Below are 144,179 nucleotides of genomic sequence, written 5' to 3' on the forward strand. Positions count from 1 at the left end.
ATATATCTTCCTGATCATATTCAGTAAATACACCTACACACTTGGCTAGATGACTAGAAACCCAAGAATCAAGATAAAACAAAATCTCATGAGAATACCAGAGATTTGGTAAGATATGGACCCAACAACTAATTCTGATATTACAAGTTGAAATTATTATACCAAGAAGGAGGGACACTTTCTCATAACAAAGTAGGTACAAGAGACATGCCAAGAATTTATCCTCATGGCAACTACCACAGAGAAATTCAAAGAAGAAGAAGTAGATAGGAGGAGAAGGGTTTATATAAAATGCCAAACAAAGCATTGTTGGATGCCGAACGGTCTGGGAAGAAGGGAAATGGAGGACAAGTGGCGTTCAATTTGACAAAATTTTCATATAATCCAATCCAACTAGGGCATAACACCGTTTTATGAATATCCAACAGGAGCTTTATAAGGCACTTAGTTGTAGGAAAGGCCTTCAATATTTGAGCTATTCAGCAACAGTCATTGATATCTATCTTCTTCAATCCATAAAATTAAGTTGAATGCTATACAATATGAGAAATTATAAATCCACATACTGGATGTCATTTTGTTCACATCTTCAATGATTTCAGCAATATATTTACAGGGGCAAAGCAACTAGTTAACAAGATTGCCATAAATTTTCTTTTTTGTCTATGATATGTAAGATTAATACTCACAAAAATTGAACCTATCACTCATGTTCGAGAGGACTTGAGAAAAATGATTGAACAGAGTTAAAGGCAAAGAGAAATCTTTAGCCATCTTGGGCACTGAGTGAAAGTCCTGCTACTTATACAAGGATAAGGATGAGATATACGAAGAATAGGAGCATAATTCCTAAGGATATGCCTGCCTTTGTTGCTTTGCCTCCCTCAATAAATGAGAAGAGGAAGAATTACAGTTAGGTCCATAGTGGAAGATACAACTAGTTTCACCTGAGTTGAGTAAGCTTGATCTAGCACAGACTTTTAAAGAAAAAAAGTTGGACTAGGGTGACCTTTAGAAAAACTAGACCAAGTTATGGTTGATCTACCTAGCATCTCTGAACACTGAGAAATTTGACTCCCTTTCACTACACTACTTTACTTTCATTTGGGTAGAGTAAATAAAATTATGCTCTGAACCAATTTATAACCTGAGCAGTTTGTTAACGTTCACTCAAACCCCTCTCAAACACCCCCAATATTCTATTCCAAACGCAAATGACCACAGGACATCATATTTTTCTCATTTTTTCACTTCTTTTTTTTGCAGGTGTAAGAAGCAAGATGTAATTTCCAAGTAAAACAACCAAAGCTGAGTATTGTGCCTTGTCTTTTGCCTTTGACAGATTCTCTGGATTCACTTGCTTGTCTCTGATTTAGGTTTCTCTCCATCACCACATATGTCTATCCATGAGGATAATAGCAATGAGATCAGGATTGCCACCAATCCTGTAGTTCATGAATAGACAAGCATATTGAAGCTGATTTTCCTGGAGAAATCTGCTCATGGCCTTCTGAGTCTCCCTTATATTTCTTCTGAAGATCAATTCTATTCTTTTAAAGATCAACTTGCTGAGTTATTTACCAAAGCTCTAACTAACTGGTGACATGATTATCTTGTGAGCAAGCTCTCGCTCATTCTACTGATGCACCAATCTCATGGAGGGTGTTTGAGATGTATATTAGTCTGTAATTTGTTGATTAGTTTGAGGCCAGTTTTGTCATATTATAGTACAGTTTTATTGATGTACCTTGTACAACCAAGCCATCTGTATGTATGAAATTAATTTTTAATTCTAATCAATGAGAATTTGTTCAAGTTTTTTTGTTTCTAACAATAATATCAATTTTTCTCAAAGGAATATATGATTGAATGTCAGCAGATAATAACACTGTGGAGAGGTCTACTTTGGAAGTTCTTAATGGATAAATGACTTTTAGAGTGTCAAGAATCTAAAATCTTCCAACGAGTTTATCTGGTGCTTAGGGATGTGAAGAGAGTTGGTTTTCTTGGCCCACAGTAGTAGAATTGGAGAGATGCAGGATAAAATAAAGGTAAGAATGAGAATTCCATGAAGTGTAGCGCAAGTTGGAGAAGTCAATCGAGATAACTCCATAATACAAAATGCAGCCAGTATATCACATTTACGAGAAAGAACCTCTATTTTCTGGTGAATTGGTACAAAATTAGGAGCACGGACCAGGAAGATCCAAGACAGATATAGCAACAACCTGTCGATCTCATTGGTCAATTGAACAAGGCGAAATCTTTCTTGATCACTATCAAGAAGGGAAAGGAACAAGAATATTTTCGGTCCTAAGCACATCACTATACCAAATATGGCTCCACTATGACACCAAGTAGATGTCTTCCAACCGACACCTTAAGCAAATCTCAACTACACTAAGCAGAAGAACATAATTTCATTTTGTTAATCATCCAACCAACTTTCATGTATAGAGGAAAACAACTATTTATAGAACACGCCATGCACAACCCTAATTTAAACAATGCATAGAAATTCCAAAATTGCCCTAGCTCTCTAAGACTCATGCATTAAAGTTATCGTGCAAGTCCCCACGCATCCAAGTCCTTATGCAGTCGTACTCACCAAACTTGACCTGAAGACCCACAAAATGTTGATTATTTGGCCACCTTGGAACTCTAACTTTGAAACCATGAAATTGACTCATTGACCAATGATTACATGGGAACCTTAACTACATAGGCTACATGAGAAACATGGGTTATACTTACTACATGGACTCCATGTACACTCTTCCACCCTCAACATTATGTTACAACCCAATTTAACCCCCACAACAACAAATCTTAAAAACAACATTCAATAAACAATGTAATTCCAAACAAGTCCTAATCGTGTCTATATAAAGTAAAATTTGGTTCAGCCAGCTTTTGGATGTGATTTGCATTATAAATTAAATATGAGAAGGGATGAATACCGCTAGCTCTTAGATGGAAGTCATAAAGCACATCCTTATATATCTTAAGGGTACCATAATAACCAGCTTATCCCACCCAACCTTGGATTTTAATTGAATATTATCACCATGTAAATGACATTCCACATCTAGTCTTTCATGTTTATGGGTAGTAACCCTATACCTTTTTTTCTGGATAAACCATATTTGGCTTTTCCACAAGATCTAGCAAATTTTCCTTTTTTCCCCCCTCTAAATTACCACTCGACGTAATAAAAAAAAGTTACATAAAAATAATTGCTAGATCTGGTGCAAAGCCAAATATGACTCCCTGGCCAAGAACACCAAAAGGATATTATGGCTTAGCATCTTATGCCATAAGTTAGGTTCTCAATAGAAGCAATCATTTTATCCATGCAATAATCAGATTGCCATAAAGAACATCAATTATCCAGTCTTTCATACACACATAAATTGTATCAAATACTTTTTGTCATATCAACAGGAAAAATGTCAAGGCTGAAGAAATTTAACATGAGGATTTATACTCCTCCAATCAACTTACTGACACTCCAAGGACCAACATCTTTAAATTTTATCAAGGCTTGCATTTATCAGCACCAAGCCATAGCTTGCAGGAAACTACTGACAAGTCAACTTAGAGATTCATTACCTATATTCCGCTCTTATGATTCGTTTAGGTCGTAGTGCAGATACCAACCTTTATTTATCTATTCATGAAAATTGAAGCAGTATACCTATAAAGCAAGAATGGTCCCTAAAGTAGAAAAGCGTTGTTGCTAACCACATGGGAAATCGAACCTTGGTTAACCATGGTGAATCTCCACAAGCTGAATTATTACAAAAGGAGGCAGGCATGAATTGGAATTTCAGTAACCCAAGGATGTAACCTTGGATTTCTCAGAGAATTGATCGTGAGGCCTACAGAAAATACAGGTGCAAAACTAGATCCATCAATACCAAGCAGCCCACTTTAGCTATAGCATCAGTGAACCCCAATCCCTCTACAAAAGATGTGTTGAAGAACCGATTTTACCAATATACGAACATGTGTCTTGTAGTCAGATATTGATACGAGAGTTAGAAATGCCAACCTCACAATTGAATTTTTAGATATGACACATCTGCACATTGTTTAAAGTTGTTGTTCAGTGAATGTGTTTGGAGCATAGTTACCGAGGTCTTCTAAGGAGAGCGTCGCTCCCGCTCAGTAAGCTCAATCCTGCGCTCCGAGATACGGGATCTTGATTCTTGGCAATTCCTTGATATTTGGGATCTTGATCCGGGAAATTGGGGAATTAGATCCCAATTAATGGAATCCAAATCCCTATGCCAAAAATCATTGTTCCATAAGTAAGCGGAACCGTGATTCTACGAAATTGGAATCATGTATACTCCACTTTGGGAGTAAGTTTTGCCAACATATTATTTGGTTCATATACAATAAAGTATAGATCTCTGGTTTTTTGACTTACGAACTTTTTGAATGCCATGATTTCCTACATATTTTACAGCTCAGAATTTTACACACCTTGTGAATCGTGACTTATATCTAGTTTCAAAGAAAGGAAACAAGAGAGAGCCACGAGAGAGAAAGAAGAAGATGAAAGGAGATACAAAAGTTAGTCATATTGTGGTTCTGTTAATAATTTCAATATGCTTAACTTCCTTGGGGTTATTTCATGGGGTCCTGTCCACCTCCCAAAGGACTTCTATCAGTTGAGTGTTGGTCAACTAAATCGAGCCACTCACGTGGTTTCCTTATGGGTGATGGAATAATATGTATGCTTGGAAATATGAGGTCTCTCTCGTGTATATGTCTTTAAGTCCCTAGTAGTCTTTGCAAAGGATATGTTAGCTTCACGGAATTTCTTTTTTAAAGACAATCTATCGCAGCATTCTTATACGTAATCATCAATAGGAGTTCAAGTAGGAGTCGTCCAATCCAATCAATTGGTGCCAAAAAAGAGGTCATGTGCATATGTAGGCAAACCAATATAGGTAGGTGAGCAATTTTCGTAATGGACCCACATGAGTAATTGTTTATAGAGATTCTTGCTTTAAGTAATTATTTTAAATTATTACCCTCCATTCCCACCGTTAACATGGGATTGAGTACTCGGGTATTACATTAGCATATTGGATTTTTAGTATCACTACTCGTGTGAAATCATGCTCCAATGACAAGAAAATGTCAAAGAGAATTTCAACGACACGATTCTTTTTTTAAATTGATACTTGGGTTTGTGGATTTGGAAATGTTAAACATATTGTTCAATGGAATTCGCTCCCAAATAACAATACAATGGATAAGTGAACTTCAGGAACCCTGATTCTAATCACAGCGAAACGCGATCCTATTCAGTAACGAAATCACTCTTGTATAGTTATGGACCATGTATGGACCGTGTTCCCCCCATCACGGATCTTCAAGCCTACCTTGCTCTGCGCTTCAACTCTCGATCCCAGAGCTCTTGTCGCTCCCATTCCCAGTAACTATGGTTTGTAGGGGAGGGGTGGGGATATTGAGTGACATTAAGGGCTTCCAAAGTAAAATTTCAATAAGAAAAGTTAAATAGAATTGATTGCGTTTATAAGGCGTGAGACATGGGTGTGAACTCCTTACGTAGATATATTCCTAGAAATGTGGACATGCATGTCCAATTTACATAGTTCAACACTAATGTTATTTAGGACCAGACCAGACCAGATCAGCCAGTCCAACCGGTGAGACTGCTAACTAGATTGGTCCCTGCACTCTCATGACTAATCAGTAGATTGGTAAAAGTGGTCTAAACCAGCCTGTTCAATGGTTGAATGGTTGACACAGCCGATTCAAGCTGGTCCCATTGAGTCTGAATATTGAACTCGCAGATTGAGCAAAACCAGTCTGAACCAGCAAATGGAACAGTTGGCCAGGTTGGGCATATTTTGAGTTGGCCAGTTCAAACCAGTTTTAGACCAGTTTTAAGAAGACCGGTTTGATCATTTGAACCAAGCCAATTTGAGCAGTTTGGACTGGAGTGGTGCTCACTAGTTCTGTGACCACTCTGGTCTTGATAATATCGCTCAACACATATAGAAGCATATACAATTGTGTAAACTAGGCTGATTCCAAATGATCTTCACAAAAGTGACACGACGTAATAGGTACCTTAGATTTTCTTTTAGCAGTTATGATGACATATAAGGCAATCGAGGCCCCCCTTCTTCAGACATGCTTGTCCTTGCCCAAACATAAAGTCCAACTAGGAGATCCACATCTAATAGAGTTTTCGGATGTAGTATTAAGCCATCCATTTCATTATCTCCTACTCCTGTCCAAGCTATTCCTTATCCCCAAATGGTAAGCCAGTTTATGCAACACTCTGTTACTGGAGCCATCAATATGTTTTAGGATAGTCAGACTGCCATTGTGTCTGCTATCAATAAGCCTTTATCCACAGAAGCAAGAGAATTTAGTCAGTAATATTGCCGATAATTTGGTGTAAAGACACCATTTATATATGTCAACTTTATAAATGAATGCCGGTAGCCAGAGTTAGATGAGGGCTAGGGACCAGAGATTGGTTTACCCTTCTTAGAGCTATTACTATGGGGATTCCCATTTCCAGGCTACCTGGTGGTAGGATTTGAGCTTAGGATGTAATGTTGAAGTTGTCAATGCATTACCATCAAGCCAAATCCCCAATTCCCAAAAGGAGAATTCTTTACTCTATATTTGGGAGTTGCCTCCTCTGACGTGCATAGCCTAAGTTATATTCTTGGAGTTTGAAATGCATACATACGCCTTTTAGCAGTGTTTAAAAACATGAACTAAGTCCCTACTCAGTAACAGCCAAACCTGAGCAAACTCGGCCGTGTAGATATGTATTTTCCATTGGCAGTGTCTAGAATGAGCAGTTTTTAGAATGAGCAAACTAGGCCATGTTCTTCAATCTTTAAATTTGTTTTTTTTTTTTGGGAAATGCCTCTTAGATGGGGGTTTAAGTTGTGGGAATGATAAGCAGATTATGATATAATGAAGAAAATAAGCTCTGAATTAGCTTTAAGCTAGAATACACTATTAAGAGGCTGAAGTAGTAACCTAACCGGCACTTTGAAATGGCTCGAAAGAAAGAGGGTGTTTTGGTAGGATTGCTAGATACAATTACCCGAGGAACTTGTAATACGTGAATGACGGGTACAATGAATGCTAAATATGCTACTAACTTGATGTAATCGAAGTTGAAATTAAAATAGTATTAGGTAAAAAAGTGCAACAATTTCTGTAAATGAGCTTGCTGAAAATTTGTTAATTGCTCTACTTGCAATGTATCAGTTAAAAACCCAGACAAGGATATAACTGACCAATCAACTAACTCCCTTTAAAGCTAGCTGACAACAGGAATGTTTAAGAGGCAGGTACCTCGCAATAGTGAGTTAAGGTACATGTTTTGAGGGGTTTGTCCACAATTATTATTGGTTTGTTGTACATCTTTCAAACTGATATAAGGGGCGAGTATCTATTAAAAACCGATGAAGCACAAACACAAATTCACAGGGGCAACTGAATGCTGGCCCTCCTGCACAATTGAATAGAACCTAGTTGTTTCAAATTTCAGTGTGAACCAAACCTTAATCATTACATATTCAATGCAAAATATCAAGAACTCCCCATTATATTTAGATGGTCATAGTATTCCAAATGAACTCCTCATATCCCTAAAACTAGGAAGTAAAAAAGAAAAGAAAAAACTAAGAAAACCATAATACCATGCTCCACAGCGGTAACACATCAATCTCTTCATAAGTTATACCAATCCATCAAAATAGGCCAAAAGGGACATGTATACAAAAAGAAGTAACTATACAAGGATGTCATTCCTCACCCAACCAAATACATAAAGGATTTACATACCCAAGAAAGCAATTACATCATTCATGCATCCATAGGGCAAATAGTAGAAACAAACTTCAAACTATCAGAATCTGCATCTTGTTTGAGAAAGCAATCCCAATCCAATCAGGCTGGAGTGAAGACCACTGTAACTGGTTAATCTCTGAGTCCGCCATATATGAAAGTATTGGATCGATAGCATTTGTATCAGGCACTGCAGGCCCCACTGCTGGAAGCTCCCAAATAAGAGCTTGAGAATCATCACCGGCTGAACAAATATGGTTCAAACTATTAGGAGACCAAGCTATCGCATTCACGCTTGCTTGATGCCTATGCAGCTCTGCAACAGGCAACGTTGGGTACCTCATATCCAAAATAACAACTTTACCACTGTCCATCATAATTGTGGCCAAATACGTTGGGTCCCTCTTGTTCCAAGCCAATCGAAGCAATGGAATATCAGGTTGGGGGCTCTCATATATGATTGTAGAGTGCTCCTTATCCTTCAAATCGAAAATTCGGACTGACCCATCGGCAGAAACAGATGCAAATACCCCAACACCACCCCACGCAATATCGTAGACCTCTTTATCATGGGCAATCAATTGGGTCTCGATCGTTTCCTTCTCTATATCCCAAATTGTGCACGTTGTGTCAATACTCGATGTTCCTATCCTCTTTGGGTCGGCTTCGTTCCAATCAAAAGACGTTAACGGTGCGCAAAATTCACTGCTTTTTGTGTTATTAAACTGCGATTTCAGTTGGAATTTATCCTCTCTGATTTCCCATAGTCGAAGGAAGTCACAGGAGGTGGCAAAAAGGTCTGGTTTTTGTGGGTCTTTATCAGGGAGAAACATAAGTTTCGTTGGGGGATATGGGTGGTCCATAACCAGATTAGGAAGTTTTCGAATCTCTTGATGTTCTTCATCAAGTTGAACTATTTCTACTCTGTTACTATATTCCTCCATGAAACTACCAATTCCTAGACGAAATGGCTTATCAGATCTAGAAGACCACGCCAGGCCATAGATTGGCCATGGCGCCTCGTATGTGAAGATATGTGGCTCGCTCTGTGACTCTTGGGTGTAGCTTCCCATCTCTCTCAATCCAAACAAAAACCTAGGGAGAAGTAAAGACTGTAATGGCTAATTATAGGCCAGAAATGCTAATCAGGTATTGACGGGCGTGAATTTGTAGTGAACACAAGACCTCGTGGAAGCTGCTAACGATTTGCGCAGAAGCTTCTCTTTTATCCATCATCTCCCTCCTGGAACTTTACATTTTCATTCAAATTTTTTTAGAATATACAAAGAGCATTTACTTTCTTAACGCAATTCACAATCAGTCCTATCTACCGTTCGATCGGGTGGTTACAAGTGTGTCATTAATTAAACACAAAACCTAGCGAATTTTTTTCTAACCTTAAGACATTACCCCGATCCATCCAAATTTGACGCATTTGGCGAAGGAATAATTGTAACAGGGGTGTGGTTTCCATAAGTGGCGCATCTCTGAATTTTGTCATAAATGTAATTTTATTATAAAAAATTCTTATTCATTTCAAATTGTAAATTTCTTATTCTTATTCTCCTACTATATAAATTACTTTCTTTGTTAAATTTATACTAATATATCTCAAAATTAAAAATATATATATCTCCAATATTTTATATTTGGATTATGTTAGGGTGCTCACACTATAGAGCACTTTATAATGGTAAAAGTTTATATAAAGTTGCAACCTTAAAATGTAGAATCACAAATGCACCTCAAAAATCTATCGGAAATGTTGTTTTAATTTTGAAAACCCTCTAATTGATCATCTCGACATCGAGATGTATGAATATAAAAAAGAAAGACTTTTTGAATCCCAAAAATAATGAATCTTGCAACACATTATCTAGACCGTCCATTTTCAAAATTTTCATATATTTATAAATCTACTTGATTTTAACCGTTTTTAGAATTTTAAATTTTCTCAATCATAAAATGTTTAACATGACACTTTATATTTTAGACTTACAATTTTTTTTTTTTAATTTTAAAAGTACCCTCAATTGGTAACGAGGTCTGATAGCTTTGTTTGGAACTCACAAATCCAACAAACCAAGGTTTTCGTAGGGCAGTCAGGAACAAGCCAAGCCTATTGGTTTTCTCTTATTTATTTATTTATTTATTTTATTTATTTAATTAATGAAGGATCAGTTATGCCAAAGTTGTGTTCTTTTAACAAAAAAAAATAAAAGATTAAAGCTTGTATTTTTAAAAAAGATTAAAACTTATATTTTTCATGCAGGCTGGACCGCATTTCTACATATATGATCTAGAAAATATAAAGCATCTATTATAAAGATGGGTGTAAGGAGGGAAATGGGTTTGAGTTGTGCTGGTAGCACCTCATACTCTAGTTACCACGTTGTGGTTTCCATTTCCAACACTAATATGGCCCCACTAATACCTTTAAAAAGCCAACTCTTATTTCTAGTTTTTAAATTTTTTTACTATAATTATTATTTTTAGTTTTTTTTTTATATATATATATTCATGGTCTCCATGTTAGAGATTACATATCCTTAAAAATTAATTCTTATAATCCATCTCAAAAATATATTTATAAAAGACTCGCATTTCTACACATGCAGGCTTTGCCGCATAGAAACGGGTCCTTTTGAAAAGGGTGCAGTTTGTATAAAGTCGAGTATCTAAACAATCAAATTCGAGCTCACCTTCAAATAGTATCGAAACATATGGTTCCAATATTGGAAATCTTTGTAGTAGTGTAAATCGAACGGATCTATGAACACGTGAAAATCTTAAAATTTGATGGTCTAAAAATGCGTTACAAGATACACTATTTCCAAAACTCGAAATCCATTTTTTTTCTCATGTCCATGCATCTTGATGACGAGATGATCAATTTGAGGATATTTAGGCATCAAAACCACCTCTGCTAGTAACATTTTTGAGAGGGGCTCCAATTTGATGGTTTAGAGCCTCGGTTCTATACAAACTTTTCCCTTTTGAAATGATCGATTCTAAAGTGGATCTTAAATATAAAAATATATTTTTCTCATAGGGAGTATGTGTACAATGTGCACATGCACAAGCGGCATGTTTAAAAAAAAAAAAATTAAAACATAATAACGGGTCAAAAGTGGACATGTGCTTATTTTAAAGGGCTATGAGTTCATCGTCAAAAGTAAACACACACACCACTTTTGTATGGGCTAATTTATTGCTGCATGGTGCATACCACGTTCCCTCAAGTAAAATATATTTTTTATCTAAGATTTTTGGATCTACTATAGAATCATCAGATGATTGTTTTACAAAAACTTCAGATTTTTTATTTAAAATTAATATTTTATTTGATAGACTACATTTACAACATGGTCCCACAAGAGAACACCAGTGCTAGGTACTTTCGGGTTAAAAATTCAGAAAGTGTGGAAGTTGCAAACCGGCCCATCACTTCTAAAGCAAGTGACCCAGTTCAAAACTACACGGTCTGAACTACCCTAGTTACAAAAAAAAATATGGCTTGAAGGTGTAGGAAAAATCAAACTGAAATGGTTAACTGTACATAAGGTTGGAAGCCCGGGCTATAACATGGAGGTTAACCGGGCCGGTTTGGTCCAGTAAAATATTTTTTAAAATGGGTCAAAAACCCAAAAAATAAAAAATAATAGAAAATATAAATTAAGTGTATATTATTTTATTATATACATTTATGTTAAAAAAAATAATAATACTTAAACAACTTTTTATATAAATTAATATATGAATACTAGAGAGATATGCAAGACAATTTAGAATTTGAAATTAATTTGATTGAGGGAGTTACAAATTTTAACTAATAATGACCAAAGTCTCCTAGACTCGTCCAGCCTTTGTGGTCTCTCCCACATTATTCTGTGTTACGGCCCTCAGCAGTTTCGACATTGTCACCATCAGAAACAAACTGGTTACAATGCTGACTACGACTTCGTCCCTCCCATACCGAGTAGTTGTTATGCCCCGTGCCTAGACTTCCTCTCGAACCAATCTCAGTGGATCATCTTCATGTACATCGAGCACTGTATAATGTTGTGCCCCTTCACATTCCTCCATGATTGGACCTTGCAAATTGTTTTCCATTGCTCCATCTGTTGACTTGTCATCTTGCTCCTCATCTTCGTCCTCCGTGTACTTGTTATAATCGGTGTCTATGTCATATGCCATGTCTCCTTCATTGGGTGTTGTAACTCTGCATTATCATCCATATCGACAACAACTCCCTTAAAGAAGTATGGTTCCAGTAGTGGGCATTTGCAATACCTACTCATCGGTGAGTTCCTTCTGGAAGATGTAATCAAGGTTGATCGACATGTAGTATGTGGGGTCTTCCTTATTTGTCTCTATCAATTTCAAGTTGTAGTGAATGTACATCAGGTTGTATAGCGTATGAGTCTTTAACCTATTCTACTTAGGGGCATGTATCTACTGGAATGTACTCCAGTTTCTCTCACACCTTTAGGAAGTATATGTTTGACTCAGTACTTTGACTGCAATATTTTATAATTGCTTTGTTCGAATTCTATGAATCATCCATCATTGTACTGACATAGACAAACATAGAAATACATAACAATAGAAAATAATTCATTTAAAAAAACCGACAAATATCTACATAATCTAATGTGACATTGGAGTACAAGTTTTGTAGGTTAAAAAAGAACCCCGCACATAGTTTCTTATATTATTAGTTACGGCAAATTTACTCAAAGTTGAGATGGAAACATGAATTATGACGATGAATCATAAATTACTTGCTGCATGGATATTATGATGTATTGGTGTCTCCACCTATGATCGATGAACGCCAATATCTCATCAATCCATATGTTTTTTTGAACTATAGCTTCCCTTGTGTGTCTCATTGCACCAAACAAAAAAACCATTGTTGGTGTATTATTGGAGTTAACTAACCTCAACACTTGTACTACATATTCAGCTATAGAAACAACATGGTTGCATCAAGCCCACAATTTCCAGTAGATAATGATGCTTTCAATCTCCCTTTCATGTTGACTCATTACTTCCCTATCAGTCTGCTACTCATTAGAGTGTATCATTGATCTCAATTTTGGTTTGTTGCCCAACATTGATTGTATAGTAAGGAATACTGTGGTAAACCTAGAACTAGACTTCTTGACAATCTCTCGCAGGCAATATTCTCTCATCAAAGCATAGAATTACATGTGATTGTATATGAATTTTGCAATCAACTTGCACTTCAAAATACCATTTTTAACCCTCTTTAGTTTCTCTATGTCTTTAAGCATCAAATTAATACAGTGGGTAACACAGGAAGTCCAATAAAGATGGCGTCTTCTCTCCATTAGCAACAACCATGCTTTTCTATAATTTGCAGCATTGTCAGTCTCTACTTGTACTACATTTTCAACCCCAACCTCATCTACAATCGTTTCCATGTGGGTCTATGATAGTTTTGCAGTCTGTTTTTTATTTGATAAGTCAATGATAGAGTGATAAATAATGCTCTTAGGGGAACTTATTAAAAATTAACGAGATGTATGTGGGCCTTGTCCTTTCAACCGTTTGTTATGATGGTCACTCTAGTGCATGTCTAGTAGACTATAAACAACGCAATATGCTTATCAACATCATGGAGAACATCTTCCTTGGAGCTCTGAAACCGACCGTGCAGCAGTTATAACAGATACCATCTAAGGTTAGTAGTTTGAGTTCGCAGAATTAAATGGCAGTGTATTAGTATACCAAAACATGTTAATCATGTTTTTCGCATTTTTTAAGAATTTCCCTACTGATGAAAAATTTATTTTTTTCTGATGGTATTGTGGCATGTGGGGGTCAAATCCAACGGGTTCGTGCGTCACTGGTGGCACGTCTATGAGTTCAGGTCAGTGAAATAGTAGATGACCGTTTATAAGATGATAACGACTAAATAAACTACGCCTCTATTTATTAGATGTAGACCTAAGTAGTGAAGGCCCGCATCTTCTCATACTCGATACTACCGAGTTATTGAGGCTGACGGCAAGAGGATGCACCAATCTTTTTACCATACATCTCTTGAATTTTCATTTCTCTATAATTTAACTTTTGGAGGTTGGCAATCCTAGCCCATTCCATTTGCGCCTAGAACTCTGTTTCTTGGTCATCAACCTCATCTAAGGGACTTTCATACCCCTCCCTAGCTCCGCTGCATCCCTTTATCTTTGCACCTTCTTTTTTTTTATCCGTAAGTAATTTTAACATTTGTTCTGTTACTACCGCTATCACATCTTACAACATGTGACATTGCATTGTACCCTAACAAGGTGGTTTTTTAGGAAAAAAATATTGCCACCCATATCTTACAACATGTGACATTGCATTGTACCCTAACAAGGTGGTTTTTTAGGAAAAAAATATTGCCACCCATTTCTCTGTTATAAAAATTACATCCAACTTTTCTCTTGTCATTCACTTTTATGCCATATTGTCATGCCACATCTCCCCTCCTCATCTTTTAGTTTTCTTGTAAATTTTCCTCAACATAAAAATTCATTAAAACTTATTGAAAAATTGAATATTTCGAAAAGATTTCAATTTTTTACCATGATAAAATTATTACCGTTACATAAAAATATTTTCATGAATTAATATTTTAACCTTGATAAATGTCTTATAAATTTCGAAGCTCATGGAGTGTTTCAAAAAATAATAAAATTTAAAACATTAATAAATTTTTAAAAATAAGAAATTTATTTGGGATATGTTTTGTAATTTGGGATATTTCTTTTTTAAAACTTTTCTATGATTTTTGGCAATTATTGGAATGTAATTTGGCTATAAATATTGTGTCTCAAAAATTTTTGGAATCTGGATTTTTTCGAAAACGTCCCAATCACAATTAGATTTTTCCAAAGGTAGACTTTTTTTTTACTATTTTTTAACTTTTTTATCATTTTTTGGTAAATACTACTGTTTTAACATTTTCAAAAAATATCTTTGTTTGTACTTCTAAATCATTTTGGACAAATATATGTTGAATTCCACAATGTTGCTTTTAAAGCCTAAAGACTTCCCTCGGATCAATTGAAGCACCCAATGGCTTCACTATCCAACCAAACTGAATTGGTCTTGCAACCAAATTCGAATTTTCTTGCAACTAAATTGGACTTGTAAATTAAATTTTCTTTGAATTTCGATCAACTATTTCACCCATGTCAGTACAGTTATTCAGTGGAATTGCATTACTTGCTCTAAGTCATAAAATATAATCTAAAGTCTATGTATATTAATCATGAGCCTCATGTAAAAAAGTGATAGAGATTGATTATTCTGCAGCAAACAAGAGCAAAAAGTTCCATTCAAAATTTCAAATAAGGGAGGGATATATACAAAGACCAGCCCCACAAATTCTTCCTCCGCTTATGTAACAGTACACGATCCTTACTTCATAGGTATCTACTTTTGACAGAGACGTGCAAAAAAACACTAATAAAGCAAATATATTCAAATCATCTCTCTACCAAATTGTTGGCATTTTCAACCAATTCAAAATTGGTTGAAAATTGGCAACTGGGTTTTGTTTTGACCAAGTGATAATGGCTTTTCAATGGTGGGAAAGCCCGAAAGTGGACTTAAATATATGATTTGGGTTTGAATTTTGGCCTGGTTTTGGCTATGGGGGAGGTCCATGCTTCGAATCCAGAGGTGGGTTTCGAGGGGCCATGTGTGGGGTTGAAGAATTTGGGGCATAAGAGCCTTGGTATATTGCAGGCCTGGCAATTTTAGCAACAGTTCTTCAGTTCTCGGTCAGCTTTGTAATAGTGGTATTTGTGGGGAGATTGGGGAGCACAGAACTGGCTGCTGTTTCAATTGTTCAGAATGTGATTGAAGGTTTTGCATTTGGGAACATGGTAAATCTTGAAAACTTCCAGATTTTCATGTTCTTTTGACGAGTTCTTATGTGTTGACACCACAGTGTAGAAAAAAAGTGGCTAAATCAAGAAGAAAGAACGAAATGGAAAACATGTTCATTGCTGCAAACAACACCAAATCATCATAAAGAACATAAACAAAAACACATAGAAAATATATATGCATAATCTATTAGTGATTCAGTATTTATTTATGTTTATTTTTTTTAAGTAATTTTAAGAAACCCTAGTTTGTCTAAATAACTTGCCTCGGCAGGGTGTCAAAGCACAGGTATTCAGCCGAGCTCGAGTCAACATGGCTGAGTTTTGAAATCGCTACTGCATACCTAGAACTTGAAGGATAAAAAGCAACCACTTATGTTCTTTACCCACTTTTAGAATTTCAATTCTTGCTTACCACTTATATTCCCACATTTGCTTCACTTCAGCCTCAAACCTTCAATTATATAGTGCTTTCCTGCATGAAAGTAGCACAATCAGCCATCGGAGCATCTCACAATGAGCTTAGTTTCTCTTTTTCTTTTCTTTTTGTCAGATTTGAAAATTAATTATAAGGATCATAGATATCTCCAACATAAAAATGCCGGGGGATCATGAATAACATTATGGCATGCACCAGCATTCTTGTTCTTCTTTGAAAAGTAGACTTCGTTGAATTACTAGAGAACTTTGTGGGAATTGTGCGTGCATGCTACCATAAGACCAAAAGGCATGAAAGTGTTTCCAAACCAGTCTCAGGCTTACAACTTCACAAACTTACACATGACAGAGCTAAGAATAACTGATATTTGTAACCTTGCAAATAAATGCACTATAATACCATCCTTTGGTACATCTGATGTCGAATTTTTTTTCTTTAATTTTGTGTTGGACTTTAAGTTTTTCATACTTTCATTTTGTGTTGGGCTGCCATTTGATTTCTATCTGACATTTGATTTCTATCAATAGCTATAGGCAAAGATCACAAGCTGATTAACAATAATCTGCAATCCAAATTCATAATGATTCACCAGTATGAATGCAATCTAGATGAAGTAGCAATAATTATCATATTTGAATTTTTAACAACACAAGTTCTTCAAAGATGTCATTCATCCTATCACTAAAAAAGTTAAAATGGAGAATTTCACAGAAATTGGTATAATTTGAATCTGAATCTATCAATTTAAACATTAGATCACTGCAAATTGTCCATAATTCAATCTTTCTATAAAAATGAGATAAAAAAAAACAGCTATATTTATGCATCAGCTTATGAACAGTAAGAAGAAAACTGCGATTTATCGCTAAAGATAAACCAGAATTTTCACTTTGACCTCATGGTCTCATATCTAAATCACCAAAATCAGAAAAAAAATAACAGAAAAAAATAGATTTTTCCATAAATAAGACCGAGTAATTCTTACCTCAAATGTTTTCCTTAACGGCCCATCCTTTGAAGTAGCTTGAAGCCTTGAACCCACAAAAACCCAAATATCAATTTCCCACTAAAAAAAAATAAAATTGTTTCATAACACTGAAATACCAAAACCCAATGCTCCAAAAATTCCAAAAAAAAAAAAAAAAAAAAAAACAAATAATTCGGGCTGGAGCTTACCCGGATTTTTTTCAGCACAGTACAGAAAAATTGAGACGATGCCCTAATTTGTAAAAATCGAGCGCCAAATCTCGAATTTTCGTTGAAATTTGGACTACAATCGTCTAACTAACTATGTGATCTATAAAAGGCCCAGGTTTTGATTGAGAAAAAACAAAAAACGAGGCCACAATCTGTACTTTTGCCAATTTTTTCGAAACTGTGAAGAACACAAAAAAAAATGATTTCACTGTGTTTCTGTTTGAAAATAGATTATTTTATAGCAGATAATCAATTATTTTCAGTCAATAATTGACTTAAAAAGTAGGAAAAATCCAATCAAACAAAAAATCATATGGGTGTTGCAGCAAATAATGGCCACTGTTGCCAATAACGGGTATATAACGTCCGTTATTTACGTTATTACAGCGTTTGCTAAATAACCGGTATGGCTAGCAGAAAACCGGCTGGTTCGTGTAGTTTCCAATTGGTTTTGGTCCATTAGTTTTTTGGTGGTGTATTCCCTACTAGTACCTCAAAGTTGGGGCTAACTGAAACCAGGAGGTTCCGGTTTTGGTTGGAACCGACTGTTGTTTCCTACACTTGGAAGGTGGCTTGGAAGACATTTCGGGCATCAAATTTATGGGAAATTTGGTTTGAGAGGAATAAGAGAACATATGAAGGAGTTGTGTTGGATCTGGAATAAATTAAAAATAAAGTGTTACAATCTATTTGAAATGGGTTTTTAGTTACTAAGGAAGGGGTAGGGATTTCTAAGATGGATCATCACCACCATCAATGTTTTTTTTCGATTATTTGAGGTTGGTTACACGAATCTTGGTGTGTCATTCTGCTTTATTAAATGCATTATCCTCAGTGAGGCCTTAAGTCTGCATATTTTTTCCCTCACCGGTCTTATCCCTTGCTCTTTTTGAGCTTTCCACTTAAACTCATATCTCCTAACAAGTGTGGTACTGGATTGGTGTTGCACATGACCAACCCACATAAGGCTATTTATTCTCATCTTGTCTTGTCACTTATCCATTTCAACATCATCATTTCAGCTATACTCATCCTATATCTTGATTGTCTATCATTTTTCCCTATAAAGCAAACCTCGTGTCACAACTGTCCTATAAAACTTCTCCTTAAGCTTTGTTGGTTTGTGATGATCATATAAAACTTCGGCTGCACATCTTCTCTTCGCCCACTCAGCTCTAATTTTAAAGGGGTTTTTAAGGTGGATGTAGCTCTAAATTTGGTTAATTTGATCATCCAGAGTTTATGTTAAGGTGAGACTGTAAGGAAGGTGGGATCCCCCAATATTATGAGGTGTAACTTTAAATTTTGATGGGAGTTCCTTTTGGTACCCAAGGCCAGTAGGTATTAGTGGATTTTGAAGGTGTTGTGGTCTTTTGTTTTGTTGGACCGTGTGGTTGCACTATTGCAAATAATGCAGAGCTTATTGCTCTTCTACAAGGACTTAAGCTTGTACTGAAGACGCACGAAGGTGGATTTTTCTTAGTTGAAAGGGATCCTCTTAATGTGATTAATTGGTGTAATAAGGAGTTCAGACGACCTTGGTGGCTAAGAGCCATTTGGATGTAAATTATGGATCTATGCCGTAGTATGGTGGTTCTTTGAAACTTTTACGAAGAGGCTAATGAAGTAGTAGATGGTCTAGCCAAGAGAGCTATTGCGTCGCAGAATATTGTAGTTTATGAAACTCCGTTGTGTTGATGCAATTGTGATCATCCTTTAGTTCAATAAAATTAAGTGAAATTGTCAAAAAAAAAAAAAGAAAAAAAAAAAAGAAAAGAAAAAAGAACCTCATTATAAGGATGCATTTAACAAAAATGGATTGTATATAGTGAGCCCGCTGGCGTGTTCATTTCCTAAAGCTCAGAATTACAAGCTCAATATTGGTGGGGCTTCCTTACAAAATCCTAGATTAGCATGCGGTAGTAGGGTCATCATGCGGTAGTAGGGTCATCATAGCGGTTTTTGTTGCTGCATTTGTTAAGTACTTTGGCATTGCCTCTAACAATTATGTAGAGGTTTCGGCTTTTGAAAAGGGTATTTTCTTAGCTCTTACGAGGGGATGTTTTCCACTTGAGATAGAAACTGATTCCACTTTGCTGGTGAATGTTGTTCAGAATCGAAGTCATATACTCTATGGTGGTTACAGACAATTGTAGAGAATTGTAGGAGCATACTCTACTCATAGTTGGTCTATTGCCCACGCCTTTTATGAGGTTAATATGGTAGCTGATGTCGTCGCTAAGGGAGCAATTGCTACTTCTGGTGCCACTATCTAGCGCTGTCGTCCATCTGATTTTTTTTACTCTCTTTTACTATATGGCTTAGTGCAACTGCCCTTCTATAGGGTTGTAAAATGATGTATTATTTTAGTCTTTATTAATGAATGGGTAGGGGCCTTCTGCCCACTAACTTACCTAAAAAAAAAAAAAGATTGTATAATGTGAGCCCAAAATTCTTTCTAACATGGAGGTCACAATTACTCCTAGTCATTGAATATCAAATTGAATGACTTGGAGTGTATCACGAAGTTCGAGATAGTTCTTTTGAACTAGAATCTAGTTAATGACATCTTTACAACCACACGATTTGAAATCTAAAGGTTGTGATCTCCTTGAGCTTAAATTAAGTTTTATCTTTGTATTATTTTCCTAAAAAAGTCAAAAATCCAAAAACATAAAACAATTGTCCAATTCAAATTGATAAGTTTTGCACACCAATGAAGTAATAGAAAGCCCAAAAAATTGATATCATTCAAACTCATGCACCGAGAGAGAACTAACACAAGGCTTCCTTATACTAAGCAATGTATCGACAAACTCAAATAATCAAACCGCGCTTTGAATTCTACTGCTGAATATTTAGTTGTAACATAATCGCTAGCTTTTCCTTTTTGCAGTGAGGCAATTGGTTCACAAAAAAAGGCAGATTTTTAACTAGGTTACTCTTCCTCTGACTCTAAAATTCTTTTTATTGGGAAATACAATGTTACGGAGTGTTTTTTTCCTGGAATATGTTGATTTTTTTTTTTTTAATACATTGTGAAATTTTATGAAATTTTTTGTTGAATCAAGATTCATAATTTAATTCTCCTTTTAATAAGCTTATCTCAAAACTAAAAGTTAAAAATCTCAAATCAACAAAGGGAAGAAAAGTTTCCAGAACCTTTAAAAAGATGTGCACATTAAAACATGGAAGAAACTTTTTAAAAGATATTTTGAAAAGAATGAGATGTGCATTTATATGTTTTTGGAAGCCTCTGGGAAACTTGAAATTTCATCTGATTTTAAAAGACACATTCAGTAATTGTAAAATGAGCGGACAACGAATCGGACAAAAAGAAAGGCTAATAATTGCATTCAATAAGTCGTAACCATTGATTGCAACATTTTGAAAGAAGTGGAAAAGCAATTTAAGAAAGGGGACCTGAGGCTCCAAGCAATCAAAGTAGAGCCCACTTTTAAATAATATCGAAAATTTCAATACTAGAAATCTAAGTGATAGCCTTAAAATATATCTTTATCTTTAATTATAAAATTTAAAGCTTCAAAAATAGTGTAGATCGAATAAATCTATAAAAACTTGAAAATCTTGAAAATTGACTGTCCAAAAAATGTATTACAAGATGCACAATTTCCAAAACTCGAAATCCACTTTTTTCTCATGTCCATGCATCTTGATGTCATCAATTTGAAGATATTTGGACATCAAAACAACCACTTCTAGTAAAACTTTTGAGGTGGGCTCTAATTTGAATGTTTAATGCCTCTGCTTTATATAAAATTTTGAGAAAAATTACGTATATATTCATTATAGTTTTCGTTATTTACTAAAATACCGAATAATGTCCTTTATTATAGGAATGTCCGTTTTTTTTACTTCATAACGAAAAATTTTAAAACGATTTTTTTACCCTTTTTCGGTTTTTGAACAACCGAAAATAGGTAGAAGAAGCTTGGAATTTGCATTCTTAGTTTCGGTTGTTGAACAACCGAAATGTCTTGTTTTCGATTGTTGAACAACCGAAAATAGGACTGCATATTCCATAAGCTTGTTGGAATATGCAGTCTTATTTTCGGTTGTTTAGCATCAGAAAATGTTCTATTTTTTATCGTTGAACAACCGAAAATATGACAGAAGCCATTCTTATTTTCGGTTGTTGATCAACCGAAAATAAGACTGCGTATTCTAGAAGTTTAAACCAGCCCCACTATTTTCGGTTGTTTAAGAACCAAAATTGGCTTATTTTCGGTTTTTTAACAACCGAAAATCCAGCCATGTCGGTTGTTCAAAAACCAAAAAAAGGTAAAAAGTCTTTTTTAAAAATTTTTGTTATGACGTGAAAAAACGGACATTCCAGTAATAATGGAAACTATATAGTATTTTGATAATAATAGATACTGTAACATATATATACATAATTTTTCCTAAAATTTTTTTTAAAAAAGAACAAAATTGATGCCGTGCATGCCGAAAACCGTGGGCGGTATTTTGATAATAATAAAAACTATAACGTGTATATATATATATATATAGTTTTCTCTAAAGTTTTTCCAAAAAAAGAACAAAATTGATGCCGTGCATGCAGAAACTGTGGGCAACAAAAATATTGGAGACGCGGGGAATCGAACCCCGTACCTCTCGCATCCGAAGCGCGCTCAACCATATGAGCTACGTCCCCAACATTTAAATATTAATTTAATTACATTACTTATCATAGATATTTACTCTAAAAGAAACCATCAGTGTTTTATTTAAAAAAGTGGGGTTTCTAAACAACCAAAGTGGGCGCATCTTCAAATAGTATCGAGAAATGTAGTTTCAAAACTGGAAATCTTTGTGATAGTTTTAAATATATTTTTATTTTTAATTATAAAAATTTAAAGCTTCAAAAATAGTATAGATGGAGTAGATCTATGGAAACTTGAAAATTGACAATGAGAAATGTGTTACAAGATACACTATTTCAAGTATTTGAAATCAATTTTTTTTCTCATGTCCATGTATCTTGATGTTAAGATGATCAATTTGAGGATATTTGGGCATCGAAATAACCTCTTCTAGTGAAAATGTTTAGGTAAGCTAATTTCATTGTTTAGAGCATCGGCTCTATATAAACTTTATCTTTAAAAAATAGATGGGGTTTTTATGAGTGGCATGCCCACTAATTCTAACTTAGGCTGGATTTGGGTCAATTTTTAGAGATCCATGTTCTAGGCTATCATGATTTTAAATAAAAAATATATAAAATTCTAATGTTCAATATTATTATTATTATTATTATGGACAAATATAGAATGAGACTATTTACTTTTGGTACAAAGTGGTCACATTAATCTTGATCAATGGATATGAAATTGGGTGGCTGTGATTATTTCATTGACCAAGCTCAAACTTCAAAAGAAAATTTATCATACTTTGTGATATATCTAAGCTATCAAATTTCACATCGGATGGTTGTAAGCAATTTATTATTTGGGTGCCCTTTTCATAATGTCCATTTTAATTATGGACTTTTGGTCGTCATGGGACTTATAGAAAAACTTTTCCTCTACACATTGGTAAGTCAAATCATAATTGCATGCCCAAAGTCAATAGCGGCAATCCAAACCAAAGAATTGTCAAGTTCCCTTGGTTTTGATCTTTCCATTTTTATTTTCCCAACGAGTTTGTGCACTGATTCAAATCACGAGTTGGCAATCCGGATCAAGTGAATTGAGAATCGCTCGTTAGGCCCAAAAAATTCATGGGAATAAGCCTTCCTTGTTGATAGGCCTATGGATATTTTCTGTTTTGTTTTTCCATTTGAATTAGTCCAGGTTGTTATGAGTTAAGTTTGAATTAGTTAGAATTGTTAGCGGTCTGCCTATTTTGTTGCAGGCTTCGTGGGAGTCTACCTATCTTCTTGGGATGCAACTGATGTATTATCAGTCTATTTGAGACTCATGAGAATAATAAGAAAGACATGCAAATTTTCACATTTACACTTTTGTGTAACATTGGAGGCTCTGGTTCTCTCGAAGTAACCTACTATATTTCCTCTACCTCTTGATCACCACCTAAACTCAAGATAGGGAAAAAAAAGCAAACTGAATATAGCTTGAAGTAACCTATTATATTTCCTCTACTTGATCACCACCTAAACTCAAGATAGGAAGAGGAAAAGCAAACTGAATATAGCTTGACTGTACCACGCTCCCTAGCGGTTCATGTTATGATTTTGATTTTAAAAAACTTAGAATTAAGTTCAATGGGAGACGGACACCCATCTCTATTCAAAGTAGGGCTTTTAAGTTCATGTTATGATTTTGATTTTAAAAAACTTAGAATTAAGTTCAATGGGAGACAGGCACCCATCTCTATTCAAAGTAGGGCTTTTAAGTTCAATTGGAAATCTTGGTGTTTGTTGCCATTGAAGGTGTAAAAACCTAAGAAACATGGACAGCATGTCGAACACGGACATACACGTACACACACACACCCCCCCCCCTATTAAGTGTATACTAGTGTTTTTGAACATCTTATGCGGAGTTTTCTCTAGAGCTCCATTGATGGTAATCGTACATATCACTTGATTGGACAGTATAAGATTTGTGCACCTCAATCGGAGGGTGGGTTGGGCATCAATAAGATTAAGTTAGTTAATCAAGCGCTACTAGCTAATGGTGGTGAAGGTCGGTGGTGGGGGAGAATCACTTATAGAAAGAAGTGTTGGCTAAATATGGGGTGGATCACTCAAGTTTTATTGGGAGAGGAAGAGGTAATGTGAGTCAATCAATCTCAACTCTGAAAAGGTATTATGGTGATTAGAAATTTGAGATGGAAGATTGGTAGGGGGTCTTCAATTGACTTCTAGAACCACAAGCGGTTGGAGTCCAATATCCTTAAGGTTCAATACTGTGAACTCTATGATAAAGCTGTCAATCAATCGATGAAGGTGGAGGATGCCTATGCTGTCTGTTCAGGGATCACCAATTGGGATATTTTGTATAATTTATTATAGGGTGCCTGATAGTGTTATCTCTCAGTATTGTGATCTCTTGAGAGATTTCGCTTCGGTTTATATCTGTCCGGATCATAATGAAGAGGTAGTCTGGGAGCTGACGAATGATGGAGATTTCTCGATGAGATCAGCTTATCTCTTGCTGTATCGTGATAGAGTCAGATGGGAGCAACATAACCTTAAGATCATTTGGAAATGGCGTATTCCTCACAAGATCCAATTTTTCTTGTGGACATTAACCCAAAATAAAGTGTTAACTGTGGATAATTTCAGGAAGATGGGTAAGATTATAGTTAATTGCTGCATTCTTTGTAAAGAAGACGAAGAATTTGGAGATCATCTTTTCCTTCACAGTATCTTTACATGGTCTATTTGGGTGTGGGTGCTCGAGCTGATTGGTTTTCGATTGCCCCTTCTTAGAGATCACATTCGAATCATAGACCAATTGGCTATTATTTTTTCACCAAAGCTAGAAGTATTGATTTGGCAGTTGCTTAGAGCCTCGGAGGATTGGTTGGAGAGGAATCGAAGGATTTTCTATAGTAAATGCTTGGAGGTTACTTGTATTAAGTAGAGAATCATGCATAATGTTTGGCTGTAGCAATCAATTACCAAAGAAGGTTTGGGTATTGCTTGGAATGACATATTTCGGAATCTCAGTGTGGTGATGTTGCTTAAGGATCGCAGACTTGTTGTACGCAAAACTTGGCTACCTCCTTGTAGTGGATGTATTAAGTTAAATTTGATGGTAGTTTACTTGGAAACCCATAAATTAGATGGTAGTTTACTTGGGAACCCTGGGCTAGCAGGATGGTGGGATGTTCTTTCAAATTCTAATGGTATGGAGATGTGGAGTGCAGACAGCCAATACTATTGAATTTTTAGCGGTTCTATAGGGAATTAAAATATTGACAGAGCGATATTCGAATATGGGATGGGTGGTGGAAGGGGATTCATTGAATGTTAATTGGTGTTAGGGGAACGGTAAGCCTCCATGAAATTTGAAGAAGTCTTGGCGGTAGGTCATGGATTGTTGTAAATCTCAACTGTTTGATTTCATCCATGTTTATAGGGAGGCTAATGGGAGAGCTGATTCTCTAGCTAAAGAAAGGGTGAACGCTAGCTATTTGGTCGCTTCACGCTTATCTTTGTAACTGAATTGATCTTGTTTGAATAAAAAGTTATGTACTCGTCAAAAAGAAAAAAAAAAGTGTCAATTGGTGTTTATGTTTATGTTTATGTTTATGTTTATATATATATATATATATATATATATATATATATATATATATATATATATGTTTTATTTTTGGAATTTCTTTGTTTACAAACGTCATTCTTCACATAAAATATTTTATTTTAAAATAAAAATATTTTATAATAAAACAAGTAGTTTAGAATAAAAAATAAAAATATTATTATTTTCTTACTTAGGGTTTGAGTCACTATCCCTTTAAATAAAAATATGACCTTATTTCAATTACTATTTCTATATATTTTAGAGTAAAACTAGTAGTTTAGAATAAAAAATAAAAATATTTTTATTTCTTACTTAGGGTTTAAGTCACTATCCCTATAAATAAAAATTTTGATTTTATTTCAAGTACCATTTCTAGGGTTTCTCCCTCCTGAGCTAGCTTCCCCCTCATCTAGTGGTGGACAGCAGACCTTCATCTCATCCCTTCTCCAACTCTTCCCTCTTTTTTTTTTTTTTTTTTTGTTGTGGCTTAATAAAAATTAGCTAATAGGTTCCCGCTTTGTTCAATATTATTATGATGCAATTTTGGATTGGACTATAACAAATTTTAAGGAATAAAATTCAAATTCATAAAAAAACATTTTTGTCCTAGATATACCGACCATCAAATGAGGCAGAGGCCATCGAAACAACCTTCTTCTCCATAGTAAGGGAAAGCATAGACTGTCCTCGGTTGAGAGAAATTCAAGGCACGGCACTAAAAGGTTAGATTCTGATTTATGATGGGAGGTTGATCGGCAGTAGCGCAGGAAGAAAGAACAGTGAGAATGGGTTGATGTATGCATTTGTGCTTAAAGGCAGTGTGGGTACCTACTGAAACAGGGGCTGCGTGGGTGCCCTGTGAGACAAGGGCACTGTGGGTGCCCAATCAACAGTGAGACAGGGGCAGCCCAGTGAAATAGGGGCAGTAGGGGTGCTCCCAGGAGTTTTCGAGCCTCAGTTGTTAGTATTTTTTTGGATTTGAAAAATACCTACTTTATTTCAATATGAGTAATGATCTTATGAGATACTCCCACATCTATGAGTGTAAGACCCCAAATGATCAACATTAAATTTGGCACAGATCTCTAGAAGTGTGGAACTTGAGTTTTTTAAATATCCATGCCAAATTTAATGGTGATCATTTAGAGTCTTACACACATGGGTATGAGAGGGTCTTACAAAGTCATTTTCCATTTCAAAATAATGCAAGTTTTTAATGTGATATTTTTAAGTTCTTATTTTTATGTGAGTGAAAGTAGTGGGTTTTAGTTATACATTGAAGATTTGAGTGGAGATAGAGTGGTATTTATATAGGAGTAGTGTTTTGAAACACGACTTGGCCAGAGTACTCGGACTTTGGTCGAGGCGAGTTTTTTGGTTGAGTCCGAATAATTCGCCCGAATTGTATCACTTAAATAAAAAAAAAACAAAAAACAAATATAATGATAAACAAAACAACCTGACTCAATTTAGCACAAGACTCAAAACGGTGTATTAGTTGTCTCGTTATGTACTTTGATCTTAAAGAGCTCATGATTCAATTCCCACGAGCAGCGGTGATACTCATTTTGTTTAGATAAAAGTCCAAGATTTTTAACCATTGTAGTTTTAACCGCAGATGTAAGATATTATTTTCGTTGGGTTGCCTTTGTACGTTTAAGGTATCATGGGTTCGATTCTCATGAGCACCTTTTAAAAAGAAAGTACCTTTTAATATATATCTACGTCTAAAATTTGGTATAACTTACTCCGAAAAAACTCGTCTTGTCCTTAAAGTGAGGCCGAGAAACTCGGCCGAGTCTCGAAATGCTGTATGGGGGAACTCTCGTGCCTGGCCTTTATAGAGCAAAAGCAAGAGTTGTGCGAAACACGAAAAGCATACAACAGGTGGGTAAAGATGCAAGGTGGTACACTTACGCTTGCAATGGCGCAAAAGAATCTTCCGTCCATGCAAGATGAGGGTAGGGTTTGCAGCTCACCCCATTTTTACGAGATGTGGCTCGGACTCGCACTTGTAGATGTGTGGGCGCGCTCATTTGTGATCCGATAGCTATGATGCTAGCTGTTGTGATCAAATGACTGTTGACCAATGATTGTAATAGTTCCAATATTGATGAGGTTAATCGAGCCGTTGGATAGTGGATGGTGACTGCTGCGTTTCCAACACTCACATGCTACAGTGAACAATCACTGTGGTTCAAGTGAAAAATCACTACCAAAAGCCACTATATACTTACTCTATAAGATGTCTTTCCCATTTTTAACACTCTCTTTCACTCTCGCATACTCTCTCTCTACCCGATTTTCTTTTTTCTCTCTCTCTAACTCGAACTTACTGTCTCTCTCCACTAGTACAATACTCTGGTGCACAGATCAGGCTTTTAGTTCATGTGTATAGAGCTTAGAAGCAAGTTTGAAACCTTCTGTTTTCCTGTATCGCAAAGACAACTTTGCCCATTTTGTGCACATTGATTACATTATAGAAAGGGGCCTACCACTGTCTTGAGAAAGTTTTACTGCGAGCCCAAAAATATGAAGGGTTTTGATTACTTTTCTACCCCTATTTAACCCTTCTTCTAATAGTCAATGCAATATTATGAGTGAAATCAAACAAATTGCTATAACTTCTTTGAAAGTCATGAATCATGATTTTAAAATATTGGAGTGATATAATGGTATGAATTTTAGGATATTGCAACAAAAGGTGCTGTTTTTATTGACTACCCACAACTTTGCCTATTTTGTGCTCATTGATTACAGTGTAGAAGGGGGCAAAAAATAGGAAGGATTTTGTTTACTTTTCTACCCCTATTTCACTCTCTTCTTGTAGCGGTCAATAGGGTGAAATCAAGAAAACTGCTATAACTTATTTGGAAGTCATGAATCATGATTTTATAATATTGGAATGATATAATGGGGCGGATTCTATACATGATATGTATGCATCAATGGTGATAGTAAGAGAACTTTAGAATCTTCTTGAAATAAAATATCTCACTGAGGTATCCGTTAACAAGTGGTACCTTATTTTAATTTATTTGAACTTTAAAATTCACTGAAAACAAGCAAATTCTTGCTCAAATATGTGAATTGCAACTTGTAGTTAATGAACTTAAAGATTGTAGAATTCAATTAAATAATTCTTTTCAAGTAGTATTATAGTTCACAAGTTACTCTCAACTTGGAAAGAATATCTTAAAAAAATGAAGCACAAGAAGTTGATGATTTACTTGAATAGATGATTCTTTTCAAGTAAGTACTAGTTCACAAGTTACCTCGACTTGGAAAGAGTATCCAACGAAAATGAAGCACAAGAAATTTGATCTTGATATAGTTCAACTTCAGAGGTCTTTTCAAATTGAAGAAGAGAACAAGCTTTGGGGAAAAAATCATAAGAATATGGAAATATCAAACCAAAGAAAATCTTGTTGAGCAAAATTCAAATAATATGCAAAAAGCAATAAGAAGCCTTTCTTTCATATGGTCCAAAAGAATACTTTTAAGGACCAAAAATCTAAGGACAACAAATCTAAAAGGAAAGGTTCCTATTTTGTTTGTATAGGGATATTACATAAGATAAGGGAATTTATAAAAATATATACCTTAATTTTTTAAAAATCCTATTTTGTTGGGGCTACGTGTGTAGAAACGAAAAAGCAATCCACGAAAACAAGAAAGAAGAAATAAACACAAAAGAAAGAAACAACCAACCACAACGTAAAGATATACGTGGTTCGAAAACGTGCCTACGTCCACAGGAAATGATAGCTTCTTTGTTGGCAATGGAGAATAGGGTTACAATAGCTCTCTTCCTCACGCCTCTCTGTTCTCTCTGATTACAAAGAGATCTACGTTTTTCCCTTCACCTTAAAAAAAATCTCATCGCAACAATTTATATCGAGTCTTAGATAGATGGTACAAATAACTGAAATACCCCATGTACAGATATTTATCGAATCCCATGTACGGATATCCGAAATTTTTCTCGGGGCTGCCGCCCTCAAACCCCCGTAAGGGTTGAGTCAACCGAATCTGCTTGGCTGGACACTCCTCCGGGCCTCAAGCCCTTCGGGCCTTCGGCCCTCCAGAGTCATCCTTTTGACTCTACCTTAGCAGATCTATTTCCTCAGAATGCAAGACATCAATCCTCAACAATCTCCATCTTGGCTTGAATTCTGTCGAGCCACTCTGAAAATAACATGAAGATGTCTTCATCCCCGTACCTTCATAAAGGTACGTGACTACACCCCCACCTACCATGGGGTGCTTCCCTCACTCTACAATGAGTGACATTAAGCAAATCCAAATAAAGTTTGAACTTCTCCATAGTGATCGGCTTTATAAGTATATCTACAGGATTGTCATTCGTATGAATTTTCTTCAAGTAAATGATTCCTTCTGACACAAGCTCTTTGATCTTGTGATATCTCACATCAATGTATTTTGTCTTTGTATGAAACACTTGATTCTTTGCAAGATTTATAGTACTCTGACTATCACAATGCAACACAATACCTTCTTGCTCCACCCTCAACTCACGAGCCAAACCAGTTGACCAGATCGCCTCCTTTGCAGCCTAAACTGATGCCATGTACTCTGCCTCTATCGTAGACAAGGCATTGTGTGTTGGAGCATTGTCTTCCAAGAAATAGGTCCACCTGCTAGTGTGAAGACATACCCTGTAGTAGATCTCCGCTTGTCTAAATCATTAACATAGTCGAAATCGACATATCCTTCTAGTTCTATAGAGCTTCTCTTCCTGCTAAACATAATTCTGAGATTTGACGTCCCTCTCAAATATATGAAATCCACTTGATTGCATTTCGATGCGCCCTGCCAGGATTACTCATGTATCGACTAACAATACTGACAACATGAGATAAATCCGGTCTGCTACAAACCATAACATATATGAGGCTTCCGACTGCGCTAGCATAGGGCATCAGAGACATCTGCTCTATCTCCTCATCCATAGTGGGGCACTGTCATTCAGATAACTTGAAATGACTTGCCAATGGAGTGCTAACTGACTTGGCATTTTCCATATTGAAACGCTCCAACACTCTTTCAACATACCTTTTCTGAGTTGCCCAGAATTTATTGCACTTCTATCTCTATGAATCTCCATACTAATGATCATATTAGCAGCCTCTAGATCCTTCATATCAATATAGAGTCAGATGCATTCTTGACAACGATGATCATGTCATCAACATAAAGCATCAAGAGAATAAGGGAATTATCATTAAGAACTTTAAAATAAACACAATAATTATAATCACTTCTTGAATAACCAATCCGTACTATGAAAGAGTCGAAGCGCTTGTACCACTTCTTAAGAGATTGCTTATGACTATAAAGCAATATCTTGAGCAAGCAAACTTGATCTTCCTTTCTATGCACATTGAGGCCTTCAGGTTGCTCTATAAAGATTTGTTCCTTCAGATCACCCTTAAGAAACATTGTCTTCACATCAAGCTGTTCTAGCTCCAAATCAAACATGGCTACTAAAGCAAGTAATAACCTTATTGAAGTATGCTTGACAACCGGAGAGAATATTTCATTGTAGTCCACTCTCTCATTCTAAGCGTAACCCTTTGTTACGAGCCTAGCCTTGAATATTTCACATTCTTTTTCTGTTGCTGCCTCTTTCTTTCGAAAGATCCGCTTGCACCCAATCATTTTCCTTCCCTTGAGCCTCTTGACAAGTTCCCAAGTCTTGTTCTTTTTCAGGGACTTCATCTCCTCCAGTATGGTTGTCATCCATTTATCATTCTGTGCATCACTTAGAGCATCTTCGAAAGAGTCGATTTTCTCAATACCAACTGTTAGAGCAAAAGCTACCATGTCCTCAAAGTCGTATCTCACAGAGGCTTTGTGAACACACGTTTTCCTGCCTTTTGCCAGATTATAGGGTTTACCATGTGGTTGTCACTGTTTTGGTATGCAGCCAGATGATTATTCATTTTCTGGTATTTCAGACGCTTCTAGCGCCACCTGGATTGTTGATCTTTCTCCATCACTTTCATCTACATGCACTCTGTCATCTTGCATGTTGATTGACTTCACCATGTGAGATTCATCAAACACAACATCCCTGCTAAGCACAACCTTATGTGAAGTAGGATCTCAAAGCTTGAATCCCTTTACTTCCTTCTCAAAATCGAGAAAGATGTATTGCTTAGACTTATAGTCTAATTTGGAACGTTGTCCACTCTGCACATGGACATAATCTATCGGCTTTCTTGTCCACATCGCCTCTGGAATTTCACAATCAATCGCTGTAGATGGTGACCTGTTAACGATGAAACAGGTCATATTAATTGCTTCTGCCCATAAACTTTTCTTCAAATCTGCATTCAATCTCATACTGCGAGCCCTTTCTAGAAGAGTCATGTTCATCCTCTCAGCCACACCATTTTGTTGAGGAGTTTCGGGTGTGGTAAAGTGACATACAATCCCCTATTCCTTACAAAATTCTTGAAATTCTCTATACTGGTAGTCCTCTCCATTATCTGATCTCAAGCATTTCAGTTTCTTTCATGTCTTCCTTTCTACCTCTACTTTCCATTGTTTGAACTTCGTGAATGCTTCACTTTTGTGTTTCATGAAGTAGACCCAGACATTTCTTGAGTAATCGTCAATGAAGATAATGAAGTATTCTGCCCTACCCTTGGATTTGATTTGTGAAGGCCCCCGTACATCAGTATGCACATAGTCTAGTATATCCTTGCTCGTATGAACTGCATTTCTGAATCTAATCTTGCATTGTTTACTGAAAACACAATACTTACAGAAATCCAATTTACAAGCTCTAACACCCTTCAACAATTTCCCTTTATGAAGTTCCATCATACCTGGTTCTCATATGCCCTAAATGCATATGCCACAATTTTGTGTCATATGTGGTGGACTCTACATCTGTGGTTACAAAAGCTCCACCTGTAACTGTAGTCCCTATCAACCTGTATAGATTGCTAGCCATCTGACCTTTCATGAGAACCATAGATCCCTTACTAATCTTGAAGACTCCACCTGTTGTTGTATACTTGTAACCATTCGAGTCAAGGGCCCTTAAAGATATTAAGTTTTTCTTTAATTGTGGGACATGTCTCATATTTGATAAAATGCATACTATCCCATCAAACATTTTGATTTTGATAGTTCATATTTCAATAGTTTTGCATACTGCATCATTCCTCATTAGAAGAGACCCACTATTATATGATTTGTAAGTTTCGAACCAATTTCTATTTGGACACATATGAAAAGAACATCTAGAATTTAAAATCCAAGAATCAGTAAATTAATTCTTACCTAAAGATATAGAGAGAAGATCATCATCATCTCTGTCAGAGCTATCAGCCACGCTAGCTCCATCAGATGCTTTTCTTGTTTCTATCTTAGTTATATCCTCCTTTCTGTTCGTACAATCTCCTTTCATATGACCTTTTTTGCAATAATAGCAAATAAACTTGCCTTTCCCTTCGATTTTGACCGACTTCTGCTTCCAGACCTCCTTTGATTTGATCTATCCCTTTCATGACTCTCTTTGTATTTTCCAAAGAAACATTATCCTTAAGATTTACTACTGCTAGTCTTCTTCTTTGTCTCGTTTAACATAAGAGTAGCAGTGACTACGTTTGTCTTAAGAGTCTCTTTCCCGTACAGTGGAGTCGTAACCAGGTGATCGTATGATCGTAGAAGCGAAACCAACAGAAGTAGGGCCTTGTCTTCATCCTTGATTTGATCTCAAGGCTTACTAACTAGCTTATGATCTAGTTGAACTCGTTGAGATGTTCAAGCAGATCCATACCTTCTTCCATCTGAAGAGAATACAACTTCTTCTTCAAGAGCAACTTGTTCGTTAGAGATTTTATCATTTAGATACTCTCGAGTTTTGTCCAAACCTCCGGAGCAGTTTCGAGGTCCACCTCATAACGCAATGCATCATCTAATAGATTCAGACGAATCACGCTTACCACTTTTTCCTCCACCTCTTGCCACTCTTCATCGTCTATCTTTGCTGGTTTCTTCGATTTCTTTAACAAAGCCTTTGCCAGACCTTGCGTATCACAAGATCCTTCATCATTCGTCGCCAAAGAGTGAAGTTGTTATTTTCATTGAACCTCTCAACGTCATACTTGACGCTTGAGCCCTTTCCTGTCATCGTGGTAGCAAACCTCAGAACTCGGAGAAAGAAACAACCAACCACAACACAAAGATATACATGGTTCGGCAACGTGCTTACATCCACAGTAGATGAGAGCTTATTTACTAGCAATGGAGAATAGGGTTACAATAGCTCTCTTCCTCATGCCTCTTTATTTACTCTGATTATAAAGAGATTTGTGTTTTTCTCTTGACCCTAAAAAAAAATTTTCTCGAGGGTTGCCATGTACGGATATCCGAAAAAAATATTATCGAATCTCATGTATGGATATCCAAAATTTTTCTCGGAGGATGCCGCCCTCGAACCCCCACAAGGGCCAAGTCAATCGAGCCTACCTGATCGGACACTCTTCTGGGCCTCAAGCCCTCCGGAGTCGTCCTATTGACTTCACCTTGGCAGATCTATTTCCCCATAATACAAGACATTTCCTCAACAACGTGGCCATTTAAAGGCTTTATGAGAGCATGTAAATTTTTTTTTGATATAGTGATTTAATAAACTTCAATAAGAATATGGTCTGGTGGAACCAAATAAGGCATTTTGATGCCGTGACACCTAGGTTTTGATAAGCTAGGCATAGGTTGATGTCTAAAACCCTTTGCATCAAGCATATGACACAGCTAAAGAGGGTTTGTAGGGTCATTCCTTGATTAATATCATATAGATGCCTATGATGGGTGACTAGAGGATTGTAAGACCTATGTGTGTGGTTGGTTGGCCTAACAGAAAAGATTAAAAGCATCATGATTTCAATCGCACAACATGTACACTAGATAACCATCCTGAGAAACAACTTGTTGAGGTATTTCGTGTACATTTGCTGAAGAGATTCGTGCACTATTGCAACAATGTGTGAAGGTCTATGAGATCTAGGCTACCTGTAATCCATGACTAGAAACATGTTCTCTTCATTTATTGGCTAACTTTGATAGATCGATTATAAACATTTGTGATGGGTTGTGGGTCATGGGTTCCATTAGGTTTAGTTTGACAAGATGATTGTGGTTCATGGTTGCTAATATAGATGGAGTGCCTAAGTGAGTTTGCATGATCTTTGACCCGATGTTTCCAATTCCCATTAATTATATTTAAATATGTTGTATTTCAATTATGGAACATTAAAAAAAATTTTAAAATGCATAGTGATTTCATTCCAAAATTTTTTTAGATAGTTGAAAATTAATTTTTCAGGATTTTATAAATATAGAGCTATTTTAGAAAGTGGGGGCCGTTTGGAATAGGACCACAACATGGAGGCCCACTTTAGTGTGGCATGGAGGTCATGTGGGCCCATATGGGACCCACATGACCTCCATGCTCTACCTCTTTTATTCTATCTCCCTCTCTCTCTAACTTGGGGCTTAAGGATTCAACAAGGAAGCCCGAGATTTGGGAAATATTTAGAAAATATCTGATTGAGAGAGAAATGATTGATTGAACAAAATTTCAATAAGTTGTTCCATAACTTGAAGTTTTTGAAAGCTATATTATATTTTCTTAAAATCTAATATTTTATAGGAACGTCCTAAGGAAACTGAAAAATAAGGATTCCAAAACCTTCTCTTTAATCATGACATCGAATGTAGAAAATGGGTGGCTGATATCTCTTCACACCATAGGTTTCTATAGATCGATGATCTAAACTAAGTCTGATGACAAATCCTAGACCCCATATATCCTCGTTTGTAATTATAAAAAACTCGACGTCTATACATACTATTCTCTACACCTCTCTCTCTCTCTCCTCCCCTATGGGTTGCCCCCCCTCTCTCTCTCTCTTTGCATCTTCTCTCTACTAGGGTTTAATGGAGTGTCACGCCACAAGTACATAATAAAGGGGTGGCACCCCCAAAGTTGTATAACCTAGGAGAGAATGGGCTTACCCCATATATTAGATTAGGATTTGCCTAACCTTCCAATTGTTTGAGACAAAGTTACAAGACCTCAATCCTGTTCCATCAATGTCGGAGATCCAAGTGGGGCTTAATAAGTACTTAGGTGGTAATCCGTGGCATGGTAATCATGTATTTTATAGTTCCAAGATTCTTGATTCATTCTTGTGAATTGTATCTTGATTTTTGTTGAATAAAAGAAGTTCTTGCCATAAAAGTGAGGATCTAGATTTCATCGAGGCTTTATTTTATGAATTGAAGTTGTATTTTTTAACACGTTCAAGTTTTCTCGCGGTTCGAATGAAAGAAATTAAAAAATAATAATAATTGTATGTACTTGGCTAGATCACATTGTCCATGAAGCTGTCTTTGAGGAGAGTTAAAAAAGAAATTTGGGCTACGTGTACCCACTCTGGCCATGAAGCTATCTTTGAGGAGAGTGAAGGCTCACTATCACATCCATTATTGGATGGTTGATGGACAACCACCCATGACCCACGACGCGCCCAGCCACTTTATTGGTTCGTTGATCAACCTTCTAGCTCCTATACTTTTGCAAACATGATAAACTTTCATCAGTTGAAATGCTCTATAAATAGCAAACAAACAGATATGATAATCTCGTCCTCTTGAGGACATGTCGTGTTATTAAAAAAATAGATATGATCATCAGTAGATTATAATCACAGAAAAGAGAGACAAAATAGATATAATCATCAGTAGATTATAATCACAAAAAAGAGAGTTACAATGCCAAAATGAGTTTTGTCGCATATCGATACTTTGCAAGAAAGAATTACTTCTACTAAAGAGGGATCCATAAATTCCATTCAAGCAGTTTATGTACCTGCAGATGATTTGACCTACCCTGCTCCTACCACGACATTTGCATATTTAGATGCTATTACTGTACCATCAAGAAGATTAGCTGCCCAAGGCATCTATCCAGCAGTATATCCTCTAGATTCAATGTCAACTATGCTCCAATCTCGGATCGTTGGTGAGGAACATTACGAAACTTTGTCGCATACTAGTTAGAGTGCTAGCAGCTTTACAGCATATCCTGGATGGTGATCACAGGCCTAAGACTCCAGAGAAGTTCTCATGGACCTTAGTCCTTTCGAAGAACAGTCAGGTCCTCTCTATATCAAGCACAGATTACTACTCTTCTTGCAAATAACTATCATTACTCTACTGCTGTAACTCATTAAATAGAGGTATTTCACTCTCATTTGTAACGAGAGCAGATGTAATTAACATGGAATGTTCGGATCCCCTAAAATTTGTATTACCTCGGTGTGTGTGTGATAAATGTGTGTATATATATTACCTCTATAAGAACACTTCTTTAAGGTATTGCTTGAATTTGTTCGATAGATTATAATGTTAACTTATTTATGCGTTTGCCTTATCTATTGAGTTGCATCATATCAGCTAGGAAGTTTTGAATAGGGCCAAACTATGCCATGGCAGACTCACAACAACCCCAATAAGGAGGATATTGGGACCTAGGCATTTTAAATATGCCACCATTGAAAATCCAATTCCAATTTCATCTCTCATGATTATTTTCTTGGCATATGAAAGCATGAGACAAGGAATCTCCCACATCTCATCTCATACAGCATAACATGTCTTCGTCTGAACTTTAGTACCAAGTATAGAAACCTCATATTTGAGCTCTACGTCGCCCATGCTATATGCTTGAATGAACTACACCAATTTTTTGGCATTCTAATCATAGGTCATAGACTTTGAAATGAAACACCAATACTTATCACTTATGTCCACGACATTGCACATTCTATACAACAAGACTTATGCATTAGCTCCTTCAAGCCCAGACCACATTTGATTAGGTCCGAGCTTTCCATAGTAACAACCTCACATTTCAAGCCAAAAAATTCCTCTACATACTAGAGAAGTAGAGGATGTGAAGTCAAGTTTGTTTCACTTTCCTTTTGGGTTCCTTTTAGGTTAATTATATGGTTATTTAATGCTCTTTCCTTACTTTGATCTAGAACCATGCATAGGGGTTAAACATTATACCTCTTGGTGTAGTCTTGCCTGATCCAAGCCTACAAAGGAGATTCATCCTTGTTCCTTTCCTTTTATCATGCTGATGAACCTAACCTTTCTATGAGATCCTGTAGTGTGTGGAGAAGTTCATCAAATACACATTTTTTGCATGTAGGCCCCTTTTCTGGCTAGTGATAGATGGACCTAAGCCACATCCTGATCCCCTCTTAGGAGCCATGCTCTTCCTGATCCCCTCTTAGGAGCCATGCTCTTGCTAGACCCATATAATCCTCTGTAAATGATTTCATTATAATGGTGTCAAGTGAAGGCCTTGAAAGGCCTCGTGAATCCAACAACCTTGTCATGGAAGTTAAGCAAGAGGCCCACATCCCTATGAACACCTATACTTGATCCAGAATTGGACACACAATGTGTGACTATTGTCATTCTAAAGGTGAGGGATTGCAAGTTGAAGAGGTTATATAACAACACTTTGACTCAGCATGAACTGCTCCCACTGTGATCAATCGTATGCTTCTAAATAGATCTTATTATGTGCCTGTGTAAGAGATGATGAAGAATGGCAGCATGAACTGCTCCGACTGTAATCAATCGTCTCCTTCTATAGACATCTTACTATGTGTCTATGTAAGAGATGATGAAGACAAGCTTCAAACATACACACACAAGTAAGGCAGACACAAAGAGGTACATAGACATATAGAGTAGTAGAGATATACAAAGAGAATAATTACTAGACATTGTTCCCTATTTTGCGAGAACAATCAACAGCTTTGAGAAGATGCATAATAGTATCCCACAAGTTAGAAGATTTCTTATGGAGACTAAAATACTGCGAAACCAACTACTGTAGTTAAAAATCAAAAGTGACAACTAACATATCCACAAGAAGTCAGAGAAATGGGGTACCAGGGTAAAGCGCCCAAGGAAAATATGTCATTCATCCCACATGGTAATTCTTCTCTATAAGTTGTATTCTTCACTTTGTACATGTAATCAATTAACTAGAGGTATTACGTTGTTATTTCTTTCCTTTGGTAGTAAAATAATAAAGGCCTTTATGGTTGCTTTAGTACAGTAACTCAAAATTTGAAATAAACATTCCTTTATAGGAACAAAGGTTTGGCTGTTCAGTATGTGCATATTTGACATACCCACCTCTCCCATTGGACTAAATTTGAGCGAACAAGGTCTAGACATCCAACACGAGTCTCAGGCTAGTTCAATGTTACAGACTATATCTACCCCAAATTTGAGGAGATTTAAAGTGAGGAACTTTGCAAGACAACCGCTCTAATGAGACAGAATCAAGATTCCTCGGTATTTTCATTGATAGATCATTGTAAAAAGCCAAGATCTTGAAACAATAATTTTTTTGGGTTACCTAGAGCCTCATATGGTAATTAAAATATAATAATAATAAAGAGAAAATCAATACTAGTATTCAGCAAGGATCCAAGAGAGTTTGAACACTTTGGTTCATCACACTCTTCCATTGGTAATTGTGAGTTGGATTCATTATAGAGTGCATCTAGGCACTAGACCTTCCACCCCATATCGTCCCCTAGACTGTCTTTTTTATGTAAATTATAGATTTCCAGCTTATGTAGAAGGAAGTGTTTGAAATGATCACTTTGCATAAGGAAATTTGTTATCTTCGATAGACACCTTCTCCCTGTAGAGGGCTGAGGTACCATTAGTTATGGAAGAAGAACAAGAAGGGAAATTGCAAGCAGAAGGACTCTCAGCATGGGTAGGTAGTTAAGAATACTCCCCTTCAGTGGTCTATGAGAATTATACATGCTTGCACCACTGCTACCGCAACCACATTACTGGGAACAAGCTATAACTTCAACTTGATGATGCTTGAAAAGGGTACTGAGAAGGTCTATTTATAGCCAAAGACGTTGCATTAGGAAGTGTTCGATTCGACCACTTTGCTTTAGAAATTTGTATCTTCAGTAGACACCTTGTCCCTGTAGAGGGCCAAGGGACCATTAGTCATGTCTTCTATGTGTAAGGAAGAAGGAGAAGATGGGAATTTGCAAGAAGGACACTCAGCAAGGGTAGGTGGTTGAGAAGACTCCAATGGTTCATTACAATTATACACACTTGCACCTCTGCGACCACAACCACATTTCTGGCAACTAGCCAAAACTTCAACTTGTGATGCCTAGAAGACATTGGTCTCTGAAGAATTAGTATTTTCATCACAAGATGAAAACTCATACCATCATTGTCACATCTTATGAATTGTATGTCACAATATGTGAAGCTTACCACACATGTTGAGCCATGAACGTCACAAGTTCTGGAATCAATGGCACATTATGTGTTGTCAACATCACAATGTGTGATGTGAACAAGAAATTGTGCCGTCATAAGGTTCTGCAGTAGGAGATGTTTTATGAAATAAAGCCTTTTTAAAAAATAACAAAGGTGGGAACATCATGATCACTCGTTAACAGAAATACACTATAAAGATTGTAATTGTCTAGCCCCATCAAAACTCAATAGCTGGAAGAAACAAGTTCAATAATCCATAAGGATTATGGTCTACAATGAAGAAAAATGATGCACGTTTAATTATGTCTCCTCCTTTTAGATTTTCAATAACCTCTAATCAGTATCTTAAAAACTGTCGTATCATTGTCTACTTTGAGAGAACATTTTCTTTTCCATTTTTCCAACAAACTTCGCAAACCTTTTCAAAATAATGGAGTATTCGATTTGAAGGTGATGATAGTCACTTTCATTTTCATAAAAAATAGGCCTACCCAAGCCTCCACATAGGTGAACCTCCTGAGACAACCTACCTAGGAGAACATCTCTCCATTCCTTAAGAGGACTTCTTTGATTCAATCTTGACTTTGGCAATATCACTCTACAACTTGTTTACACTATCTAGATCCCCAGCCAAGGACGAGCATGGCATTTTTCCCTCCACAAGCATCCATTTCAGTTCTAGTTAGTAATGTAATATTTTCCCCTACCATGAAGATTCTGTTCTTTGCCTATCAACCAACTCAGAAAATGAAGTAACACCTAGCCCTTCACATATCACCACTGGACTGCATTGATTAGGTAAGACAATTGTAAATTCATTCAGTCCTCCATCGCAGTTTATATTTACCTACATATTTGTATTCCATTGACATTTATCAAGGTTGATGGGCTGAATGAATATAAAAATTGGCAACTGTAGAAACTTAAGAATTGGCTGGAATTTTTAACTGATTCTTGACTGAATCATGGGATTCTCACCATAAACCTCATGTAGACTTTCTCTGGGAGTGTATAAAAACCAAATTGCATAGACTTGCACTTAAACTATGTCAAAAATACAAGACAATAGAACTCAAATCTTATACAATACACCACAAATTGAGCTTACAACTTCAAATTACAATGACATGACTGTGATTACAGTTAGCAGAACTCTTCTGATACACTTAAAAATAAGAGGACAGAACTCTATCCATCAACAAACCAAACTACATATGGAGAGATCATCAACTAGACAAGAATGATGTGCTTTTAAAAATTCTGCACTATTCAAATTTACAATGCAAAATTATACATCGAATGTCATTACAAAAATAAAAAGGAATGATCTCGAACATAAGAACGCACATATACTCGAGGGAATAATATAACATGTCCATGAGAAGCCAATTAAAGCTCTTGGGTGCCCGGTTATGATATTGGGTCTTAGTTATGTGCCATAGGGTAACATGCAATGGCATTACTCAAAATTCAACCAAATTCATCATATCAAAAATAAAAAGCCAAGCATCTACTGATGCACACTTGAAACATGGAAAATTTGCCAGAGATCAAATGAGCAAAAACCAAGTGGAACTCCTGGGAGAAAAGGTGGCACACAAATCACTAAACGGGTTCAATGAGTTCACAAACAGTGCCACACAAATTCAACATAATCTCCTCTTATGAAAACAACAATTTCATCTATCAAAAACAAGATTTAATTGATTGATTTTGGAGTAAGAAAAACTCAGAGAAATATCAGTCAATAATTCTAAAAAATTCTCATGGAAAAGGTCATAGAAATTAGATCAATTTGTGCATAGATAATGCCGTCAACTACATGGATCAAAGTAGATCAAGGAATTTAATGATCAAGAATCACTATGAAGGAACCTTGCTGTAACTAAGAATTTACAGCAATAAGAAATAACTAAAACCAAAAGGAAATGATAAGATCTTACTCAAATGATGAAGGTCTTGAAAGCTGGATCATCCACGGCACTGGTTGAGCTTGAGATCATCATCAATAGATCCTTTAATGGAGCTTTCTTTCACATCAATTCAACACTCACTTTGGAAGAGAGAGAAAGGAAGAGGACAAAGCCTAGGCATGCCACTCGAGAGGCTAGAGAGAGAGCAAGTGGTGTTCCACTTAGTAAGAGAGAGAGAGAGAACTCAAGAGTGAGGCAATAAATGCTTAAAGGGATATTTATAGGCTTCTAGCCACCAAGTATATAGATATTTCTAGATAGATGATTCTAGGCCCTCCATGTCATCATCTTATAACTACAAAGAGATGTTTGATCCTAGTCCACCATCCACCACATATCATTAAGATGTGTTATATATATTTAAAGAGTAATGACACTATGAGACCCCACACCCATGTGAATAGGACCCCAAAGGATCACCATTAAATTTTGACACAGATCTCTAGAAAGTTATTACATGGGTGTGAGACTTGGGTGAATGGGTTTATTGATAACTTTTCTAGAGATCTGTACCAAAGTTAATGGTGATCATTTGGGGTCCTACTCACATAGGTGTGGGAGGGTCTCATAGTATCATTACTCATATTTAAATACCATTATCCTCCTTTTTTAATAACTATAATTCACTCCAATTTACCTTGTATCAAAATACCTATACTCTTTTCATTTAATCGAACTTAAAACCAAGTTGGAGGGTATTATTTTTTAGGTAATTTGTCAAAAATTTTAGAAAAAATCAATTTTAAAACTTCCCTCCATTTTACAAGAGCATGTGGGGCTAGTCAAATCATACCACATATGCTAATTAGTCAAGTGCACAATTAGATATTCAAACCCTATCCCCCTTCTAAAAGGCTCACACATATGTACAAATCACTTGCTTTTCATATTTAACATGTGCCCAAATTTATTTTCCATTTTCATAAAATATCACAAAATGCCATAATTAAATGTCTTTTACTTAAATAAACAAACCACAAAAGGATAAGAAGGTCCTATAGGGGTTGATGCCACCCCCACATCACCCTCCACATGGGGCTGATGTGGGACCCTCTAGGACTCCACGTGGATTCCTATTGGCCATTTGGGTATCCCATGTGGGTCCTGGAGGACTGTCCTTATTTGTCATTTTATCAAAATATTTATAAAAAACTCATTTTATTGCTCAGAAAATTTTGAATTTTTTTCCAAAATCCACAAAAAATATTTTAATCATTTTTCATTAAAATAAATCCTTTTAACATTGTTTAAAAACATTTACAAGGATCATATGAAGTTGAATTAGGAATCAAAGCATTCCACTCGGCTAGACCTGAAATTCAAAGCCACCTTCTTGGTATGACCCAACAAACTCATGACTGAAACTATACAATTAGGGGCTCATGATAGAGCTAATCAATTAGTGGTCCTAAATCTCCAATTACTAGAGCATTTTAAGTTCACATTCTAGAGGACATGCACACACTTGGTACAGGGGTTCCTCTCTTAGCATATGTGCACACCTCTTACTTGTGGATCCCTAGAAGAACGACTTCCCATGCCTTGCAACTTCCCATGCCTTGCGACTATTTATGCACATGCTACGAGAAGGTTATAAAAGTTAAGGATATAGGCCAATGCCCTTTGTTGGCCCTGACCTTCGCTTATAGAGCTATCTTATCATCAAGTTCATATCACGTAATCAAATAAATCACATCACCATGGCCCATCACACAATCATGAAGCTCAAATATAGCAACCGATACTGAATATGCTGTAAACTTCAACCTTGTCGGTACCTTCAATGTATACAAATCCTCATCATGACTTACTCCATGGCTCATGGTCTTAGTGTGTCATGAGAATTGTGTGGTCTCCTGCGTACAGTTGTAGGCAGAGCAAGGGCCAGCATAAGAAAACTTTTGTACTACATGTACATATAATAACTATATTACTGGGAAGCAACCCTATAGATGGACATGTATACATGTGCGTAGAGAGAGCCCTTTGAATTGTAGTGACAAGTGCTAGACTTGCTTTTACGGGAGGGGGCGAGCTGAAATCCATATTTTAAGATCATAATACCACTGCTTATTAACCAGCTTTGACAATCCAATCATGAGCCCCTGCATTGCCTAATTTAATAAACTAAAAACAAGGTTTTAAGAAAACTCAATACTCCAAGTGAACAACCAGATGACAACACATTTGGGGCCAAATTCGCTTATGAATTCCATGTCATAGAAACACAGGTCTTTATATCATATATTGGGAATGGACAAGTTCCAGAGGTTTAATCCTCTATTATAATTTACATCAGCCTGACTTAAGCCGAATACCCTTGATTCGGGCCTTGAAAACCTATACATTTGATTCTATGAAAGAAAATATGCAGCCATACATAAATAGAAATAATACTATGGGTATATGAGCTCATATACCTGAGCTTACATGTAGGGGTACTGTGGTGTGACCTGTTCTTCTTCGAGATCAGACTTCAAGTGGACTTAGAAAACTATAATATTTCTCTCAATATCAGATATGGCTCAGGAAACAATCATTGAAGGGATTGGTTCTAGCGATACAATCACTCTCTCTCTCTCTCTGCACTATCATGTTGATCTAATCCTTTCAATCCAAAGGAATTGAACCCCCTCTTCATCAAGGAAGGAGGTTTATATAGATTGGTGAACTCTTAACCATGAAATATTCAGTCCTCATCCATCTATTGGTCTTCATCCTAAAAATCACGAAGTGATAAGCACAAAAAGTGTGATCCTTGCATATCTTTTGATCATACGTCTTCATCTTCTTATTCCAATCTTCAATGTGATAACTATGTATTTCAAATGCTCATACAGGTGTTTGCTAATGATAATCACACATCTCATTCAATTCTCATCCTCAATTTGAATTCACAGATCCCTGATCCAGCAAGGACACCACGTGAGAAAAATCAAGGATTCTGCTATCCTTTATTGAGCGTAAGTTAAGCTTTTGCAGCTCAGTCTCGACATGTCTTCATATTTATTCAACTGCTTTCATATGGTAGATCCATTGATCATGAAATTTGGAGGGACAAAAGAGGACTCAAATACAGGCACAACGATCCAAGTTTCATCACGGTTTAAAGAGATATCGTCCGTCAAAGTTAACCTATTTATGTTAGAAATTACGTCAGCAGAACCAATATAATACCAGTAGATTGTGAAGGTAACTGCTTCTTAATGAAAAATCCTTTTGAATGTAAAATTTGGTGAGCTGAAAGATGACTCATATACGAATACAATGGTTCAAATCTCACCTTAAATAGATCACGAATGAGAGAGATCTCGACCGTCAAAATTAACATATTTTTCTGAAAATTACATCAGCAATACAGTAAGTAGATTGAGGGTACAACCGCTTTCAGATGACAAATCCTTTGAGTATGAAATTTGGAGAGGTGAGAGGACTCATATACGAACACAATGGTCCAAGTCTCATCTCAAATGGATCTAATATGCGAGAGATATGATCCGTCTAAGTTACTATGTTTCTGCTAGAAACTAAGTCAACATAACCAGTTGATTGTGGACGCAATCGCTTTCATTGTACAAGTCAATCAATGTTGTACCTTTTCAGGGTGATACGACATTGAGTTGTGCATCCAATGGTCCTGATCCCATGATAAAATTCCTCATATTGAGAGAGAAATATCAATTTTGGTGATCAGGTATCATCCTGGCTATAACGCATGGGGATAGAACTTTTAAGGCTTCAACTGCCCGGACATGCGGATGATCAGTTAAACCACCTCCGATTGATATGAAACTTTAGGAAGAAGGTTATAATGCCTCAAACATGAGTCCCTGAGAGTCTCAGCTTAATCCCGAAAACATCAAGTTTCAGGGTATTAGTTAAGGCATATCTTAACTGTCGATGGATATGGACATAGGTTAAGCCAAGTCCAAATATTGCTCAAGTTATATCGCTCCTAGACTTTACCTCAATATATTAACATATGGCGAGGTTTTTTTTGTGATCCGTCTATTAAAATACCATATTCTAAATTGACAGGTTAACAGAGCCATATCACATCTCACCCAAAACTCCTCCTATATCCAGTGGAGAGGCATACATGTGTCATGAGAGCATATGTATCCTAGAGTTTTGTCTTAAATTGAAACGTCTCCATGATCTCTTGTCATAGACAGTAAGTTACGATGCACATGCATAACTAACAAAGGATTAAAAAAAATATGTATACCAAACCGCATCAAGTTCCTCCACATATCACATGGATAGGCATATCGAGCCTTAAGAGTATATGTATCATAGAACTTGTCTCACAATGAGATGACTTTCATATTTTCTATCATCGACCGTAAGTTAAACTTGAACATGCTTAACTAACGAGATATCATATCTGTTATCGGTCATGAGTCAAAACAACCTTGACTAATGAGTCAAGGTTCCGAAGGCATATTGGGGCCTTCATATCAAGAATCTTGAGCATATCACATCTTCATGGGTATATCTAAGCAGGTTTTATCAAAAACCATGCTTGTATCTTATCGATTGTCTAATAAGACAGTTATCCAGCTTAGGTTATCGACTTCGCTATTTATTTGACATCTTCAATCTATCAAACGTTTGTTAGAAGGCACTTAGTCTTATATGAGGACTAATAAACATACTTATCATCCAAGATATATCTTCAAAGGCTAAGTGTGTCGTACTCATAAATCTTCTATCTAGCGTTTGTTAACACAGTTTATCCAGCGTTCATTATAAAAGTCACGCTTTTATTAATACTTCCATCAAGCGTTGGTTAGAATAGACTTGGCCTCATATGTGACTTAAAACATACCTAACAATGGGTCATGGGTCTTTATTGAGTTGAATAAGAAAACAATAGTGGATCTTAGTTCTTAAGTCAAGTAGAGTACTTTTATTGTCGTTAATTTTGACACATGGGTACCAAATGTTTTATTTTTTAGTATTATAAATATTTATGTGATCTTTACAATTTTTTTAGAATTTTAAAAATTTATTTTTGATATAACTTAATTAAAAAGAGTATTTTCAAAATTTTCAAAACAAAGAAGGACCTGTGTGGGGACTAAGGATTCAGCCCGTACATGTGTTTGCTACCCATGAATGGAACGTGTGGCCTTGTGGGGGCCAACATAATGTCCATGGGTGGCACACCCCACATGTTTATTTTGTACACCACTTTTAGTTAAAAGTCTAGTTAGCTAGGGAATCTTTTAAATTCCAATAGATTTGTTCCTTATTCAAGTGGGAATTTTATTTTGAATGAAATAAAAGATCGTCTTTGACTTCCTATAGATTTTGAAAGATCTTGATAATACTAAAAGTCCTTATAATTCAAATTTAAATAGAAGTTGGACTTGCATCAAATTATAAACAAATGTGGTTCCTAGTTTCCACCTAAATCATGATGGTTGATTTGTGGGATGGATGGCTCATATTTAATCTTTCTCACCTCACAGATTTCCCAATATCATAATGGCCCAACTGGGTAAATTAAACAAGGCATACTTGGAAGAAATCTTATTCCAATTGGGAGAAATATTTCTTTCTATTGAAACCCTATTTCAACCCTCTCTCAAATTATGACATACCACTCTCTCTCATGCTAAGGAAAATCTCTCTCTCTTTCCTCCACGCCCCAATATTTCTCTCTCTCTCTCAAATTTTAAATCACACCTCTCCCTTTTACTCCATAAGGTCATGCCACCCAAAAGAAAGACAACATGGTGGCACTTCTTAAAACCCTAGGTTAGAACTTTATTGTTTAGACAACATGGTGGCACTTCTTAAAACCCTAGGTTAGAACTTTATTGTTTTGAAGAAAATAAGAGTCACAACCAGCTAAGAGAGAAATAAATCACTAAGCCTAGCCTTAATTGTATCTTAAAGAGTTAATACACACCCTCAATATATTTCTATGCTCTCTAAAGTGTTAGATTGAAAGGAATTGCTTAAAAAACTTCTCTATCTAAGAAATTCCAGCAAGGTTAATGATCAAAAGTATGCCATCGATCAGGGAATCAGATATGGGGAATATCAACCCCTGTGGGAGTAACTCTAGGCTTCATCTAGTAAGTCTTCCCAGTTGATTTAGTTTTTTTTCAGTAATATTTATATTTTCTATTGAATTTCTAGGAATATATTTTGTACTCAACTATAGTGGAAGATGGGTTATTGCTTCTGAATTGTGTTTCATTTGCTTTAGCAGTAAAAATAAAGTATCCTAGGTTGTATTTAGGGTTTAAATATGGGATTGTCTACAAAGAGACCATTTATCTTTTATAAAAGTGTGAATAGACAAAGCTCCAAAAGAAAAATTCTTGGAGTTCGTGACTCACCCCAAGCCATCCGATTTGACATCTAATGAGTGAAAATGATTGTGACCTCTATGTACAAAAGATAAATGGCCTCTTTGTAGACAATCCCTTTAAGAGGCCATTCCTCTATTAAACTCACACTATCGAAAATTATATATAAAAAAAATATTTTCAATAAAATAAAATAACCAAAATACCCCTGACAGTTTCAAGGGATATTTTGGGCCTTATATTTTATAGAAAAATTATTTGTAATATTTTTTATTGGTGCGCCCTAATGAGAAGATGGCACGTGCCAAATTTCATATTCAGAAAATTTGTATTAAAAAAACTAAAAATAAAATACTTTGAGACGTTGGATCTAAGATCAAACGGTGTGTGGCTCTCTTGATAAAAAATGGACAGCTGGATGATAGGGGTAGGATATAAGTTCTATGTTGTAGGGAGAAGATAGAAAGTTTTCCCTAATTATTTATAGCAATGTATAGTGGCCTATGTATGTGGCATTTACGTGTATTAATTTTTTTTTCTTTTCTACATTTATTATCATGAGCTCCACATAGTCACTCATTTTATTAGTATTAGAGCCCCATATTTTACTACCATAGTCTAGGTGTTTTTATTTTCTTTGTCTATAAATATCACGTCAGAGTTCATTGGCCTAATTTATTAAGTCTAAAAGATTGGATGGGAAAAACTGGGAAAAACTATGCTAGTTGAAAGAGAAAGATAGGCTAGGTCAAACAACATAGCCATATGCTTATTGATGATCCCCCCTGCCGTCAAGAGGTCATCTTTATGAAAGGCAGTCCTTAAAGGATGCAGAAGCGCAAAAACACCCTAGCAGTATATGTTCTACTTAATTTGGAAGGCCCTAAGGCAGCGCCTGACAGCAATCCTTGGGTACCATACCGCTTAGAGGGTCATCTCGGAAGACGAACTGAGTGAATGTTGGGGGTGGCTACGTTGGCACTGTTACTGCCCATGCTGAATTGAAAAGCTCGATGCGTTTACATTCTATTTACTTTTACTTGGGCGTTGGGACTACTGCCATTCACACTACTACTGGCAATTGTTGTATCAGTTTCAAAACTAGAAAATGGGCGTTCACGTTTTCCCGGCAGCTATTTTTCCTTTTAACCCCATTTCCTTTTTCTTTTCTAACCTCTCTTTCTCTTCATTTGCTCTTTCAAAAGCCTCAAAGAAATCCATATAATAATTTTTTATCCTTTCCTTCTCTTCTTTACTTCCCCCTCGCAAGAAAAAGGGGGAGTCTAAAAGATTCGGGTTCCGGAGTTCAGTAGCCTTTTAGAGATGGAAAAATGGATGGGAGTTTGAGAGCCGACAGATTGGCCATAAACTCCGAGAAAAAAGGTAAGCGGAAAACCCACTCATCACTGGAAAAAAATTTCCAAAACCCCTATTTTTTGCATTGATTTTTCATTTTTTTCGTCGGATGTAGAGTTTTTCGGCTCGTCGCACCATTTTTGGGCAAAAGCCCCGATTTTCCAGTAACGTTTGGGCCCATTTTGAGCCTCTGTCTTTGCCGATCGATGTTTTTCCATTGAGCATGCATTTGGGCGTGGTGACATCCGCATTAAGACCCCCAACACCAGTTTATTCTTGCTCTCCTCCCTCCTCCTTTTTGGCATGAATATGGCCTTGGTTTCAGTGAGGCATGCCGAGGAGTTGGGTCATATGTTCTGCTTGGCGACCCACATTTTGTTCAAAAACCCCCATTTTGGGGCATTTTCTTTTAGCAAAATTTTATTTCCTCTTTTTTCTTTTTTCTTTATTATAGAGAAGACACTCGGAGTACAAATTGTAAAGGAATTTTGAATTACCAAACTTTGGAAAACCAAACTCAATATTGAATTCTCCTTTGATCTCAAAGTATTGTATTTTACGTAGTGCAACTAGTGAATTTTCTTTTTCATAATTTTTAACGTCTTTAACACTAAGAGTTACCTCTTCACGTTCTTCTTCCTCTTTCTCCGATTGCAATCTATGAAATAAGTGTCGTAGACCTTGTTCTCTTATTTTGCTAACACGCTCTACTAGATCTTTTTTGAGTTTTTCAAATATTTGATCTAAAAACTTTTTTACTTAATCACCAATTCTCTTCTACATCTTTAAGCCTGTAATGAGGTGGGCCCCTTTCAAGCTCTTTTCCTCCTCGTCTAGAAACCTCCTCAAGGCTCAGACTTCTTCTTATCCCTTTGAACCCTTGCCCTTAGGCCTGTCCTAGGAGATAGGGACTGCACCTGGGCCGGTTGAAACTGGCCTGGTGTAGCCAAGAGTTCTCGTGTGGGAGTGGTCATGCTAGCGTGCCTAGCCTTAGTGGCTGAAGTCATTCTCCTTTTGCATGTACTTTTTGTTATTGGCATAGACCTGGTACCTGTTCCAAGCCATAGTTTATGCTTACATTGCTTAGTTCTGTGCATTTATTGAAATACTAATCGGCTTGCACTAGGTTCTTCCTAGGGCAAACTTATAATGAGGTGGGACCCTTGTAGGTCCTTGCCTCGCCGTTCTAAAGTCTTTTTGGGACTCACCCCTATATCTTAGGGCTTTTGGGTTGAGGCACATACCGTTTTCAGGTTCTAAAGTCTTTTTGGGACTCACCCCTATATCTTCGGACTTTTGGGTTGAGGCACAACAGAGTGGGATCGTTTTCAGGTCGTACTCTGCTATCCTGAATTCTCTTTGGGATGGAAACATGTGATAAGAGAGTTTCAAACTTTGGTTCGAGTTTCCCTTGCCCCTAGGCTTTACTTGGGGCAAGGTTGATTAGAATGAGGGGATTTCTTAGGATGTCTTTGCTTGTGCGTATTTTTGAGACACCTACTCCCTGGGCGAATAAAAGAGGAGGCGGTTGCAGCTATGGCCTTTAGGCGTCAGATATGCCTTAAGCACTATGGAAGCACCTGCGGAATATTCCCAAATTTTCGAAGAGCCCCCATAAGGCATCACCTCAGCCCCAAAAGACACAAGAGTAGCCATTGATACACTAGATACATTCCTCAAGTTTTGTCCCAAACAGGCAAAGCTACCAAGAGATAGGAGGAAAGTAAGATCAGGGAGTACTGTGCTATGTGTACAGTGTACACCATGATAAAACTCCATGGAGCTGATCTCAAGTGGCCTCCAGACCACCACAGACAGCTTTAGAAGTTCGAAAAACCTCTAACCCCCAAGTGTCACTCCTAGGTCATATTTTTTAAAAATGTGTAGGTTATTTACTATTCAAGAGGCAGCCTTTGAACCGGCTACCAGAAATAGTAAAAACTTGCTACCTTCCTCCAAACACAGGGCAAACTTGTTGCGCTTGTATCTCGGGATCCGTAAGTCGAATCGAGCTCAAATTTGGGTATGTCGTGCTCCTTGAAATGATTGTGTTTTGATCGTGATTCAACAACCTCAGATTCGAGGTAAGAAACATCACGATTGGGATCCGAAAAAAGGTTTGTTGCTGATAAAAAGAATGCAATAAACTCGCTATTTTTTACAATATCGTGCGGATAATAAAAATCAAGTTTACACGAACTGGAAAAGCCAAAAACATCGAGAACATCGCTAAGTCTTCGCAGTTTGATGCAAATGTTATATCAAAATGATCGCCTCAGCAAGATCTATATTTTCAAATTGTTAGATCATCCAAAATGGTGCCGTAAGAGCCAAAACAAGCTCCCAAGCCATGTGTATGGGAAGATGCCCCTTTTTGGTGATCTATTTGTCATTTTCTTGATTTGTTGGTGTCTGTTTTTTGTTATTTTTATTTTATTCCAACTTTTTATCATAATTTTTACTTTTCCACAATCCACGACTAAGTTGGTGTCCAAACCTCTTCAACCACTGTCGACGAATTCCGCTCGGACCCCTATATCAGCCCACTCGGGCCACGAGATCTCTAGACTCAGACTCACTCTTGGTTTCTTGGTATTTATCCCTTGATCCCATCAGTTAGGCTCATTAAGTTCTCCTTTAATGTATTGTTATATTTTGTCATTTCCCCCAGATATGCTTAATTTTATTGGCTTTTAACAAAATGATCAAAACTACTCTTGTTTGAGACGCGTCAAAAGGAGGGGGATTGGGTGTACGAGGATCCTCACGCGCCCAATTCACGGCTTCACAACTCCATGATGCATGTTGATTGTTTGAACCAATGAGACAAATATATAGGATCAATAGATGGGCCTTCGTATTCGAGCGGTAAGTTCGAAATTAGGCACTTTTCCTGAAAATATGTTTGATTATGAGGATGGAATGTACTCTCCTAAAATGCATGTGGATGGCTCATAAGGAGTTGGACACAAGATTTAAACCTTTCAGCTCAAGGTGGCATGGGGCTTTGAATGTCCCAAAGTGTTGAGCCTAAGCGAGCATGAATGCGCCGCTTGGCTCGAGAGTGGGTAAGTGATCATCCAACTCGTTTACGGGAGTCTTTCTCTATTAGGACCTCCGGGGGTAACGATGGGACTGGGCTGCCCCTCGAATCTTGAGTCCTAGTTGAGGAGGTCAGCTGGGTTAGTAGCACCTAAATGCGAGTCAGTGGATTGGTTCATGAGATGAGACCTCTGTCCCTATTCATGAGGGGCAAGAGGTCAACCTCCTAAAACCAATCCAGTCGGCCATCCATGTCTGCATGAGTATAAAAATGAGTGAACCCGGCCAATAGCGATAATAATTAGCACGGGAGCATTCTCTCTCTCACCTCGATTCCTAAGGCAAATAGGGGTGATCTCATTTCTACGTGCCTTACTCTGATGGTCTAATGTGAAGGGACTCGATCAAACTCCTGTTTAAATAAGTAAAATACATGATTTCGTTATGGGAAAAGTTTATATAAGACTGTAACCTTAAAATGTAGAATCACATATGCACCTCAAACATTTATTGGAAATGTTGGTTTAAAGTTGAAAAAACCCTCTAATCGATCATCTCGACATCGGGATGTATGAATATGAAAAAAAATGTTTTTGAGTCTCGGAAATAGTGCATCTTGCAACACATTATCTAGACCGTCCATTTTCAAGATTTTCATATATTTATAGATCTACTTGATTTTAACCATTTTTGGATTCTAAAATTTTCTAATTAGTTATGAAAATAGATTTTAAGATAATGCTAAGAATTTTTTACAACAAAATTACATATCATGATAAAATTTTAAGGTGCGCCTTAATTGGATTGTTTAAGGTTGCAACCATATAGAAATCGCACCCTTTGGTTATTAATGTATAATCATAACACAATGTTATAATATTGCATCAAGCATCATTAAAAAAAATAGTAAAAAACTCTTCCAAATTATAAATTTTAAAAATAAAATGGCTCATAAATTTTGATGCTATTATTAAAAAAATTTATTCGAAAAACATTTTTCCCAAAAAGAATCTAAAATAATAACATAAATTTGATTAAAAATAAAAAAAAAGGAATCACACACCTATGCATAAACAACCTAATGAATCAAATCCCTGATTTTTATTGAAAAAAATGTTAATTTTTTAAAACAATTTCTCAAAATCCCAAAAACTGGTCCGCGTTGTGGCCCAAAATCCAAGCTTTGTTGGATTTCTATACATTGTATTGGATCTATGATATGAAAGACAGTTTCACCACGATCATTTTGAATCAAATTTCAACAAATTTGATTGAAATTTAAGGGCGAACAAATGGACATGGCGGAACCCTAATTGTGGTACATTCATGTGAAAAAAAATTTAGAAAAAAAATTCGACATGAAAATTGAATTTATCTTATTTATATGAGAGTTAAGGCTCTGAAGATCACAAACCCCACTAACATTTAATGAAAATCAAGCCAATTTCGCCCCATTTTCTTCGATTTTTATTGACTGCATAAATTTTAGGAACTATTTGATTTCTTGGCCTTGGAGGAAAATTTGATGGGGATATCATAAAATATTAAGAAAAAAAAAAAACATAGTTTGAAAATGATTGAGAGAGAAAGATAAAAATGGGAAAAAAAAGGAATTTTGTTGTTAAGCTTATGGATAGCTAGAGAGATGGGCAATTGCTCTGAGATTTTTATCTGTGTACTATAATAGATGAGTGAGCCCCTTTTATAAGCATTAAAGCTTATCCCCTTGCCACATATGATAGGTTTTTCATCCAATGGTTCAAATTTCTCTCTGTCCATATCAATAGCTAAGACTTACTTCTTTTTTTTTATCATTCTCTCTCTCTTACCCCAAAGAAAAATGTTTGGTTTAATGTGACAGTTTAGAATATCATTGATGGGTAGTTAAAAAAAAACAAAAGAGAATGAAATTTACCATAAAAGATAGCCAAATGATTTGAATGCAATGAGATCATTATAGCAAGTATATAATATAATTAAGTTGAATTAAATGTATTTCAAAATAGAAGGTAAGAGGGGGACCATGAACACTATGGTGGTCATGAGGCCATAGTGGCCATACTCCAACACTCCCCCTTGGCGAAAAAGACAAATACACCGTATACCACAAGGTTTTGCCTATTTAAAGTTTTACCCAATGTGACATACTTCGTTTCAAGGTTTTGTCCACCTACAAGATTTAATCATTTGTAGCATTCAAAAGCTACTTCTTGGGGAGAAAACTATATTTCTTTAAGTCCCATCATGGTCATATGCTTGGAGAGCATTTCAACATCAATCTCTTTGTTAAAGGGTCTACTATCACATCATTGAAAGACAAATAACTTACTGCAATTTCTTTATTTGCCGCTTTGTCTAGGACATAGTGATAATCAACCTCAATATGTCTGCCCTAGAGTTCATTACTCCATTTTTAATAACGAAATTGCAGCATGGTTATCACAAAATATCTAAACTAACTCGTCCGTTATTTTAAGCTTCAAATCCCTAATGAAGCGGCTTATGTAGATGGCAAAAGTATAATCTATACTATAACAGATGTATTCCGCTTCCATTGTGCACCGGACAGCACATTCATGTTTCTTACTAAACCAAGAAACATAACCTTCTCCAAAGAGGAAAAGATTTCCAAAAGTGGATTTTCTATCATCAAGATCTCCTGCGAAGTTTCCATAAATGTATCTGAGTATCCTTTATAATATATAATGCTTGGTTTTTTTATAATTTAATTGCTTGCCAATGAGTCATACTTGGGTTACTTTGAAATCTACTAACATATCCTATTGTAAAACTAAGATCAGGTCTTGTACAAAGCATAACAAGTATAATAGACCCAATGGCTTTGGAATACGTTCTATATCAACCTTATCAACATCATTAATTCGACATTCTTTCTTGGATAGCTTCATGCGTTTGCGAATACGAATTTTCATTGGTTTGCAATTTTCTATCTTAAATCTCTTAAGGACATTCTATAGATATTTTGCTTGAGATAAGTAGATAAGCCTAGAATTTATATCCCTTATAATTTTTATTCTCAAAACATGTGACGCTTCTCTCATATCATTCATTTCAAAATGTAAATTAAGCCAAGATTTAGTTTTTATTTATTATTTCCAAATCATTTCCAGCTAATAGAATATCATCCACATATAGAGATAAATCACAAATTTACTCCCACTGTTCCAAACATATACACAATGATCCAAACTATTAGTTATATAGCTAATTTGGGTAATTGTCTTGTGAAATGTTATTACCTAGATGATTGTTTTAAACCATATAATGATTTCTTCAATTTATATACTTTTTCTTCTTGACCTGTAACTATATACCCCTCTGGCTTATTCATATAAATATATTCTTTTAATTCTCCAATTAAGAATATTATTTTAACTTCTAATTGAAATAATTACAAGTCATAATATGCTACTAATGCTAATATTATTCTTATAGATGCAAATTATGTTATTGGAGTATGTCTCCACATGATATGTTCCTCCTTTTTGACTAAATCTTTTGGCTATTAATCTAGTCTTATATTTATTAATGGTTCCATTAGCTTTAAACTTCTTCTTATGAATGTATTTACATCCTACAACCTTCCTATCTTCAGGAAGGTCTACAAGTTCCCATACTTGATTTCTTTCAATAGAGTTAATTTCATCATCCATAGCATTGACCCATTCAGATGATTACGGTGAATTGATGGTTTCACTATAAGTACGTAGTTCATCTATCTCATCCTCATTTAAGAATGCATAATATTCATCTAAATGGAAAGGAGGAGATCTAAACTTTCAATTTCTATCTAGATTAGGGGACTCAATGAGGTCAAAATCACTAGTTGTTGGTATAAAATCCATGTGATTGACTTGATCTTTATTATGCTCTTCTTCAAAAAAGTCAATTTTTTTATTTTTATTTTTTTCGTTATATAAATTTTTAGAAAATGGGCATCCCTACTCTCAGTTAAGTTTCTATTGCCATGATTATAGAACTTGTATCCCTTAGAATTATCACAATATGCTATAAATGAACATTTAATTGTTCTACTATGGAGTTCGTCTCTTTGATGATGTCGGATGCGCACATGTGCAAATGATCCCCATATTTTTAATATACTTAGGTCTGGTTTTCTTCCTGTTCTAAATTCATCAGGGGTCAGTTTTATAAACTTGGTTGGCACTCTATTTAAAATGAACATAATTGTATTAATGGCTTCTCCCCAAAAAATTAGCTAGGTTGGCATGAGCCATTATAGATCTAACCATTTCCATTAAAGTCCTATTGCGACTTTCTGCTATTCCATTTTGTTGTGCGATGTATGTTGAGGTCGTTTGATGTATTATGCCATGATCTTTACAAAATTGGTTAAATAATCCTGAGGTGCATTCTTCCCCTCTATCGGTCCTTAGAATTTTTATGTCTTCATAATTGATTTTCCATTTATGTCTTATATTCTTTAAATGTTTCTAAAGCATCAGATGTTTTACTAATTAGGTATACATATCCATACCTAGAGTAATCATTTATGAAGGTTATAAAATACTTTATACCTTTATGTGTCTTAACATTCATTGATCCACATATATCCGAGTGGATGATGTTAAGCAATTCTTGTGATTTTTGTCCTTTTAGGAATGACTTCCTAGACAATTTTCCTGATAGGCATGGTTCACAAGTTTGGAACTCAATTTCATTGAGATATGGTATTAATTCTCTTTTTACTAATTTTTGCATTGTATTTTTATTAATGTATCCTAATCTCAAGTGCCATATATATATGTATCATTTTCAACCACAGTCATTGCCACATTGATATAAGAAGAAGTAACATCATTCATTCCATTAATAACATTTAGATGATACAAATTCTCAATTATCTCCCCCAAATATAAACTCGACCATGTTTCTCAATAGGCACCTTCCCAGACCTAAAAAAGACCTCATAGCCCTTTTCATATAACCTAATGACTTAAATAAGGTTGTGCCTCATATTAGGCGCGTACATTCCCAGACAACTCCAGCATGTATGTGCCAACAAAACCTAGCACATCACAGAAGGTGTCATTTTCCATGTATATCCATTGGTCATCGGTTTTGACTTCCTTCAAATCAACAAAACCACTTTTAGTTTTTGAAACATGTCTGGTCGATGCAGAGTCTACCACCATCCTCTTATATCATGATCAGCCGCCATAGAATCAGAGACCACACAAACTAACTCGAATTTCTTGTTATTCTTGTTGTTGCTCCTTTGTCCATTGTTCCTACGGTAGCCATTATTGAAAATATTTTTATTTGGACATTTATGTTTAACATGCTCTATCTCTCAGCAGTTGTAACATTTTGGTGGGTTGTTGTAAGCCTTTCTGCTTTGTGGTTTGAAAACCTTACCCGTGCATTTAAATCGATTGTTATCATTTCGATTTTTGTAGAGTCTAATGTTTGAAATATGGCCTATCAAGGTCTAAATTCTAGTAGTCTCTCATTCAGTGGAGAGATTGAGAGATTGAAATTTTGACGTCATGCGAAATGGAGTACAGATTCTTTTACCCCGAGTACGCATGAAGCATCGAGAGTTCACGTATTGATAAAGAAATTTCTCAAGGAGGGTGAGGGTCACCTCCTAGTCAGGATTTATAGGTTAGCCTCATGTTTAGCTACAATCGGCTAGGGCTTGAAGAATCCAAACGAGAAAACTAGAACCCGAGTACTTATTGAGTATTCGTCCTATATAGAATAGTTAATACTTATGGGACATAAGTCCATATCCTGACACGAGACCATTACATGGCATGTGCATTTTCATTTCATACAGGAAGCCACTCTTCCAAATATATTATCCGAGTTTGGATGAGCCAGTGCACGTGTGTTTTGAGAGGACCCTTGTAATTGTGTTAGATCATGTCCTACAGGGGTACACTTATAATCCATTGAGAGTCGGATGATTGGAAGTTCTGGCTTAGCGGCTTTAATATAGTCAATTATGTGCCTCTGCTTTAGACTATAGAACATAGGTCTATTGGGTCGATCTGAGACTCGACAGAACATCATTTGGGACTAACCAATGGAGTACTCTGGTACTTATAGTTATTAGCCTGAGATCTCACTATACCTTTTGTCCGATTTTATAATGATGAGAAAAACCTAATAATTGCTCAAAAATACTTTCGATATTCGTTGTGAATTTTAGAGAATTTTTCAGAATTTTATTTGCTAAAAAAATGAAGTTTTTCAAATTGATTGACTCAAATTCCACTTTAGTCCTGATCTGGTAGTGTCATGTGGCATCCGAGTGGCCATAACGTTGCCATGCGGCACCCCACGCCTCACTCTAGGATCACCACCCAGCTGGGCACTGATCCCTAGGCGGGGGACCAATTGGCAATTGGTTGCTTGTTTTATAAGGGGTTGTGTTATGGTGTCTTATTATATATTATTATATTTTATTATGTAATGTTATAACTTAAGGCCCCATTTTTATTACGTCTTAATTAACTTACACATCGGTCATGCATGACATGTGTGAAGTTTAATTAATTTTTTTATTTGATATTAAAGAGAAAATGCATTTTCAAATTTGAGTTGAAAAATATCTTTACACACATGTGTGAAGGGGATATTATCTTTATATTGATTGGCTTGAAATTTTAGATCTACAAAGTGATTGGCTTTGATAAAGTAGAATATCTCCACATGTGTAAGCTTTGCCAATTACTTCTTTGCCCTTTAGCCTTTGTGGTTATCTGCTCTAATACATCATTAAAAAAAACTAAAAGTATTTTTATAAGGTCATATTAGATACAATTGGAACAAAAGCATAAGCCAATGACAAAATGGTAGAGTGGCATAACTTGGGGGTAGGGTAAGTGATAATGGTGCGAAATCCCATCCCTTCATCCTAGTAGTTGGATGGGGATGGGTGGTTAGGTACATTAGCCTCTCATGTACCTTTGGATTAGTGCGTCAAGGGTGTTGATTGAGTCCAATGTTACACCCATGTTATAAAAGCACGTCATGAGATCTCAAACCCTAACTATCTCAACTCTTGAATCATTTTGAAAAATTGTTGCCTCCTTCCCTTCTTCTAAGGCTTTGTGAGAGAAAATTAAAGAGAGGGAGCTTTTAGAGTTCCATTAATGGTGATCGTGATGATGGTCCTCATTTCTTATGCTTAAGTCAATAGTGTGCATTTATCAAGGTAAACTCCATTGAATTTCTTTTTCTCATAAGATAATATTCTTGACATCTATAGTTGTTGGAGTCCTAAATTTATAAAAGTTTCGTTGATCTTAGAATCCCCATTTGATCATCTTTTTCATCATGCTTATTCATAATGTGGTCTTTCATGAGTTATAACCTATATACATGAGAATCCATGATCATGCATAATAACCATTGATTACTTTGCTTCAAATCCATCAAATAATTTAGTCTCAAATTATTTAGCCATATTTCATACCCCTTTTGAGTTATTTACAATGGTTTTACAATGCTAGAAATTGTTGTAATTGTTATTTAAAGGATTGTAACTTATTCATTTAGCTTGGTTTTTAGCAAGTGGATTGTTGAAGTTGTCCATTTTGCCTTGTTTTTCGGCTTGAAAATTTGCTCCAGTCTTTGTATCCACTATCATCTAAGGTGGTTACTTTTAGAGGAATTTTGAACAAAGTGCAATTATGTCTTTCTCTTTTTATTTCTTATTTATTCCTCTATACTCAGGTGCATGGGTAAGTTCAACATGGTAATTCTTTGGGATGAGTGATTAAAAGCAATGACTACATGCTCCCATAACTGTGGGAGACTATTCAATACAGTTGACACTAGCATACCATCGAAAATGAGGTTTCCTGTCGCAGCAAGGTATTTAGTAAGAACAAGCATTTTGTTAACATTCTCTACCATAGACTAATTTTCCTTCAACCTACATGAATTGTATTTCTCCAACAAAAGTTGAATATGGGTTTCAGATGTAGATCCATATTTGCAATCAAAGCTTCCATCAATTTGGATGTTTCATAATTTTTAAAAACTCGTATCAAATCATCCTCCACAAAGTAAACAATGTAATTTTTGCTAATTTGCCATCCCCCTCCCATTTAGCACGTACTTTTCTACTATAAGCAAAGGGGTTTATACCCAATTCAAGTTTAGTTCAAGTCAAAATATAGTCAATCTTGTCCTAAAACAATATTTAATTCATTTTTCTTTTCCATATATTGAAGTTTGACCCATTAAGTTTTGCAATTTTAGATAGTTCACTCATCACCAATCTAGCGGCCGTGCTATCAAAGAAATATAAGTATATCAACAAATTCAAGGTTTAGATCAACTGACTACTTTCTAGATGAATGATTTTATCAATTTCTTGGATGATGATGGCGGTACCCTGTGGTAAATGCTGAGTCACAAACCTCCTCGAGTGGAGCAGCAAATAATGACCTTCAAAGAAGCGCCAATGATGGGGCTAATTGCGCTTTTAGGTGGCCCTGGTCTTTTGTCAAACAGTTCGTATGGCACTGGTCCACAAAGGAAAAAAAAAAAGTGCAGGAATCGGTGGAAAGTTGTGTGAACTGCGTACAAAACAGTTGGATTTGAAGAGAACAAAACGTGACTCCAGTGGAAAAGGCATCAAAGTAAATTCCTATGTGGACAAAATTACAGCAAAAAGACAAACACAGTAAAAAAATGACACCTACCTGGAACTGTAGCGTTACTGCGATGGAGAGAAAATAATGGCGAGGCCGTAAAAGAAAATCTTGATAGAAAAGATGGAAATGGTTGAGTTGGGAGAGATGGCAGCAGAAAAAAACAGAATGACGTCCAAAACTGGTGGAGCTCAGATGCTACAATGTCGTCGCCCCCAGGGGCGCACGAACCCTTTGCTCACAAATGAGTTGGGAGAGAGGGCAACATAAAAAAGAATGACGTGCTGCTTTATAGTGCTAAAAATAAGGGAAAAAGTTTATACAGAGCCGAGGCTCTATACAATCAAACTAGAACCGACCTAAAAAATTTCACTAAAAGAGGTTGGTTTGATGCCCAAATATTCTCAAACTGATCATCTTGACATCAAGGTGCATGAACATGAGAAAAAAAATGTATTTCAAGTTCTGGAAATAGTGTATATTGTAATCCATTTTTTGACCGTCAATTTTCAAATTTTTCAAGATTTTATAGATCGGTCGATTTATATTATTTTTTAAGCTTTAATCTTTATAAATAAAAATAAAAATATATTAAGGCTATCACAAATATTTCTAATATTGAATCCATATTTCTCAATACTATTTTAAAGTACGTTCTAATTTGACTGTTTAGAGCCTAGGCTCTATACAAACCACAACCCTTAAAGAGAGAAAGAGGGGTAGGAGACATAAGTAAACAAAAGGACGTAAAGAATGGAGTAAAAACGGGGCTCCATAGAATTGAAGCAAAATGACAAACAACGAAAAGTTCAGAAAGGATAAAAGTAACAAATCCAACAAAAATGTGTCTTGCGTTCGTACACTTGCAGGTGGCAATAGTGTGCCCCTGTGAACTTAAGGCGGAGAGAGAAACAATGGAGCTCCAAAGATTGATAGCACCCAGCAGAGAAAAAAACACGCTCTTATACCAATGTCGTAAAATATTAAAACAAAAACAATTCATTTGCAAATGATAGACAGAAATATGGTTGGGTAAAAAAAAAAACAAAAAAAAATATTTGATGTTAAGCTTATGGATAGCTAGAGAGATGGACAATATCTTTGATAATTTTCTGTATGTATTGTAATGGGTGAGTGAGCCCCTTACAATAGCTAAACCTTGTCATATATGACAGGTTTTTCATCTAATGGTCCACATTTCTTTATGCCCATATCAGTAGCTTAGTTTTTTTTTTTTTTTTTACCATTCTCTCTCTCTCTCTTACCCTAAAGAAAAATGTTTTGTTTAATGTGACCGTTAGAATATCATTGATAGGTAGTAAAGAAAAAAAAAAAAAGATAATGAAATTTACCATAAAAGATAGTCAAATGATTTGAATGCAATGAGATAATTATAGCAAGTATATAATATAATTAAATGGAATTAAATACATTTAAAATAGAAAGAAAGAGAGGGACCATGAACACTATGGTGGTCATGAAGCCTTAATGGCCATACTCTAACGGGGGAATCCCAACTCAATTGAACAAAAGCGCACTTGAATAGTGTGTAGAATTCATTTCTCTTCAAATACAAACAAATTTCAAGAAATTGGGTCATAAATTGAGGCTGAAATCGATTGTAAGGAAGATTTTGACAAAATCTTTGGAAAAAAAAAAAACCCCTTGTTTTGATCTCCAAATAGCTAATTATTTCTTAAAATCGATAGCATATTGGATTTATAAGCAATTTTCACTCATTTTAGAGCAACAATTATCTGAAAATGGCAGTAAAATTGGATTGGAAAGCTTGAAACCCATTCACAATGTATTCACTGTGCAAAATCGATGACCTTGGGATTGAGATAGCTGGATGGCCGTCAATAATTACTTGCTGAATTGAATAATTTGGGTGTGGATCAACTACTTTAAAAGCCTTTTACAACTTTATATAAACGTAGATAGTACAAAAGTTATCCTTTCAAATTTAAAAGCGAAGTAGGGCAGTGTGATAGTGGACGGAGTGGGGCAGTGTGAAGCGCAATAAAGGACGGCAGCAGGCACCGTTCATTTCTGAAAAGATTCTTCACGTTCACATTGATGGAATCTTTGAAATAAGAAGTACAAAAGTGTTGAAATGCAAAAGGAGCCTTTCCTTTTCATGTGATTGGCTGGCTTCTAATGCCGACGCGCTATAATTATGGCTTGAAACGACGGGTAAAAAAAAATGCAAAAACATTTTAAATGATTTGGACGGAAAGCCCCGACACTAAAATCAAACCACTTCATTTCTAAAAGATCTCCGTATGTTGATAAGCAACATCATTTAAATCGTGCGGCTAAAAGGGGACCTTGTCGTTACTAATCTTAACGTTACTACCACTTTGTAAAATTATCTATTATTTTATGTTAAAAGATATTTATTTTAAAAAAAGCTGCTTTAGTTCGTTTTCATTTTCACGGAAATTACTTCGTTTATCATTTCAAAAAAGTTGGCTCTTAATTTTTTTTTCATTAACTCCTAAACTATTTAGAAATATGGCTTCCCCACTGAATTTATCCAACAAAAAGAGAAAAAGAAGGTTACACTAATCTCTACCGTCTATTTTATTTGGACGGTATACATTGGACACTATCTTAAAAGACATGCGATGTATTGACACTGTCTGTATCAAATCTATACCGTCCAAGTAAAATGAATAGTATAGAGTATTGCATCTTTATTTCTACAAATAAGTTTGTAACCTTATGCAAACCTCGCCTTTTTATTTTGGGGTGAGTTTTATATAAAGTGCCCACTTTATACTTGTTTACATTCGGATTTGCATAGATCTCTGAGCTAGATCAACTCCAATCTAATTTAGAACGAGTTAATTTTAAAGATCAATAGAGGTAGTGGGGTCGCTCAAATTATGGACTTATAAACATTACAGATCCAACCCTTTATGAGTCCATTGGCAACGCCAGCTTCAAATCCATATATTATACCTTAAAAGCTTCCTAAAATTCAACTAAACTAATAATAAAGAAATATCAAGAAAAATAAAATAAAACAGAAAATTAAAGGAAAAAATAAAATAAATAAAAAATAAAAGAGACAAAAAGAACACATACTTGAGAAACCCAAAGTTGGGCCCCATATCTGACCCACATGTTGAATTACAAATTTGGGGACTTCTCTTTACTTCTTGAAGTATGACTCTAATGTTTTGATTTGGACCTAGAAGAACTTGTTGCAAGGATGAGTAATTTTGAAAAAATTGAACTTGGGGGATTTTAATTCTAGGGGTTTTCTTACTTTTCTAAGGATTTTTCCTATACTCCTAGATTATTGGATGAATTCCCTAGTTTTCTAATTTTTCTAGATGGTCTACCTATTTATCTGGAATTATTTGTGAATTTTTTAATTATCTGTGAATTTTCGTTATGGTTTTTCTAAGGATATTTGGTCTATATTTCCAGTGTTTTTTGGAACTTTTGAAGGGGTATTTATAGGTTTAAACTAGGGATAGATTTGAAATAATTAATCTTATATCCTAGTTCAAGTATGACCAGGTTTTACGCATTTTCTAGATTTTCCCCATTTTTTGGAATTTTCGAGAATTTAAAACCTCCTCAAACTCACTTCTAAAGGAATAAGGTGTGGTCGGGCCCATCGGGCCGCACATGGTTCAGAACCTCACCCGGGCCAACGTGTGACACGTCGTGTGGCCCAGCACAACAGAGCACCCTGCACGGCACGACCCAGGGGCATTTTGGTAAATTTTTCAAGGTGAAGCCCCTCAAGCCCTAACTTTTGATCCGTAGGTCCGATTCTAGTGATTCTTAGAATGTTGAAAATCTCTCGAGGTCTACTATGGCTTGGAATAGGTTTAAAAATATTTGAGATAATTAAAATTAGATTTAGGTATACTAGGATCTGTTAGGTTTTGCGTGGTCATTTGGGTTCAGAATCAGGGTTTTAAGACATTCCCTTAGCCAGAATTTGGAGGGGTGTCTACAATAGCAAGTGAGGTGCACCTTTAAAGTTTTTCAAACCAATGCCTTGAAAATCTATATTCAATCCTGTTGTGAAATTTAAATTTCTAAAAATAATAATGATCGAGTAAATTGTAAATACTTAAAAATCTTGAAAGTAGACAATACACTATTTTAAAAATTGAAAGTATTTTTTTTCATGCATATATATACATCTTGAGGTCCAACTTCATAACACTATTTTCCACTACATTTTTGACGTGCACTTCATTTCTATAGCATACGGTTGCTTTAGTATTTATATTGTTTCCTTTAATTCTATTATGTATTAAATGAGCGGAGATCCACCTTTATTATTTTGACACGTGTCCTGATTAGTTCTATTTTTTCCATTCTAAGCAAAGATTTAAAAATCGGCGAGCCCGGTTCGACTCGAGAATCGACACAGCACGTGCAGATTTTCAGCACAAAATCGGGAACCGCCCGGTTCTAGAGCCGAACCGCCCGGTTCTAGAGCCGAACCGCCCGGTTCTAGAGCCGAACCGCCCGGTTCTAGAGCCGAACCACCCTGTTCCTACCCGGTTCTATTCGGTTCCCTCCCAATTCTAGCCTCAAAAAAACCTTTTTAGGTGTGCTCCCACACATGTGTACATGTGACACGAACGATACACACTCCCACACTTGCCACACGTACCATACGTGCGACACGCACATGAACGCGTGCACCGGCTCTAGCCTAAAAAACACCTTCACACGTGTGTACATGTCACACGTGCGACACACATTACTCCCACATGTGCCGCACGTACGACACACTCATGCACGCGCGCATGTGCACGGATGCCTTAGTGTTTCACACTTGTGTTTATCTTCCAATTACATAGTTATTTATATAGCATATTTGAATACTCATCCTTTGATGTGGGATAATTCTCAAATATCATTAAATGAAAACAGAATGTAAATACATGGTATTAATAGGCAATTTTAAACATGTAAGCTAAGGAGGCATGATGGTTATCACTAATGTTATTTGTTTTGACTTCTCAAGTTTGAATCCCCCTTTGGGTCATATAATCGTTTATCAGCTAATTTTTGTTCCCCCTTGGGCATATAATAATTTCCAAAATTTGTGCGCATTTTATTAATTTTTACATTGATAACCAAATCTTTTATTTTATTTATTAATTTTACATTATAAATCATGTAATATACTCTTTTTCTTACAGTTGTCAATAATACATTTTAAATTAAATAATATTATAAAATATTTTTAATTTTTTATTATTTATCTAATAAAATAATTATAAAATGTAAACTAATAATTATAATTTCAGTATATATTATTATAATTAGTTAAGTTGTAATAATTTTGGATTATAGTTGGTTAGGCTGTAATAATTTGGGTTTTTTTAGCGGATTAGGGGTTTTCACCAAGATGAGATTTTAATGGCCATTCTTTCATTGATTTAGTCTACTCTTTATTATAGTCCATGTATAATTATATATTTTATCCATGATAATTCTATGATTTTTCTTTTATATGATGCAAATTTATTATTTAAGTTTATACAGGGAAAGAGCATCTCAATATTCACAAATTGATGAAAAAAATGAAAGTTAATAATGTAGTACCCTCATTTCTTATTGGATTCCTAAAAACCAACATTTATAATGAATTTTAATAATTTTTTCGGATTTTATTGAAGCTTTTAATCCTATCGATTCAGCCGATTCTCGATCCGGATCGCCGATTCGCCGATCCAAATCAGTTTTTGAGGTACTCGATCTGTGTCACCGATCCACTTTTTAAACTATTGATTCTAAGTGGTCTGTTTCTTTTAATTTTATCTGCATATTCTATCTTATAATTATCAAAAGGTTCTCTCTCTCAAGCATATTCTCTCTCGTTCTCTCTCCTCATTTATTTCTCTCATCTTTACGTATTTAGTGCAATTTTTTGGAATAATATTTACTTGTAAGTAAACAATACATTTACTAATAAAATAAAAATAAAAATAAATTATATTAATTTATTAAATAATATAAATGAGAATATAAAAAAAAAATTCATAGACAAGAATATTAACTTTAAATACAAATGATATAGGTATATAATACAATTGAAATTATAATTTATTAGAAAGAAAGAATTATTTTTGAATAAATAAATGGTAAAAAATGTAAACTATATCAATAAGCAATGTAGTTTGAAAATTATAGTATTACTTATATTAGTAAATACAAAGAAAAACGAAGAGAACTCCTCTATTATGGTTTTTTTATTAGTATTTTTCTTTTCTTTTTATATGCTTTTTTTGTCTTTGTAAGGAAAATTAAAATTTGCCACCAAATATAATAATAATTGTTAAATTTAATGATAATTATGGTATGTATCAATAGTATAAAAATTATTAATATGATAAATTGAATTATGATATTGTCTTTTTATTTAACAATAATTCTTTGTTTATTAGTAATAGTACTCATATTTTTATGTTTATGCTACTCGTTATAAAAACTACATTTTCATGGAAAGAAAAACAATATTCTCTCTGTTATTTTTATTTTTATATTTTCTTTCCATTATGTTCAAAAATTATTTTTCTTATAAGTAAATAACATATTTAATAATATTACTAAACAATACATTTACTGCAACTTTTTAGAATAATATTAAACAATATATTTACTACAATTGTTCAGAATAATATTTACTTATAAGTAAATAATATATTTACTAATATAAGTAAAAAAAATTTCAATTATAGTACTAAATAATATAATATAAATATAAAAAGTGAAAAGAAAGAGAAGTTAAAAAGTAACCAAAAATGCAAATTATTGTAAGTAATAATATGATTGAATTTATAGTTTATTATAAAAAACAATTATTTGTGGATAAATTATCATCATCATTGTCAAAGCTTTCTGCTAACTTATTGGGGTCGGCTATACAAATCATGCTCATCAATTCTTCTGCTTTAAGGACTATACCCTCAGTAAGGCTATAAGTCCCCATATCTTTTGTCGTTGTTCCCAACCATGCCCTTTTGGACCTACCCCTTGCCCTTTTCAAGCCTTCCACTTGAACTAACTTGTACTTTCTAGTAAATATTGTAATGAGTTTGCGCCACACATGGCCAGCATACCTAAGTTTACTTTCACTCATCTTATTGCCTATTGGTTTCACACCTAAAATCTCCTGAATATATTTATTTTGAATTCTTTCATTTCGTCTTGTCACTCATCCATCTCAAAATCCTTATCTCAGTTACACTCATTTTATATGTATATTGTTTCTTAACCGCTCAACATTCCACCCCATAAAGCGAAGTTGGTCTCACATCTGTCATATTATTTGTGGACAAATAATTACTTTAAAATACAAAAATTCTTTCTCTATTTTTCTCTATTCATTACTACATTTTATATATAAATTTTTTTTTTTCTGTTTTTTTTTTTTTTTGTATTTTCTATCTCTACTTTTTTGCACTTTCCAAAATCTAAACTTATTTCAAAATATTTTTAGGCGATTATTATCTAATAGAAGCCTATATATGAAGATGGAACCAACAAATTATCTCTTTTTTCCTCTATAATCGAATGCGGTATTGAAAATGACATTTAAAGATGGAAAAAGTTTATATAGAGCCGAGGCTCTAAACGATCAAATTAGAGCCTACCTCAAAAATTTCGCCAGAAGAGGTTGTTTTGATGCCCAAATATCCTCAAATTGATTATGTCGACATCAAGATGCATGGACATGAGAAAAAAATAAATTTCAAGTTTTGAAAATAATGTATTTTGTAACACATTTTTGGATCGTCAATTTTCAACATTTTCAAGTTTTTATAGATCTGTTGATCTACACTATTTTTGAAGTTTTAAACTTTATAAATAAAGATGAAAATATATTCTAAGGCTATAACAAAGATTTTCAATATTGAAACTGCATTTCTTGATACTATTTGAAGGTACACTCTAATTTGATTGTTTAGAGCTTAGGCTCTATACAAACCGCACCCTTTAAAGATTGAAATGTTATTCCAATGACTAATATTTAATATCATATACAATACATGTGCATATTGTTAGAAACTGCATTTCTGTATAATTGGGTCTTAAGTCCCCATATTATCGAGCTTATCAAAGATGTGAACAAGAGCCCCGATTTATAGGGTCACAAAGATATGTACTACTAAATAAAGTAACATATGCAATGAACTACCTTTCTAATATGGGTACCCATAAAAGGAATGAAAATATTGTACCAAAAAATAAGTGTAGGATTCTATAATTTCCACACTCCCCCTCAAACTAAAGATGAGTTAAGAGAGAGCAACTTGAGTTTGAACAACTGAAGGCAGGCTTTAAAAACAAAGCAGGAATAGAAAAAGCTTGAGCAGCTGCAAATTAGCAATCGTCAAAAACAGATGCCTTGAATAGAGCAGTCTCACATAACAGCAAATGCCTTCGGAACCGACAAGATCGAGTAACCAAAAACACTCTATCATCATACAGAAAACTCCATCATCCAATAGAATTGAGTAATGGAAAACTCAATCATTAAACATGATCCAATAATAGAAAACTTGATCATCAACCAGGATCGAGAAATTCAATCATCAAATAGGATACACTTGGAAGAACCAATAGAAATCAACGACAGATCAAGCAACATAGTTGAACCTTAGATTCGGAGTTGAGAATAGTAAGATTCAAAATAGATCAGAGAGTCGAAACACGACTCGATAGAGAGATAAATCAGATAGTCGAAACACGACTCGACAGAGAGTCGAAACACGATTTGGTGGTTGCTTTGCAGATGGTACAGAAGCAGAGGAGAAATCTCTTTTTTTTTTCTTTTTTTTTTTCAAAAGCCTTGAATTGTATGAGCACCCCCAGATGTTATCAAGAACTTGGATCAGAGATTAGAACTTAGACGCGAGAATTTTTTTTTTTTTTAATCAAATCAGACGAACCCCTAGAATCAAAAGGAAACCACTCACGAAAGATAGATTACAGAAGTCGAATAATTTTTTATGACCGACAAGTAGGATTTCTTTATAGTGATTTTAACCAGAGCAAGAGCGCGAGAGGATAGGAAGATGAAATCCTAATAGATCCCTGACAATGGAATGACAACTAAAAAAACAAAAGAGCGTGAGATTTGAGATAGTTGAGGTGCAAAAGTTTGAAGCAAAGTAACTTGAGACGATGAGAAAACAATTCGTAACTATTATCAACATGCCATACTCCTGTTTGCACAAAGCATGAGCGTGAGATTTGAGATAGTTGAGGTGCAAAAGTTTGAAGCAAAGTAACTTGAGACGATGAGGAAACAATTTGTAACTATTATCAACATGCCATACTCCTGTTTGCACAAAGCATGAGCAAGAGGTGATAAAGGTTAAAGCAAGAAAATCAAAGGTGAATACTGAAGACGGTGAGCAATATATAAAGGTTTAAAGACTTGAAGCAAGAGGTTAACAAAATTAGAGAGCCGAATGGTTCAGGTAAACTGCGATCATAGAGAAGAGAAGCTAACCCAAATCTGGAAAGAAAATCTAAAAAGCTGGAGAAATACATTGTCGAAAAGGAAAACTAGTTTTTGAGTGGCCAAATTCATTAGATATTGCTGATACTGAAAATTGTTTGTGGCGGAGTCACATAAATTCGATTGAGACAGAACCTCGCTCTAAGACCATGTTAAAAATTGTATTTCTATATAATTGCGCCTTAAGCCCCCATAGAAGATGTATTATCGAGCTTATCAAAGATGTGAACAAGAGCCCCAATTTTTAAAGTTACAAAGATGTGTACTACTAAATAAAGTTATATATACAATGAACCACCTTCCTACTATGTACCCATAAAAAGAATGAAAATATTGTACCAAAAAATAAATGCAGGTTTCAATAATTTCCACACATATCACTCATTATTGGAAAAAAAAAACCTACTAGCCTGGCGCTATGATTTTACATCAAAGCTTGTAAATTTACTCACATATTCGATGTTGAGATATTATTTGTTTCAAGTGCATAAAGAGAGTTATTTGGATTTTTATTTTTATTTTTAATTGAGGTTCTTATTTAGGTTGAAGAGGTTGCATCCCCAAATGTTGATGTTCTAAAATTGCTCCTATATTGTATTTTACCCGAGGGAATAAATAGACAGTATAATCCAGCAGGAGCATGAAATCTTTTGCCTTCTTCATTGAATGGATACAAGTTTTTGCCGCATTCAGATTATTTCTTCTCTCACGAGTCTCTCTCCCTTCAAAGATATATTAAAAAGAAAACTGTGGTTTGAAGTATGGTCCTTGCTTTTATGGATCTTAGTTTTCATGAATTTGATGGTCTTTGTAACATGATGAGTGAGAATTGATGGTTTTGAGGTGGGGTTATGCCCTTGGCTCTTTTGAGCATGGAATCTATGAATTTTGGAGTTGTTTTTCTAATGCAATGTGATTAGAGAGAAAAGTTAGGGCTTCAAGATACCTTAAATATGTAATGAAGTTGCATACTTCCAATGACCAAAAGCATTTCTTTCACACTCTTTTCCCATCCTTTTTCTTATGGAACTGCTTATTAGCTACATTTCTCTCTATTCATTTTTTCTTCATTTTTCTTTTTTACTCCATTTTACCTTGATCCCTATTGGCATGGAGAAACTGAAAAGCTGCAAATTCAGGAGGGATGGGTTTTGGAGATGGGCCGGAATGAGGATTTGGGGCTATGACAGAGATATGAGGAAAAAAAGGTAGAAGCACTGTTTTTAGACTCGGACTCGGCCGAGTACCATGTTCCAATTTTATATATTCCTCTTTTTAATCATATGTGGTGAAATATCTATTCACACCTCGACATTCCCATGTATTAAGTTCCCAATCCCACCAAGCATTGAACCATTTGCTTTTACAAAAAAATAAATAAAAAAGAGGTCCATGCTCTTTACCCAACACGCTACTTTAACGTTTATGTTAAAATGAGTATCTTATTATATTATATACTTTATTTTCCTTTGTTATTCTCTTTTTTCATTTTATTAAAACTAGAGGTTTTTTATTTTTTAAAAAACAAGAAAAATGCCCATGCCCAAGATCTGAGTATTTTGGCAGAGTCGATTTTTTAACATTGAGTAGAAATTCAATTTGAAACAAAGAAGCTGTTTGCAGCAAAGAGATCTTATGAAGGCGAGAGAGATTTGCATAGAAGAGAGAGAGAGAGAGAGAGAGAGATGATATTTTGTAAGATAGAAAGATGGCCAAGAGGGTAGAAATTTAATTTGAAAGCGGGTTGGGTTTGAGCATGGAGCAAGGACGAGAGGAATCGGTTCGAGAAAGATATGGTTTTTTATCGAACCGGCTTTTTGTCTTGTAGGCAGCGTTTAAAAAATCGTCGAGTCGAACCGGACTCGCCCGGTTCGACTCGGATTTCACGAAAATGGACCGGATCGTTTAAAAAATCGGGAATCGTTCGGTTCTAAAGAGAACCGGACGATTCCGCACAGTGACTCGCCGATTCACTGTGCGGAATCGGCGAGTCCGTGAAGAACACGGGTTGCACAGTGTTCTTCACGGATTCTTTCAAATTTGTCATTTTTTGATCATTTTTTTTGTTTTTTTTGGCATGTGATCTGATTTGCAGGCTGTAAACAGCTTTATTCAGCTTTTTCAAGAATTAAATGATGGAAAAATTGGTTGTTTTTTTATCACGAAAATTTCGGGGTTTAGGGTTTCCGCCTTTTCTGAAATTTCATGCCAAATAGGGCATGAATCTTTCAAAATTTGTAGGCATTTTGATCTTAAAGCTGTGAATCAAAACCTTTTGTTACTAATTTGTGATAATCGTTGAGAAAAACAGAGTTTTTTGGAGATTGAAGGCTTCGGTTCACAAAAACAGGTAAGAACTTTGGGTTTTTTTTTTTTTTCCGCCATTTGATTTATTTCACGGCATATTTTGAACAAAATGAGTTCAATAATTAGGGTTTTTAATCTTTATTGTGTCTAGTATGATTTAAAATTTTCAATTTTACGTAATCTAGTCAATTACAGCAAGAAATTTGACATGAACAGTGAGATGTCTGCGGAACCAAATTCCGCTGTTTTTTTTTTTTTTTTTCCGCCTTTTGATTTTGTTTTCATGATATATTAGAAATAATGTGTTAAAAATTTAGGTTTTTGATTCCTTATATTGTTGTTTATCAGAAAATATACTCAATTGGATGTAATTTATTCACTTAGAGGTGAATTTTTGAGTTAAAATCGCTTATGTAAAACGACTCTGTGAAGAACAATTTTTTTTTTTGTTTTTTTTTGTTTTTTTTTGTTTTTTTTTTGTAGCCCATGATAGAATTTTTTGTAATCCATGATCGAATTTTTTGTAATCCATGATCGAAATGTTTGTTTTTTTTTCTTGTAATCCATGATCGAATTTTATTTTTTATTTTTTATTTTTGTAACCCATGATAGAATTTTTTGTAATCCATGATCGAATGTTTTGTAATCCATGATCGAAATGTTTGTTTTTTTTTGTAATCCATGATCGAATTTTTTGTTTTTTGTTTTTTATGTAACCCATGATAGAGTTTTTTGTAATCTATTATTGAATTTTTTGTTATCCATGATGTAAATGTTTTTTTCTTTTTTTGTAATCCACGATCGAATTTTTTGTTTTTTTTTTTTTTGTAATCCATGATCGAATTTTATGTAATCCATGATCGAATTTTTTGTAATCCATGATAGAATTTTCTGTAATCCATGATCGACTTTTTTGTAATCCATGATCGAAATGTTTGTTTTTTTTACTTGTAATCCATGATCGAATTTTTTGTTTTTTTTTTTTTTTGTAACCCATGATTGAATTTTTTGTAATCCATGATCGAATTGTTTTTTTCTGTTCTTGTAATCCACGATCGAATTTTTTGTTTTTTTATGTTTTTTTTTTTTTTTTTTGTAATCCATGATCGAATTTTATGTAATCCATGATCGAATTTTTTGTAATCCATGATCGAATTTTTTGTAATCCATGATTGAATTTTTTGTAATCCATGATCGAATTTTTTGTAATCCATGATCGAATTTTTTGTAATCCATGATCGATTTTTTAGAAAATTTATGATTTTTTTTTTTTAATTCATGATCGAACTTTTTGAAAATTTGTTAATTTTTTTTTTAATCCATGATCGAATTTTTTGAAAATTTGCTGTACTTTTTTTTTTATTTCTTTTTATCCATGATCGAATTTTTTGAAAAATGATGATTTTTCGAAAAGATGTGAAAATCGTGATAAAGTTTTGATTATCATGATGTATTAAACATTTAAACCCAATTTTTAATTTTTATTGTTCGAGTTTGCTGTAATTTTTTTTTTTTTTTTCCATGATCGAATTTTTTGAAAAATGATGATTTTCCGAAAAGATGTGAAAATCGTGACAAGGTTTTAATTATCATGAGGTATTAAACCATATTTTAAATTTTTATTGTTAAAGTTTTTGTTGAAAAAATTGTATGTTGATGGATTATTTATGCAAAAAAATGCATGTTATTATATTTTCAATACAAAACTGTATTTTTTTTATCTGTTATTCATGGATTTTTTAGTTGGAATGACTGATGTTAGCCGGCTCTTTGAAGAATTGTTTTTATTATTAATTTTTTAATGCAAAAAATGTATGTTCTTGATAATTGAGTTGTAGCCATGTTTGGAGCTTGCATTTTGTATTATTCTAAATGTTTGTAATTGATATGTACGAAAATATTATTGTCCTTTTGCAATAACAAATAACAACGAATATGACTACATGAACTACCGCAACATATTATCACTACATATGGTGATTATTTTTCTTTTTGAACTGTCAGGTTAATTTAAACTTTTTACATCTTAATTTAGATCGTATGTTACTAATTTTATGCTTTATTGTAGTCCATGTATGTTGATATACTTATTCCATGATAATTCTATGTTTATCCTTTTGTGTGATGTAAATTAAATGTTGAATGGCGGTTCATGCAGGGGAAGAACATATCAATATTCGCATATTCATTCAAAAACATGAAACTTCTTAATGGAGTACCCTCATTTTTATTGAATTCCTAAAAAAAATATTTATAATGAATTTTAATAATTTTTTCGGATTTTTTTGAAGCTTTATTCCGACCGATTCACCCGATTCCGATCCGGATAGCCGATTCGCCGATCCGGATCGCCGATTCGCCGATCCGGATCGCCAATTCGTCGATCCGGATCGACTTTTGAAAACCCGATCCGAATCACCGAACCGGTTTTTAAACCATTGCTTGTAGGTAACATCTCCGAAACTACCGCTAAAGCTATGAACCTAAAAGTAGAGCAGTGGGAGATGAAGGAATAAAAGAAAGAATGCCATGTTTCTTCGCCGCTTTGTTTTTTAGCTCCTTATTCATTTATCGATAGTGGACCGTCAATATGATATGTCGGGTAACAGCAGGTCACATATTCATCGGAATCCCCTCTGCTCTGCTTCGAACGGCACCTAATTAAATATCTAAAGTTAAAAGTCGAAAACTACCGGTCTTAAATAGGATAGGTATGATTGCACCGACCACAACGGCAATCTCACATGACTACACCTCAATTTCAACTTACACGAACCCTCCGCGATGTTTCTTCGAAAGGGACATCACATCCACTCAAATTCTTCCTCCATCGTCCTCTTCTTTTTTATTTATTTATTTTTTTTAACAATAGTACTGAAAATATATATATATATATTGTTTTATAGAAAAGAAGAGTACTAAATATTATTAAGTAAAATGAACATCCATCATCTCTGAATATAGATAACCCTCTTCTCATTAGAAATCGGGTCTGGGTTGAGTCGTCCGTGGCCAACCTTGACTCTCCTCACTTAACTTCAAAAAAAAAAAAATAAAAATAAAAAAAAAAATAATAATAATAAGAATAAAACAAAAAACGAAAAAGACTAATCTAAGGATGTCTTCGAAACTAGGGAAAAAAAAAAAAACATATACGCGTTGCAATAATAATAAATCTAATTTTGAGTTTGGTAATCCAATTCACTTGAATTTCTTCCAAAACAAGTGAAAACCACACCTACGTGAGGCTTTAGTCACCGGAAGAACTTGGGACCCTAAAGAACTCAAGGCAATGCACTCCATCTAAATTTCCACTCCAGAACTGCTCGTAATATTCACCGTAAGTGAATCTCCGATAAATGGCCGGATTGTTGTCTTTTATAAGTAGTGGAATCGGGCCTAGTTCTGCATCAGTGGATGGGCATATGAAAACCGCGAAAGAAAACCTCTCCTTCTCTGAATTCACCACTGCTCGATGCATCACGCTTTTGTATCTTCCATTGCTCAAGGCCTGCACACACCTCTAATCTCAGTTCATCCTTAACATCTTTATTTGTCATACAATTTTTTTTGTCTTTTTGTGTCAACTACTTATTTGTTCTTCAATTACACACACTGCAACGGCCTTTTGGGTGGTAATCTTATGCACAACCATGGAGTTCAAATGTGATTCAACATGTAGTAACAGATTTTGCTTGAAATTTATAATTGTATCTCTTCATTTTTTTACTCTTGTGCTTTCTTCCCCCCAAGGTAAAAATAATTTTGTATTTCTTCATTTTTTTAATCTTATGCTTTCGTTTTTCGCCCCCCCTTTTTTTTACCATGCTAAAATTCTAAGTCAATACGATCACAGTGTTATGGCACTCACCTTCACTCCAACCCCGGAGCCAAAGTTTTTGCGAAAAAACTGATATAATTTAAATTCATCTACGTACCTTAATTATAAAAAATAAATGGTTTCTATGAGTCCCAGGGCTCAAATGAGTCCACTCTTAAAAATTAATGTTTGAGATAGATTTTTGGACCCAATTTTTAAGGACATATAATCTCTAAAATGGAGAGCACAAATATGTAAAAAATAAATAAATAAATTAGAAACTAAAAATAATGATGTATGAAGAAAAAATTGAACCGCGTTCAATTTGTGAGTTTTTAGAGGGACTATCAATTTTTGCATCCAAATGGATGCTTTATGCCTGAGGGGACGCAAATGTAGAAATATATCCCCCGGACAAAAAAATTATCCTTAAAAGGCAAAATAAAGGTCATGTTTGGGTTTTGAGTGTTTATTTATTTTAATTTTTTTCTCACTTTTTGTTGAATTTGAGGCACTTGCGTATCATTTGAATCCTTGAGACTAGCTTATGCTTGCTCTTTATTTGTTTGTATTTGGTTTTTGGTAGGCAATTTGGGGTTCGAGCCTTGGTCGTGGCGCTTGTGCCCTCAACCACAATGGCATAACGCGGATGCAGGATTTGAAGAGAGACGGACACCCTAGTCTTCACACCTGCAACATGCCCATCGCTGTCGGTTGGCAGATATTTAATGGAAAAGGACGCATGTCGTGCTCCTACGAGAGCAAACTGTACATTTACTCTTTCAGGTAAATGTCACCTCTAAAAAATATTTTCCACCTGATGAGTATTCCTAGCAAGAACAATTGTATTTAGAGCTCTTAAAACTCAGACATTACCATCTATAAAAATAAAATAACGAAAAGGGCTCTAAATAGTTGAAAAAGGCTATGCGTAATTTTAAAAAAAATGAAATCCTTAATTTTTAACAAATCAAATATAAAAGATATTAGAAGGAGAGAGTAACCTGTAGTTGATCTCCTATGTTGACAATAAAGGCGTTAGGGATTGGATCAACGGCCACCCATTTGCCATCTTTGAGCACCTGAAGGCCCCTTACTTGGTCTTGAAGGAGAATGGTTAAAGCATTCGGGTCAGTGTGGCCTGGCAGTCCATAAGTGAGCTCTGGTTCAGGACATGGAGGATAGTAATTGATGGCCATATGTTGCCCCTGTTTTCCCAATGCCTGCTCTATGTATTCACCTTCTAATCCCAAACTCTGTGACATGAGCTCCATTATCCTTACTCCAAGCTCCCTTACATCCCTACTGTACTGGCTTACCACTTCTCTGCGTCGCAAAGACAAACCGACCCACATGAGAGAGAGATACATATACACAGAGATTGCACATAACAGAGATGAAATTTTTGAGAGAAAGAAATTCCCAACTATAGAATTGGAATTTCTGGATTGAATGGAGAAACATGTGTAAGTGGAAGTAATTGGGGTTGTACTTAAATGAAGGGGGATTTGAAGGCCATTCATGAACGTAATCTTCCAAAGGGTAACAATGGAGACGAAGATAATCCCTCCAGTTGTGAATTTTCTCTTTCTTCACGTTGAAGCTGGTTGAGAGCCTGAATTTCTTGGCCGGGTCGTCGGAATAGTGTTGGAGTTTCTCTTGCAGAGGTAAGTTGAAGAAGTCCTTCCCAATTTGTTGCATAGCTTTAATGGATTCCTCTGCTATCCCATGCTCCACAACCTGGCAAGTTTGTCATTCTTGAGTGAGAGAGAAAGAGAGAGAGAGAGAGAGAGAGAGAGAGAGAGAGAAGTATACCTGGAAGAAACCATAGGATTCACAGGCAGACTGAATCTGTTTTACGATTTGTGTTTTATTGGGATTGTTAAGATTGATTACAGGGACGGCATCACATGGGGTTACTTCATGGAGGTTGGGTCTCTCACTCAGAGGCCTCACGTAATTCTCTGGTAAACTTGTGAAGGGGACACCATTGCTGAACCTTTTCTCACTCATCTCTCTATACAAGTCTTTCTCATTCATCACTTAAGAAGGCCTTTAAGAAGCCCTTTATCACCGATCCTTGTTACTGTGTTTTTGTTTTGGTTGACGCGAAGGTGCAATTTTTTAATATATTCTGTCGTCAGCGTGACGCGCCCCTAGGATGTCAGCAAAGGACACGGTTGTGATGTCACACATATTTATACTTTTCCCATCTACCAATTAGCTTTATATAAACCACACCCGTTTAAGAACCCTTATCAATTTAGTTTTAAATTCTTTTTTCGTCTAAATATCCTTAACATCCGCAATTATCAAGCCAAAAGGTGTACCCTTCATTTACTCCTCGTCTAAAACCAAAAATGTGTTAAGTAATTTCGGGATTCTTTGGGATGCAATTCCAGGCTCACCTCATAAAAAGGAAGTACACGCTCATAAGGTTTTATAATTCTGAGGGCGTCTACTCTTCATTCACTCCTCATCTAAAACCAAATGTGTAAGTAATTTCGGGATTCTAAATTTTGGGATGTAATTCCAGGCTCACCTCATAAAATGGAAGTACAGACTCAAACCCCTATTTAGTGCAAACAAACAGAGCCACGATTGAATTGAGACCGTCCAATTTTTTGATGAGGAAGAAATCAAAATTCAATAATTTTTCCTTTCAAAAATAATTATATAACGATTCTTAGATGGTTCCCAAACTTTCCTATCAAAAAACAAATCTTACCGAGTAGGTCTTTTGAGTTAAGGGAGTAGATGTGCAGTGTTCTCGTATAGATTACAGCACACTAGCTCAATTATCAATCCTCCTAAATTTTGTCACATCTCTTCTAACCCTAAATTTCGGATGAATGTTTGGCGGAATCCATTAAGAACTTAGACCAAAATTGGGTCCAATTCTTCACCATTTACATATAAGAATGGCTCGTTCTCCAGTTATGGCATTTATTTTTATTTTTTAAATGAAGTTAACATTTTTTTTTTTTATGAAAAGTAACAATGTTAACACTGCTCTCATGAAAAGAAGCATGGATCTAAAATTAAATAAGAAATTATATATACTCTAAAATCAATTTTGTAAACATCTTACTCCCCAATGCTTTCAATATCACATCTTAAACCCAATACTATTTTTCTTGTATTTACTTTTTATAAACAAATTTAAAACTAAAATACCTTTATCCTCTCTCTTCCTTTCTTTCACCTGCTATTAGCTATCTCCTCTCTCTATGACGGAAGACTCTCTCTCTCTCTCTGCCCAAACACTTTCTCTCTTTACTAATAATAATCCATTGGCCGAGACTCCCTGTAGGGAAAAAACTCATATAGTTTTTATCTCTCTCTACTGAAACCCACTTTCCAGCCCCTCTCTCTTTGTCCAAGGGCCAGTAAACCCTAATTCTTCGTCCCCACAACTTCCTCACAGAACTCCCTCTCCGTTTGAAATATTCGTACAACCATTTGACAATGGTGATTTCCCCAAATTTCGTGAAAATTTTGATGTCAATGCAGACTCACTGAAGACCGACTTGAAGAAATTTACCGGAGATTCAAAGTTTGAACCCGTGTTTGGAGAAGAAGTAACTAATCTCCCTAAAGCATCAAATTTCCGTGAAAATTTGGAGGTGGTCTTTTAGGCAGATTTGGTTGGAGCTGATTGAGCTAAATTTACAGGAAAACCAAAATTTGGGGCAAAAGTTTTGATCGGAGAAAGTGAAGGCTCAATACATAGAATGGGTTTTTCCGTCGCTTGAGGTGGAGATGGTGCGGGCTTACCAGGAGAGAAGAAAGAGGTTACTGGCCGTGGCGTTGTTGGGGAGCAAGTGTACCACCACCACTGCTCCTTCGCCGTGTAAGAGCCGTGAGAGAGAGAGAGAGAGAGAGATACTATTGTCATATTCGTTTGATACAAGTTTATGGATAAGCTTGATGGAGAGCGAAAGAGAGAGAGGGCGAGTAGAGAGAGAAAGAGAGAAGTAGAGAGAGAAAGTGAGAGATAGAGAGAGAAAGTGCCTAATAATAACACGTGAATAAAAAATAGAAAAGGGTAGGAGAGAAAACAAAAGGTTTTTTAGTCTTAAAATTTGTTGATTATATGATTGAAAATAAATAAATATATATATATATATATATATATATATATATATATATATATATATATATATATATATATATAAAAGTATTAAGTGTGATAATAAAAGTATTAAAGGTAAAATGTCTACATAGTTGATATTTGATAGTATCTATAATTTGAAGGGATAATTACGTAAATATCTGTTTTACTTTTCATTATTATACTTTTTTTTATTACTGATATATCGGTTTTAAACTTCATCACAATTTTTTGTTTTAAAAAAAGACGAATTACCGTTTTTGTTTTTTCAAAAACAAAAATCACGTCAATTTCAATTAAATTTTTAGTTTTTTAAAAACCAAAAAATTTTCACTCTCTTGTGGGTCCTCTGCTTATTCTCTCTACCTCTTTCTCTCATGAAAATTTGAAAATTTTGAAAATTGACCGTCCAAAAATGCGGTACAAAATATATTGTTTTCAAAACTTAAAATCCATTTTTTATCTTATGTTAATGCATCTTGATGTCAAGATGATCAATTTGATGATATTTTGACATAAAAAAAACCTCTTGTAGTGAAATTTTTGATGCACACTCAATTTTGATTGTTTAGAACCTCTCTCTCTCTCTATATATATATATATTTTTTTTTTTTTGTGAGTTTATTTTAAGATCTTGAAGTCCGACCAACCAACTTAGGGATACTGGGGACTTGGAACGGTGGGAATCTCATTTACTCGGGCGGATACTTGGGACTTGGCACGGTGGGAAGTCTGACTTACTCGGGCGAGTCTCGGTTAGGCTTAGGATATTTATGTGAATAAAAAGAACGTCGCCCCCAGAAATTTCCCGTTTCGAGATGCGCCTAGGTCACTTGATTAGCAAAAGGGGTCGTATGCATGTATGGGCCCTAGAGGGGTTTGGTCAAAATATATATATATATTTTTTATTTTGCATTTAATAAATATTTTTATCAAAAATTTGGATTATATATTTATTATTAACTTGTGTACCAAATAAAAATAATAAAAATTATTTTTAATGGAATAAATTTACTAAAAAACCCATAAAATTTGTGAGGATATTTTGATCAATTATTTTATTAAAAATAAAATTTTTATTTGTTGTAACTTATATAAAAAAGAATCTACGACTTAAACTGTACTTAAAAATAAATTTTAAATAAAAAATGTAAAAATAAAAAATTTGGGTCAATTATTTTATTAAAAATAAATTTATTATTATTATTATTATTTGTTGTAACTTATAAAAAAGAATCTGTAACTTAAATTGTACTTAAAAATAAATTTTAAATAAATTTTTTTTTTGATGTTGAACCGTTAGATAGTATGGTTTCAATCTAAACCGTAGAAAGGGTGCTTGTGTAGACTTTTCCCTCACCAAAATACTCTTAAAAACTTACCCAAAAAACAAAGAGGGTGCGGTTTATATAGAGCCCAGGCTCTAAACAATCAAATTAGAGCCTACCTTCAAATAGTGTAAAGAAATGTGGTTTCAATGTGAGAAATCTTTACGATAACCTTAAAATATATTTTCATATTTATTTATAAAGTTTAAAGCTTAAAAAATAATGTAGATTGACATATCTATAAAAACTTGAAAATCTTGAAATTATTGAGATAGGCTCAAATTTGATTATTTAGAGCCTCAGCTCTTTATAAACTTTTCCCAAAAAAAAAAAACTTTTAAAAGGGCAAGGTGCTGCTTGGTTGGCCAATAAACACTACGTGCACTCGCCAAAAAGCACTAGACCTAGGACATTTGATCATTTTAGTAAATAGTAATTATAAACCAAGAGAATGTTTGTAAATATTGTTTTCCTCATGTGAAAAGCTAAGGAGCAGTAGACAAATAGTGGCATTTACACATGTCAAAAATAGTGAAAAACTTTTGACAATGATATAAAAATATATATATAATGGGACAATTTATTTTTTATACAAGAATGTCATATTCATTATTGACCGTGGGATGTGAAATCGGATGATTGAGAATATATTATTGATTGGACACAGTTTAAAATAAAAAATTTTGAATGTTGTGACACCTTTTATTGTATTGAATTTCACATTGCATGACTAAAGATGTTTGTGATCTCTTTATACTAAAGAGAAATGGAATCATATTATACAATCTCATAATATAACCCGATCTTTCGTTAACTGTGTGGGCACTACAAGTATTTAATACTTAATATTGGGAGATTATACCCCGCTCTAGTGGTGTATGAGGTACCAGGCAAATGTCTCCCATTAATCTATTATTTGGTCATATGACATCAACCATGCATAGGTGTACTTGATCAATACCTTTTAAGTTCGAGGACAGATGCTTTATGACTTACTATTGTGAATAATTTAATCTATCTTTAGTGTGATTTCCAAAAAGGCATATGCCGGAAAACGAAGTTTCCGGCAAAAACGCACCAGAATATAAAGAAGGCGAGAGGTGGCATGCACTTACCATTCTTAATGATGGATTAATTGTAGATGGGCAGTAATATACGAGTGGAAATTATGATTGATACACCAGTGGCGTTTATGTAGGATGTCCACCATATAAACAAGTTTTAGTGTACATTTTTGGGAGAATAACGAACCTTCACGACTTTACTTTTTATGCAACTTACTCCCAACCAAAATTTTTTTCTCACTTTTTTCTCTAAAATATACCTTTCTAACAAATACCCCCAAATAAAAAAAGGTACATTTTTTTTTACAAAAATACAATTTTTTGTACATAAAAATTGGTTAGCAGTATGGAGAGTTATTTGTAAATTCCCTACATTTTTTAATATAAATTACATATTTTATGAACTCCGGACCTTATGCGGTCGGAGTGGAAGCATTATAACCCGCATTTAGCAGTCTTAAACAATATTAATTGACCTCTTTATGAGGTTGCGGATACATTGTGACTATGATTTCATCAATTCACTGGCTCTTTAAGGCCGATTAACCTTTTTGAAGTTTTATTTTATTCATCTACCAAGTGAATTAAACTAATATTGTTATGCATACCTTGTCGTTGACTTTGAGGCTTGAGTTGGTTGACTTTGAGGATTGAGTTAGTGACTCGACATATCATAACAACTTTTATCATTGTAAGCTTCTAATTTGGCAAATAATTGATTTTCTTCTAAAACTCGCATTTTAATTAGTGAAATTGCATAAACCATACTTATGGGGCTGGAGTTATGGTGGTAGCAGCCTCACGTCCTAGTCATCACGTTGTCGTTTTCATTCCCATTATACCGCCCCACTAACACCGTTAGAAAATTAACTTCTAAATTAAAAAAAAAAGATAGGGTCATGTCTTCCCACTTAATTACCAAAAAAAAAATTACATAAAAATGGATACAAGACTACAAGGATAGGTGGCCCACCCAAACCCAATTTTGCACTTAATCCGGGTTGTTGACGTGCATTCTTTTCATTGTGGACAAATATCCTTCTAGTGGTTGGCCTTGTAGATCTTCCAATTAAGAGGAAAACGACACAACATACAAGATAATTCATAGGAAAATAACCCAAAGAACACGGTAGATTGAAACCATCTACATTTTTCTACCGTATTAATGACGATAGAGCACGGACCGGGTCATTGGGCTCGGCCAATATCTGTTGCTAAATTCAACATTGGCTAAAAGTCGTTCTCAACAGGTTGGGCCAATGACCCAATCTGTTTTTCCGCTATATGCTAAAGTAGTAATTAAGGTAAAAGTTTATATAAGGTTGCAATCTTAAAATGCAGAATTAAAGATGCACCTCAAAGATCCATTAGAAAATGTTGTTTCAATGTTCTTTTTGGAGTTTAAAGTTTTATGATTAGAGATGAAAATAAATTTTAAGATAATCCTAATAACATTTTACACCAAAATTACATGTTATGGTAAAATTTGGAGGTGTGCCTTAATTAGATTGTTTAAGCATGCAACCTTATAGAAGCGACACCCATTAAGTAATTAATTACTTAAGAAGTTAAGAAATTAATATTTATTTAGTAAATGAAATCCAACAATGTAAGTTGAACAACCAAGTAAATGAAGTCCAACAATGTAAATTGAACAATCAAGTATAAGAGATGGCAAACCAATGAATTTTTTACACAAACATTCAATTAGTTCGGACTTGCTTAGTATTGAATTGAGATCAAGAACGGGATGGTTCTATAGAAGAAGAAGAGGCTTATACTTACCTAGCTGAAGTAAGGGTAAACGATTTGATTTGATATTTTATAAGAATTGATTTGGTGAAGTCTATTATTTCGTCTACTGGAAGACAAAGTAATTGATTTGGTGAAGTCTATTATTTCGTCTATTATAATTGATTTGGTGAAGTCTATTATTCGTCTAATGAATCAAATCGCATCAATACTAATCTTTTTTTCCAAAGCAAAGACTCAATCACTTAGCCAACATCAAGGAACTATTCATGCATTGTTGAATAGAAATAAGGAAGGTCAGGGCGAATCTCTTATAGTTTTATCATCATCCAATTGTTCTTGAATTTGTCCATTTAATGGTTCGAAATATCACAATGTGACAAAAGAATCAATTCAAGAGGATCCCATGATTTTAATTAGGAATTCGTTAGGTCCGTTAGGGGATATATGGCCATCTGATCCCTAGTGTGTATGGACAATTTTTTATTTTTTAATTTTGTTTAATGTCTATTGAACCTAGAATTTTAGGAGGCATATATGCGAGTGCGTGCACGCACACATACACATATCATCATCATTTGAGCCGTATTCCCAACTATTTTGGGTTGGCTACACAACTCATGTTCCGACATTCTGCTTTATGAAGCGCCATACCTTCAGTCAGACTATAAGTCACCATATCTCTTCTCACTACTTCCATCCATATCTTTTTGGGCATTTTCCTTGCCCTTTTAGAGCCTTCCATTTGAACCAAATTGCGTAACCTAACTAGTGTTATATAAGGTATATGCTGCACATTGCCAGGTCACCTAAGTCTACTTTTCTCCACTCATTAAAACCACCCTCAAGTTCCTTCGCATGTATTCATTTCAAATTCTATTCTTTCTAGTCTTGCCACTCAGCCATCTCAACATTGTCATCACATCTATACTCATCCTCTAAATATGTTATTTCTTGACTACCTAATATTTTGTACTATGAAGATTGGCCGGTCTTGCAATTGTCCTATAAAACGTCACCTTTAGTTGCAGAGAAAGACGGATGTCATAATACCGGAACAATCCGCTTCTCAATTAGTAAAACAATGTCACACTAGCCCAAGACTCACAACCAAATAGAAAGAAGAAGAAAAACCAAGATGAGGCGAAAGAAAAATATTCTTTAAAAAAAAACATGGGGTATACAAAGGTATTACAATCTTGACACCTAAGATTAACTTTAATACATGTGACCCAGGGGAATACAAAGGCATTACAATATTAACATCCAAGATTAACCTTAATACATGTGACCTAGGGGTATACAAACGCATTACAATCTTGACACCCAAGATTAACCTTAACACATTCAACCTAGGGGTATACAAAGGCATTACAATCTTGACACCCAATATTAACCTTAATACATGTGACCCAATTTTCTCACCACACACTTTTCTTTAAATTGGAGTTTTTACAACCATATTTCCTACCATAATTACTCACTTGCAACAATAACTACTAATCACTTAATAGTTTTACAACTCCCTACTACACAAACAACCTTACTACATCACTCATGATAAAATAACATAAAAACTAATATGCTTTCTAAAAAATTCATTTTAACAATTTTAATATTAGTTTCATTGATCTGTGGTGATCATTAAAAGCTTCGGTTGCACATTTACTTCGCCCACCTAATTCTTTCAACACAGACCAAATGAACTCTCTAGGTACCCTATCGTATATATTTTTTAACTCGATAAAGTCCTTATGGAGGTCTCTTCTTGTCTCCCTAAACTTCTCATATCAATTGTCTAAGTAGGAAAATAGCTTCAATTGTTGACCACCTTGGCATGAAACTGAAGTGACTTTATCATACAGTCGTTTTATATCCTATTCATTGCTCAATCACTCTCTCCCATAGCTTCATAGAATGGTTCATAATTTTGGTCCCTCGACAATTCTTACAGTTATGTAAGCCTCCTTTGTTCTTATGAAAAGGTACTGCATTACGTTTCTTTGTTCTCCTGGTATTTTGTTTATTCTCAATATCTTGTTGAATAACTTCGTTAGCTAGAATATGTCAATCTCTCCCATGCACTTCCAAAACCTTTATCGGAATACCATCTGGTCCAAAAGTCTTTCCTATATTTATCTTTCTTAAATCTTATCTCACTTCAGATATCCTTATCATGCAAATGTATTACGACATCTAACCTCATTTATGTTGAAGGTTTTTCCTAATTATATGTTACCAACATGTTCGTCATGTAATAATTCGTGAAAATAAATTTGCAACCTTATTTTGACCTCATTATCCTTCAACAACACTCCTTAATCTTCACTCCTAAGTCATTTAATATGATCTAGATGCTTATACTTCATCTCTCTCAGTTTTGTTAATTTGAAGACATTTTTTCTACCTTCTCTTGTCTCCAGTTTATTGTATAGATCATCATATGCCTTATGCCTTAAGTTTAGCTTACTATTTTTTAGTATTTTTATATTATTTCAAGTTTTGATCATATCTAGGCAAAAATATCCCCACCCATGTCAGTGGGATTACATAATCATATTATGGGAGGAATGATTTCAAGCAACTATTTCATGGTACTTAAATAAGATGCACTATAAGTACCCTTAAAAGGTCACATGCAAATGTGATATTGTGAGAAATAGCGTGATAAATAGTATCGTGAGTGAGAAAATATTGTTTGGGATTGTGTCCTTTAAAGGTCATGAGCACATGTAAAATTTATAGTGTATTATACAATTTCATGGGATTGCGTACTATTTGACTAATTAAGAGTTAGGCTGTCTATGGCCCTGGTTATGCTAAAAACCCTTACCCTTGGACATGTACCACTGGTGAAAATGATTTATAATAAGTTATCCATTGTTGAGGTCAGAGAGATGCCCATGAATAGTTTGTAAATGAGGAGAATTGTAAATTCTCTTACGTGTGGATCTAGGCCTTAGGGCGAGGGTTAATCTTCAACAAATTTCTACACTGTATGTACATATAACAGTAACATTTTTAGGAAATAATCTTACAGAAGGATATGTGTACATGTGCATAGAAGAGTCTCTATTACACTATAGTTATATGTACTTGGCTTACTCTTGATAGTAGAACTATAATCCACATTCTGAGGTTGTATGTTGAAAAACTTGAAGGAAGATATGGACCCACTCCTAGGATTAGGGGCAGTGTCGTAAGACTATCAATCACAATGATCATGATTTTTACCAGAACTGTGAGAACTCTGTAAATTTCTGTGTACCTCTCCATGGTCATGAAACCCTTCTTAAAGAGGGATGGAGGAGGCCATTCTCTAACGTTCGGCTTCCTCCTGAAATCTCTGAGAAAATGTGACCCTGTAATCTTAGGAAGTAGGTGGTTACTTTCTAGCCATTAGATAACGATACTTTCTCTTTCTAAGAAGCCTCCATTTTTAGTGATAAGCATTAAATTACAAGAGAGAGAAATATTGCATGTTTAAAGGCCTCATGACCACACACATGTACCAACATCTCCCACTTGGCCATGAGGGCCAGATATATTGAAATATCATAAAAATCACTTAATGAATTTAACATTTATGTGCATATTTTTATCATGAGGCTTTCACGCAAGTACGATTATACATTTCATAACAAAAAATATCCAAAGTCATGTTATGGTTTTTCACGCTAATGCGGTTTTCCTCTCATGACCACGACATCAAAAATTTTTTTCCATTTGGGAGTTCCTGACTTAAATATTTATAAGTCCCATCAAAGCTACATTCTTTGATAATATTTCTACACTCAATTCTTTTGTTAAAGGGTCTGCAGTCATATCTGAAGATGACAAATAACTTACATTTATTTCATTCTTTCCAATAATATCATAAATATAATGATAATCAATTTCAATGTGCTTACCCTTGGAACTATAAGCTCAATTTCTAATTGATGAAATAACAACCTGATTATCACAAAAAAATTTAACAGGTCCGTCGGCTATATCCAGCTTCAAATTATTTATAAAGCATTTAATCCATACGGTATAAGTTGTAGCAATGCTACAAGCAATATACTTGGCTTCCATATTATATTGAGCTACACAACCTTGTTTCGTACTGGACCAAGAAATACATCTACATCCAAAGATGAATACAATTCTTGAGGTTGATTTTCTATCATCTGGGTCTCTTTTAAAATCTGCATCAGAGTACCTAGTAACTTCTAAGTTGTCAGCTTGGAAGCACAACTTGTAATTTTTAGTTTTTTGAATATATATGAGTATAATTTTTATAGCTTGCCAATGAGTCATCCCATGATTACTCTGAAATCTACTTATAAGACTATATGCATGACTCAAATTAGGTCTTGTACATAATATGACATAATTTATGCATCCTACAGCTTGAGCATATGGAATTCTTTCCATTTCAGCTTTGTCACTATCATTTAATTGACACATTTTTTTTGATAATTTCAAGCCTTTACAAGCAAGTGCATCTATGGGTTTGCAATTTTCCATCTTAAATCTCTTTAAAACACTTTCTAAATAATTTTCTTGAGATAAATATAAAAGTCTTGAACTTCTATCGTTTGTTATCTTAATGCCCAATACATATGAGGCTTCTCCCATATCTTTCATCTCAAAATGAGAACTTAATCATGATTTGGTATGGCTAATCATGCCAATATCATTACCGGTTATCAAAATATCATCCACATATAGTGACAATATAACAAAATTGCTCCCACTATTCTAGATATATACACAATGACCTAACCTATTGGCTATATAACCAATTTCAGTGATTGCATTATGAAAAGTAAAGTACCATTGCCTAGAAGATTGTTTTAGACTATATAAAGATTTCTTAAGTTTATATACTTTGTCTTCTTGGCCTTTAATTACATATCATTCTGGTTGTTTAATATATATATTTCTTTTAATTCTCCATTTAAGAAAGCTGTTTTGACATCCATATGAAATAATTCTAGATCATAATATGCAAATAATGCAAGGATGATCCTAATAGATGAAATTAGGCTACTGGAGAATAAATTTCTACATAATCTATGCCCTCCCTTTGGGTAAATCCTTTAACTACCAATCTATCTTTATATTTATCAATGGATCTATTTGCATTAAGCTTGTCTTTAGGACCCATTTGCAACCGATGGCTTTTCTATTTTTAGGGAGGTCAACCAACTCCCAAACTTGATTTCTTTTAATAGAATCAAGTTCATCATCCATTGCTTGTGTCCACTCAGCTAAGTCATGTGAGCTAATAGCTTCACTGTAGCTTTGATGTTCATCTATTGTATCTTCACTTATTGAAGAGTAGTTATCTTTATTCATAAATACATAAAATTCTTCAAAAGTCGTAGGTGGGGCTCTAGTTCTTTTAGGCTTATCTGGTATACTTGATTCAATTGAATCAGTCTCATTAAATGTAGAGGGAGTCGGAGAAATAGGATCTTCTAAACTTTTATCTTTATAAATTTCATGTAAGTCAATAGGCTTATTTAAAATATTTTCATCATTTATATTTTTTAAGAAATGAGCATCATGACTCTCTACTAATGATCTAGTATCATTATTGCAGAATCTATACCCTTTAGAGTTTTTTGAGTAGCCTATAAAAGAATATTTTATAGTTTTACTTTGTAATTTATCTTTATTTTGTGGTGGTATATGCACATTATTGTGATGTATATATCATAGTTGTTTGGTGAATTATACGATGCTCTTTATAAAATTCAGAAAATAAGGAGAAACAATATTCACTTTCCCTAACTGTTCGAAGAATTACCTCAGCTTTATATTCTTTTAAATATTTCTAATGCATCTGATTTCTTACTAATTAGGTATACATATCCATAACGTGAATAATCGTTTATAAATGTTATAAAATATTCCATACCTCTATGTATTTTCACATTTAATAGGGCACATATATCAGAATGAACAATACGAAGTAGTTCACTAGATCTTTTCCCTTTAGGGAAAGGCTTCTTAGTTAATTTACTATAAATACATGGCTCGCATGTTTTGAACACAATTTCTCCTAAATTGGAGAGCAAGTCTCTTTTAACCATTTGATTCATTTTGTTTTTATTTATATGTCCTAATCAGTGCCATAAATATGGATCATCCATACATATAAAAGCATAAAAAGAAGCATCAATATAACCAGAAAATGATGAACTTTCATTAATATTCAGTCGGTACAAATTGTCAACTTTAGTACTGTACACCAAAGCTCTAGAATGCTTCCCAATGGTAATCCGATCAGACCTGAACCTTATTTCATAACCCTTGTCGTTTAGCCTAGGAACAGAAATCAAATTGCGTCTGTCTCATATTGGGCACATACAATATATCAGTCAATAAGAGATTTGTTCCTCCTAGTAAACATAGCTTGAAAGTACCGACACCTAGTACATCGCAGTAGGTGTCATTTCTCATACAAATCCGCTGGTTACCAGTTGCAATCTCTTCCAATTCTGTGAATCTGTCTTTGGTAGGCGAGACATGTTGAGTGGAGGCTGAGTCGACCCACCAATTTCTCAGGTCATGACCGGCAACTATTGATTCTAGGACTACGCAGATCAAGTCATTTATCTTATTTTGATTATTTCGAGCAGGGTTGTTATTTTAGTTTCTATTTTTATTTTTCAGCTTAGAACAATTATGTGCCCAATTTCTTTACAATAAAAACAGGCCTTCTCAACCTTATTCTTTTGATTTTTAAAATTTCTCCTATTTCCCTTATGCCTATTATTTTCTGATAATTGAAAGGTTTCTTGGGGATCTGAGAAGAAGAACTTTGGGCAAAGTGGAGCTCATTTGACTTCTTCCTCATTCTTCTCTTGGCTTCAATACTACAATGCAAGGGAATATTTAACATGGTTATCCCTTGTACAGAATGGTTCAATGCAATTACAACAAACTCCCAAGATTGAGGGAGACTATCAAAGACAATGAACACTTACATGCGATTCGGGACTAGAGTCCCGACTGCAGCAGAGCACTGTCATTTTATTGACATGCTTAGTCACTGAGTCCGTTTCTTTTATTCTGCAAGAATTGTATTTTTCTAACAATAATTGTACATGGGTCTCAGAAGTGGTCTCATACTTTTCAGATAAGATGTTCATCATACTTAGAGCTGTGGTGTAAGCCTCAAAGACTCTAATTAAATCATCTTCCATAAAGCTCAACATAATAGTCCTAGCTATTTTGTCATCTTCTAACCATTTTTCAAGTCGCTTTCTGGCTTGACCATTGACATTAGGCTCTAAAACTGGTGGTTCTGTTTCTAGAACATAACATATCCTATCTTGAACAAGATTATATCCAACTTTTCTTTTCCACGTATAAAAATTGGTCCCATTGAGTTTTTCAAGTTTGGATAGTTCTGACATGACTAGCCTAGATGCCATTTTAAATTTTTATATAATACTTAAAAGTTCAATAATAATAATAATAATTGTGGTTAAGAAAGGATTGTCTGTTAGTTAACTCAATAGGTTTGCCGACTCTCAGTGAGTTGAGACCTTAATTTTTTTTTTTTTCGAACAGTTTATGTTCACACTGCTGTGATGCAACAAAAAATTAATAAAGTAAGCCAATAATTACTTTTTGTCAAATCTTGCATAAAAATAAGTTTCATAAATGTATAAATATGTTTTAGCACAAGAGAGAGGCTACAATGATATTGTGATACTTTCAATAAAAATATGGCAATGCATAATCATAAAAATAATGAATTCACAAAATCAAGATCATGAAATTTTCTAATTTAAAAGGACCCAAGCATAGGATAATTATGCAATGCAATGACAATTATTATGCAAATAAAATATGTACTAAATCCTAAATTATAAGCCACACAAAAAAAATGCATGCAATTGATATAAAAACCTTTACTTGAATAGTTGTTGTGTGTATAACAATTTTCAATAATCCAATAAAATTATGCACTAATTTTCAGCAATAAAATATGGAAGAAAGAAAATGTGCAAGCCAACTGATTTTCAGCAATTATGTGTGTCTTTATCTTTCTCTCTCTAAAATTTCAGCAACATTTTATTTATTTATTTATTTTTATTTTTATAAACATCAACAACAATTTCTATTGGAAAAGTTCTTCTCAAAAGAAAATATTGGTTACATAGTGGCACACAAAAAAAAAAAATAGCATTAAAAAAAAAATGTTACCTTGATGATGAGCAAGAAATAAAGGCCAAGGAAGAATAAAAAATATGTGATATGTTTCTCTCTACCTTTCGATAGAAATCTCCTATTTACAAAGTGCGTATATCAAAAGTGCAGATGGTTTAAATAAAAGTGCGTCTACTTTTGTTGCTTTAACAAAGTACGCCTATTGACTTGCAAAAGGTATAATAATTTATGAGAGAAAATAGCAATAGATTGATATCAAAAGATTTCAGCTAATTTTTACAACAATAAGATAAACCCAACATTGGAACGATTATCTTAGAGATAATAACGAATAAATAATAAATTGACTCACGGCTTATGAAATCAACTTTATTAGAGATAACAAATTTCAACAGAGTAAATAGAGAATTGGTAAAAAAAAAATTTAAGAGAGATATTGTTCAATAAAATACAAACTCACAGGAAACCAAATAATCGATTTCGATCTTGGGACCTGTGGGTTATGAGCAAGATAAAAATAAAATAAATGAATAATTAAATAAAAATAAATAAATGAATAATGGAACCTAAGAACGGTAGGTTACGAGTCCACCACGCTTCCACAACCTGCTCTGATACCAATGTTGAAAAACTTGAGGGAAGAGATGGACCCACTCCTAGGATGTGTCGTGAGACTATCGATTGCAAAGATCAGGCTTTTACCAGAACTGTAAGAACTCTGTAAATTTCTGTGCACCTCTCCATGGCCATGAAACCCTTCTTAATGAGGGATGGAGGAGGCTGTTCTCCAACGTTCGGCTTCCTCCTTAAATATCTGAGAAACGTGGCCCTGTAATCCTGGGAAGTGGGTAATTACTTTATAGCCGTTAGATAACGACACTTTCTCTCTCTAAGAAGTATCTTTTTTTAGTGATAAGCATTAAATTATAAGATAGAGAAATATTGCACGTTTAAAGGCCTCATGGCCACACACACGTACCAACAGTAGTTACATTGTTTATTGGCTATCTTTAACATACTAATCATGAGTCTTGCATGAGACTGTGGGTCATGGGTCTCGTTGGATTAGTTTAAGAAGACAGTTGGGGATCATGGTCACCATGTCAGCTAGAGTGCCCTGACAGTCACGTTATTTTGATTTATTAGTATCAATCAACTTGTAGATATTCTATTTTTACTATTAAATTTTTTTATTTTTATTAGAATTGTTTACGATTATTAAAAATTCAATTTTGCTATAAATTCCTTTAAAATGACATTTTTTAAATAATGACGCAGATCCCATTGTTGGTTGCTCCAAATTAAGGTAAAAAATGGCCTGAAACCATTCATATTCCTAGAACAACCCTCTTTCCCTTGGTCTCTTTTAAAACAATGATGCTGCTAGTGATCCTGCAGTGACGTCTTTATGAGCATCAGCAAGGGAAATTTATTTCGTTTTGGTGTCAGTGGTTTGAAATGAGCCCTTTGACGCTCATTTTCGATCCATTCAAACTTCTTCTCAGAGCATGTCATGCGCATTGGGTGTATACTAGGGTCTAACAAGCCGTTGCAATTTGAAAGTTTTCTATAGAACTTTTCTATTTTCAGATACTACATCGATTTGGTGAGAGATATATATGAGGGAGGGCTAACCAGTGTGCGAATAACTAGTAGAGATACGAGTGAATTTTCAGTGACAATAGGTTTACATCAGGGATGAACGTTGAGCTCATACCTTTTTATCTTAGCTATGGACTGCTTAACTAGGAACCTACAAGTTGAGATACCACAGTGTATGTTGTTCGTGAATGACATAGTTTTGATTGATGAAACTCGAAGAGACGTTGACACAAAGTTAAAATTTTGGAGGGATGCTCGAGAATCAAAATATTTTCAAATTAGCCAGACTAAGCCATAGTATATGGAATGCAATTTTAATAATAATAGTAATAGAAACAAGGAAGTAGTTAAGAATGATAACTAAAAAATATAATAGGAATAGAAACAAGGAAGTAGTTAAGAATGATAACTAGAAAATATAATAGGAATAGAAACAAGGAAGTAGTTAAAATTGACGGCAAGGAAATACCAAAAAGAGTACACGTATGATATTTGGGATTGATAATCTAGAGAAATTGAGAGATTGATGAAGATATCGCATATAGAATTAGATCTGGGTAAGCGAAGTAGAGATGTGCAATCGGTGTTACATGTGATCATCACATACCAATGAAGTTGAATGACAAGTTCTATAGGAGAGCTATGAGACTAGCTTTACTTTATGGGGTGGAATGTTGGGTGGCCAAGAAACAACATACCCATAGGATATGTAACTGAGATGAAGATATTGAGATGAATGTGTGACATGATAAGAAGAGATAAGATTCAAAATGAATACATTTAGGAGAACTTAGCTACGGCTCCAATAGAGCAATAAGATGCGAGAAAGTATACTTAGGTGGGCTAGCTATGTACAGCGCAGACCTAGTACAACACCTATTAGGATGTGTGAGTTAGTTCACGTGAAAGGCTTAAAAAGTGCATGGGAAAGGCCCACAATGACATAAATGAAAGAAGTGAGAAAAGATAAGGGAACTTATGGCCTCATTGAAGGTATGACCCTTAATATAGCTGAATGGTAGACAAACATTCGTATAGCCAAATTCAAATAATTGGGAAAAGGCTCTGATAATGACGATCATAACATATTATTCCCTATTACAACTATTCACATACATGTGATTAACAAAATTATAACAATACACCATAGATGAAGCAAGACCAAAATAGGGCCTAAATAACATATCCAAATTGCCTACATATAAAAAAGTTCAACACAGGTATTACATGAAGCAACTTAGATAAAACTCAACCAAACTTTAATACATACACTTTAATTGCAATCTTAACATGAGTTAAAAATCAAACACATATCTAGTACGACATAACCACGTGAGACATAAACACTACCATGGAAATTCGATATTACCTCAAGGGACTCATTAACACCCTACACTAGATGTCTTCCTTGGATAGCGCCATGATTGAGGTCCACACTTGCGTTCACTTTACGAAGCACCAATAAGAACTAACTAATCCACTCAAAAGACTCTACAATGGGCTGAGAAAGTGCAGGATAGGTGGCTGTGACAACTCCTAGTTAGGCGAGATTGCTCTCTAAATCTCTATCAAAACGAGCAGACTTATAGTGTATCAGAAGGAATAGGGCCTAAGAAAGTGATGACGGAAGCAGTTGACAAAGGTGATTGAAAATGAGTTGGATGGGACTGGCTTTAGTCTTATAAGGGCGAGGGCGACATGGAAGTCCACGGATGAGTTTGGATTAAGCTTTTCTCAAATCTATGGAGAAATGGTGTAGTTTAAATGAACTTGGAATCGGCATTCTAAGGCTTAATGGGGTACTACCATGGTCCAGGAAAGCGAGGACAACTTTAAAATGTCATTGGACTAAGTCTAGCTTCAGACAAAACTTTTGCAACATAACAAGAAGAGTTGTTTCGATGGTATACCTAACATCCTCATATTGATCAAAATGAGCCTTTTGCATTGGAGATCTATAGGAATAAAGGGAGGCTTAATCCATATCATTTGACCCCTTGATGAGCTATCATTAATCAAGGGCTGAGATTTAAGTCTTATCTCATAACCGATTATAACTCAATTTTCTTTTAATCATAAACTATATAAATGTTGGGTATATATGGTCATTAAAGGCCTTATGAGTGATTATAATTATTTTGATATAATGAAACATGAACTCAGTGAAAGTGTGGTCATGTGTGAACTATACTAAGTAAATGATGTTTGTTGATACCGGACTGAGCTTGACGTGCTAAGCTAGTCGGTTGGGAAAAACCCATGTTACTGGGGCATAGAGATTAAACCGATAAGGGTTATAATGGGTCATCTCTTGATGAAGTCGGAGCATGTCCAAATGAGAGAGTTGAGCGACTGTGTGGCCCTTATATGTGATAGTGGTCTTTGGAGATGGGGCCAAAGCCTCATCTGCGTATCATCACATGACATGTACATATGATAACCGTATCAGAAAATTGAATCACCTTTAAGGGTGAAGCATATATATGAGCGATATATTATCCATATGCACCATAGACTTGTGGTCGCATCAGGTTTAGGTGAGCTTAATACATCTCTAGGGGAGAACCTGAAATCCACATATTGGGATTACAACCCCTTGCTCATTGGCTGACTGTAGTGGCCCACTTATGAGACTCTGCGATATATTGTTGGTCATGGGAACTGCTAGGTCAGTTTGAGAAAAAACAAGTGTGGACCGTAGTCCACAGTGGAGCGCTCCAAAGGTGAATTACTTCTAAACTATATGGATTTCTCGTAAAAAAAAAATTCAGATATGCTTGTTTTAATGATATTTTTATTTTTAGAATTGTCATTTAAATTTTTCTAAATCTCTGGGTATTTTATTTATGAAATTTGGATTTATAAAAATAGAGATATTGATTTTATAATATTTTATTTATTCAAATGATATTTTATGAATTTCTAAAAATCATATATTAATTTAAAAATAAGTTTACTGCATGGGAGGCCTAATAATACATATGGGCCCACCATGGCAACTTGGTGGGACACCATAAGCACGCCCCACCACATTCATTTTCTATTTTGTTAATTCAAGCCATATGGCTTGAGGGCGAAAATAACATATTTTGGAAAGCTTGTTTTTGAGGAAGCTTTGAAATAAAATAAAAAAAGTGTGGGGAGGCTTGTGCATGAGAATAAGAAATCACAATATTATTATTGATATTTTTTTATTTAGTTTAATTGATGGGAAATTGGTTAAGGAAGTGGAGGATAAATGTTCTAGCACTTTCCATATGATCTTTATTATTAATTTACGGAATTGAGGGCTCATATCTCTCACCCCACAAGTCACTCAAGACCAACGGTGCATATTCAATCTCACTAAAGAGACAAACCATATGGAAACCCTACGAAAACCTAACCCCATTCAAGCACTATATAAAAGGGTGCCCTCTTCCATATGTCTCACACATATAATCTCTTCTCTCTCTTTCCCATAAAGATTATGGAGGGGCACGCCCCAACCGTAGAAATTATCTCTCTCTCTCTAGTTCCTAACAAAGGGAGCACGTCCCACCTCTTGAGTCTCTCTCTCTTCATGATCAAAGTAGGGGGTACACCCCATATAGAAAAGCTCTCACTCATCTCCCATCTCTCACAAGGCCTAAAGGGTTAAGGGTTTAGTAACGAGATGTTATCTCTCTACTCTAGGTTATCAAGATAAGCTTTATTTTGAGATATAAGCTTTGAAAGGAGTTATTGTTCCATTGGAGGGTCTGGCCTATTTGCTTTTCCATGTTTGAGATTGAAGGTTGACCATTGATCCTGCATTATTGGAAGGTGATGACTCGGTGTGGGGTGTAATAAATTCGGTTGAGGTAATTTTCGGTATTTACTTTCTTGTTTCTTGCCATATTTATTTTTTATGTCTTTTATTATTCCCATGCATATTGTTGTGGTTTTCTTTTGAGAAATAAATAGAGGTTTTAGTGTCATTAAGTTTTAGATTTAAGATTTCTTTTCTTTATTTTTTTTCGAGTTAATTTATTGGAATGGACTATTTGTGAGTGGTCTAACCCGAAAAAGAAAAAGAAAAGAGAAGAGAAAATAATAGTAGTAATAATAATAAAAGAATATTTACACGAAGCATGAAATTCTGAATTTAAAAGAAGAAGGGGCATGTGCAATATTTTGAAAATTTAGAATTTGGAAGACAAATGGAATTTTTGAAAATGAAATTGAATGATCATGTAGTTTTTGCTCTTGTGAGCACAATCCTTTCCTGAAAATTTAAAAATCCAAGGAATTAAAGATTTGAAAAATTAGAAATCAAAATTTCAAATTTTTGGTAAAGTAGGTTAGGGTTTTGCAACTAGTCTTTTGGAAAAATTTGAAAATTTTAAAGTTAAATTTTTGGAAAAATTTTGCAAGCTTGAAAAGTGGTTTTTCTTTTTTAAATTTCACTAAAATAAATGAAAGGATTCTCAAAAAGAGCAAAGCTATTGTGCTAACGCACATCCGTTTTCTTGTTTATCTTTGTCTCAAAAGCCTACAAGCAACGACTAGCGAGTAAGCTGTTGCACTAACGTGCATCCGTTTTCTTGCTTATCTTCGCTGGCTCAAAATTCTACGTGCACGCAGTTTTTGTTGCAGCTAGTGCGCCCTGTAGTTTTTTTCGTAGCATTTTCTTTAGAAATTTTTTCTAAAAGCTTATGGAACGAAAATGCTTATTTTAGCCATTTATTTTATTGAAGAGGGAAATCTTCAAAAATGATTTACATATATTTTGTGGAATTGCAAATTGGAATGATTTGGAAAATATTCTAAGAAAATATGGGATTTAGGAAATCATGTAAAGAAAATATTTATGAAATTAAGGCTTGGTGAGATTTAAGGAAAGTAGGAGTTTTGAAAATCACGAAAAATGTGAAATTCAGCACCTTTAACCGGTAATATCTCACCAAGACTTCCTCAAAATTTCATTAGACCACGACGACTCAAACAAGAGAATTTTTTTAAGGAAAAAGTTTATATAAGGATGCAACCTTATAATGTAGAACTACGGATGCACCTCAAAATGCATCGGAAAAGGTAGTTTTAATGTTGAAAAACTTTTTGATTGATCATCTCAACATCGAGATGTATGGCCATGAAAAATAAAAAGATTTTACGTCTCAGAAATAGTGCATTTTACAACATATTATCTACACCGTCCATTTTCAAGATTTTCATATGTTTATAGATCTACTTGATTTTAACCATTTTTAAACTTTAAAATTTTATAATTAGATATAAAAATAGATTTTGAGATAATCCTAAGAACATTTTATTATATATTATAATAAAATTTGAGGGTGCACCTAACCTCTGCAGCTACGGAAGCATCCGTATGCCAACTGCACTCTTTTTCTAAACATCTGAGCACAAGAATCGGCTCAGTAGTGGGAGTTGTGTCGATGGATTTGGTGAGCTTAGCATTGCAATGTGTGCCACGAATGGCTTTATGCTCTCTATCATTAGAAAGTTTCCTTTTCTTTTTTTTATTTATGAAAGGATGGTTCTTCTCTCTGGAACTTTCCTTGTGCTTATATAAATGGACCTTAAGGCCAAGCTTTTATTACATTATTTTCTTGAACTTCATTTAACTCAAGTAGATGTTGGGGTTATGGCCTTTTAAGACCTTGACACCAAAATTTTCTACAATTCTTGTTCATATTGGGAGTGATTAAGATCTCATGACTCATCGAATTTGTGCGAAGTGGTATCATAGCGTCACAAAACTCCATATCATAAGGCTTAAGTTTTAGAGGCAACAAATTGTAGGGTTAAGGATTGTCCATAAGTAAGGGTTATTGTGAGAATACTTCACAATTTAGTAAGTCAGGGCAATAATATTTCATATCTATTAATATTCATGTATGTGGATCAGAGCATTTATGTTTTGAACATTTTAGAGCATTTATGAACATAGCCCTGTGTGAGAAGGATAAACTCTAAGAGGATATGGGCCAAATCCTTAATTGTAGACATGAGGGTGCATCCTTAGTGTGAGGGAACACCCAAGTGGACCACACTCCCTTCATGTTTGACCTACAACATGAAAGGAGGTGAGGAAAGGTTACACCTTTTTATGAGGTTACATCTCTTCATGAGGGGGTTACACCTCTTTATGAGGTTACATCTCTTCATGAGGGGGTTACACATCTTCATGCGGTTATACCTCTTCATGAGGTTACACTTTTTCATGAGAGGACAGTTTCTCTCATTATAAAAAGGGAAGGGGTGGAAGTAAAATAAAGGCATTACAACACACATAAAAAAGGTGTGAGAGCTCTCCTTGAGAGATAGAGAAAGAGTAAGATAGAGAATCCAATCCCTCTCCCATTTGAGATCTAATAGAGATCCGGCCCTGAGCGATAAATAGTTGTGCGTAAGAGTCGAGTTTGGACTGCTCCAATCGCATCTATTAGAGTATTCGTGAGTTTCCACCTCGCTCGGGATTTGCGGTGTGGAATTGATTTTGACAACTCTAGTAGTGGTCGAACGTGCCCACATGAATTGATTATTCCTCTCCATATTTGTTCACCAAAATTATTATGCAAGCACTCAGGTATGATACCCGATGTCCGGTTATTTTATGTTGCTTCCGCTTCGGCCGTTGCACCATATTTTTTCCAACATTGGTATCGGAGCCATCGTGAAGCCGGGTTCCCAATCGTTCCCGCCTTACTTGTGAAGGTTTGGCTGTGGTTGGCCTATGATGTTGCAAAGTGCACATAATGGTTATATTAAAACCATAGGCATTTGCATTATGTAATCTTCATAGTCGTATTGGCCTTATGCATGGGTAATGCAAGTTGAGGCATTCTAGACCATGAAGATCATGGCTAACTAATCTTGATAGGCCTCATATGCTAAGCCGTGCATGATGGGCTTTACTCTTTATTTTTTTGGTATGTCAAGGCCGCATAAGAAGGATTTTTTTTTAATGGAAGTACATCTAGAAAGGTATACCGCTTGCAAATTGTGAGGTATTTGTGAATCTTGATATTGATTACAAACAAGAGTTAAATGTGGCCACGCGAAATTTTCATAACAATGCTTTTAAAGGTCAAGTTTTTTTTCAAGTAGCAAGACAATTAGCAAGTATAAAAAATGATAATCTAAGTGCCATCATGTATCAAACAAATCATGTGACATCTATATTAATTGATGTAATTTTGTTGTTTTAACTTAGAATGACTTCTAAAAATGTGATTGCGGATCTCACTAAAGGTGAAAAGTTGAATGTGAGCAATTTTTCCTTGTGGCATAAGAAAATGCATACCTTCTAAATGAGCAATATACACTTGAACACCTAACTACCATTAAGCAAAAACCTGAACAAGGTGCTGCTAAAGAACTTGTCCATGAATGACCTCATTCGTGAATTCGAGAGATTTACCACGACAAAGGCCATGTGGGATGTGCTTCAGCAAAAGTATGCTGGCACTTCCGCTACTCGGTTACAAGCCTTATCTATGACTTTTGAGACATACAAAATGCCTCCAAATGTGTCGTTGGCGGACCATATCCAAAAAATATCTCAAATGATAAATGACCTAGAGGCAGCTGGAGACAAATTTAGTCACGAGCAATAGATGCTCGGATTGCTTAGGTCTCTTCTTGAATATTGAGAAAACATAAAGTCATTAATGCTGTATAATGAAGCTGTAACAACTTTTTCCCAACTTTCTCATCACCTTGAGATAGAGGTTGAGTTTCGCTCAGCTGGAACCGCTCTAATTGCCTAATCCAGTAGGCCTCGAGGCCGTAAACTTCGAGATAAGTTTAGAAATGGGGCAACTCAAAGGAAGGAGCAACCTAAGAAAGAGGTTGAGATAGCAGAAAGACCAGACATGGATGAGGGAGACGCACAAAGGACATATCCAAAATAACTTGCTACAATTGCGAGAAGAAGGGCCACTATGCACGTGAATGTCCTGAACTTAGAGAGGTACGAACTAATTTTCCTGGCTATGCAAATATTTGCACTCAGGTGCTTATTGCTCATTCACAATTTACTGGGTGGATTGTGGATTCAGGGACGACAAGGCATATAGCAAGGGATTGAGAAGGATTCGTTGAGCTCCAAACTTTGCCTGTTGGAAGCCAGAAGATCTTCATGGGGAATTGCGCATCAGAGGATGTGCTAGGGGTTGAAATTTACCAAATTCGATTCCAAAGTGGACGGACCATTCTTCTTTATCACGTCTTCTATGCTCTTGGAATGAGAAAAAAATTTGCTTTCAGTTTTATATCTAGTTAGATACGATTGCTTAATCAGTTTCATGCTTAATTATGTTACCTTTACATTTCCAGATGGTTTTCACTATTATGGCCAGATTTTTAATAACTTATTTATTTTGGATAATAATGATATTAATTTTTCCCTTCCTTTTACCTATATGACATCGTCATCATTTTCTACCTCTTCTATTACATATAACTCCATAATGTGACATGCTAGGCTTGTTTATATAGGAAAAGATAGGATGATCCGGTTAGCCAAAGAAGGATTGTTGCCTTTATCTAAAGTAGACCTACCTATCTGTGAATCATGTATAGCTGAAAAATCAACTAGAAAGTCATTTCCTAAAGTAAAAACAGCAATCGATCTTCTAGACATAATACATTATGACATTGTGGTCTATTTAATGAGATGGCTCATGACGGTTCCCGTTATTTTATTCATTTATCAATGATTATTCTCGCTATGGATATGTATACTTTATCTTGCATAAATCACAAGCAAATAAATTGCTTTCGCCGTTTTATGCTAGAGGTTGAAAATCAGTTGAACAGAAGATTTAAGGTTCTTCGTACTGATCCAGGGCGAGAATATTTATCTGATCAATTTAAGAAGCTTTTTGAGAATAAAGGAATCTGAAGACAAGAGATGATGTCCTACACTTCGCAACAAAATGATGTTGCAAAAAGAAGGAATTGTACTCTGTTAGACATGATAAGGTCTATGATGGCTCACACCAACCTCCCAATATCATTTTGGGGAGACGCACTCCTCACTACGATATATGTCTTAAATAGAGTGTCATCAAAATCCGTTCCCAATACCCCTTATGAGTTATAGACAGGTAGAAAGCCAGATCTTTCTGGTTTACGTCCTTGGGGGTCAGCTGTACGTAGTCACATCCCTTATCAATTGATAGGAAAACTAGACAGACGGTCTCTCGAATGCATTTTTATCAGATATTCTGAGCACTCGAGGGGATATGTGTTCTGTCAAGAACATGATGATGGTGGGATGAAAGTAATAGAATCTCACGATATAGATTTTATAGAGACAAAATTTCCTAATAAGAAGCGGTCTCTTATGTTTGAAGAGCTCTATGAAGAGCCTGGATCTAATACAGATGTTGAGATAGTTCATTCACTTGAGGATAATAGTGGGAGTCTTCCCATGATTGTCAATGATAGTGGGAGTGAGCCACTGGTTGAGAATGAGCATATGACCCATATTGAGTCACCGATCATACTAGAAGCACCTATTGAGAGTGGATCGCAGTTTGAACTTCGAAAAAGTTAATGTGAGAAAGTTCCTCTTAGACACTTCGAAGTAGAGGGTCTCATGTGTATGTTACTTGATGCTGATGAACCTAGCTCATTGCAAGAGGCTTTGAATTCTCCTGCTGTAGACCAGTGGATGTCTGTTATGAAATATGATCTTAGTTTTATGGAGTAGAATCAAGTCTGGGAACTTGTGGATTTGTCGCCTAATAAAAGATCAATTGGAAACAAATGGGTCTTAAAAATCAATAGGAAGACAGATGGAACTATAGATAAGTATAAAGCCCATTTAGTGGCGAAACGGTTCACCCAAGTTGAGGGAGTGGACTACGATGAGACATTCTCCCTGGTGGTGAGAATAACCTCGATTCACCTAATCCAAGCAATCGCCTTACATATAGACTCTTCCAAATGGATGTAAATACTACTTTTCCAAATGGTGACTTGATGGAAGAGATCTAGATAGAGCAACTTAAAGATTTTGTAGACCTTGGTCTTGAGCGCAAAGTGTGTATGCTCAAGAAGTCCATATATGATCTCAAACAGTAATGAAGACAGTGGTATATCAAATTCCATAGGGCTATAATGACTTATGGTTTTGAAATGCTTCAAGAAGACCATTGATTATACATTAAGAAGTATAAGAAAAGCATCCAGATATTATCTTTGTATGTTGACGATATTTTATTAGTTGGCAATGATCTAGAGCAACTTGTTGCTACGAATGAGTGGTTGTCCTCCAAATTTGAGATGAAGGAAATGAGTGAGGCGAGTTACATACTCAATGTTAAGATACATTGAAATTGGTCTCAAAGGTTTCTTACTATGTCACAAGAAACATATATCTAAAGGATTATTGAGCGATTCCGTTTGCAAGACTTGAAACCCATAGATACTCTAGTTGGGAAATGGCATACTATAAGTCTTAACATGTGTCTGCAGACATAAGCTGAGAGGAGCAAAATGTCTCATGTTCCATATGCAAGTACAGTTGGTAGTTTGATGTACGCGATGTTATACATGCATTTAAATATTACCTATGCAGTGGGTCTTGTTAGTTGATACCAGAGTAACCCAGGACAAGCTCATTGGCAAGCAGTGAAGAGGATTTTTCGAAACATTTGAGGAACCTCAAGTCAGATGTTATGTTTTCAAGGAACCGATTTGTGGTTATAGGGATACAGTGACACTGATTGGGCATCAGACTTAGATGAATGTAAATTGACTTTAGATTATTCTTCTTGTTAGGTGGCGGTGCAGTCTCATGGTGTAGCAAGAAGCAGTTATGCATTGCTCTCTCTAATATGGAGTCTGAATACATTACTTGTAGTGGAGCAGTCCAGGAAGCCGTATGGTTGAGTAGATTCCTAAGGAACGTGGGTGTTGTCGTGACTGGTAATGAGTCTGTCACTATATTTTGTGATAATATAGCGGCACGTGCTTTTGCAAAAGACCTAAAGTACTATGGAAAGTCAAAACATATTGATGGTAGATATCACTATATTCGAGATATTATTGCACATAAACATGTGGTGTTAACTCATATCCCTACAACTGAAATGGTGTCGGATCCCTTGAGTTAGGCAATTGTCAGGGCCGCACATCAGACTCATGTAAGAACTATGAGCCTCAGGATCATATGAGTTTAGAGGATCTTGGTACACTATTATAAAAAATATGGATGTTATTTTGTATTATGATGGATTATTTGTGCACTTTAATTCACATATAGCAGAGATTATCATTTAATTTGTCGGTAGGTCAAAGCTCACTATTCGCATGAGCTACCCTCAATTTTTGGGATATTGGAGGATGAGATATACAAGTGGTATATTTATCGCCTCAACTAAGGGTTTGAAACGAGATTCCATAAGGGAATTGACATGATTAGTTCAAATTGACATCCCAAAGATCATGTAGCCTGTAAGTAGCCAGGGATGAACATCAAAGATATTCAAGTTGACACATGGATATGACTGTGGGCCACTAGGTGGCAACCAGTTGTATGGTTGTGAAAAGACTATAACCTGCATGGTGTTGATTTCGACACACATTTAATGTGATCCACCATGACGTGTGATTCATACCACATGTGTTATATAAGTGACCAAAATACCTACTCGTATGGAAAAAGAATATCATGTTCCTTTTTGCCACTATACGAGGCTAATAAGTAGGTGACCCGTGATGCCTTTATGGACCTTAGGCTGCATTAAGAAACTTTACTTCGATCATTTACTTTGGCATGTACTCCTTAGGGTCAAGTATGAGACTCGTCTAGGACATTACTTAGACAATGGTCGGGATCAGAGTAGAATAATATATGCTGTAAGGGAAGACCATTTGATATCACACTCTGTTTTGGTACCATAAGAAAATAATACACATTATACGCGCATTGACAGTGATTGTGTACGAATGGGCTAAGTAATCTTTTGAGCTGAGCTCATGAGGGATTAGTTGAAAACTTAGTCCGATGTGGTCAAATCGGATCTAGGGCAGGTGGAGCAATTTTTGTTTTGTAGGTATTGAAGAGATGAGGTGTTCCATGCCAGTTGGATGGAAACTTGATATGGTTTTCTCTAACAGAATGTTCGCTTCAATAGGTCGCACACCGCATTTTTCCCTTTGTATGAAAGAATATTCATGGTGCAATAATGAGCGACATACTCATGATGTAATAATGAACGACAACTCTTGTTTGGCATATCCCTTATACATATGGGATGAATTGGAGATGTAGACATGAGGGTGCATCCCTAGTGTGAGGAAACACCCAAGTGGATCACACTCCCTTCATGTTTGACTTACAACATGAAAGGAGGTGGGGAAAGATTACACCTCTTCATGATGGGGTTACACCTCTTCATGAGGTTACACCTCTTCATAAGAGGGCACTTTCTCTCATTATAAAAAAGGGAAGGGTGGAGGTTAATAAATACACTACAACACACACAAGAAAGGCATGAGAGCTCTTCTTGAGAGATAGAGAAAGAGTAAGAGACAGAATCCAATCCCTCTCCCATTTCAGATCTAAGTAGAGATCCAGCTTCGAGTGATAAAGAGTTGTGCGTAACAGTCGAGTTTGAACTGCTCCAATCGCATCTGTTGGAGTGTTTGTGAGTTTCCTCCTCGCTCGGGATTTGCGGTGTAGAATTGATTTCGGTAACTGTAATAGTTGTCGAACGTGCCTACGTGAGTTGATCATTCCTCTCCACATTTGTTCATCAAAATTTTTATGCGAGCACTCAAGTATGATACCCGATTTCTGGTTATTTTGCTTTGCTTACGCTTCGGCCGTTGGATCATATTTTTTCCAACATTGACAATGAGCTTTCTCAAAGTATATGCATGAACAACTGTAAATGGGAAGCCACACTCTCATAGTCCGATCCATTGGGGAGAGACACACACATGTGTTGGAGATGGTATTCCAGCATCTTGAGAGTGCGTCTCCTAAGGGGCCAATTAGCAATCCACTATAAGTTAGGGCCGAGTCATATATCGGACTAACTTTGATGAGCAAAGAATGGACCCCTACCATAGAATGATGGCCATGGGTCTTGTTTGCTTAGTTTCGAAAAAATGACTCCGGATCTTGGGACTAGCCAAGTGGAGTGCCCATTTCTACAAAATCAGTTTTCTAAAGAATCCATTTTTCCCTCTAAAATAATTTTATTGGTTTTTAAAGCAACGAAAAACAATGAGAAATTACTGAGAATGTTTTTTCATTAACTTTTGAATTTTTTTAGGATTTTTTTAATTTAAAATTATGATCTTTTAAAATTGTTTTAAAAACATACCATTCAAGGATATCCTAGACACCCACATGCAGCTCAATTGTCTGCGGGCCAAATGCAGAGGACATGTGGCATGGGATGGACATTTTAAATTGTCTTCTTGTTTTATACCACCTTGGTGATTTTCCTTACTCACACTTGTGCACCCACTTTTCACACATGTTTGTTGCCATTGAGATGGCTTTTTAATTAACTATAGTTCAAGGGGAAGACTTGCGTATTAACTTTTTCATAGGTGGGCTATTTGATAAGTCATGTGTATGACATCTCGCATGGGTTTATAACATGCCACATCAGCTTATGATATGTCTTATGATTATAAAAGAAAGAGAGGATAGCATTTGAATCACGAAAGAGAGAATATAATTCAAATAGTTAGAGTGAGAAATGGGTGAGCCGCGAGGAAGTCTGCTAAGGCTTGACCTGTGATGGCCTTTTGTGGCACATATGTGATGTCGAACTCCATCTACAGGCATGGCCAGGTCATAAGGAACTTGACCGAGTCCGCCTTTGAGAGTAGCTTGACTTCGTGACAGAGCAAGTAAGAATGACTTAGATAATAGAGTGTTGTTTCTTTTCACCCATCATTGTTCTGTGTTAGGAGTGCCCTACACACTATTCACAGAGCACAACGATTTAACATGGTTCAGTCATAAATCATTACCTACATCCACGGGAGAATGACATGAGACTTGGTTCAGTCACAAATCATTACCTACATCCACGGGAGAATGACACGAGACTTTATTTACTGATTTGGGAAGATTACAAGGTGAAATCGAACTCAAAAGATCAATTTTTAATAACCATTTCTCACTCTAAATAGGGCCAAAAAACAAGGCACTAAGAACACTAAAATATGGGTTCTCTTTGATACTTTCTCTCACTAAAACATGACACAAAGCAAGCCCACAATGGAGTTCAAGCCTTTCTCTTACTTTTTCTCTAAAAAATGGAGCATACTAAGCCCTCAAGAGGAAATCCAATTGCAGTCCGCTCTCTTTATCTTTTTCTCACTCTTTCTCTCTCTAAACAAAAGAGTTTTAGTCCATTTAAAAGAGTAAAGTTCCTACAACACCACAACTATTGGATTAGATGCGATCCAATGGCTCAAAATAAAAGAGAGAAAAGTCAAATAAAACTCTCACGTGTGATTTATTTTCGCACATGTAACAATCTTCTACTTGAAGATAAATCACAAAGTCTCTGAAATAATCGCCAATGAACCACTCTCTATCTACCTGAGGTTATGTCTCCTCCAGCCCTAGAAGTCTTATACACATCGTATTCTTTTCAGTTGAGATAACCTTGGTCAACATATCAGTAATGTTCTTCTCAATGTGAATAAAATAATATCTAACATCTATATGCTTTGTCTTGGAGTGATAAACTGCATTCCTTGCCAGATGAATAACACTCTGGTTATCACAAAGCACAACATATTTATCTTGTTTCACCCCAAATTGGCCAAGTAAGCTTCTCAACCAAATCATTTCCTTCGCTGCCTAAGTTTGCCACATACTCAGCTTCAGTTGATGACAAGGCAACAATATCCTACAACCTTGACATCCAGTTGATTGCATTACCACCAACATTGAAAATATATCCAGTGGTAGACCTTCTAGTATCACGGCATCCTGCATAATCTGCATCCCCATAACCAACAATTTCCAATAATGAATTTCCAAACACAAGCATACATTTTGTGTCCCCTTCAAATATCGAAGGATCTACTTAACTGTTTGTCAATGTTCCAAATCTGGATTATACATAAATTTGGAAACAACTCCCACTGCATGGGAAGTATCAAGTCTAATACAAACCATTGCATACATCAAACTACCCACTGCAGAAGTATATAAAACATTATTTATCTTAATTTTATCTACCTCATTCATTGGAGAGTCTTTTTTGGACAACTTAAAATGTGCAGCTAATGACATAAAAACATGCTTACAATTAATCATATTAAAGTGCTCAAGAACTTTAGAAATATACTCAGATTGACTTAACCAAAGCTTACCTTGCTTTCTATCTCTATGGATATGCATACCCAAAATCTTCTTGGCTGGTCCAAGATATTTGATAGCAAAATACTTGGACATATCAAGTTTTAAACACTTGATTTCATTCAGATCATTGCTAACAACAAATATATCATCAACATAAAGTAACAAAACAATAAAATAATCATATGTTGAACCCTTGAAGTACACACAATGATCAAAATCGCATTTAAAATATCTTTCACCCGGCATAAATCTGTCAAATTTCTTATACCGTTACTTAAATGCTTGTTTCAAACCATACAATCCTTTTTTCAACTTACAAACTAAGTTAGGATTAGATTTGTTCTCAAAACTTTCAGGTTGACACATATAAATTTCTTCATCAAGATTACCATGCAAGAAGGCAGTTTTAATATCAAATTATTCTAACTCCAAATTCAAGTTAGCAACAAAAGATAAAACAACTCTAATAGAGCTATATTAAACAACATAAGTAAAAATTTTATTAAAATCAATACCTTGGTTTTTCCCATAATCTTTTACCATAAGTCTGGTCTTATATCACATAAGACCATTTGCCGTCCACTTAATAACATATACCCACCTATTCTTCAATGTTTTCTTCCCATGTGAAAGTTCTACCAATTCCCGCGTATCATTCTTATGCAAAGTCTCAATCATTTCCTCTATTGCTTTATGTCACATTTTAGTATTAGGGCAATAAATAGCCTCCTGAAAAAACTTAGGTGCATCACTATCAGTATACAAAGCATAATATAAGGAATGAGAATACCTTTGTATGGGCTTGTGAAGGCATGTGGATCTTCTCAATTATGCCTCAGGTGTAACTCGTAGTCTTTCTTTATCTTGAATTAATTCAGTATCATCCTCATAACTAGTATCACCTCCATCAAAAATGTCTTGAGATTGAGCTTGACTCTCTTGAATTTGCTGAGGTAAAGCAATGTAATTTGGTTATTGTATATCCACAACAAGTCTTTCTTCTTTTGGCTCTTCTTGCTTCTTTTTAGCAAACATTACATTCTCATTAAAAAGATAATATCTCGACTTCTGATAGTTTTCTTTGCAATAAGATCCTAAATCATATAACCTCTATCATTACCACCATACCCAAGAAAAACACATCTTTTTAACTTGGCATCCAACTTGGCTTTAATTTCATTGAGCACTTGAATATAAGCTTCACACCCAAATGTTCCCAAGTGTTTATATAACATATTTTTATCTCTCCATAGAATTTCAAGTATTTCACCATTCAATGGTACTCTGGGAGATATATTGATAAAATATACAGTTGTACTAGCAGCTTCAGCTCAAAATTGCTTATCAAAACCAGATTGTGATAACATGCTCCTTATTTTTTCAATGATGTCCCTATTCATTCTCTCAATGACACCATTTTGTTGTGGTGTCCTAAGAACAATATTTAATCTGTGAATGTCATTCTCTTTAAAAAAAAGTATCAAAAGCATTCGAGCAATATTTACTGCCATTATCAGATTGTAAGCATTTTATAAATCTATATGTTTCTTTTTCAACCTTGGCTTTGAAAACCTTGAAAACTTAAAAAACTTGATCCTTAGATGTCAAATGATACAATCAATACTTTCTAGAATAATCATCTAAAAAAATGACAAAATAAGAAGCTCTGCCAAGAGATTTAATATTAACAGGGCCTCAAACATCATAATAAATCAATTCTAATGTTTTATTTTTTTTATAAGATTTATTTTTTTAAAAACTAATTCTACGTTGCTTACTCATGGCACATTGATCACAAAAATTAAGAAATGAATGCTTAGAAATAAGAATAAGATTTTGAGTTTGCAATACCTTTATACCATGCTCATTGAGAAGACCCAAACGACTATACCAAATCTGCATATCCTCATACTTACTAGGTACAACAACGATCTTCTCTGTAACATCATTCCTTTGAGCTGTGCCATAAAGAGTGTAGAGACTTTCATCTCTTTGCCCTTTCAACATTGTTATACAACCTCTTGAAATCTTCCATGACTCATTTCTAAAAATCACACTGAAACCAGAGCAATCTAACTGCACGACTGAAATGAGATTTTTTTTCAACTCAGGAATATGCCTCACATTTCTCAATGTGTGCTTTTTCCCATTTGATTGCTTGATAACAAATAACCACAATAGAAAAAAACTCTTTTTTCACAAACACAATGAAGAACAAACCCTAACCTCTGATACCAGTTGTTGGGATCAATTGGTGAAAAATCTGCAAGGGTTTATAACATTCACAGCTATTGTGCATTCATATCAATATAAATAAGCAATGAAAACTATACAATATCAAAACAAGAACATGGAATGAAAAATCCATCAACATGCATTCACAGAGCACAACAATTTAACGTGGTGCAGTCACAAATCATGACCTACATTCATGGGAGAATGACACGAGACTTTACTTATTGATTTGAGAAGATTACAAGGTGAAATCGAGCTCAGAAGATCAATTTCTAGCAGCCCGTTCTCACTCTAAAAATGACCAAAAAATAAAGCACCAAGAACACTAAAAAATACGTTTTATTTGACACTTTCTCTCACTAAAACAAGCCACACAACAAACCCACAATAGAGTTCAAGCCTTTTGCTCACTTTCTCTCTCTAAAACTAGGCATACTAAGCCTTCAAGAGAAAACATAATTGTAGCTCAATCTCTCTGTCTTTTTCTCACTCTTTTTTTATTTAAATAAAATGGTTTTAATCCCTTCAAAATAGTAAAGTTCTTTCAACACCACAATTATTAGATTAGATGTGATCCAATGGCCTAAAATAAAAGAGAGAAAAGTCAAATAAAATTCTCACATGTGTGATTTAATTTCATACATGCAATAAGTACACGCTATATGGAGTCTCCTCTTCTAATAGTGCACGAGATCAATGGTCTATCTTGGATTTACAAAGTATGAATAAGGCTTGGCTACTACCCTTACAAATATGATAGTAATGGAACAATGTGCACACTTCAAGGTCTCATTACCTTGTGTATGCGGCATGCCACCTCTTGGCACCATAGGCTAGGGCATGCCCCCTATTTTTTCTTTATATTTTTCTGATGGAGATAGGAAAGAAATCTTACAGAGATGAGAGATCTGATGGAGATAGGAAAGAAATCTTACAGAGAAGAGAGAGAGAGAGAGAGAGTGAGAGAGAGAGATAAAGATGAGAGGTGTAGAGATTGTAGAGATTTGATCCCTCTTCTAGGGTTGGGGTTTCTTAGGGTTAGACAATCCTTATAGAGATTAGGCCCAAACCATTGATCATAGGAGACCTGTGGGTGAGAGATCTGAGCAATAAAATCCTTAAATCAACCATTATGATTAAAAGAAATGTACTAAAATCTTATCCCTTTAGTTTCATTAACTTAATCCCGTGAAATAAAATTAAGTTGAAACATATATGATACTTGTCTTTCTCTTCCATAATTTTCTTATACATACTTTAACTTGAAAAATCAAATCTCTTAATTTTTAGCACTTTCCTTTCTTGTTTCAATCAAAATCTTTGCAAAATGCTTTCCATAAACTTCAATCAAAAGTGCATGGCTTCTTTCACAAGCCACTAGAAAAGGAAAGTTCTCTCTTATGTAGGGCATGCTCCTTATGGAGTCCCAAGTAGGCCTACACGCCTCCCCACATGATTTATTTTAGTAGGGCCCATGGAGGACAATGGGCTCCCTTGTGTACTGTTTGTTTTAAAACAAGGAAAATGATTTTTAGAAGAATATTTAAAATACATAAAATTGAATATATTTTAATTTATAAATCCATTTTACAAAAATAAAATATTCAGACTCATAAAAATTTAAATAATCAATCTAAAAGTTATTGTCCTCCCATGGAGGACAATGGGCTCCCTTGTGTACTGTTTGTTTTAAAACAAGGAAAATGATTTTTAGAAGAATATTTAAAATACATAAAATAGAATATATTTTAATTTATAAATCCATTTTACAAAAATAAAATATTCAGACTCATAAAAATTTAAATAATCAATCTAAAAGTTATTTAACATTATAATAATTAATTCATAATAATTTTGATGAGAATCAGATTCAACTAGGTCTAGGAATTATAATATCGTTGAAGCAGTCTATCTTCTACTATGGATTATAATCCACAAATGATTTCTCAAATTGACCCAATAGTTCTCATGACTCACAGACCACTGCAGGGGTTTATGATTGCGCTACAAAAGAGCCAATAAGCAAGGGGACACAATCTCAGTCTATGGATTACAAGTTCTCTCCTCTAGAGACGAGTCTAAGGTCACATAGACCTGATGTAACTACAACTCTATGATGCATAAGGGAATCTCTCGCACATGTACATGTTTCAACCTCAATAGCGATTCAATTCCCTATATGGCTATCATAAGTACATGTCATGTGATGGTTCAATGATTATTCTTTGACCCTCGTTTCTAGAAGTCAGCCATCACACATAAAAGTCATACAGTCAATTGGCTAACTCTTGGGCAACTCCAACCTTATCAAGGGATGACCCTTCAAACTCTCATCGATTTTGTTTCATGCTCAGGCAATCGGGATTTTTCAACTCTATTGGCCTATCACATCAAGCGAAATCTGAGTATCAGTAAATAACATTTGCCTAATCTTGGTCCAACATAACCATACTTCCACTGAATTTATGTTCTACTATATAAAATATTTGTATACAAGCTCTGGTAAGGTCATTAATGACCACAAGACCCACGTCAACTCCCTCATCAAATGGATGGGCCTACATTGATTGAAAGAATGAAGAAGGCTTGCACTTCATCCTCTATTTTACTAATGACCAAATAAGGGGACTTAACGACCATCAAGGCTTTCCTCGCAAAAAATAAGGGCGATTAAATTGCGTAAGGCTCGTATTGATGAATTGGATTTCTTCCTCTCTTTGAAAGATAGTGAAATTCATGCAAAGGAAAAGGAGATTTTCACCTTCGTGAAGAAGTGAAGGACGTACGCAAGAACCTTAGGAGGCTCAAGAGGAGGTCTACAAGCACATCCATTTCTTTTTATCGAAAATTTATGAGTTAATTTATCGGGAGTTTGAAATATTAAAATATATATTTTAATTTTGTGTCAATGGAGCTTTATTTTTCAACTTAAATGAGTGTGTGCATCTTTATACACTCAAATCTGAGACTGACCAGACGAGTGGAAGTCCGATCTATATTTAAGTTCATGCACAAACATATTTATTTAGAAGAGTCGATAGAGATAGGTACCGTCAAATTCAAACCTATAAAGAAATCAATTCAAAAACCTATTCTTTGCAAATCTGCGGCTGAGCCGATTTAGATAGTACAAAGTCTAAAATAAGAACAGAAAATAAAAGAACAAAAACAAGGAAGACAGAAGAATAAATCTATTGAAAAAAAATAAAGATGAATAGTGACAAAACTAAGTAAAATAATGAAGTAACAAAAATGATAAAGGAAAATAACAACTAACCAAGAGAAATAAGGAGAATAACAAAGGAAAATGGGAATAATAGATCTAATAAAGAAAAAGTAAAGAAGCTAATAAAAAAATCTGTAATAAAAGAAAGAAAGAACATTTAAGCTGGGCCCTAAGGCGTGGTACCCCCGTTGGGCTCAGATCAAATGGTGAATATGAATCCTTACGCCTCGATCTTCATGTCAATGATTTGGATTGAATGAAAATACCCCCAAAGATGAGAGAAATGCCTAGGACTTCTACATCTCGAGCTTTTGTTGACTGATAATGACTGGATCTAGGGTTTGAATGGTTTGAGTTAACATTTGAGGCTGCAGGGTTTTTATGAGTAGGACTTAGGGTTAAGTTTCTTTGCGGGTCCCTATCCACTAAAATGCCAAAAATGTCTTTATATAGGAGAAATACACCCTAAAATAAAAAGGCAGTGGTCTGAACGTGTCCCTCATCATAATATGCAAGGCATATCTTCTAGTTGTTGGTACATGTAGTGGCACTTAGAGAGATCTCAATTCCAAACCTTTACATTATTGATCAGAACATCGCGTTATGTGATGGTCTGATCGAATTTGGATACTTTTAGCATGTTGTGACGTGGGAATTCCCCATTCAGGTTATAGAAACTACCTAATCTGAAAATTTATCTCTTACTAGGAGATTTGAAATATTGACATGGGATTTGTGGGGTGTGAGAGAATAGATGGGGACTAAGAAGAACAAAACACCAATGAAACCTAGTGTAATAGTTAAGAGTAGGATATCTTTCAATTAATAATACTTAATAAATTAATATTAATATATTATTAATAACGAAATAACAAGAAGACTATAATAAAGATAACATGATAATAAAGATAGCGTGAATTTTGTTATTTGATCTCTTAACCAAGAAATAAGAATATATTTGTGAAAAGAAATCCTATATTTTTGGATAGTTAGACTACCCCATTAAGCATTCACCATGAAAAAAAGGATTTTGTTTATAATTTCAAATGCAACTCTTTCTTAAAGTTAAAACCCAATACCATAAAAGAGGGTAAAAATTTTCAACTAAATTCTCTTTCTTCATCCTTTACAGCAAAAGAAGGAAAAACAAATTTCTAATGTTAAATGCAATCTTCTTAAAATAGTACTTTTCAGTTAAGGGTGCAGTTGGCATACGGATGCATCCATAAAGGTCAGGTGGACTTTCAAATTTTATCATGGTATATAATTTTGATGTAAAATGTTCTTAGGATTATCTCAAAATCTATTTTTATATCTAATTATAAAATTTAACATTTAAAAAATGGTTAAAATCAAGTAGATCTATAAACATATGAAAATTTTGAAAATGGACGGTGTAGATAATATGTTGTAAAATGCACTATTTCTAAGACTTAAATTTTTTTTATTTTTCGTGCTCATATATCTCGATGTCGAGATGATCAATCAAAGGGTTTTTCAACATTAAAACTACCTTTTCTATGGATTTTTGAGGTGCATCCGTAGTTCTACATTATAAGGTTGCATCCTTAAATAAATTTTTCCCTTCAGTTAATGTCATTAATTACTCCTATTGATAAGGAATTTTTTCAAGAAAGTTGGTAGTTTGAATTAATATCATCATTATTGCTTTAATTAACTATTGTGATACTTATATTATATTATTAAGCAAAAATTAAGGAGCGGATACACATATGAATATTAAAAAAAAAAAGATTTTGATTGTCAAAAAAAGTGTATTTTGCAACACATTATCTAGACAGTCTATTTTCAATATTTTTATATATTTATAAATCTACTTGATTTTAACCATTTCTTAAGTTTAAAATTTTATAATTAGATATTAAAATAGGTTTTCAGATAATCCTATGAATTTTTTACCCCAAACTTACATGATAAAATTTGGAGGTAAGGCTTAATTGGATTGTTTAAGGTTGCAACCTTATAAAAACTACACCAAAAACTAAATAAATTGAAATTATCGACGATGATTGTCTGTAAGCTTGGGCACCTGCTACCTCTGCCGTAGGCGACATTAACTTAGGGGTGAATGCAGATCGAGTTTGTTAATAATTTTGGGCTCGTGTATGTATTAAGTTGTTAATTTCGGGTCAGGCCCAATACGTTTTTTTTTTTTTGACAAGAGTAAAAAACAGTTTTAGAATAATACGCATTAAGTTGTTAATATTGGGTTGGGTCCAATTCCACTATGACATACAATAAGGCATGATTCCAAACGATCACTTAATTTCTAAACAAGCGGTTCAAAGCTGGTTTTGGATATCTAAAATTCCAAGATGTCCCAATCAATGGCCGCTAAAAAACACAGAGAAGGAAGCGTGAGGAAGTGGAAAAAAAGCAAAACATGTGAATGGGATCATCTCAACCGTGCGATCAAGGTCTTATATATCACCCCTGAGCGATGCAAGGCGCACTTTTTGGACTTTTTTTCCGCACCTTTGTCTCTTCTCTAAACGTGCGTTTTAGGGAAAGTTTGTTTTTTCTTGTGGGCTTGAAAAAATAGTTTTACAAATAGACAACAAACAAGTATGCAAATGGATTTTGGTGTCATGGTGTAAATTTAATCTTCATACCGGGCAATAAGATTTGGAAAAGATATCTCCCGTACACTCTTTTTTTACGTTTTATTTCTTTCAAAGCATGCCATGCGTTGCGTTATAGGGATTGTATGTAATATATTTTTAAATATTTTTGAACAATTTTACCTTATTTGACCATCTTTTTTAGACCAAATAAAATTTAAAATATTTTATTTTTTTATTCCTTTCTAAATCCCATGCTCTATTTTCACGTGTTTCTTTCCAAACTCTCTCTCTCTCTTTCAATATTAAAAAAAAGAGATTTTCAAAAGTTGTTTTTAATATTACAAAAAAAAAGAGAAGAGAGCGAGCTTTGTGGAGAAATATGTGAATAAAATAAAAAAAGGGATTTAGAAAGAATTAAAAAGAAAAAAATGTATTTTGAACTTTTGTTTGGGTTAAAAAAAGTGTAAAAAAAGATAAAGTTTGTCCAAGAAGTTAGAGGATATAATACATAAGATTTCTAGACTGTCAGATATATTTTAAAACCTTGACTTTGTTGAAAAATAAAACCTAAAAAGATGGTGTATAAAGATATTTCCCCATAAAAATTTATATTCCTTTAAGAGAAAAAAAAAATAAAACAAACAAGTGGGCAACAACTTTATCCTGAAAATGCTTAAAGCATTAGAAAAGGTTAAGTAAGTGCCTTGTCGATCATGAAACCAATTCTATTTTTCCATAAAACAAATACGGAAAAGCAATAATCCATGAGAAAAGATAAGAACAACAAACTTTTCCTTCTCATAAAGTTGCTAGGTGGCATTCTCTAATGGGAGCCCAAATTCACAATACAGTTTGTGCATTCTTATGAGACTAAATCATAGGCAAGAAAAAAGACTTGGGGACCCAATAGAAAGGGCAGCACAACGTGGCTTTATCAAAAGATTGAAACAAAAATGGGGTTGGCCCTAGTTAGCAAGTTGAGGAATAAATAGGTAATAAATCAGTTTTATTTAAAAAAGTCGAAAGTTATGATTTGTAGGTTCTTTTTTTTTTTTTTTTTGGGGGTAATTCAGTGGGGATGACGAGCCCTCCCCATTTTTGGAAATCATTAGTGGTTTTATAGCCTTACCTAATGTCATGAGAGTAATAATGGATTTTTTGTCGAAACTCTTAATAAATCCAACAACAATGCTTATTTTGTTGTCACAACAAAAAACATATAATAGATATTGGGGGCATACAATGAAACAACAATGGTGAAAATACTAAAAACAACAACTACATTAGCAAATAACAAGAACTATAAACCAATGTAGAAATATTGTTCAAAATAAAAAACTTGAGTATAAGATTGTATTTTTCATAAGAAACGTATCGATGAAATTCTTGGTTAAATCAAGATTCTTAATTTACTCCCACTATTAATGTGTTTATCTTTAAACTAAAACTCAATAATATTAAATTAATGAAAAAATAAATTTCCAGGGAAGAAGTTTTTTGTGAAAAAAATAAATTACGGATTTGTATCCTATTAAAAAAATACATTTTTTTTTTAAGATCTTTTGAAAAACTTGAAATTCTTTATGGATTTCAAAAAATAAAAGATTCTTTTAAAAAAAATCGTGCTTTAAATGGATGACTTGATGTAGAGGGGTTAATGTCCTAATATTTCACCATCTATTTCCACTATTAAAAAAAACAAAACAAAGAAAAAAACAACAAAAAAGAAAAGAAAAGAAGGTTGACCGCAAGGTCATGTCTATCCTGAGTCCTGACACAATGCTGCCCATACATAGGTTGCACTTAGTGAAGCATGTGCACTCACATGCAATGCAACCTTACGTGCCTAATTCATTGCCCTATAAATTAAAGAATAACAACAAAATAGAAAGAGAGACACGACAGAGAAAAAGAAAGAAAATCCTTCCAGACATGGAGTACGATAAATTATTGACTTGACCTTGACCTGTGCATTAAAATATGGAACGCATATTTGGATAAGACTCTTTTTCCAGAAGTCTTATGCTTATAGGGAACCATCCAGATTAGGCACTTCATGGGCCTATCCTAGCGTTTGCAGCCATGAGCTCATGTATGGACAAATCCAATGAACGGATGTGTGGAAAAAATCCAAGGGCCAATTCAATGAGAGGACATGTGTGGAAACCTTGCATTAGATGCGTGGAAGATAAGGATTACAGCATTGTGTGATAGCATTGTGTGATACAACTTTAGTTGTTGGTAGCTAGAGTAGTCCAACAATGAGTTTTCTATATATTCGAATATTGAGTTTTTTTATATTTAATTATTTAATCTCACAAAATAACTGAATATAAAAAACTCAATATTTTGGCTACTACAACTGAATATAGGAAACTAAATATTTGATTACTATAACTATCAACACTCCCCTTCAAGTTAGTGAGTAGATATCAATGGAACCAAACTTGGACAATATCTTATGGAACTGTGTCTTTGCAATAACTTTGACACACATGTTTGCAAGTTGGTCTTCACTTCGAACATAAAAAGTACTAATAAGTTTTTATTGAATATTTTCTCTCACAACGTGACAATCAACTAAAGTGACAATCTACTTCTATGTGCATGGTTCTTTCATAAAAATTGGATTGGGGGCTATATACATAGTTGCTTGATTATTACATAACATCTCCATTAGATTGATAGTTGGGAACCCCATATCTCGAAGTAAGTATTTTAGCCATATCAATTCACTTGTAGTTGAAGTCATAGCTCTATATTCGGCCTCTGCACTAAATGGAGCAACTACATTTTGTTTTTTGCGTTTACAAGTAACTATGTTTCCTCCTACTAATATACAATAGTAAGTAGTGGACCTCATGTCAGTTGGATTACCTGCCCAGTCAGCATTAGAATAACCAATGATATTAGTGTGACCATTCAGTTTCAACTAAATACCTATGTCAGATGACGACTTAAGATATCGAATAATCCTATTGACAACCTCCACATGACATGATCTAGGAGCATGCACAAAATTGGCTCACAAGGTTAACCACATCTGTTATAGCTGGTCATGTCACAGTCAAATAAATCAATCTGCTCACAAGTCTTTGGAAGCAGCCTACATCTTCAAGATGTTTTCTATTTGGTGAATTTAATTTACAATTAATATCAACAGTAGTGTCATCGAGTTTGACCCCCAGTTTCTCAGTTTCTTGAAACATATGTATTACATATTTCCTTTGAGGAATAAATAGTCTTTTTTTTTAATGTGTTATTTCAATGCCGAGAAAATACTTTAGTTGACCAAAATCCTTGATGTCAAATTTCTTGTGAAGATAATTTTTAAACTTCATGATGATTTCTTTATCATTACCTATAATGATAAATCGTCGACATAAATGACTATAATTTTTGTACATGAAATTCTCCTTTTTGTGAATGTCGAAGAATGAACAGAACTTTTAAGAAATCGGACACTCATCAAAGCTGACCTGAATTTGGAATACCATGCAGGATGTGATTGTTTAAGTCCATACAATACCTTCTTTAATTCGCGTATAAGACTTTTCTCCTTTTCTTCAGAATGACCTGTAGGAAGACTCATATATACTTCTTCATGAAGGTCACCATGTAAGAAGGAATTTTTAACATATATATGGTACAGAGACCACCCACAATTAACTGCAATAGACAAAAGAATACGAACAATATTCATCTTGGCAACTGGTGCAAAAGTCTCTCTATAGTCGACTCCATAAGTTTGGGTAAATTCTTTTGCTACCAATATGACCTTATGTCTCTCAATAGACCAATCACTATTATATTTGATTTTAAAAACCCAATTCCAATTGCTTGAAGTTCATCTTTCATGGCCTTCATCCAATAGATTGACAAATATCATTTTGAAAATTGGTGGGCTCAAAATTATTAGAAATAGAACTAGAAAAAGGAAAATTGTAAAGAGAGAAATTTTCATAAGAACTATCATTTTGAAAAAGATATGAAATGGTAAGTACACAAATCTTAAAGTTCAGAGGAAGGTTGAGAGATATGAAAAGACCTATATAAGGGGCGATCAAGTGGGGTCACGATGAAATCTTCTACTTCAAAACCAGCTTGGTGAGTTTTAGATTTATCTTCAACTTCAACTTAAATATCATGAATTGCTTCAAGTATATTGGACACATCACTTGTACCAATATTATACAATGGCAAATGTCCTCTTGAGCACTCCCCCTGAGTCCTATTTTCTAAACCACTCTCCATTGTGTCATGAAAATAAGACTATGTTTCAACAAATTGAACATCTCTAAAGATATACATTTTTTGTTATTGTGGGATCATAACATTTGTATCCATTTTGTAGAGAAGTATCAAAGGAGGATACATCTATTGGAATGTTTATCAAGCTTATCCCTATTTTGCCCTACCACATGAACAAAAGACATGCATCCAAATACACATAAATGAGACAAATCAAGTTTTCTATTTTTCAAAAATTCAAGGGGAGATTTGTCCTTAAGAATTTTATTTAAAAGTCTATTAATCAGATAGCAAGTAGTTAAAACAAATTCAGACCAATAAATTTTTGGAACGTGCACGATATTTGGTATATATTTTTCCTTTCAACAACCTTGTAGCTTCCAAAAGGTGTCTATTTTTTTTTTCAACAACTTCGTTCTGTTGAGGTGTTCCAACACATATTTGATGTATAATATCAATATTACATAAATGCTCAAAAAAACTTTGTTCACATACTCTGTGCCATTGTTAGTTCGCATAATTCTAATCATCCCATTAAATTGAGTGGAAATCATTTTAAAAAATTCTTTGAACACTATATTCAATTATTTTGCTGGATTACAATTGTAATGAGATTTGTTTCCTTAAAAGAAAGAGTTGTTTCCTAAATGGCAAGAGTTGTAACTCTGTAAATCTCTGGTAAACGAGTGTAATCCTTATGAGTGAGAATATGGTTTTCCCTCCATGGATGTAAGCACCATTGCCAAACCACGTATATCTTGTTGATTATTCTTCTCACTCTTTCATCTCTATTTTTTTTATTACAAATTCTACAATAGTACTAATAAAATATGTGTTAAAGAGACTCGAATGGGTCAGCGGTCCAATGCTTGGGCCATCTAATCTAGAGCAAAAACTTATCAAAACTAATATTTGAATAGAATACTAACTAGATTATGTTCCATGCCTTTACTTTATGCTTGTTATGGAAATGTAAGAGTAATGGAGGTCCATAGTTCATACGAAAATGGTTATATCAAAGATTCCATGGTTGTTTGATGAGTGAAATACTTAAAAACAATTTGATTAACCTGTATTTTAGTATGGGTGTGGTTTGTATAAGGTTGTAACCTTAAACAATCAAAGGATGGAGCACTTCCAAACTTTGCCATGAGATGAAATTTTGGGGTTGAAAATTCTTAAGATAGCTCAAGAATATTTTTATATCTAAATATAAATTTTTAAGCCCAAAAAATTGTTCAAATCAAGAAAATCTATAAACACATGGAAATATTGAGAATGGACAGTCCAAATAATGTGTTGCAAGACATGTTATTTTTGGGACTTGATATCTTTTTATTTTTTGATATTCATGTCCAGATGATCAATTAGATAGTTTCCACGTCAAAATTGTTGGGTTTATGTGGCCTTTAAAGGCCTTATGAGTGCTTGTAAAATGAAATGATATAGTGGAACATGAACTCAGTGGGAGTGTGGTTTCTCGTGGATCATACTAAGCAAATGATATTTGTAGATACCGGACTGTGCTTGACGATCTAGGCAAGTCAGTTAAGAAAAACCCATGTTACCTAGGCATAAAGAATGAACCGAGAAGGGTTCTAATGGGTTAGCCCTTAATGAGGTCGGAGAATATGCCCGGATGAGTGAGCCGAGGGACTGTGTGACCGTTGTGTGTGATGGTGGCCTATAGAGACAGGGGCGAAAGCCTCATCCATGTGCTATCATACAACAAGCATATCGATAGATCGTTTGGAAAAGTCATAAATCCACATTTTAGGGTGAAACTTATGCATGTACGAGAGATACCCCTATGCCCCATAAAAGTCACATCAGGTCTAGGTGACCTTGACTCGTCTCTAGGGGAGGATCTAAAATCCACATACTAGGATTACGACCCCTTGGCTCATCGACCGAACTTTGGTGACCTGTTAATGATCCCCTGCTTGGACTGTGGGTCATGAGAAATACTGGGTCGGTCTGATAAAGCAAGTATTGTCTGTAGTCCACAGTTGAAGGTGGAGTGCCCCATGATTGTTGATTCCTAAACCATATGGATCATTTTTCCATCAAATTAATTTAATTAAGTTTGTTTTATGATAGAAATTATTTTAGAATTATTATTTGAATTTTTATGAACCCCTGGATATTTTATTTATAATTTTTGGATTTATAAAATTAAAGATATTGTTTTTACAATAGTTTAAATATTCAAATAATATTTTAAAATATTTTTATTAATTTTAAAAGTATAAAAATATCATGGGGCCCATTGTACACATGGGCCCACCATATTTTTAGAAGGTGGGGCCCATGAGTGCCTCCCATGGGTGGCACGCCCCACCCTTATTCTCTTTCCTATTTTTTGGTGATATGACATATAACCATATGGTTGGAAGATATTGACTTGATATATCTTGAAAGATTTTGTGAAAAAATTGAGTAGACTTGTGTTATTTTATGGTATGCATAATATTTTGATTAGATTTAATTTATTTAATTTCTATTGATGGGAAATAGTTTAGAAAAGGGAGATAATAGTTCATACACATTCCATAATGTTGATGCCCCATCTATGAAATTGATGGTTCAAATCTCTCACCCCAAAAGTCACCCAATATCAATGGCTCATATTCAATTTCACAAGAAGAGGCATGCCAAGAAAAACCCTAAGAAACCCTAATCTTATTCGAAGCCTATTAAAATGGATTATCTCTACCCAAAAATCTCTACACCTTATATTTTATACTTAATTCCCATCTCTCTCTCTCATATCCCACAAAGAGGCACGCTCCACTTAGAATTTCTCTCTCTCTCTTAAGAAAAACTTCTCTCTCTCTCATGACAACCAAAGGGGGCTTGCACCACTCTCTCATCTTTGATCTCTCTCTACCACATTGTGAAAGAACTTAAGGGCTTAGGTTATGGAGTTCTTCTCTCTCTTATCTCTCAACTATGGATTTGTGGCTAGGGGTTTTAGGGTTTAGCAAAACGATAATGCATATCTCTCAAACTAGGTTGCTAAGAGAATTCACATTGAGTTTGAGTTTGTGATCAAAAGGGTTCATGTTCTATTGGTGTGGCTTGGCCTAAACCTGCTTTCCCGGTTGAGATTGAAGGTTGATCATTGATCCCGTGCCATCAGATGGTGGTGATTCGGTGTGGGGTGTAATAATCCTTGTTGACGTAAGGCACTCTTCTTTTTGTTTCTTGCAATCTTATCTTTTATTCTCAAGCATAGTGCATAGTTGTTTTAATGACATCAATCTTGGTTTTATTGTTATGTTGATTTTATTTTGGAATTTATCTTATTGCAATAAAGACCACCTGTAAGTTATCTTTTGCCAATAGAAAGGGGTGAAGAAAAAAATAAAAAATAAAAAAAAGTATTCCCTGGTAAAAGATCACATGGGTCTTTCTTTCATTGGTATCAGAGCTATTGATACTTGATGCCATTAGTTATCTGTTCTCTTTATTGAGTTAGATGGAGCTTGGAAGTGAGATATAAGAAAGCTAATGACCTATGTGGTCAAGAAATACACCCACGATTAAGAATTATTGAAATACTCCAACGCCGAAAAGGGACTTTGCATAATAAGTATTTTGGACTATTTTGGAGTAGTGATATGAATAAGATAATGAGGTATTTTTTTTATAACATACTTTAGTGATATTTTGTGTCTTAGAGTAGAATCTACTTGAAAAATTCAGTGAGAGACCCTAAGGGAATTGAGAGTTATGGAATCATCAATAAAGGGTGTCAATTCTGACTCTGTAAAATCCAGGAACTGTCAATCGAATTTTGTGATTTTTCCTACCAATCATATGATCTTATTTCTTGCTGAAATTTACTCTAATTTATAAAATTGACTCTACATTCAAGCAAAAAAGGTTTCATTAAGAAATTCCTTGTGGTTTGAAAGATATGATCAATTTATTGAAGGGTGTGCAAATGTTGTTTTCTACAACAAAAACTATTTCCATGACTTGGAAGTCATGATTTTATTTCTATACTTAACATAATGTTTTATAGTCCACACTAAACTTTTAGACTTCCATTCTGAGTCTATTTTCTAATAAAATTTATTTGAAAGATAAATATCTATGGGAAGAGAGGTCTACAAATTTTGGATTGAAGAGATGTCATCTTGAATTTTCTGCAATTTGGTATGTTCTTCAATGAGACATGAATAACTATATCTATCAAGTCTACTTGACGTAGTCATATGAGGTTTGTGGAGATATATGTGTTATTATTATGTATCTAATTTAGAACAAAGTTGGTTTGAAATGGAAACTCCATGAGAGTAGAGAGAAAAGATAATTTTACTAGATAGTGTTCATCCTGGAATTCTGTAGTATGATTTATTTTGGGACATGAATGTCACTTATTTATTTCTCTGAAGAAAAACATTATTTGGGATTCAAACTATGATGTTGTGATTTGATTTTGAGTTTATTTTTCAACGCTAAAGATTTCAGGAAGAAATTCTTTGAGAATTGAGAGAAACAATTTTTTATTGAGAGGTACTCAATCTGATTTTCTATTGAGAAAATTGCATTGTGACCTGAATGTCACTGAAATGAAGACTCACTATAGGATATGATTTAGGGACGGAACTGAGCATTATTTTACATTTTTGAGTCTATTTCAATACTCAAAAGGATTCGGAGATAAAAATTTTATGAGTTGACAGGTATTATATTTTAATCATGGGATGCTCATGTTCCATGCTACAGTAAATTAAAAGATAGGGCATGTTAAGGCACATCCTTGAATTCCCAATTATGGAGACTTTTAATACTCATTTTAAAAGGTTTTATAGTGTTCTATGAGTATGATTTATTATAGTACAACTTCATAGAGATATAATACAGAGTTGGCAAGATAGAGACTCTATGTGAAGAATATTCGATCTGAAAATAGTTGAAAGAAGAAGAAATACACTACCTATAAGAACATCTTGGTTTCTTCGAAATGATGAGATATATAGAGAGACTTAGTGGTAGCATATAAACGCTAAAGATTAGTGGGAGAATCGAAATTGTGATATTTGAAATAATGGGATGAAGAAGAGATTTTCTTCACAGTGCAAAACAGGAGAATCCAAGTGCCGAAGGGATGGACACTTCGTGACATGTGAAACTGATAACCAATATATTCTCCATCAGTTGCGTGCACTTTCAAGATCACAAAAGCTTGTCAAACAAGTAAAAGCGATGAATTTAGAAAGCCCAGGTACCACACCACATGATTTTGAGGTATGAAATCTATCCCACATTACATGGTAAGGTCATATAAGGAAAGATGATTCAATAACTTTGTTTAATATGATTTGGTTATATTTTAGCTAATTGTTTTATGAATATATATGGAGTGTATGGACATTAAGTGATAAGTATTAACAAATTTGAAGGAGCCGGTTTTGAATACCTTATGTTTTTATGCCTCCTTGTGCTTGAGTATGAGCTACTTAAGGTAGTGAAACACATGAAAGTGTGATTTGATCAAGGGCTTTGGGCCCTAATGATGAAATATGAAAGATGGGTGTGGCTCATGCAAATATGTAAGCATGAAGAGAGTGTTTTGGCAAAACTCGGTCTTGGTGACCATCCTATCCATAATGTCTATAATATTATGTGTTGCATGTGATGATGATCTATTAATAAATTCTTCATAATTGCCAAAAAGGAAGTATTTTGTCAAAGCTTTCATAAACATTATTTAGTCATACTTTATTTTGAATAAAATTATAAGATGGCATATATGATTTGTTTTTGTAGCCATGAACTTGACTTGGTAGGAAATTAAAGGTGAATGCGGTAAAATGTATTTTAAAATTAAATTGGATGATTTGAAAAAAGCTTAAGTCTATGAATATGGTTTTGAGAAAATCACATAGTCTTGTAAGGTCCATTAAGTCTTTATGAAAATCATTTTAGACTGTCATACTATTATATAACTATTGCTTGTGGATGCATATATATATATACCAAGTCAATTTTTTTTATTAAAAAGAAAAACATTGTGTCTTGAAGGTATTTATAAAAGTGAGAGAAAAACTATCATGCATTTTTTTTTTAAATACCTATATGCTTTGGCCCATGTTTATAGTTATTTATAATCATCGAATACCTAAGACTTTGAAGGGAATGTTGTAGGGGTGCCATTATGCTAGGCTTTTTTAACACATGTTATGTTGATTAGATAATTTAGTTTGTATGAATTTACTACCAAGATGTCTAGTGTAGTTGAACCTTTGTGGTTCATAAAGGTTTTGGCATATTATGAAACCAACGGGTACTGAATTACATATTGCTTGAGACTTGATATGCTACGTCATGATCTATGCATAATACTGTTGAAAATGTATATGTTATATGTGCAATAATTGTGTGGAAGCTGCTACAGTCCCATTTTTTTTCACTGCTTGGATATTTAGATATACAGGTACAAACTATCTCACTGATCTAGATGATGTGAAGTCTACATCTGAATATATGTTCATGCTTGGAGAGGGAGCATTTTCTTGAAAATCAGAGAAACAATATATAACGAAATTGCCCACCATGAGGCATAGTACGTGGCATGTTGTTCGGTGATCGAAGAGGCCGTATGAATTAAGAAATTTTTTAATCGACTTGACTTTCACCTCATGCTTTGTAAGGCAATAAGAATTTTCTGCGACAGCACGATGACGATATGCATGTCAAAGGAGTCACGATTCCATAAGAACTCCAAGCATATAAAATCATGTTTTTATCACCTGAGGAATGAGGTGAAATTGAGAAAGATCAAGATCGAGATAAGCTAAATATTCTAGTGGGAGCACCTGCTAGTATTTGATATGCCAAATGGAACAACAGACTATACTGTTGTTCACCCATGGAACCCAAATGTGTGGAGCTGGTCGTACGGCTACAAAAGGGAGCAGCTTATTTGAAAAACTATTTTGAGCCCATTAACATGCGACCCCATGGGATGAGGGTACGTGATGGTCTTCTACGACAATAGGTCCATGATTCGTATTGCGATGTGAAAGATGAGCTACGTCCACTTTTGGGATGAGATTTAAGCAACAAAGAGAAAAAGGTGTTGACTCTATAAATCCTCTTATGAGAGGATTGATGACAAAAGCCATGATTAATATATTGATATAATAGTAAAAATTCTTGAGAGATATTGTAAATGGGAGAGAGAGATGAGAATGAGAGAAAGTGAGAAAGAGAGAATGTAAGGCCTTCAAAAGCCAAGTGAAAAATGTTGGGTTTATGTGCCCTTTAAAGGCATTATGAGTGCTTGTAAAATGAAATGATATAGTGGAACATGAACTCAGTGGGAGTGTGGTCCCTCATGGACCATACTAAGCAAACGATGTTTGCAGATAACAGACTGTGCTTGACGATCTAGGCAAGTCGGTTGGAAAAAACCCATGTTACCTGGGCATAAAGAACAAACTAAGAAGGGTTCTAATGGGTTAGCCTTTAATAAGATCGGAGAATATGCTCGGATGAGTGAGCTGATGGACTGTGTGACCCTTGTGTATGATGGTGGCCTACAGAGACAGGGGCCAAAGCCTTATCCATGTGTCATCACACGACATGCATATCGATAGATCATTCAGAAAAGCCATAAATCCACTTTTTAGGGTGAATCGTATGCATATGCCAGAGATATCCCTATGCACCATATGAGCTGTAGTCGCATCAGGTCTAGGTGACCTTTACTCGTCTCTAGGGGAGGACCTGAAATCCACATACTGGGATTGCGACCCCTTGGCTCATCAGGCGAACTTTGATGACCCGCTAATGAGCCCCTGCTTAGACTATGGGTCATGAGAAACAGTGGGTCAGTATGATAAAGCAAGTGTTGTCTGTAGTCTACAGTTGAAGGTGAAGTACCCCATTATTGTTGATTCCGAAACCATATGGATGATTTTTCCATCAAATTAATTTAATTATGTTTATTTTATGATGAAAATTATTTTAGGATTATTATTTGAATTTTTATGAACACCTAAATATTTTATTTATAATATTTGGATTTATAAAAGTAAAGATATTGATTTTACAATGATTTAAATATTCAAATAATATTTTAAAATATTTTATTAATTTTAAATTTATAAAAATATCATTGGGGCCCATTGTGCATATGGGCCCACCATATTTCTAGAAGATAAGTGCTCATGAGTACCTCCCTTGGGTGGCACGTCCCACTTTTATTCTCTTTCCTATTTTTTGGTGATATGACATGTGGCCATATGGTTGGAAGATATTGACTTGATATATCTTTGAAAGATTTTGTGAAAAGATTTGAGTAGACTTATGCTATTTTATAGTATGCATAATATTTTGATTAGATTTAATTTATTTAATTTCTATTGATGGGAAAATGGTTTGGGAAAGGGGGATAATAGTTCATGCACCTTCCATAATGTTGATGGCCCATCTATGGAATCGATGACTCAAATCTCTCACCTCACAAGTCACCCAAGATCAATAGTTCATATTCAATCTCATAAAAAGATGCAAGCCATGAAAAACCCTAGGAAACCCTAATCTTATTCAAAGCCTATAAAAAGATGTTGTCTCTACCCAAAAATCTCTACACCTTATCTATCACTTGATTCTCATATGTCTCTCTCATATCCCACAAAGGGGGTACGCCCCACTTAGAATTTCTCTTTCTCTCTTAAGAAAAGCTTCTCTCTCTCATGAAAGCCAAAGGGGGCACGCACCACTCTCTCATCTTTGATATCTCTCTCCCACATTGTGCAAGAACTCAAGGATTTAGGTTATGGAGTTTTTCTCTCTCTTATCTCTCAACTATGGATTTATAGTTAGGGGTTTTAGGGTTTAGCAAAAAGATAATCCATCTCTCTCAAAGTAGGTTGTTGAGAGAATTCATCTAGGGTTTGAGTTTGTGATCAAATGGGTTCATGTTCTATTAGTGTGGCTTGGCCTAAACTTACTTTCCCGGTTGAGATTGAGGGTTGATCATTGATCCCACGCTATCGGATGGTGATGACTCGGTGTGGGGTGTAATAAACCCCGTTGAGGTAATCTCCAACACTCTTCGTTTTGTTTATTGCAATTTTATCTTTTATTCTTAAGCATAGTGTATAGTTGTTTCAATGGCATCAAGTTGTTAAAATCTTGGTTTTATTGCTATGTTGATTTTATTTTGCAATCTATCTTATTGTAATAAAGACCACCTGTAAGTTATCTTTTGTCAAAAGAAAGCGGTGAAGAAAAAAAAAAAAAATTCCCTAGTAAAAGATCACATAGGTCTTTCTTTCGAAAATAGCCTATTTCGAAGGGCTTTTGAGGTGCACCTTAACTATACAAAATAGTTATAAGAACCGGATCAAGCAAGCAGTCAGACTAGTGTCCGAACCCTTATTCAGTCCAGCAAATGTAAACAACCAGATATTAAAGAAAATCGGGAAAAAATAGGAGGTTGACCTGTTCAATCGGTTTGACCATTGGTTTTGGCGGTTCTCTTCAGCAAGGTGATTTAAAAACTTCCCATCTCTCTTGCTAATATATTGCCAAAATATTTTCTATTTTGATGTTACATGATATTTTATTGCCAAAATATCTAAGAAAAAAATATCACGATTTTTTTTCTTGTGTACATTTTTGGCATGCTTTCGTTTCCCTCTCATGACAAAATGGCGTACCTTGTGGGGAGTCCTTTTAGGGTAAATAATATCATAACTAATTCTCTTTCTCTCAATTGATTTCTTTGCTCTTTCTCCCCAAGGACGTAAAGCTTACAAGTCTATGGGACCATGGAATTGATCAATAGACGACAAAATCGTAAAAATATGGCATGTTTTTCACTAATTATTCATTTATAATAATAATACGAATTATATCTTCTTCATTGGTTCGAAAAGTCAATATCTTTTATTTTGTTGTATGTTTATGGATCATAGACAATAGAAGAACAGAAGAAATAAGTCTACTATATTTTATGCATCCTTTGTATCCTATTTGATGGGAGTAAATAGGTGGTTTATTGATGTAACCCAACACAATTGTTGTATTTTTTCTTTAGAAAAATAGGATTTCTTTCAAAGTAATATCCTATAAAATCATTGTGTTTGGAAAGAAAAACTACATACTGCTGCAGAGAGAGGTTCTAGGTTTTAGTCCCACATTGAATGATAGAGGATATAAGTGATGCTTAACTATGAGAATAAGCTCGTCTGATACGTTTTAAAAATCATTTGTCGATGTCGTACTGTGAGAAACCATTAAGTGTTTGATGGAATCATTCACCATGTTTGAGAATCGTGGTGAAGTTGGGAGATAAATTTCTTTTCTGTGTGAGATGGCGTAACCAATGAGCTATTTATGAGGTGTAATTCAACAAAATAAGAACCATAACTCTCCCACATGTAGTTACAATAAGTATTGCTGGTTGTTAGTAGTTACAATAGGTATTGCTGGTTGATGGTTAGTTTTAAATTTAGAGTTTTCCAAATTGAAAAATACTTTCAAATGGGGTTGGGTCGCATCATTTGTGTCCCTGCTAAGGTCTAGGCTTTTATTCTTTTTTAAAACAGTCTTTACCTAAAACATTAAAAAATTACTGACGATTTCAAAAAACGAGTAGGAGCTCGTTATACCCATTGAATTATCCAAATAAATAAATAAATAAATACTCTCTCTCTCTACGACTCAGCTCTCACTTTCAAAGAGCACACTAGTGCTCGCAAAGTTTTCATTAAGGTCATTTTTGTTCACTTTCTTTCTCTACGGAAAGGCTATTCTAGTGATCTTACTGTACTCTTGCATTTGCACATGCAAGCCTAAGTCTTCGATCTTTTGTTTTCACGTATCTCCAAGATGCAAGCCTAAATCTTCGATCTTTTGTTTTTACGTATCTCCAAGATAAATTTGCTACGAGAATTTAATTGCGAACCAGTTTATATCTATTAGGGGCAAATATTGTCTTGCATTGTTGGAATTAGATGGGTGAGAAGGAGCAACATGAAACTAAAGTTGACAAATACTTTGGAAGCACCTTGATGAAACTGGGCTCTTTTTATTTCCAACTTGGATTTGGATGAATGACATCGACGTGGTATGAAAGTAAATTGACAAACACTTTAAAAGATCTGGAAGAGCATGATATCTTTCAAGCTTCTAGCCTTGAACAGTTACTTTATTAAGACAATAGTTGCCCTTTACTTATGTAAATCCGTATGTAATTAAATTCTCCAGGAAAATTTGTGCTCAAGATATATAGAAGCAAAAGATCAAAAATTGAAATTTATTTAGCAAAAAGAGAGTATTTTCTCTACATAATATATGATGGGAATACTGTTATATAAACTGAGGGATAAAGGTTCCACCTCATTCCTTTTAATCATGATAACTGATCTACCGAAAGAATTGTTGAGATCCCTTCACCCCATAGGTTTTCATGATCGAAGGTCAAGATTGAGTCTCATAATGATAGTAAAATCATATCCCCTGTTCTATATATACTCTATATGGGGCCTATTCTCTATACACTTTCTCTCTCTCTCTCTCTCTCTCTCTCTCTCTCATATTATATAAAAAGTGTGGTGTGTCTTTGTGGTCAAGTGATACACCTCTGGAAGAATTACTAACGTGTTTCCAACACCAAGAGACACTCTGCACATTAGATTTTTTGGTGCTATTTTGGTATATTGATTTGAACTAGAGGACTAGAAATTTTTCTTTGGCATACCTATTTATATTGTGTTTTTAAGAGTAGTACCTCATTGCAAAATTTCAGTGGGAGATCATGTAGGAATTAAGAGTTATAAACTCATCATTGAGGTGTGCCAGTTCTGATCCCTTAAAATCCAAGTACTGTATACGATGTTTTGTGACTTTTCCACTACGTAAATATTTTAATTTTTGGATAATATCTTACTATAATTTATGCAAATTGAGTCTACTTAAAAAAAAAAAAATCATGGAGGAAACCTTGTAGTTTGAAAGATATAGTTATTATAATCAAGGATGCTCAAAGGTTGTTTGCTGCAACGTATATTGTTTATGTGACATGAACGTCATGATTTTATTTCCCTTCTTAACATAACATTTTGACGCCACTGAGTTGTTATGTTACCATTTTGAGTCCATTTTTCAATAAAAAATATTTGAAAGAGAAACTCCATAGATATTAAGAGAAAATATTATTTATTGGAGAAGGGTCATCCTGAAATTTTTTTTGTTTTTGGAATTTGATCTAGTTTACTGTGATGTGAATGTCACTTATTTATTTCTCTGTTAAAAACTATTAATTGGGATTTACTCCATGATTTGAGTTGTTGTTTTGAATCTACTTTTCAACAGAAAATGATGGAGGAAAGAATTCTATGTGATTGAGAAAAAATATTAATTTATTGAGAGATGCTCATCTTGATTTTCTGTTGTAGAAACGTATTATAATGTGAAAGTCATCAATTCATAAACTTAGTGAATGGTGTGATTTGGTGATAGAACTGAATATAATTTTGCTTTTGAGTTTATTTTCATACTAAAAAACTTGAAGAGAATAATTATGTGAGTTGAGAGATAATATATTCATCAAATGATGCTCATCTTCTATTCTACAGTAAATTGAAAGATGTGATATGCTAAGTCTCGTTTTCATACTCCCTTGATCGGAAGCCTTTTCAGTCTCACTCTATGATTTATGACAATAAAAACTTCAGAGAGAGGCCATGCAACGGTGCTCAATCTAGAAACTGCAAAAAAGAAGAAGCAAATGCAATACATGTAAAATGTATCTTGTTTCCTCTTTGTTTCGGACAACGAAGGGATTTGTAGAGAGATGTGGTTGTAGCCTAGATACTCTAAGATCACTGAAAAAATCAAATTCGTGACCTTTATTGTGATGGCATGGAGCAAGAGATGGTATGAGTAAAATAATCCCAAGGCCCGAAGAATTTGATACTTCCATGACATGTGCGATCTAAGTGATTCTCCACCAGTTATGCTCTTTCAGGGCCAAGCAAAATCAACAATAAAAAATGAGGAATTTTTCTGATTTATTCTCAACCATGAACTAATTTTCATTATATAAATTGGTGTTATATATACAAATATTGTATATTATTATACCATTTATCTCAATTACAAGGAGGTCACAATTATTTCTAACCATTAGATTTCAAATTGGATGCTTTGGGGTGTGGCATAAAGTGTGATAATTTTTTTTTAAACATCAAATCTAGTCCGTGACACTCGAGAGTTTAAAATTTGACAAATAATAGTATTTGTGCTCTCTTTGTACCAATAGAGACGGTCTCTTTGCATCCTTCCTAAATATATATATATATATATATATATATATATGGTTAAACAATTGCCCACAAAACACGATCCTTTTGTGCCTCAATAGATTCTTAATAAATGCCTTCAAATCATACCCCTTTGTAAGGGCTTCACCAAAACTGCCCTCAAATCGTACCCTTTTGTTCTTGGAAAGTGGTATAAATAAACAGGGAATGTTATTTCCAATTTGAAATGTGTTAGATTAATGAGAGGCCAGTAAAAGAAACTATGAAGAGAGAATGGGAAGATTATATGTGTGAGGGATGTAATAGATATAGGGTATGAAGAGAGGGCAGTAAAAGAAACTATTAAGAGAGAATGGGAAGATTATATGTATGAGGGATGTAATAGATATAGGGATGCAAAATGTATCTTGTTTCCTCTTTGTTTCAGACAACGAAAGGCATTTGCAGAGATCTAAGATCACTGGAAAAATCAAATTCGTGACCTTTATTGTGATGGCATGAAGCCAGAGATGATATGAGTAAAATAATCCAAGGGCCGAAGAATTTGATACTTCCATGACATGGGGTTATACTCTTCTAGGGCCATAAAAATTCGTCCGCAAGCAAAATCAATGATCAAGAATGAGGATTTTTTCTGATTTATTCTAAATAATGAACTAATTGACATTATATAAATTGGTGTTATATATACAGAGATTGTATATTATTATACCATTTATCTCTGTTACAAGGCGGTCACAATTATTCCTAGCCATTAAATTCTAAATTAGATGCGTTGGGGTGTGGCATAAAGTGTGATAAATTTTTTTTAAACATCAAATGTAGTCGATGACAGTCGAGTGTTTGAAATTTGACAAATAATAGTATTTGTGCTCTCCTTGTACTAATAGTAGATGGTCTCTTTGCATCCATTCCTAAATATATATATATGGTTAAACAATTGCCCACAAAACACGATCCTTTTGTGCCTCAATAGATTCTTAATAAATGCCTTCAAATCATACCCCTTTGCAAGGGCTTCACCAAAACTGCCCTCAAATCATACCCTTTTGTTCTTGGAAAGTGGTACAAATAAACAGGGAAATGTTATTTTCCAATTTGAAATGTGTTAGATTAATGAGAGGGCAGTAAAAGAAACTATGAAGAGAGAATGGGAAGATTATATGTGCGAGGGATGTAATAGATATAGGGTATGAAATAAGATATAAAATATAAGGAAAATTTTTGTACAAAACTCTAATTTCTCATCTTATTTCATGGTAGACTTTCTTTCTATGTTTCTTTTAAGCAGCATAAAAAAATTCTTAAGGATTTTACTGTACCCCCTCATTTCTTATCTCTCTCATTTATTCACTTTTGACTGTAAAAATTAGCCTCAACAAATCCTTTTATACCATTTCAATATGAGAGAGAGATAGGGAGCCCTTAACGTGACATTGAGGGGCTGAAAGGGCAAAAAAATATAATAAAAAAAAATTTAAAAAAAGTTTTTGGGCTAAAAGATATAATGGGGTGGGTTAAAAAAGGTTTTGAGTTTAAAAAGTTTTTGAAACGTTTTCGGAACGTTTTTTGGTGGAAATAGTATAAAAAAGTTTGTTGGGGCTACTATTTATAGTCAAAAGTGAATAAATGAGGGAGATAAGAGATGAAGGGTTACAGTGAAATCCTTAGGGATTTTTTTATGCCGTTTGAAAGAAAAATGGAATGAGGGTCTACCATGAAATAAGATGAGGAAGAAGGGTTCTGTACGAAATTTTTCCAAAATATAAAAAAGGAGATTAGTGGCGTGAAGGAGCATTTTCGTCTTTTTTATCCTTAAATTATTGTACGACCTAATCCCATTTGTCTACCTTTTAGAGTGGAAGCAAATTTTGAAAATAATTATTTTTTTACATTTCTAAGAGATCAATCGGGTATTTTAGAGTTATGAAAAATCGATTCAAACATCGTCCATTTGGTTTGAATTTGATTTGTAGATTTTTTAAGCTTATTGTAGTGTTTTTGGTATGTATTTGAGGTTAGAAAACATCTCAAACATTAAAGAATGAAGATTGAACAAAAAAGTTAGTTAAAACTCTTCATATTTAAAATTTCATTTGTTATATCAATATCTTCTTCGGATTCTTCTAGAAGTGGTGATCTGGGTTGGGAGTATAGTTATAACCCAAATCCAAATGCAATAATTGTATAAGATATAATTATTGCGAAAAGATATTAATAGGGTAATAAACTGGTTCAAAAAAGACCTTGCTAGTATTAAGAGAATATTGCCCCTTATAAAAATATTCCTGAAGCTATCAAAGAGAAGATTAAGCAAGATATGAATTCGATAAAACACAAAATATAACAAAAAGAACCTTGACATTTGGAGAAATTTTCTTCTAGTTCTTCTAAAAGTGGTGATCCGGCTTGGAAGTATATATAAGATGTAGTTTATGTGAAAAAGATACCAATAGGGATATTAACCAATTCAAAAAACACATTGCCGGTATTAAAGGGAATGTTGCTTCCTGCAAATAGGTTCTTGAAACTATTACGGATGAGATTAGACAATGTTTGAATTCAGCAAAATAAAAAAAAGAATAAAAAGAGCCTTGTTATATGGAAATATCTTCTTCAAGTTCTTTTAGAGGTGGTGATCCGGGTTGGAAGTATAGTTATAACCTTAATCTGAATGATAAAAATTATATAATGTGTAATTTTTGTTGAAAGAATACTAATGGGGGTATTTACTTGTTCAGGAAACACCTTGCCAGTATTAAAGGAATGTAACCCATTGAAAAATGTTCCTAAGGATACTAGAGAGGAGATTAAGCCATATTTGAGTTCAGCAAAATACAAAAGTACGAAAAGATTGAAGAGGCACCAGGTAAAGCAGCCAACACTCCTGGGGCCTATAGATCATCTGCATAGAATAAGATGGGGGTAGAAGAAAAGAAAGAAGAGGCAGATTCAAAAGAAGCTATGAAGTACGAGCGTTATGTTGACGAAGGAGATAATTTTGATGATGATTGACTCGACTCCATTGTATATGATGAGGCTTACCCCATTTTTTCTGATGATGACTGAAGATTTTAGACTCTTGAGTCTTAGACTGTATATTTTATAGTTCTTATTTTCTACTGATCTACTCTTACGTGAATGCATGTATGGTTGAACCATTGTACGGTACTATGGATTATGGAATGGTATAAACTATGGACCATGGAGTATGGTCTATGGAATATGGAATATGGATTATGGATTGTGCCATTATTACTAATTTAAATTATTTTATCTTACATTGTGCTAATATTCTGTCTACTAAAAATTTACAATGGTTTGAAACTTTGAACTATGGGATTTTTAATATTTTATTAATCATGATGTATACTCATATTCCCCTGTCTCTTGCCCTGCTTCTTCAAACTAGGTCCTAGGCTGCCCAGAAATCTAGTCGCTTGCCTAGGCGTTAGGCAGCCAGGACCTCATAACCACCTAGGCATCACCCAGAATTTTTTGGAACATTGATTGGTGGAATAGAAATGACAAGCAAAATAAATTGAAATGGAAAACAGAGGAGAATGAAAAAAATTGTAGATATTGATTGCAAGGATAAGGAATAAATTGAACAATGAATTGCATACGTATTTAAACCATGAAAAAATGAACTGGAGACAATTAAAGGAGGGGATTTGAACACAAATTTTTTTAATGCTACTGCAAATGCTAAAAAGAAGGTAGGAGACATCTAAGATGGTGATAAAGAGGGGGTAGAGAATGTCATAGTGCAGCTTTATAGGAAGGCCTTTACTGCCATGAAAATACTAGAGTCTGACTTTAATAAGATCCAGAGCAGTGAGCGGCTAAAAAGGACATTTTCTGAAGACGTTAAGTTACGGTCTATTTTGGGGATAGGGCCCCTAGTTTGATTGAGGTTTTTCACTAGTTTTGGGAGGTGGTCAAAGAATGATGTGTAACGAATGATGGATAAATTTTATCAGAATTATTGTAAACAATGGTATCAATGCTACTTTTGTGACTTTGATTCCAAAAGAGGGAGCCATTGAAGGTTTGAATGATGCTTGGCCAATCAGTTTACTTACAGTTCTATATAAGACCACCCAAAAATGCTCGCTAGGAGATTAAAAGAAATGCTACAAATGGTGATTTCTAGACCACAGTTGGCTTGTATAATAGATAGGTATATCATTAACACCATTCTAAATCACTGTTAGTAAAATATATCCGGAACAGTTAACCGGTCAAGAGGTTGGGAGCGGTTTGAACCAGAACCGAACTAATCGGAGCGGTTAACCGGACTAACAGGTCAAGTAGATTTTTTTATTTTTTTAAAAAGGGTCAAAAACACCTAAAAACATTTAAAAAAAAAATAGAAAATTTTAGATTAAGTGTATACTATCATATTACATATATTTATCTTACAAAAAAATGTAGAATTAAGATAAAAAAACATTAACCTGTTTTGCCACAGAATTTGTGCCTTTCGTAGACATGCAACTTAAAATGTAGAATTAAGATGAAAAAAAAATTATAGCAGCTTGCAACTTTAATATGAAAAACATATTTTTATAAAAAAAATTATATAACATTAAAAACAATCAAACAAACTCACCAAAAATGTATAACATTAAAAAGAAAGAATATATATATATATATATATCATTAAAAAAAATCCAACAAGCACACCACAAATATATAACATTTAAAAAAACATAATTTTTATTGAAAAACAATTTTTTTTTAATAAACCCTAAAATCGAGCCAAAACCATCAAGAACACATAAATTTTAGAGTCCAAATTGACTCCAAATCTTCCATTTTTTAAATAAATTGAAATGGGGATATGATAGATATTGCCATTACGATTTAAATGCCCCAAATTTCATGAAGATCCATTCACTATTGAGATTTTTCTTCAAAAAATAGCGGATTTTTCACTTCACTAAAATTTCCAGAAAAAAACGCAGCAAAAATAAATCGATCTAAAAACATTTAATCAATAATAAATCAACATACCTAGTTTATTTGATAGATGAAGCCTTGATGATCAAACTGCACTGATCAATTCAATAAAAATCGATCAATTGATCGATCAAAAATCAATTTGTTTGGATAAAAAGCAGTTCTTCGAGCAACAGTACTTCAAGCCCAAAAAACCTTAAATCTTCGTCGTTTTGGAAAAATTGAAATATGTAAACATTTAAGGCTTCAACAATAAATCAAGGCCCGACATTTGTATAAAAATCCATGAGGTATTGAAACTGCATTTGATAAAAAGGCGAAAATTTCTAATTTTAAAAAATCCCCGTTTCAATCTGCCAAGAACTCTTTCTTTTTTTATTTTTGATTCAATAATCGATGATTTATAAAAAAAAATCCGGTGAACAACATCAATAATTCATCGACAAAAACAAAAAGCACTGGAAAATGGAATAAAAAAAAAGCTTCAAAAGCTTATTCACGGTTTCCGTTAAAAATAACGGGGCTTGTGTCAAATAACGGTCATTATTTACTACTCTACCGTTATTTACGTTATATTGGGTGTTATATAGGCTAACCGGTCTGGTTGGCAAAAACCTGCCAGCTTTGCAAAAAAACCGCCGGTTCAAGGGCTAACCGACTGGTTTTTGTATCCAAATTTTCGGAGCTCACCATCTAACTAACCAGTAGACCACCAAAACCGTCCCTAACCGGAGTCACCACCCCGCCGATAGCGATCTAACCGGCCGGTTTTGCAAACACTATTGTAAACGCACAAGAATGCACTAGTTCAAGAAGAGATGAAAATAAGGCTGGTGAGATATATAAATTAGACTTAAAAAAGCCCCATGAAAACCTAGATTGGCGTATTTTAATGAAGATAATGGCAAAAATATGCTTTGGAATTAAGTGGAGAAGATGGAAAAATGGTTGTTATCTTCAGTTCACATTTTAGTTTTGATCGATCGCCAACCGCAATGGTCTTTTAGAGCCACGAGAGGTGTACGAAGAGTAGGCTACTTTCCTATTTTATTCACACTGATGGCTGAGACATTCAAAATGCTAGAGACTGTGGATAAAGCAGGCAGCAGGCTTACTAAATGGGTTCCAAGCAACAAGTATGGGGGAAGAAAGGCATAACATTTGCAGTATATAGATGATAATTTGGTATTTTGTGATGCTAATGAGAGTGAAACGGTGATACTATAAAGGTTTTTATGCTACTTTGAAACTGCGACTGTTTTGAAGGTTAATCTAAAGAAAACAAACCTGATTGGGGTGGGCTTTACCCATTTACTATGTCTCTCTTAAAAAATGCCCAATGACATTGCAAAGAAGTTAGAAAGCTAAAAGTGAAAATTCCCATGGGGGAGATAGGGGAGACTAGAAAATTCAGTTTGGCAAATTGGAATAAGGTATATAACCCTGTCCAAGATGGTGGTATGGGAGTTAAAAGGTTAAAAAGGATGTAAAATGCATTACTTAAGAAATGGTGGTGACTTGTGCTAATGAAGGAGAACAATTGTGGCAAACAGTATTAGAAAAAAAAAATGTGAGTTGATGGGGAAACCAATATAGCTCACAAGGAGTTATTCCTAATAAATATGAGGGTGCTGGTGGGAGATGGAATATATGCAATGTTTACTACACAAGGAATGCGGATAACATAATTTGAGATCCAGTCCAAAAGTCCAATTTACAGTAACCTCGACATACATGTTGTTGTTTAATAAAAGATGCTAATGGAGTGACCTGAGACTTGCAGGAATGTGGAGCCCCCTCATATAAGGTAAGATACTAAGATGTTTTATATGGTTATTGTGCTTAAAAAAACTGCTGACAATTAAAGTGTATAAAGAGAACGAAGAAACTATAGATCATTTGTTTGAGAAATATCCTTAATGTAAGACATATATGCGATTGGATAAGAAATAAACTGGAGATTCAATTATCCATGGTGACTCAAGCCACTCAGATCTTTACACAGTGAGAAATACCAGATATTGGCATTGGTGGATAGACATTGTGGAAATTTGCTTAAGGTGCAGTGAAATATGGGAAATATGGTAAGAGCTAAACCAAAAAGCGTTAATGTTGTAATTAATGAGCAAGGTTCAAAATAAATTGCAGAACGGGGCTCTATATGAAAGCAGTTTTGGCGATTATCAATGATGGATTTAATGTACAAAATGAAAGAGGTGGTTACGATGAAAATGAGAATGAATCATATCTTTAATGTATGGATGGTAAATGAAATGGGGTTTATCAAATTAATTTTTGATTGGAGCTTATATGGGAATCCAAGGAGAGCATGTATAAAGTGATTTCACTTGACTACAATACGAACCGTGTTGAGGAAATACTACGGACCTACTGGGCGAAACTAAAAAAGCAAATTACGATCATTGCTATAAAGGATGATAATAAAAAGGGAGGGGCTGCAACTTTCATCAGATAAGTGTTACAACCTTTGTAACTGTTTTTTTTTTGGATTGTATTGTGTAGGTATGACATGTAACTGTAAGAGAATACCGATTAGATGGTCATACCACCCTGCAAAATCATTATGGTGGTCAATCATCCCATTTAAGATCACCAGTGTTGCAATTTAAATTTTATTTACTTAGGTACCTCCTTAAATACATGGCAAAAAAATGACCAAATTGCATTTCTTAGCATTGGAAACCCTCAAGAAGTAGGCAATTTTTCATAATTTTGCTCAATTAAGTGGCCCAAATCAAGAGATAAAAATACCATTGATTACGCTAGCAACATATAACTGCAAAATGATAAAAATACACTTCATTGTTTAAGGTTAACAACTCCTTTATTATTTCTAATTGTAAACCGTGTTCCATGTTGAAACATTAAACATCACTATTCGGATTGACCTACTTAAATAGACCTAGATTACCATAACACGCATACTTGTTTAGGGTTCCCAATCTTGTAGAGAGTAAATGGGTCCTTTGTTAGTATATTTTTTTAAAAAAAGATCTGAGGGATAATACCAACCTTCTGAGAAATCGAGAATGAACTCCACGAGGGCTTGCATTCCTTCGCGCACATAGAAAACATGATAATTCCTCTTCCTTTTTGCAATAGAAGAGAATTGAGAAAGACAGAATCAATACAAACAGCCAACAACAACAACATGGAGAAATAAATGGGTGAAGCAGCAAATATGCCTAAGC

The 144,179-nt window shown here is 34.7% G+C and overlaps 2 protein-coding genes, 1 long non-coding RNA gene, 1 other non-coding gene and 1 pseudogene across 14 annotated transcripts in view; all 5 read right to left on the reverse strand.

Moving 5' to 3' along the window:
* Positions 1-7,730: 7,730 nt before the first annotated feature.
* On the reverse strand, positions 7,731-8,960 carry LOC148780427 (WD repeat-containing protein LWD1 pseudogene; annotated as a pseudogene). The gene has a single exon (XR_016041796.1). The product of XR_016041796.1 is annotated as a WD repeat-containing protein LWD1 pseudogene (transcript).
* Positions 8,961-14,314: 5,354 nt separating this feature from the next.
* On the reverse strand, positions 14,315-17,716 carry LOC18424558 (uncharacterized). The gene is made up of 3 exons (XR_016041797.1): positions 17,389-17,716; positions 17,198-17,243; positions 14,315-16,248 (listed from the first exon to the last, which is right to left on the reverse strand). It is a non-coding gene; the product is annotated as an uncharacterized LOC18424558 (transcript).
* Positions 17,717-27,799: 10,083 nt separating this feature from the next.
* On the reverse strand, positions 27,800-63,322 carry LOC110008566 (uncharacterized). 8 transcript variants are annotated; one of them, XR_016041799.1, is made up of 4 exons: positions 61,443-63,322; positions 61,081-61,262; positions 41,984-42,147; positions 35,898-36,259 (listed from the first exon to the last, which is right to left on the reverse strand). It is a non-coding gene; the product is annotated as an uncharacterized LOC110008566 (long non-coding RNA). The 8 variants fall into 8 exon arrangements; XR_002283534.2 differs by having other exon boundaries at positions 35,898-36,264; positions 61,081-61,316; positions 61,443-63,307; XR_002283533.2 differs by having other exon boundaries at positions 61,081-61,316; positions 61,443-61,967.
* A 12,791-nt stretch (positions 63,323-76,113) lies between these two features.
* On the reverse strand, positions 76,114-80,946 carry LOC105421806 (flavanone 3-dioxygenase 2). Of its 3 annotated transcripts, XR_016041803.1 has the most exons (5): positions 78,851-79,052; positions 78,528-78,775; positions 78,040-78,361; positions 77,530-77,725; positions 76,354-76,726 (listed from the first exon to the last, which is right to left on the reverse strand). XR_016041803.1 is itself a non-coding variant. In XM_088848559.1 (4 exons), the coding sequence occupies exons 2-4, from the start codon at positions 78,734-78,736 to the stop codon at positions 76,466-76,468; spliced, it is 792 nt and encodes a 263-aa protein (XP_088704685.1). In that variant the 5' UTR covers positions 78,737-78,775; positions 80,813-80,946; the 3' UTR covers positions 76,114-76,465. The 3 variants fall into 3 exon arrangements, 2 of the variants coding, with proteins under 2 accessions (XP_088704685.1, XP_011629032.3); XM_088848559.1 differs by lacking the exons at positions 77,530-77,725; positions 78,851-79,052 and adding an exon at positions 80,813-80,946 and having other exon boundaries at positions 76,114-76,726; XM_011630730.3 differs by lacking the exon at positions 77,530-77,725 and having other exon boundaries at positions 76,114-76,726.
* Positions 80,947-143,763: 62,817 nt separating this feature from the next.
* PRPL11 (plastid ribosomal protein l11) overlaps positions 143,764-144,179 on the reverse strand; it is a 9,064-nt gene continuing 8,648 nt past the window's right edge. Inside the window, exon 5 of the mRNA XM_011630731.3 lies at positions 143,764-144,179. This exon is cut by the window's right edge and continues 30 nt beyond it. Coding sequence (XP_011629033.2) covers positions 143,971-144,179 — 209 coding nt within the window. The 3' untranslated portion in view covers positions 143,764-143,970.

Source organism: Amborella trichopoda, chromosome 9 (assembly GCF_054954075.1).
Source record: "Amborella trichopoda isolate Santa Cruz 75 chromosome 9, AtrichopodaSantaCruz75HAP2 v2.0, whole genome shotgun sequence".
NCBI classification, from domain to species: Eukaryota; Viridiplantae; Streptophyta; class Magnoliopsida; order Amborellales; family Amborellaceae; genus Amborella; species Amborella trichopoda.

What these genes read in the sequence shown, in the direction of transcription:
- LOC105421806 (XM_011630730.3), bottom strand. Translation starts at nt 79,048, where the DNA reads ATGAGTGAGAAAAGGTTCAGCAATGGTGTCCCCTTCACAAGTTTACCA. An exon ending in AATCCTATGGTTTCTTCCAG is followed by an intron (nt 78,776 to 78,850) that starts GTATACTTCTCT and finishes CAAACTTGCCAG; the next exon opens with GTTGTGGAGCATGGGATAGC. An exon ending in TCAAATCCCCCTTCATTTAA is followed by an intron (nt 78,362 to 78,527) that starts GTACAACCCCAA and finishes TTTGCGACGCAG; the next exon opens with AGAAGTGGTAAGCCAGTACA.